At 39.8% G+C, this 102,596-nt stretch overlaps 1 protein-coding gene across 1 annotated transcript; it reads right to left on the reverse strand.

Annotated features, from left to right (window-relative positions):
- Positions 1-8,785: 8,785 nt before the first annotated feature.
- On the reverse strand, positions 8,786-91,030 carry XPO4 (exportin 4). The gene is made up of 23 exons (XM_060770952.2): positions 90,919-91,030; positions 75,257-75,362; positions 74,193-74,334; positions 71,184-71,322; positions 53,382-53,498; positions 51,867-52,020; positions 48,075-48,187; positions 42,946-43,103; positions 42,561-42,735; positions 35,929-36,105; positions 30,348-30,490; positions 30,093-30,235; positions 27,956-28,133; positions 25,539-25,698; positions 23,415-23,584; positions 22,997-23,171; positions 21,810-22,103; positions 20,663-20,843; positions 17,607-17,725; positions 14,690-14,820; positions 13,234-13,351; positions 11,964-12,056; positions 8,786-10,019 (listed from the first exon to the last, which is right to left on the reverse strand). Exons 1-23 carry the CDS (start codon positions 90,994-90,996, stop codon positions 9,822-9,824), a joined length of 3,462 nt encoding a protein of 1,153 aa, XP_060626935.1. The 5' UTR covers positions 90,997-91,030; the 3' UTR covers positions 8,786-9,821.
- Between the last annotated feature and the right edge of the window lie 11,566 nt (positions 91,031-102,596).

Here is a 102,596-nt window from a genome sequence, read left to right on the forward strand (position 1 = left end):
AAAGTCACAAAAAGTGCATAAGAGCCTGAAGGCAGTCCATGTGGTACTTGAGCAGAACAGTCTTTTGTGAGGATAGTGAAACAATGAAAGCCTTTCACTGCAGCAGGGCTGATCTTATGAGATCTTCCTATGATGCTTCTGTTAAACACAATATAAGTTCAAAAGTAACAGAAATATTCTTTAAATGTCATGAAGAATGAACTGCAAATGCAATGATACTGAAAACAGACCAGGCATGACAGACTTATCTAAGGACCATTTCCGATCACGACCCCATTATGCTGCAGATTTTGTCTACGAAATTCTCTAGCAGAATTGCTCTATGAGATACATAACACATTTTATATTGTAGTTTTGTTTGTAATAGCCACACCCAGTTTCAACAAAAAATACAAGACAAGCCTGCTAAATAATGCCACTTTTTTTGGTAAGAGACAATGCAATGCATTTTAAAGTTGAAGACAGAAGCTCAGAGAGATTCATATATTTCAAGTAGAAACGACTCTAGATAGAACAAGAGATGTAATCTGCTGCTAAACTCCTCTACAATAGTTGTAGAATGATTCGGTAAAAGAACAAAACACAAATAAACATGAATTTAAAATGCTGACACTAAAGCACTAAACATATTCTACATTTATAAGCAAGTTTCAAATACAATTCAAATGGTCACAGCACTAAAAAAAATAAATGAGCAAACCCTACTGTCAATTAAAATTAAAGCTCTGGGGTTTCGTTATTCGGTCAGAAGGAACATTCTGATCAAAAAAGTTCAGAGTAAAAAGTGTTACTTTATGGCTGGAATCACTGGGCTGTTGTAATTTTTTTGGGCAATATGACCATGTTCTAGAAGCATTATCTCCTGACATTTCGCCTGCATTTATGACCTCAGTCTCTGAGGATGCTTGCCATAGATGCAGGCGAAATGTCAGGAGAGAATGCTTCTAGAACATGGCCATATATTCAAAATAACCCTACAACAACCCAGTGTTTCAGTATTTTTGTTGACCAGGCCATTTCACTTGGGTATCAGGAGTTTCCAACTTTTCAAGCTAAACCCGAAGCGCTCTGTGTCTCTTTTGCTTCAGAAAACCCTGTGAATTCATGGGGTTGCCATAAGTCAACTCGAAAGCACATACGTATGCACACCATTATACATGCGCACAGATATATATCAGGCCACATAAAAAGAAGCACAAAGGCTTTTCGTTCCCCCCAAATCACTCAAGTTTATTCCAGTCGATTAACATAAAGCATAAACTGCGGTGTGAAATGTTTTTGAGTTACTTTCAAACTGTTTCAGAAACAATTCATTCTTTTTCTGGAAAAGACAGAAAGGGATAAAGTAATAATTTGTTTTTCACTAGTAAAATAGAAATACAAACTACTAAAGCAAAAACAAAAAAGCTAGAATGAGAAGAGGGCTGATCTGTAAACTCAGGGGTCTCTAGTTTGTGGTAGACACTCGCTTGTCCAACCTTCGCTTATCCAACATGCAGTCTTATCCAACGCTCTTATCCAATGCTCCCCTTTTCCTCCAGCATTTCCCCTTCAATTAAAGGAGCGCTCCCCAAATCTCTCTCCATTCCCAGTAAGTGAAAAAGGCAAGAAAAGAAGGGAGGAAAGGGAGAAAATAGGCAGGACCGGAAGCAAAAGCATCCTCCCTCCTTCCCTCTGTGATTTCCATGCTCCTCTTCCACATCTGGGCACTTCCTGCCGGGCCGCTCTAGCCTTTGAATCCCTGTTGTTAGTATTCTAGGTGTTTAGCGGCATGTTGGACGAATTACAGTAGGAGACTCTGTATTATCTGACATTTTCGTTTATCCGATGTTCTCCCCCCCCCCCCCCCCGTTTATGTCGGTTAAGTGAGACTCTACTGTAGTTCTTTCTGATATCAGTTGAGCTTTTTAAAAGACATGGTTGTAACATTCATCGATATGCAAGCTTTAGGGAACCAAACCAGCAAAACAGTGACATCAATTGTTTGAGTTCCAATGATTTGAAAGCAAAATTTCAGTTTTTCTGGCTCACTGCAAGAGAAAAGACTTCACAGAATCTGAGTTGATACAAAGGCAATTGCATAATGCAATATTAATTGTACATAGTTGTTTCCTCTCGGTATTAAATGCATATTTAACTTATTACACCAACTACAAATGAGCATGTCCTTCTTGTATTGTGGGGACACAAAAGGGTTCTGAATTTGATCTTAAACATTCTTCTTGCATTGAGAACATTTTTTTATCATGTCAAAAGCAACTTGAGAAACTGCAAGTCATTTCTGGTGTGAGAACATTGGCCGTCTGCAAGGACGCTGCCCAGAGACGCCCTGATGTTTTACCATCCTGTGGGGAGGCTTCTCTCATGTCCCTACACGGGAAGCTGGAGCTGACTGACAGGAGCTCACCCCCACCTTGCAGACTCAAACTGCCAACTTTCAGGCCAGCAGTTCAGCCACCACAGGGGCTTAACCATTGCGCCACAGCGGCTCCTTTTGAAAGGAAAGAACAATTAAAAGCTCATTTTCAGGCCACAGAGCAAGTGGGATGTAATGCTGCTACCTATTTTGGGGTATATGCCATCTACTTTGATATGTTGTGAAATTCAGAAAGTCAGCATGAACAAGGAACTGAGTCAGACTTCATTAGTTTCAATACTCCTATCGCAACATAACTATTACGTGATTTTGCTGTTGTGTGCCTCCAAATAGTTTCCAACTTATGGTGACTCTATCAGAGGGTTTTCTAAGGCAAAGAGTTTGTGATCTGGCCAAAGAGTTTTCACGGCTGAGTGAGGATACAAACCCTGGTTTCCAGAGTCATAGTCCAAAACTCAAACTGCGACACCGTGTTTACATAAATGAATACAGCATTACACCCCTGAAGAGGAATATCCTATAGAGTGTCACCTTCAAGAGAATGGAATGAAAACCAATTGTGCTTGCCTGAAAAGTGATTTTGCCTATTTGCAAGAACTTGTGGACTAGATGAGGATAAAAGATCATGCACTAATTAATCAGGCAGGGATCCTTAAACTTTTTTGTCCCATGGACCCTTTTGCCGGTCAGGTGAAAACCACAGAGCACTTCTCAGAATGTAGCGGCATGTCTTTAATTTAAATTTTAGGATTATTCAATGTTACATTGCACAAAGATAATTGATTCCCCCCCCCCCCCCCCAATTCAAGCTCAAAGACCCCCTCTGATACATTTCCATGGATCCTGGTTATGAACCCCTGACTTAGGCCCTTCCAGACAGACCCTATATCCCAGGATCTGTTCCCACATTTTGTTTATCCCAGATTATCTGGCATTGCCGACTCATATAATCCAGTTTAAAGCAGAAAATCTGGGATCAGTTCCTGGGATATAGAGCCTTTCTGGAAGAGCCCTTAGAGAACAGTTTTCAAAGGAGCATTGCTGTAAAGTTGAATCTCAAATTTCAGATAACCATAGAAATACCAGCCAATGAATTTATCAAAAAGTTGAACCATAGTCTGTTTGGGACTGTCTTAATCTGCCAGGATTCTTTTTCAAATTATCATCTTCTATCATACAGATTACACATGCTATTTCCCCTGAATTACATTCTGCCCTAAGGTGGAACTGGGGAACACATACTACTACTTACAACCAACTTTGTTATTCTTGTCAATATATCAATTATTAATGTACAATAGTCATACTAATTAGTGATGAAGTAACAAGAATTTCTTTCAGTTTTGACTGATAAAAATGATTTTTAAAAACCCAACTGGCATTTTGGATATGACCCATTTCATAATTATTTTTATGCCAAGGGATTTGAGGCTAAATGAGAACAAAGGAGTCCAATTCCTCAAATGTATGATGGCAAAAGCTTATGTTACCAACTTCTTTCTCTCTGTTTCAAAAGTGATGCAAGCTCTCTTTGCATACTGATCCAGACTAACACAGCTATGCCTTTGGATAATTATTTTAACGGTTTGAAGGATATTTAGTCTGTTGTATTGCATATATGAGGCTGCGGTGGCACATTAGGTTAAACCGCTGAGCTGCAGAAGATTGGCAGTTCAAAACCGTGGGACAGGGTGAGCTCCTGATGTTAGCCGCAGTTCCTGCCAACCTAGCAGTTCAAAAACATATGTGAGTAGATAAATAGGTAGTTTCGGTGGGAAGGTAATGGCACTCCATGCAGTCATGCCGGCCACATGACCTAGGAGGCATCTATGGACAACACCGGCTCTTTGGCTTAGAAATGGAGATGAGCATGACCCCAGAGTCGGAAGGAATAGGCTAGACGAGGGGAAACCTTTACCTTTACTTATTGCGTGCGCATGCATATATATATATATATATATATATATATATATATATATATATATATATATATAGTGTCAGGAGCGACTTGAGAAACTACAAGTCGCTTCTGGTGAGAGAATTGGCCGCTTGCAAATACATTGCCCAGAGGATGCCTGGATGCTTTTAACCATCCTTTGGGAGGCTTATCTCATGTCCACACGAGAAGCTGGAGCTGACAGATGGGAGCTCACCCTACTCCCCAGATTCGAACCGCCGATCTTTCGATCAGCAGTCCTGCCAGCACTGCGGGTTCCTACTTATATATTAGGAATATTAGTAATCTTCTCTTCACCAAAGCTTATGAAAGACAAAACCGCTGCCATTAAAATTCCAGATGCTTTTCTCACTGTGATATTTACTAAACGAAATATGGCAGTTAACATTTTCATTTAAAGAAAATTGGGCTAATAAATTTTGGTAGGATGCCTTTAAAAATTCTCCATTTAGATGACATAGCCATTTCCAGATATATAGTTGAATCATCAACTAAGGTTCTGTGACATATCAGTCTGCATTTATGGAGTTGTTTTTTGCACATGAAGAACTCTTTGTGAATTAGATGGAAGCTCAGACTTACATTCCTGAGCCATAACAAATTTTTCTCAGTCGTGAAAATTGCAAATGTTTATCATCAAAGGCATAACAGTTTGAGCTTGACAAAAAATCCCCTGCACTTGTGTTTTTACATTATCCCAGAGAGCAACGTGTGGCCTCAAATGAATCTGCCTTGAAAGATCTAGCCATCAGTGGAGTGGAGTCACTGCTCTTCATCCCCAAAATGAATGAATGGTTGGAAATTAAACCTTGAACCAAGATTAAAGAGTGAATGAGAAGTAGGTACAATACGCTTAGCCTTACAACACCAGCACATCATGGAAGTTGCTTTCTGTTTCAAAGCATCATGTTTGATAAGTTCAGTTAGCCTTATTCTGTCTTATATAACCTTATCAACAAGTGGGTTGCTCTGAGTTTTCCAGGCTGTATGGCCATGTTCCAGAAGCATCCTCTCCTGACGTTTCGCCCACATCTATGGCAGGCATCCTCTGAGGTTGTGAGGTTTGTTGGAAACTAGGCAAGTGGGGTTTATATATCTGTGGAATCTCCAGGGTGGGACTAAAAACTCTTGTCTGCTTGAGGCAAGTGTGAATGCTGCAATTGATCACCTTGATTAGCATTGAATAGCCTTGCAGCTTCAAGGCTCTGCTGCTTCCTGCCTGGGGGAATCCTTTGTTGAGAGGTAATTAGCTGGCCCTGATTGTTTCTTGTCTGGAGTTCTCTTGTTTTTGAGTGTTGTTCTTTATTTACTGTCCTGATCTTAGAGTTTTTTTTTAAATAGTGGTAGCCAGATTTTGTTCATTTTTATGGTTTCTTCCTTTCTGTTGAAATTGTCCACATGCTTGTGGATTCCAGTGGCTTCTTTGTAGTCTGACATGGTGGTTGTTAGAGTGGTCCAGCACTGTTGTGTTCTCAAATAAAATGCTGTGTCCAGGTTGGTTCATCGGGTGCTCTGCTATGGCTGACTTCTCAGGTTGAAGTAGTCTGCAGTGCCTTTCCTGTTCCTTGATTCGTGTTTGAGCAATGCTGCATTTGGTGGTCCCTATGTCCACAGCTGCATAGTATACACTAGACTCCTGCAGAGGTGAGGGGATCCCTCGTTCTTTGCTGAATGTAGCATTTGTTGGACTACACACAGAAGCCACTGAAATCCACAAGCATGTGGACACTTTCAACAGAAAGGAAGAAACTATGAAAATGAACAAAATCTGGCTACCAATATTAAATAAAAATCAATCTAAAATAATAACAGTAAATAAAAAGCCGCACTCAAAAACAGGGGAATTCCAGACAAGAAACAATCAGGGCCAGCTAACACCTCCCAACAAAGGATTCCCCCAGGCAGTAAGAAGCCAGACCTTGAAACTGCTGGACCATTAAATGCTAATCAAGATGACCAATTGAAACATTTACACCAACTTCGAACAAACAAGTCCTTTTTTCCACCCTGGACATTTCACAGATATATAAACTCAATTTTCCTAGTTTCCAACAGACCTCACAACTTCTGAGGATGCCTGTCATAGATGCAGGCGAAACGTCAGGAGAGAATGCTTCTGGAACATGGCCATACAGCCCAGAAAACTCGTAACAACCCATTTTTTAAAAAAAGCTCTTGAAATCTCTCATTTTTCAAAGCATGTCTGAACTCAGTGTTAACAATTCCTCAAAAATATCACATGGCTTAAATTAACAGCCAACTGAAATGCGTTATGTTTTTATTGACTTCGGTGGGCTTTGTTTGTGGCCCACTAACAAAAGTACATATCATCCCATTCAAGACTGCTTTCTTGTAAAGACATGGACAGAATCCAACTAATAGAGCTCTCTCTCCACTGTGGGAAAGGGGCATTCACACCAACATGAATTTCCAGAGATATTGCAATCTCTCAGAAATGATGGAAACGCTGACATTCAGAAGGCAAAAGAGACATAACATGACATCTGAAAATATGCTGGACAGGGAAGGATAAAATAGGTTATTCATATTTTTAAAAATACAAAAACAAGAAAGATAGACTTTTTTTTTTAGAAATCACTGTTACAAAACCTCAGATAAAAATGTACTGGACAGAGTCCCTTTAATATCATATACATTGAAAATGAGGAAATAAATTTAAGATTACACACAACCCTTGATAACTATTGATTTTAGGAACGACCCACCAAACATTGCTGTGCACAAGTTCTATTTGTTTTTTTGTGTCGAACTGCACAGAAGCCTGGGATATGTAGGTCTAAAATGGAGGTTGCACAGCAGCAGTGTCGGACTTGCCAGATAGGAAGGTATATTCACATCAGCAATGCTTCTAGAGCAGGCATGAGCAAACTTTGGCCCTCCAGGTGTTCTGGACTTCAACTCCCACAATTCCCAACAGCCTCAGGCCCCTTCCTCCCCCCCCCCCCCGCTTAAGAATCAGAAAATATATGCAAATTAGTAGATCAAGATAGCTCATGAATGGACCAACATGGGCCTTCCTGGTGTTTTGGACTTCAATTCCCACCATTCCTAAGAGCCTCGGGCCTTTTCCTTTCCCCCCGTCAGGTGCTTAAGTGGAAAAGGAAAGGGAAAAGGAAAAGGAAGGGGCCTGAGGCTGTTAGGAATGATTGGAGTTGAAGTCCAAAACACCTGGAGGGCCCAAGTTTGCCCATACCTGTTCTAGACAGACCTTGCATTGTGTACATTCAGACATTTGAGAGCCAGGCACCAATTTTCTATCCTGGAGCTGTGATACACATTTCAGTTCTATTCAAACTGTTCGCTAATTCTGGAACTTGTTTCTAAAAGGTACACGTTTGCCTAGTTTCCAACAGATCTCACAACCCCTGAGGATGCCTGCTATAGATGAGGGTGAAATGTCAGGAGAGAATGCTTCTGGAACATGGCCATACAGCCCAGAAAACCCTCAGCTACCTTATGGTTTGGTTGTTGGAAATGTACTTCATGCCCAAATTGTGGTCTTTAGTTTGGAGGTAAACAATGGTGAACAGTAACCATCACTTCAAACTAATACAGACAAGGAAGTATAAAAGGAAACTAAGTACATCAAGGGAAAAACAGAATGGATGAATCCGGAGCATGTTTCTGAAGGTCAAGCCGCTAGTTGGTAGTGAGGTCTGACTTGAGCCATGCTCTAATCAGTCTTCCTGGTCTTATTTAAGGGGAAAACGTGCTCCAGGCAGTCTTCATTTAATATGATGGGAACAGAAAAGAGAGGATGCATTTTGCAGAAAGAGTGGCATATCCCTCCCTTGACTTCTAAATTCATGGCTTGCCAAGAAGGAATTCAAGAAGTTACGTTTTGGACCCTTACAACACTCTGCAATGCCAGAGATTTCAAACACATGTTAATTCCAGAGAATGTGATTAAATTTTGAGATGATTAGCTCTAGAATGGCACAGAATTGCAAACATGATGCTATAAAGAGGCATATGTTGTTTTTTTTAAAAAAATGTTAAAATCACTACCATGACATATCCAATAGTACAGGCCTTGCAGAGTATGAAATACCAAGGCCTTGGAGACCAACTCTCTCCTTCCTTCATTAAAATGGTGCATTTTTAACAGCTGCATAATGCATTTACATTGGTTGAGTTTGGCTTGTAACAACTAGCAAATTCCCTGCTTTCGATATTCTCGAGTTCCTGCCGCTTTGTTCCCATGGCAACCTCGTATTTGGTGGGCGCGGGATGAAACCATACCGGTAATCTTAAATCTTTAAAGTGCCAGCACACTGAACAAAATGGGATCAGAGCAGCAGAAGGCAGGACCCTGGATCCAAAGGCAGTGGCGAGCCATCAGGCCCCGGTCCTGTATTCTGAATTTTGAAATCAAACACGCACGGCCCACAGCTAGAGGAGTTTGACACTATAATACTCTAGCCATCGGATCTAATGCCCCAACAGTTTTTTTTATAAAGTTTGTAGAAATCAATAATTTACACTTTTCGAAACATTATTGCTTCAGCAAACAGTTCAGTCTAGAAATACATTGCAGTTGTGTACGACTTGGGTGCGAATAATTAGAAATTGAAAGTAAAATTATACATGAACTTACATGGACATAATACTCTCAGCACACAAGGGCTGCAAACAGATACATGGCAGCTTAATGCCAACATTCCTAAACCAGTTCTGAAGACCAAAAGCTTGCCTTAGATTTCTCATCTAACTTACATCCGCTCTTCTCTCTCTTTTTAAAATTTGCTTTAAATTAAGGCAATGAAATGGCTACAGTTCCTAAAGTTCGTTATCAGGGAAAACAAAAATATACACCTTTCTTCTTTCTGAACTTTAGGGCAGCAGCATATAATGTAGAAACTTGTATTACACAAACATGCAACGCCAGGTTGATGTAAAAAAAAAAAACCCCAAACAAACTAAAAAAAAGAATAAATCCAAGTTAAAAAATATCATTTGGTGGTTTTCTTCTTCTTCTTCTTCACTGGATTACACACACAGTTTTCAGAGAGGAAAAAAATAAAGCTTAGGATTGTTTTAGAGTTCTGTATGTGTCTCAATCACACATTTAAAAGGTTTGTAGCAATAATGAAAAACCTTTTAGGAGTTTGGATCATCACTATATTTGAGGCTATTTGGGAGAAGGCACTGGTTCTTGCTTTTACGGTGCCCATATCTGTATGCACTTGTGGAATTCTTTTTTCTTTTTTTTCTTTTTTGAGATTTCAGTTTATTTTCTGTACAACGCAAGAAGGTATGATAGACTGCGGCTAACACATTTAGCAGAAGCTGGTTTGAGAGTTGACATCTCCTATTCCACTGCACTATATCAAAATTTCCAGGCTCTCTAAAATCTTAGATGGCTGTGAAAAACCCAGAAATAGGCATTACGATTAAGTCAGCTTTCAGCATTTTTCAGTGCATTTTGCAGAAAGGGTCTAAAAGTTAGGCATACAGTTCTGGTGTTTATTTTACACAGAGAAGACCACCAACATTTGACATAAAGTCTTCTAAGCTTTTGAGGAAGGCCATCTTCTGCTTACGGTCCAGCGTAGGCGGAGTGCTGCTTGCAGTAAGCTTGTTGAAGGCATCTGCTAATCGCTGGTAAATGATTGGATCTTGTTGACTTGATAATAATGTCTCAACTAATTCAGAATATTCAGCCTGTGAAGAAGAGAAATATTATTACCAACAGAACCAAGTAACAAACATCACGAGCAAAACTTTTGGTGCTGGTCATTGACCGTAATAAATAAACATTTTATGTAGTAGAGTTCAAAAAAAATTATGTATCATCTCCTGTAATACTTATAAAAGGCATTTAATATTCCCTCCTAATTGCAGTTTTTGGGGTTGAGGGAAATACTGCATTGCTGCAATACTGGCCTACTACAGATCACAGAAGAACTAACTACTAGTAGAAAGGAAAGCTGACAGCTTGTTGTTCTTTATTCGTTCAGTTGTTTCCGACTCTTCGTGACTTCATGGACCAGTCCACGCCAGAGCTCCCTGTCGGTCGTCACCACCCCCAGCTCCTTCAAGGTCAATCCAGTCACTTCAAGGATGCCATCCATCCATCTTGCCCTTGGTCAGCCCCTCTTCCTTTGTCCTTCCATTTTCCCCAGCATCACTGTCTTCTCTAAGCTTTCATTTCTTCTCATGATGTGGCCAAAGTACTTCATCTTGGTCTCTACTATTCTTCCCTCCAATGAGCAGTCAGGCTTTATTTCTTGAAGTATGGACTGGTTGGATCATCTTGTGGTCCAAGGCACTCTCAGCACTTTCCTCCAGCACCACAGTTCAACAGCATCTATCTTCCTTCGCTCAGCCTTCCCTATGGTCCAACTCTCACATCCGTAGGTGACTACGGGGAATACCATTGCTTTGACTATGCTGATCTTTGTTGCCAGTGTGATGTCTCTATTCTTCACTATTTTATCAAGATTGGTCATTGTTCTCCTCCCAAGAAGTAAGCGTCTCCTGATTTCCTGGCCACAGTCTGCGTCTGCAGTAATCTTTGCACCTAGAAATGCAAAGTCTGTCACGGCCTCCACGTTTTCTCCCTCTGTTTCCCAGTTGTCAATCATTCTTTTTGCCATAATCTTGGGGGTTTTTTTATGTTTAACTGCAACCCAGACCTGACAGCTATTTACTATTTATTTTAATTACAGTCCTTATTTTCCACCCTTCTCATCCTGAAGGGGACCTAGGGCGGATCACAGAACACATATACGGCAAACACTGAATGCCGATTATACAATGACAAGACAGACAACAGATAGTGGTCTATTTAGGCTTTTTCTCATCATTCGGCATCTTTTGGAGGCTGTGCTCGGTTTCGGCCACAGAGGGGTGCTGTAGCTCCATCTCCTTGCCAAAGAGCTTTCTTTGTTCGTAAACTTTCCTCTGAAACGCCATGCGTAAAATACCTCCTCACTTAATGCAGTTCCTATTCATCTACTTACATTGCTGTTTTCAATCCGCTAGATGGACGGGGGAGCTGCGCTGAAGGTCAGGAGCTCACCTTGAACTGTCAACCTTTCTATTTTCAAGATTTACTCAAGATGCAGCAGGTGATTAACAGCAGGTGATGCTGCTGTGCTAAAGTTGGCCCTCTATCTCCCATTTGCTTCATTCATGCAGAAGCCAGGGCAATGGGAGAATCCCTGCGATTAGTAGAAAGATTCTACATAGAAATACTAGATATTCTAGATGAAATAATGAAAGAAAAGTAACAGCTGTATACTAATGCAGTTGTTAATAATAATAATCTTTATTTATACCCCGCCACCATCTCTCCAAAGGGACTTGGAGCTGCTTACATGAGGCCAAGCCCAACAACACATCAGTAAAAACAACAAAGCAATAAGCAAATAAAACAATACAATTAATATAACTTACATACAGACAATAACACGAAGCGATTTAAAAACCTATGGCCGAGCCAGATGTAATAGTTAAAATTTTAAAAATAAACACTGGGCATGAACAGTGTTCACCATGTTATTAGCTTCTTATTTTTTATTCTGAAGGAAACCAATTAACTTTTTGGAGCTTACTACATCTATGTCCTTTGAAAGTGATAAGAATAAACATAGAATGACATACCTGATGCAAACATACTAATGTGTAAAACGCTTCACCTGCTGCAGCTGTCATCTCTGTATTGTGCTTCTGTAGTACCAGCATATCAAAAACCATCTGAAATGACAAGTATTTAAATTTAGAAGCCAAAAGATTCTTTCTTGTGTGTGCTAGGGTGCAAGATAGAGTCCACATTCAAAAAGCCACACTAGATCAAGTGTTCACAAGTGCCACAGCTGAATAATTACTTTGAAAGGAGCTGAGAGCTACTAGTAAGGATGGTTTCCTATCACCACAAATATCAAAGACAGCATGTTTCATTGCATTAATTACTGGTGTCTGCAAGATGGAGGGTGCTGTAGTACTCCTGTCCTGCTGACAGGCTTCCCATTGACAACTCTGGCCAATATATTGGACTATATAGATCTACTGTACTCCATCATTGGTTTTTCTAGGCTCAAGCTAAATTATCCTTATAAACATCTGCATGATAGGACAGGATCACTGCCAAAATCACAACATGGCTGTTGTGGGGGAGAAGCTGAAGCAAACTTGCTATAGCTGTTCTTCCATTCATGATCATCATATTTGACTGTAAGGACTTTTTGTCCAACAATTCATTGTCTTTATCCCAACATCCTGGATTCCTTCTTTAATATCTGCCAGCAAACTGCTATTTTTATTGATAACATTAAGAAAGCAAAGCTTTGGAACCAGCTTAAAACACTTGGTTGGCTTATGTGAGACCCATCTGTCAGCTACAGCTTCTTATGCGGTGACATGAGAAAAGCCTCTTACAGGATGGTAAAACATCCGGGCGTACCCTGGGCAACGTCCTTACAGACGGCCAATTCTCTCACACCAGAAGCGATTTGCAGTTTCTTAAGTCGCTCCTGACATGGAAAAAAACCCAGGGGAGCAATGCAAGGAGCCAAGAATTGTCCCCAGCTCCCACCTCCCCCCCCCCCAGGTCTAAACTCTTAGGAGCAGACCTTTTATCCTGGTGTAGGCTTGGTCAGCAGCCATCCTTCCTCTAGAGTCTGTCACTGTGTCTTATTTACAGAGTATGGCTTATATTGCACAAATGCTTTAAAATCCTGCTACTTTATTTTATGGGTATGCCTTATTTTCAGGAAACACAGTATGTAGAGACATTAAAAGAACAGGCTTTGCCAGCTCATGATTGTGTGGCCTTTTGCAAAGCAACCAAAACTGGTCTGAGATACAAATGAGCAATAAAGGTGATTAAGATATAGAATCATAAGGTGGCAAGATATAGAAAGTTGTCTCTTACCTTAAGAAAGTGCCTTGTTGCTAAAAAAAGGGATGAATCTGTCTCCTGCGCTTTTGCACACTGTTCTGCTAATGGCGTCAGAGCTTCTAAGCAGAGCTGGCAAACATCAGAACTCATTCTGATTAATCAAAGTCAAGGATTCATTTGTTTTGCTCAATGGAAATAGCACAATGCCACCAGAAAAAGACAAGGACGTCTAAACTTCAGAAGTTAGTATATATATTTGGGATAAGATATAATGTAATTATATAATTATATAATAATAATTGTAAGCATTGAATTTTACCCTGTTAACCGCCTTGAGTCGCCTACGGGATGAGAAAGGCGGTATACAAATAAAGTAAGTAAGTAAATAAATAAATAAAGTTGCTTAAATGTGTTGTTCCCTGACCCCTGCCATGACTTATTTGCAGAAAATGTTTATTATATTCAATTCAGAGACAGGGCCTTCTCAGTGATTGCTCCTCGGCTATGGAACTCCCTTCCTAATGGGATTGGATCAGCCCCCTCCCTCTTGTCCTTTAGAAGGATGATAAAAACATGGCTGTGGGACTGAGCCTTTGTGATTGTGCAATGAGGCAGCGATAGGAACTCTTAGTATGCCAACCAAATTCGATATGGTTGTTGAGACAGTTTTAACTAGAGGATTTTAATGTCAAGATAAGTGATTTTAATGCTTTTGTATGTGTATGGTCTAGCATGTTTCGGAATTGAATGTTTGCCGTTTAAATGTTGTGCTCCGCCCTGAGACCCCTTTGGGGTGAGATGGGAGGGATATAAATGCTTTAAATAAATAAATAAATCTTTTCAATGTTTCAGATCAAATGTAAAGGAATTAAGGGAGCCTTCAAACACATAATTAACTACTGTATTTATCCATGGTAGGTTCTAGCAAGGCTGTGGAGGCAGCACTGTACTAGTGGAACATCCTCAAGCACAACAAGATGATTTTCCTCTCTGACTAAGGGTGCATCAATACTACAATTAATGTACTTTGACACCACTTTGCCATGGCTTGACGCTATGGAATCTTGGGATCTGTAGTTTTGTGAGGTATCAGCACAAGGTTAAAGACCTTCTAAAAGTACATCTCCCATTATTCTATTGCATTGAGCCATGGCAAAGTGTTATCAATCTGCATCCATTCTGCAATGTAGATGCACCCTCCAAACAACTGATTCAGAAGGTTTCTTATTCCTCTGGAGCAGATTTAATGGTGCGGAAGGAGTTCCAGTAGGATACTGTCTTCCTCCCAATTCTGCTTGTTAAAAAGAATTCCATCCACAGAATAGCAATCACTGGATGCTGCCCAGATACTGAAAATGTTTTTTTTAAGGCAGCCATAAGTTAAAGAGTCTAAAGCCCTTCTAAAATAATGTTTCGATGGGAAAAAGAGGACACGTGCAATTTCTTTGTGATTAAAAACAAGCACAGATGAGTCGAACACAAAGGATACGATGTCATCCCTAATTCTAATGAATACATAAGGCTTTTAAACAAGTCATCTGGAAGCTGCGGAATTTTCTCAGGGAATATTTCACAAATAAAAGTGATTAATTTGTAGTATTGATTACACAGTGATGGAAACTGTAAAAAGAAAACAGAGAAATCAATTTCAATTGGACCTTTGAAATCATGTTTTGTTTTGTTTACATTTTAGTAGCAACAAAATCCAGGAAGTCACAACTGAAACATCACGGCCTTATTATACCACTCATCTGAATTTCAATTTATGCATAGCACTGCATTCTCAGCTCAGGTCCACCTGTATAAAATATTGGCTACACAAATGGATCTGAGGAAGTAAAATAAAGGTGCATCTACACTGTAGAATTAATGTAGTTTGACACCACTTTAACCGCTATAGCCCAGTACTAGTGAATCTCAGCAGCCAAAGTTTGGTGAGGTGTGTCTATCAACACTCCTTGGCAGAAAAGGCTAAAGACAACTCTGGCAGATTCCATAGCGTTGAGTCACAGCAGTTAAAGTGATGTTGAACTGCATTAATTCTACAGTATAGAAGATACACTCTCAAATATAAAAAAGCTTATGCTACTGACTTTGTTCTCTCAGTTAGCTTCTAAGAGAGTGGTTCCCAACCTGTGGTCTGTGGACCACTAGTGGTCTGCAATAGCTACAATATGGGCTGTGGCCTCACCATTACTACACCATTGCAATGAGAGCGACTGGTCTCACAAACCCCTCTTTCAGTGCCGAAACCTATTAAATATGATTTTCTGTGGGCTAGCCGATGGCAACTACTGTATGGCATATGTTCTGTAACAGAAACTAGAGTGGATGTGGTCTATCCAATGCAATTTTCTGAATCAGCACCCCATATAACATAACCGAATCTAAAGTTGACCCAAAACTGATTCGTAATCCTTCTGGTACAAATGTTAGAGAGTGGGCCCTGGTCAAAAAAAGGTTGGGAACCACTGCTCTAAGGTGCTTCAAGATGCTTTCTCATACTGATACTCTAGACTTGGAAGGCCATGTGTCTTTGTAAAGCTACTTACTGAAAGAAAAAAAATCAAAAATATAGTTCAATGATCAAAACTACTAAATTCTGGTAGATACAAACCAACTTCAACTGAAATATAAAGAGATTATGTCAAGGGGAAAATACAATCTAAGAAGAAATGCACAATTGCATGATAGACGATATCCTCAATCCAGTATCATTATGGTAAAAGAATACCAGAATATCTTCCCTCTTCTCCCCTCCATAGATTTCAATGATACCTAAGAAATTTCTCAAGCCTCTGGAGATTGCTCAGATAACACGGGGGAGCTTTAGGAGGGAGGAGTGATTGCTCATCTCCCAATTCCAGTGGGACAAATCATTCTGTTGGTAGAAATCTACCACTGGATATAGGCCAATCTTTTATGGTGCTAAGATATGTGTGTCTCAGGTTAGTATGATCTAATGGTGGAGTTATTTATGGTTGAGAGTCAGTGTGGCCTAGTGGATTGAACACGAGATCTTTTTAAAGACCGAGGCTAAAATTCCTCTTCAGCAATGGAAATCCACTGGGTGAACTTAAGCATGCCACACTTTCTCAGCCTCAGAAGAAGGCAAAGGCAACCACCTGCTGAGCAAATCTTGCCAAGGTCACCTTAGGATTACCATTATGTCAGAAATGACATGGAGACACACAACAACAGCAATAATATAGAATCATAGAGTTGGAAGGGAACTCATGAGCCATCCAGTCCAACCTCCTGCCAAGAAGCAGGAAAATTGATTTAAAAACACCCAGATGGACATCCAGCCTCTGTTTAAAAGCCTCCCAAGAAGGAGCCTCTACCACACTCTGGGGCAGGGAGTTCCACTGCTGAACAGTTCTCACAGAAGGGAAGTTCTTCCTCATGTTCAGGTGGAATCTCCTTTCCTGTAGTTTGAAGCCATTGTTCCACGTCCTAGTCTTCAGGGCAGCAGAACACAAGCTTGCTCCCTCCTCCCTATGACTTTCCCTCACATATTTATACATATTTATCCCTCATCATGTCTCCTCTCAGCCTTCTCTTCTGCAGGCTAAACATGCCCAGCTCTTTAAGCCACTCCTCATAGGGCTTGTTCTCCAGACCCTCGATCATTTTATTGGCCCTCCTCTGGACACATTCTAGCTTGTCAATATCTCTCTTCAATTGTGGTGCCCAGAATTGGACACAATATTCCAGGTGTGTTCTAACCAAGGCAGAATAGAGGGGTAGCATAACTTTCCTCGATCTAGACCAGTGGTTCTCAACCTGTGGGTTCCCAGGTGTTTTGACTTACAACTCCCAGAAATCCCAGCCAGTTTACCAGTTGTTAGGATTTCTGGGAGTTGGAGGCCAAAATATCTGGGGACCCACAGGTTGAGAACCACTGATCTAGACACTAGACTTCTATTTATGCATTTCTAGTTGCTACTTGCCATACTAGAAGGGGATGATGGAAACTATAATCCCACACATGGGAAATATTAATTGGATAAGGCTGATCTAAGAAGATATGGTTCAACAACTTTGCAGGAAAGGAAGGAAACAGAAATATTTTAAATAAGTTGCATCATTTTCAAAGAAGAGCAAAAACAAGGAATCTTTTGACACAGGTTAAGTATTGCAGATTTGTATCTCTAGATCTATAAGGAAATTCTTTCAGGGGAGCATATAACATATCTCCCCAAGAAGAAAGTGAAAAAAGAAAATCCTTCTAGGGTTCAATAAAGGAGGCAATTTTCCATGACCGGATAGCGCAAAGGGAAAGCTTTGCAGCTTGTATGGTAGTAGTAAAGGGTTGAAGGTAATGCTTTTATCTAGAGCTATGAAAATCCTGAATAGCATTGCAACATAAGCCAATTTGCAATCTTGCATTAAATGTTCCTTACCTTTAGCAAGTCTTGGGACATTAAAGGCAGAATCAGATTCACCCCATATAAGACAACATCTGCTGCTGACACAGATCTATTTGTGGCTTGCCCAGGTTCATGCCCCCTGAATACTTCATCTGAAGGGGGGAAAAATACAGGAGCACATTTCATATTTGCCGCATTAACCTCCCCGCTACCACATTTGGTCCTCAAAAATCCCTTTCTAAACTCCAGCCTTAGAAGAGTAAGGTATATCTGTAATGAGCGCATATCCTATTTAAAAATATTGCACTAAAGCAACTGGAGTTCAGGACATACATTCCAGCAAGACCAAGCTGAACTTGACTCTGCATACTACAAATAATCTCAACCCAGCTTTCCCTTCAGAGGTATTGAACAGTACAGTGAGAGGCATCATACACATACCAGTTCTGCATGTTCCGTGTACACTACTCGATATAGATGTATTTAAAAAAATTATAGTACAATGATGCAACGCATAAATTGTTTAGTATTATAGTCTGAAGAGGGCCCCCTGGTGGCACAGTGGGTTAAACCGCTGAGCTGCTGAACTCGCTGACCAAAAGGTTGGTGGTTCGAATCCGGGAAGTGGGGTGAGCTCCTGCTATTAGGCCCAGCTTCTGCCAACCTAGCACTTTGAAAACATGCAAATGTGAGTAGATCAATAGGTACCACTCTGGCTGGAAGGTAATGGCCCTCCATGCAGTCATGCCGGCCACATGACCTCGGAGGTGTCTATGGACAACGCTAGCTCTTTGGCTTAGAAATGGGGAGCACCACTAGACTTAATGTCAGAGGAAATCTTTACCCTTTTATAGTCTGAAGAACCACCATGATGTAGTGGTTTTTGTGTTAAATTAGGACACTGGGAGACTAGAGCTCGAATCCCTGCTCAGCCATGAAAATCCATTTTGGGGAGATCACATTCTCTCAGCCTCACAGGAAAGCGAAGGCCAACCCATTCTGGACAAATCTTGCAAACAAACCTTAATTTGGAAAGGACTTGAAGGCTCACAATATCAATTTACTTATTATTTATTTACAGTATTTATATTCCGCCCTTCTCACCCCGCAGGGGACTCAGAGCAGATTACAATGTACACATATATGGCAAACATTAAATGCCAAAGACACACAACAGATATAGACAGACAGTCAGAGGCTATTTAACTTTTCTGGCCGCCAGGGGAGCTGTCGCTTTCATCGTCCATCTGCGACACTGATGAAGTACTTCCGCATTCCCCGCATGCTTTGCTGGAGTCTTTTTTATGGCCTCGTAAATTAGTTAAATTAGCCTCCCCACACATAGGTGGTACCTAATTTTCCTACTTGACAGATGCAACTGTCTTTTGGGATGCAAAAGTCAACAACAAGCTACACAATTGGTTGGAAGTTCACTCCGACCCAGCTGGCTTCGAACTCGACCTTTTGGTCAGAAGTGATCTTAATGCAGCTGATACTCTGCCAGCTGCGCTACAGTCCCAGTGCAGCAATACAATAGTTGTACACAATAGTTTGTGTATAACTACACGCTAAAGTTTGTGAATCCGAATCTTCTTTCAACTCTGAATTAAATTAAATCTGACAGAAAGGAATAAGGCAAGCTCTAAAAGAGAGGTGTATCTTATGTTTCTACCTCTCCTCATACTAGTGCAGAACCTCAAAGTACATTGATTTCATATATTACGATCTAATGGTGTACATCTGTTGACAGGATCTAAGAGACAGTTTCCTGAAACAGGCAACCCTGCTTGGCCTCAGTATTTGCTCTAAAGAGGTATACAGCACTGTTTTTGGTTGTTGTGTGCCATCAAGTCAATTCTGACTTATGGAGATCCTATCACAGGGTTTTCTTGACATGATTTGCCCAGAGGTGGATTGACCTTGCCTTCTTCTGAGGCTGAAAAAATGAGGGCTTGTCTAGTAGGACTCCATGCCCTAGCAGGGATTCAAACATTGATCTTCAGAATCGAATCCCAACATCATCATGCTTTAGCACAGCAGGGCTGGGCTTTAGGACTGCAGGTTAATCACCAAGCTGCAATAAATCTTGCCAACCAAAAGGCTGATATGTATTGTCAAAGGCTTTCATGGCCAGAATCACTGAGTTGTTGTTAGGTTTTTTTCAGGCTATATGGCCATGTTCTAGAGGCATTCGCTCCTGACGTTTTGCCTGCATCTATGCAAGCATCCTCAGAGGTAGTGAGGTCTGTTGGAACTAGGAAAATGGGTTTATATATCTGTGGGATGACCAGGGTGGAACAAAGAACTCTTGTCTGTTGGAGCTAGATGTGAATGTTTCAACTGACCACCTTGATTAGCATTTGATGGTCTGGCAGTGCCTGGGGCAATCTTTTGTTGAGAGGTGATTAGATGTCCCTGATTGTTTCCTCTCTGTTGTTTTGCTGTTGTAATTTATCAGGAGGCTGATAGTTCAAAGCCCAGATCAGGGTGAGCGCTTGACCTTTAGCCCAGCTTCATTAAAGCGGGGAGGTATTTAGGCACGGCATTTCTATCAGAAAAAGATGCCGAAAGGTAGTAAAGCTTATATATACCTCTATCTGTTGTCTGTCTTGTAATTGTACAATCGGCATTGAATGTTTGCCGTATATGTGTTCTGTGATCTGCCCTGTGTCCCTTCAGGGTGAGCAGGGGGAAATATACTGTATGTTTATCATAATCTAGAATAGGGTATTAAATGGGGACAGGGAGAGATGGAGATTATTCTACTGAGGGTTATACAAGAGCACCTCCTTCTGGATCTGGTGACAGCTTTTGTTGGAAAGCTGTGCATCACTGGATCTTGATTGCAAAGCTGCAAGTTGACTATAAAGGCTTCCCAATTAAAACTGCCTACAATTGTAATTAGACTGGCTCAGCCTAGTGTAATTGGCTATGCTTATAATCTGAAATCTGGCAAACTAAGAAAAGACTCTGTTTTCTTGGTCAACAGGTGCTTGCCCTCTAAAGAGAAGCAAGTAATCTTTTAGATACTGAGGTCCACAGATTCAAAGAGCTTTCATAGCCCTTTTCAGTTCTGGTTTCTCTCTTACCTGTATCACTGAAATCTATAAATTCCTTTGAAAGTAGGTTTGTAAGAAGCTCCATGATAAGAAGAAGATCTTGGTATTGGTCCTCTTCTGCAGTAACATCTATTCGTTGTCTACCTAAATTATTCTTGGAATACACTTGAAGTAGGGTCAGGCAAGCTTCATATAGGTTCATGGCTTTAGACTAAAAAAGAAAAGATACATGAATGAAGAATGCACATTCACATTAGTTTTAGTAATGGTAGTCACAAATTTAAGATTTTTTTATTTCTGTAACTTTTTGTAAGAAACTTTTCCCCTTGCTATACAGACACTATTACTTTTAGATTTACTCAAGTGTATCCTGTGAGGGGCTCCCTGGTGGCGCAGCAGGTTAAGTTGCTGAGCTGCTGACTGAATCTGGGGAGTGGGGTGAATGCCTGGTGTTAGGCCAAGGTTCTGCCAACCTAGCAGTTCGAAAACATACAAATGTGTGTAGATCAATAGGTAACACTTCTGCAGGAAAGTAATGGTGCTCCATGCAGTCATGCTAGCCACATGACCTAGCTGGTGTCTACGGACAATGCCGGCTCTTTGGCTTAGAAATGGAGATGAATTGCTATTCTTATCTGTGACAGATGAAGGGTTTTGTATACAATGCAAATGCGGAATCTAAACAAAACCAAAAAAAGAATGGGCAAAGCAACTAAATATTGCAGAAAAATACAAGAAGAACAAGTGAGGTAGCAACTACCAGTCATGTTTCAATCTCTCTGTTTATATCAACTCTTCATGTGAATTTCACATCAGCAGATTCATATTGCAGTATCTTTGCCAAACGCTTAGATTTGTTTTGCATTGTTTTTGGTGGTGTACAGAATTTTTTATCTTAACCAAATGTATGATCAGGACTGCATGCTGATTACTGCTAACGCTATGCCATGCCACCTACTGGTAGTACTTACTAGAGGAGGCTCGCTGCTTAATCATTTGTTAAATGGTAAGCCAACACTTACATAAATTGCAGATTCAACAGATCTACCTCAGATGCCTCCATTAACAGGATTCAGGCTTGTGTCGCTTTTCCACCAAACATTAAGGAAGTAGTTCTTGTTTGCACACTCCATACCTCATACCCTGACCCCAAGAGTGCATTTGTATTAATATTTACCTCTCCAAGATAGCATATTTGTTTATGTGCAACTTCAACAAAAACTTCTATGATGAGGTTAACAGTCTCTGGTGTATTCTTATACACCTCCATGAGTCCAATGCAATTGGTAAGGAAGTCCATTAGAAAATTAAAGAGAACTGCTACATTGTCTATCTGGGTAGCCTCCGCAATGCCACAAAGTGCCTCCAAGGTGGCAGTGATTTCTTGTTTCACCTCCTCCTCCTGGCAGATTTGTTGGAAGTTCTCTTGGTTTATCACATTCAAGAAGCGCTGTTGAAGTGGATGTAAAACCTAAACAACAATAAACAAATAAAAATGTGCGACAATTTCTTCTTTTAGCAAGTAACAGTGGCAGGAACATTTTTATTGAATTTTATTATACACAAAGTTCTAAAACAGATTATAATTGCCTTACAAAATGTTATTTACTCTTTGAGTTCTCAGACTACAAACTGCAATATAAACCCTCTGCACATTCTTTTATACACACATAGCAAATAACTTTTGAATATATATGAGGCCAAAGGATGAGAATTGATACTTCTGGGTGGACCTGAAAGAAGCTATCAAATATTATAGAAAAAACTAAATTTAACAAGTATAAGTTTAAAATGCCCACTAATTATTCATATAGTGTCAGCGGTAAATATCTACTTGGTGTGCAAGTACTAATATCAAACAAAACCTTAACAAGTTCCAACAAGTTGGAGAAAGGTAATAAATCCTCAATATTTGCATGGCTTTATAAGATTATTTTTATCATGTCAGAAGTGACTTGGGAACATACTACAAGTCACTTGTATGAGAATTGACTGTCTACAGAGATGTTGCCCAGGGAACACTGGGATATGTTACCATCCGGCTGGGAGGCTTCTCTCATGTTCCCGCAAGCTATAGCTGAGAGGCGGGAGCTCACCCCGTCTCGTCTCATGGATTTGAATGGGCAATCTTTAGGTCAGGACCCACTTCAGCTCAGCAGTCCAGCTTGCATGAGGGTTAGACCCATTGTGCCACTGTGGCTCTATGTTTTATAAGGTATTTCTCCCATTCATCACATAGTAATGTTGTTTATACACTAGATATTCTAGTATGATTTTATGCAGACTGATTTGTTTGTTTTTGGAAACCCAGGGTCAGCAATGGCATATATATTAAATAAATTGGCAATAAGAAATGAGACTTACTTCTGTCCAGTACTGTTGTTTGGCATCAGATTCCATATGAGCAAATCCTCCAAGAACTAAGGCTTTCATTAACGTTCGCTGCACAGAACTCGACAAAATGTGAAGAGGTGGACTCCGCCTAGCAAACTGCTTTGCTAAATTCCACCAGTTCTCACAATGGATTACTATATTTGCCCTAAGAATGATATAAAGATGCTCTTTTAAAAATTGCTAAGAAAGCTTAGACAGCCCAACACCAAGAATGTCCCTCCACTTATCCACGTATCATTTCAAGATCCATAATTTTTGCCACAAACCTGTCCTTGACTTATATATGAGGTTGACTGATACACAAGTATATAGAGTAGTCAGAGCCACAAAACCAGGACTATTGAAAGAGTCCCTCAGCTCCCATTTAGCTTCTAGCCCTTAGTCTTACCTCTCTCTCCTTTCTACCAATGTGACTAGCAACTGCACAGTGTCATTTGCCAGGTCCTGTTCAGAACTCCACACTGCCAGGTTGCTGATTACTTTCTCTAGGAGGTAACCCACAATCCACTGAGCGCCCTCTGTGTCAGCACCGAATGCTGTATTGAATGGAAGACTTATCTTCAAAAGAAAGAGATTATAATGCATTTTAGATACATTCTGAACTTCAAAGTATACATTCCTCTAGAAAATGTTTTCACAGTTTTGAATAGGTTAAGGCAAATCTTTCAAAACATAAAAAACTTGAAGTATTTTAATAAGAATTTAATTTATTTAATTTATAGGCTTCCCCTTCTCTCAGGACCCAGAGTGGCTTCCAAGGACACTATCCAAATTTTCCCATAATTTTGATTAATTCACATCCCACTCCTCAGTTTGCTATACCAAGTTTAAACAATCAAATTTCATATACTGTCTGGGAATGAGTCAATAACAATCTTATGAGTCCATTAACAATAAAAGGAGGCAGCCTATTATATGTACATATTTCAAGTTGCAAGCAGAAGACAAGACCCTCCCCAAGTAGTCATGTGCCCGGATACTGTTTCATCAGTTTAATTTGTGTTTTCATACCGCTTTAATTCGGAAGGCATGAAACGGTACACACGCGCCTCTCCAGTATGGAAAAATCAGTGAAATGAAAGAAAAGTGGGAATGGTAACCGTTCGGCTGGCTGATTTTTGGTGCTTATTTATTTATTATTTAGTTACTGTATTTGTATACCACCCTTCTCAGCCCTCAGGTGATTGTAGATCTTGGAAGGCGTGGACATCTTGGGCCTCCTTGCCACACACTCTCTTTGCAAGGAGCACCCGAGTGTGGTAAGAAGCCCAAAGCGCCAGCACCTGGCAGGACCTGTAGCCAAGCACTGAGCGCTAGCCCTAAAACGGAGGGAAAGGGGAGCATGGGGAGACCGCCCATTGCCAAGAATGGCACGAAAATATTTGTTTCTTTCGGATCTTGGACAAAAAAAAGCTCATTTGGAAAGGAGCCCATTTTTGGGAGAGGTGCTCCAATATGAAAACAGGGCCTTACGGATGAAACAAACAGAAGCAAATTGTGATTCTATACAAATGTACAAGACTATTCCCAAGTCTTTCCAATACACCTTTGATTTCAAATTGTGTTAACAAAGGATCCACCCCTCCAATTGTTCTATTTTGCTATCTCTCTCTCTCTCTCTCTTGATCCGTTTTTGGTGACACAATGTCTTTTTTTCAAAAACAAATTAACTTCCAATTTAGAAAAATGGCCCCATGGGACTAAACCAGGTTGAGAGGGGTGTAGTGACACAACCAACTGCACTCCCTTGAGGCTTCTGGAACAAACAACATTGAGGGGGTTGAGGGTGCACAAAAGATATAGTATGGCCATTAAGATCATTAGCCCCCAGGATCTTCTGGAAGTTGCGACCCCAACAGGTCAATATCATGCAACTGATTTAGCAATGCTATGCAATTACTGCATATAAGTGTATAGTCATAAAATTGATCTCCAAGACCTGGGTCACCTTATTCATGGGGCAATGCAAGTACGGCATCTTAATTCCCCCCTTCTCTGAATGCATTGGCAAAAGGGAAGAGTATAGTCTGTCCCAAGAGAATATAAAAGAAGTACTATCTCCTCCACTCTCTCTGCCGTGGCAATGCTTCTAGACTTTTTGAATTCCTGGATGGGAAAATGGCAGGAGTAGTAGCCAGGAGAACTGCTTGGCCCCATGAGATTGCACTGTCATTTCCCCTCTCTATGGAAATATGCTCAATTTCTCCCCATGTCATATCAAAATCCATATTTTTGGCTCTCAAACCTGCCCCCAACTTACACAAGATGTTGACTTAAACATGAGGATATACAGTAGGTGGTAAAGTTCACTATATCATCAGAGTGCACCCGTATCTCAGTCTGCTATATGTGTAAGCCTGTTTAGGAAGACACTGTGAACCAGGTGGGTAATGAGAGAAGCCAGCTAGTTATTTTCCCTGGCAAAATCATCACAGAATTCATATTAGGACACATCTGAAAAGGACAGACACTTAAATGGAAGGAAACTTGATTTCATATTATAGTAGTTTACCTGGTCATACAGTTTTTCGTCTACTAGGAGATAGGTTTTTGCCCACCGCTTAAGGAACCATACAATATCTTTTCCCATTTGGGGGCTCAAAAGGTGCGTAAGATTTGCTCTTATTGCTCGAGACTCCACTTCAGAAACTCTTAGAACAGAAGATAGTAGCCTGAAGAAAATTAAAGATATCATGAGTTTCCCCTAGTGTTTTTCTTTTTAACTTTCTCTTTTTCTTCCCTCTGCCCCTTTCATTCTCCTCTCCCTACACATGGGCTTCATATATTCAGAGAGATGAAAAAAAACAACAACTGAGTAACACAATCAACTCCAATAATTTTCAGGGGGAAAAAATCCTGTTAGGAAGAATAAGTTCGCTAAGGATTTTCTGAGCTAATTCAGACACTAAAAACTAGCATATTGTGTATTGTTTGCCTCATTGGCAATATGTAATGAAGGATTAACTTTTTCTTTTTTAAAACACCATTTAATGTATTTGAAGAACATGTTCAGAGCTTATGCTACTTTTTCTAGACCTCAGCATGATCCAAAATTGGTTAAATTTAAAAACCGCTGAGCAGATCACTCAAACGGACATAGAGAGCTGTGTTTTCATTTATTACTATAGTGGAAGAACAGGAAACTCTGAAAAAGTTAGGCAACTTCTCATAATAATGAGGAGGGGAAAGAGCCATTGCTCAGTACATCACTAATGGTATGACTGAGTATAAATCAATTCTTTAAATAAATTGTATTGCAGAATACTGACTTCTTCTTTGAACTGACCATTATTGATATTTGAAAGACAATCTATATATTGGGACAAATATTTGTCAACTATATGCACATGTATTTAATGTTTAATGAGTGAAGTGTTTTTTCAAAAAGTGTAAAATCCAAATGGTACTCAGATACTGAAGTGTTCAGTTAAATCAGTGGTTCTCAACCTGTGGGTCCCCAGGTGTTTTGGCCTTCAACTCCCAGAAATCCTAACAGCTGGTAAATTGGTTGGGATTTCTGCGAGTTGTAGGCCAAAACACCTGGGGACTCACAGGTTGAGAACCACTGAATTAAATCTGAACTCACTGGTATTTTAAGTTGACTTTTTCCGGATCACATACTTTCACCTGCTTTCTTAATTTCATTTTTATAGGGTTCCTGTAAGATATTTTAATCTCAACTACTAAAAACTGGCAAGTACCATTCTGAAGTTATTTTTGAGACATAAGTATTCTACATTCCCTTCCTCTCTATATTTAACGGTGAAGTCTGATCTCAAGACTTCCACATGGATCACAAGACTATGCAATCAAATTAGGAGAATAACAGTCTAGATATAATTTTTGTTGTGTCATGTAAAAGTCTTATTAACTTCAGGACCAAATGCAAAGCAATACAACATGTATATGGATTTCTGATGAACATTCACCCTGAAAGAAACAAGTTTTAATCATCATTTGGACTCAGACAAGGGACAAATCACACTATCACTTCTTCAAGGTTAAGGTTAAGGTAAAGGGTTCCCCTGACATTAAGTTTAGCTGTGTCAGACTGTGGAGAATGGGTGCTCATCTCCATTTCTAAGCCGAAGAGCAGCGTTGTCCATAGACACCTCCAAGGTCATGTGGCCAGCATGACTACATGGAGCGCCGTTACCTTCCTGCCAAAGCAGTACCTACTGATCTACTCACATTTGCATGTTTTCGAACTGCTAGGTTGGCAGAAGCTGGGGTTAACAGCAGGAGCTCACCCCACTCCATGGATTCAAACTGCGGATATTTTGGTCAGCAAGTTCAGCAGCTAAGCGGTTTAACCCACTGCTTTTGGAATTAGGCATTAATCTTATTATTCCTTTGTAAAAGACAACTAAATAGATTTTTCAAACTCCATCAAGAACATACCATTGGTTCTCCTAAATGCAGCACTAACATCCAATAATTTTTAGTTATGAAAATCTGAAACTGGACATAAAACTTAACTCCTACTCAGGCTAACATGTTGAGTAGACATTTCTACCCTCCTATGAGATATTTATTTCAGTTAATACATGCATTTATTGCACTGCAAGGTGTAATTTCTACACATGTCCACAAAATTCAGTTTATTTCCCTTTAACAACCTATTTACACCTGTGTTTGGACACTCAGCTCTCTAGAGTTGGTAATTCAATCCAAGTTGCTCCTACACTAAAAGCAGATTTTAACTTGCAACGCAGCTCTGCCTTTTCTCAAAATTGTGCAATCTTTAGTTTTGTTTTTCTCCTGGAACATCATATCTAGGCCACTATGGTAATGTGACATAAAGCCTGGTTTGCCATGTTTCACCATTTGTGACATTCACAATGCTTTGACAAGAGTAATACTCTGTGGTGCTAGCCCTATCTCCTGATTTGGTTTCAATATTTGGTATTAAAATACTAAATAAATTACCTAATAACAGAATCAGTTCTGTTGTACCCTGGAATGGAAGAGGCCTTTTCTCCTGGAGATCCAAGAATTTGAAGCGTCGTATTGATGTCAACCTCAGTTGAGTGCTTAATGGAATACTCCATTATTTCTGGAGGTATTAGCGGAGTCTCTCCCTGAGTATCATTAGCTAAGAGGTAGCCTTAAAATTAAAAGCAAACAAACAAAAAAAGAAAGTAGTGACCTCAGGTTTCCTAACCTAAATTAAATACTGATTAAAGGGCCATAACAAGAGATGTTGAGAGCACTAGCATCATCATTTGACTAAGGCTATCATATGCTTAAACTGTAACTTACATTTATTTTATCTATTTTCTGTATGTGAGAACACAATCTAAAGACTACAATAAAATACAATCATGGGAAGAAGTACAGAATAAAATATAGCACTTTCAAATAACAGCAAACATAAGCTCACGTTTGAATAAGGCATAGTGCAAGCTTTGTTACAACACAGATGAGTATGGCTACTACTAGCTTTAACTCAGTTTTTTTTCCACTTGCACTGAATTTGCAGCATAGGTTAACTTCAGACATTTCATGTGTAACAGCCAAGAGTTGTATAATGTTTAAAAAGTGCACAAAGGAAATTTTGTGTGTGAGGGGCAACAATACATCTATTAAGAACAAACTTACATATGTGGGAAGAGTTTCATTTTGTTTGGAGCTTGCATGTCATTTTGGATCAACAATCCTAATCTGATTGTGTGGATGTCAGGTAGAGTTCAGGGCTCTGATGGACATATCAGTTGGCTATAGTGATCCCAACCCATGTAGTTACATAGGACTTAAACTCCTTCAACCAAAATGCTGTCTTATGGGGCAAGCTTTACACTCTCTAGGAGAATTAACTACCAGGTAAATAGCATATCAATGGCATTTTACAGCAAATGGCTGCTTAAGATAATTAATTATACAGAATCTCGAAGAAGTGACATTATAAATGACATATTGTGTGTTGGACTTAACATTGGACTTAACACATTATGTTTTATTTGCCCCAAGTAAGGGAAGGAGCAGCACACACCAAGATGAAGTTCCTGTCCCTGGAGGCTACTTCTGGAGAATTTGAGACTGATTCCAAATCCAAACAATCCCTACTTCCCAGGCATAGGAGGCAGTCCATGTGAAGGAACCCAAGATTTTTATGTGTCAGGGGAAGAAGTGGAGGTACTACTGCAATGGCTCTTTTTCTGATACTTGCACAACTTCATGTTTGCTTCCCTCCTTGTTCTGATCTGACACTGGTCCATGTTTCAGAAGACAGAAAGCTACATCTCAATTTGCAGGGGGAGGAGTGCAAACAGTTATTGTCAGCACCAGATTATTTTAAGCCCTACCCCATGGAAAGGATTATACAGCCTTATCCCTGACCAGAGGAGGGGAAATCCAGTTGACCAATGCTTTTGTGTAGCTATCAGCCTACCAACTCAGAGGTCTTGGGGGCCTGGTGATAAGCTTGCTTTTCTGTGGTGGACAGACACCTTTGGCAATAGTGGAATTCAGGGTTTGTTTTTCTTTGCGATGGAAGGCAGACAGATAGACCCATCAGGCTTCCTAGAAATCAATGTCTAGGGAAAATTATAGACTGAAGGAACAAGAACCTACTGAACTGAGAGCTTATTGTGAGCCTTGAAAGGTCACTGAAGCTTGACAGATTTTTTGTGGAAAGGAGAAATGACAAAAAATCACCCCTATTTCCTGTTTTAAAAAGATCCTAGCTTAATGTAAAACATAAAAACTGCTTCATCCCTATGCAAATTGCTTTCTCTTACTGAGTAGTGTTGGCTCTACTTGGGACTTTTTTTTACGTATTATACCAACAACACAGAAATCTTTTCACCATCTTTACATGGGGCAAAAATTGCTTTCCAACTTTAGCCTTTGGTATGGGAGGAGGGCACATATTCTGAAAGACTGGCCACTCTTATAGGACATCTCTTTCTCCTTGCTCACAAAGGGTCCAGCTGCATGTGTAAACTGCATTCACACTACTTTTCAATGGTAAACAAAAGCTAACAGACAATAAGGCTGGGCAATGGGATTTCAGTTTGCAGTGGAGTGATATCACATGTTCTTTTTGAAGAACTTTTCAACTCACCTGTGACTAGAATAAGCCAATGAATATCCTCGTAAAGGTCATCAAGTACTTTGTTGTCAATGGGGCCTGATCCTGCTGAACCAATTAACTGCTGATGCCTTTGTAACTGGCCATGAAGCCTCGTCACTCTGTCTTCTAATAAACTAAAGGAAAACATTCAGGAAACTTCATTGTAGCTACATTTACATTAAGTGCTTGTGTGCATAAAATGATATTAAATAAATGTGGTATATTCAGAAATTATCTAAACTATACCTTGTAAGAAGAGGTATACAGTGTTCAGCAGCAATTCTTCCTAACATGCCCACACTGGCCAGTTGGTCGGAAAACTGTTCTCTATCATCCTCCTGAAGCTCACTTATTTCCTCCTCTTCTCTAGAGGCCACACCATTGGCAGTCTGGGATTTTAAAGAAGTTATGAACATATAAATGCATGACATTGTGTAAGCAAATTCTATAGCAGTTTCATTGTTTTTCAAGACGTCAGATGGTCAATGATAATCACATACAGATTAACATTTGTAGACGAGCCCTTGGTGAGAACACTCAAGAAGGAAAGATCCCCAAACAAAAGGTGTAGCTTTCTGATTATTGCTATTAACAGCCTTTTTCTGCTGTTCACACTGTAATATCAAAAATGCACATGAACAGCCATGCTGGATTAAATCGAAGGCTGATCTAATCCACCATTTAGTTCCCATAGCAGCCAACTAGATACCTACAGAAGGACCATGAAGCAGAACATTAACACAATTGCACCTCATGCACAAGCTTCCCACAACCCAGTACAAGAGGCATTCATTTATTGATTTCCTATACTTATATCCCACCCTTCTCACCCCTGGGGGTGGGGGGTGGGGGCGCTAAGGGCAGCCTCACAACAAGCATCAAAGATGCATCACCATCATAAAACATTCAAAAACATTCAACAGGTACATTAAAAACATTAAAACAATTGATACGATCTGTGTTACTGCAGCTGATAGATAGTGCAACCCCATAATCCACGAAGACTTAAGGGAAATGATATCACTTATGTATGATTCAAAAAATATTCCTGCAAGTGCAATTCTAGATGTAATTCTATGATATGCATCCAGCTCATGAACTATAATCAAAAAGAGGCTTTGCTATTATCAAGTATCCACAGGGGGTCTTGGAACATATCCTCTGTGGATATGGGGACCAAACAACCATCAAGGTTATTAGGCATTAATTTCCAGGAAGATTTTCTTTAGTTGAGGTGGTCGGTTACTTCTCAGGTCTAGTCTTTCAAATAGGAATAATTTCCATACTGATTGTGAAGATGAATTCTCAAATAATTTTAGAAAATGTGGCACAACAGAAGTTCTATAGAAACAATCATTATTGAAGACATAGGGAAAACATCTGTGCCTGAACTAATATTATGAGAAATGAAGAATAAGGAGTTGAGGCAAATGTTACAGAAACGAGATGAAGTTCAAAGCCTCATTAACAGCACAAAAAACAAATCAACAAGGTAAAAAATGTCTCAAAAGCAAAACTGTTGATTTTCTAACTAAAATATTTAAGTGTTCTTAAAACCAGCCTCTGAACAAGAGGATGATGAATTGGCCAAATAACACCAATTTTGAAAGACATTCGAGAGATTATCAGGAAAATATAGGCGAATTATCTTGAAGTCTGTTCCAGGTAGTGGGGAAAGGTTTTATTAGGGATAACATCATCATGCATAGAAAAAGTGCAAATCCTGCTGAAAAAGCAGCAACTGCTTTGGCAAAGGTAAGATCTGTTGTGCTAGATCAGGCATGGGCAAACTGTGGCCCTCCAGGTGTTTTGGACTTTAACTCCCACAATTCGGTAGGCTGTTAGGAATTGTGGGAGTTGAAGTGCAAAACATCTGGAGGGCCAAAGTTTGCCCATGCCTGTACTAGATTTAAGAAATTAATTCACTTCTTAAAACATGGGCAACAGTGATCCAGTAGGCACTGTGTACTTGCGACTTCCAAAGGTTTTTGATGAAGTGATATATCTAAAACCTAGTAGTCATTGGATAAAAGAAGAAGCCCGTTTATGGATCAAATATTTGTTAAAGAACTATAAGAAGCAGGAATAACAATGAAGGGGGATGTGACATTTGGAGTCCTACATGGACTTTCTTATAAGAGAGCTGGTTAGCCATGACTAACTTGAAAATATACCCCTGTCCTCCCTCTCTCTCTCTATATATATAAGGTAATGTTCATTTGTGGGATTAACAGAACTCAAAAACCACTGTACGAATTGACACCAAATTTGGACACAAGACACCTCTCAGGCCAACGAGTGACCATCACTCATAGAAACACTGAAAAACATAGCAGAAGGGCTTTAAAAAGCCAAAACAACAAAAATTACATTACAACTCATGCGCAAAACCACATATACAGGCAAACACATACATACACACACATATATGCACACACACACACACACAACACATACACAGAAAGGGGAAAGGAAGAGGGAGAGAATGAGGGAGAGAAGGAAAGAAAAAAGGGTAGAGAAGGAAGGAGAGGAGGAGGGAGAGAAAGAAGGAGAAGGAAAGAAAGGAGGGTAGAGAAGGAAGTAAATAGAGAAGGAGGGAGAGACTGAGGGAAAGAAGAGAAAGAAGGAAGGAAGGAGAAAAGGAGGGAGAGAAAGAGGGAAAGAAGGAGAGAAGGAAAGGTAGAGAAGGAAGGAGAGAAGGAAATAAAAAAGTGAAAGAGGGAAGGAAGGAGAGAAGGAACAAAAGAGAGAAAGAGGGATGGAAGGAAGGAAAGAGACAAGGAAGGATGGAACCAAAGAGCAAAGGAAGCGAGAAAAGAAACAGGTAGAGAAGGAAGAAAGAAGAAGGGAAAGGAAAAGAGGGAAGGAAAGAGAGAGGAAGGGTAGGAAAAAAGGAGAGAAAGAGGGAAGGAAGGTTGGCCACAGCAAAGCGTGGCGGGTACAGCTAGTGTGTGTGTGTATAATATCCAATACCATTTTATATAAGGGATAATACTTTACTACACCATTGTATAAAAAGGACTTGAGCACTCATTGATTTTGGTACCCATTGGTGTGGGTTCTGTAACCAAAACTCAATGGATACCAAGAGCCCACTGTACAGAAGTTATTTCACACAATGAAAATAGAGCCATTCTATACCTTTAAATTATGAGTGTAGTGTAACTTCGTTATACCCTAATTATTAAAAAGAGGAATTACTCTGTTCCTGCTTCTTTCTATGTTTCGCTTAAGACAACACAGTAAGGATGTTGGAAACTGGATCCAAGCCATGCCTCATCTCTGAAGGGCTCTTTCAGCCCTCTTTCCTTTAGGCAAACCGTCAAATAATGCTCTTAACAACTTCAAAGCCTCAGCTGTTTACTGAAGAGTGTCCCTCTATTTGAAAAGCCTAGCTGCTTCTTTGATAGTGAACCAGCCCAGCTCTACCATGTCAGCTGTGGCTTTTAAACAGTTACTCATGGGATAATCAACTTATCTCACAGAAGTTCATGAATTAAGTTCTGTAAACAAGTTGTGCTAAGACTGCCAAGGCATCAATTTAAAGACTTCATTTATGGCATTTAGACTGATACTGGCACTTATAACCCACAGTGGCACCAAGAGTACTAGCCTGGGCTTTAGGTAAAACTTTTCAGAAGAGAAGCACTTTCATAAACTTTATAATACATTCATTATAATTATGGTAAAATAGCTCATTGTATATCTCAAGGCGCCCACATCAAAATCTGGTAACAAAGCAAAAAATACACCCCTTTTTAAACTCTTAAAATGCTACAGGCGTGTGCCATGTTCTTGTGGCTTCTTGGGACTCTAAAGCTAGAATGATCACAACTGTAATAGTCTTACAGCACACACTAAAGATCAGGCTAGACACGTACTATCCAGCTCCACACAATCAGACTCTGGCTCCTTGAAATTTTGAAGCACGAATCAAGAATGCTGCATGAACTTTTTCTCGCAATGGTTTCTCACAACTGTTGTTTGTTCTAATACACCATCTTGAATCAGGAATCCAGTTAGCTCTGCCAGCACAGTTACATTGCCAATGGACATCAAAGGCAAAACAGAAATACAATACAGCGAAAAATACGACAAAGGCGAGGAAAAAGGCAGCAAAGCCACCAAAACATTAATTGGAGGAATAGACTGCCAGCTCTAAATTGTCCATTTCTGAATGCTTAGCTTCCAGAAGAACCTCAGACCGAAGGCATTCTGAGGCAGATGGCTTAGACCAGGCCTTCAAAACCTATGGCTCTCCAGGTGTCCAGGACTCCCAGAAGCCTTGGTCAGCTTGTCTAATGGTCAGGAATTCCTGGAGCTGAAGTTCAAAACATCTGGAGGGCCACAGGTTGTGCAGGCCTTTGTTGTTTACTCATTCATAGAATCATAGAGTTGGAAGAGACTTCATGGGCCATCCAGTCCAACCCCCTGCCAAGAAGCAGGAATACTGCATTCAAAGCACCCCCGACAAATGGCCATCCAGCCTCTGTTTAAAAGCTTCCAAAGAAGGAGCCTCCACCACACTCTGGGGCAGAATTCCACTGCTGAACGGCTCTCTGTCAGGAAGTTCTTCTTAATGTTCAGATGGAATCTCCTTTCTTGTAGTTTGAAACCATTGTTCCGTGTCCTAGTCTCCATGGAAGCAGAAAACATGCTTGCTCCCTACATTCAGTCGCTTCCAACTCTTAGTGATCTTATGGACCAGCCCACACCAGAGCTCCCTGTAGGCCATCGCCACCCACAGCTCCTTAAAGCCAGTCACTTCAAGAATAGCATCCATCCATCTTGCCATTGGTCAGCCCCACTTGCTTTTTCCTTCCATTTTCCCCAGCATCATGATCTTCTCCAGGCTTTCCTATCTTTTCATTAAGTAGTCAAAATACTTCATCTTTGCCTGCATTATGTGCAGGCCTGGTTTCGACAATTGCATGTGCCTCGGCTCTGAGGAATCCCACCATCCACACCCTTAAAGCCAGGCATTTGGATACAGGCGGCCCAGAGAAAGCAGCTGCTTCCTCCCATGTCTGCTGCAATGGCCCCCTGAAGATTCATTTTCTTTATCAAAATATTTATAATTTGCCCTTTATCATGGGAATTCAGAGTGGTTCACAGACAAAACAATGCACAGTGTAAAACATTTCTAGATGAAAACAATAAACTACTGTATATACCCATGTATAAGTCTAAACATTTAAGTCAAAAAATCAACCTCAAAAAACTGGGTCAACTAATCCATGGGACAATGTAGGAATAGTACCTTAATTTTTATCTGAAAGGGAAACATTCCCTTCTCTGAGTTAAATGCCTTGACATGAAAATGGCAATGGTGGCCAAGATGAGATTTCTTCTCTATGTAGAGTCACCTCCAACTTACCCATGGGTCAGATCAAACTCTGTATTTTTGGACCAAAGCCTGCTGTCAACTTATGCATGAGGTCAACTTATACAAAAGTATGTACAGTAGTTTAAATATGATAAAAACACAATGAACAAGATGTCTTAGAGCAACTTAAAATAAGTCAAAAGTAATGTATTAGTAAAAGCTATCTTAACAGACCATGATCCTAGCACCAACAGCATTCTAGTCCAAGTGTCCTGTCATTATTATTTCAACAAGAACAACAAAATGTCTTGGGTCTTATGGTTCTGCTTTCTTTATCTTTCAGGTTTGTTTTAATTAGATTTTTTTAAAAATCAAGTGTTATTGTGATCCATCTTGTCCAGCTAAATCAGGGTTTAGCACGCCAGAATGTGACAATGTAGATTTCAAAGGAGGCCAACCAAATAGTTCTATATTCCATGGTCCCCCATTAGAATAACTTACCAAATTCCTTGTACCATCAGGAGCAGCTAAGTGGCATTGGATGTAAGAATTAAAAACCTGAACAGCGTGTTGAGTAAAGAAGCCTTTATGGAAATGTTTATCATCTTGCACCAAAGTAAGCCAGGATTCCAAGAGCTTGTCATATGCTTCCATGTATACCATGTCATCTTTGTCAAGCTGAGGAAATAAAACAAAAAGACTTATTATCATAATTCATGTCCAAGCCCGTATCCAGGAAGTGTTATGCCTATTGAGCATCTAAAAGTTCAGTCCTTCTTCGAACACACAAGATTATCAGAATACTTCACAGATATTCATATTTATCTCAATACTAGCTTGGGTATCTGCCATTGCCCAGGTTTATTAGAAAAAGTCATTTTCTTTTACAAAATGCATAAGGTTGTGGGTGATCTACAACTCCTATAAATCAAGGTCAATTCTCCCCAAAGCCTTCCAGTATTTTTTGTTAGTCAAGGGAGTTCGGTGTGTCAAATGTGGACCAGGTCCATTGTTGGTGGGGGTCACAGTGCTCTGTCTTGATACAACTTGCTGCTCAATTCCGCTGTGTTTGCTGTGCCCCACAGAAAAACAGTAGGAAAGGGTTAAGGGAGAGGCAGTGGGCGGGATCATGCAAATTCCACACCAATGGAGAGAGAAAGAAACACTGGGATGCCTGTGATGGAGGAAACACAGAAAATCTAGGATAAAATTGTCCCCATATGAAAGTCTTCACTTGGGTGGTGGGCAGGATTGTGTTAGTGGAGGATACTGGCAGGGCTCTTGTATATGTTCATGGCACTCATTATAACCAGCAATGTCAATGGAAGCAGGGCCATTGGTGTTTTCTGAGTAGTGGGAGCTACAGCTGTTTGTGAAGGCAGGAGCCTGTCTGTGTAAGTGGACACCTCAGCCACACACACACATTTTTTCACTTTTATTATGTGTATAGATGTTCACATTTGGTATTTATTATTTTGTTTGCCCCTAAATGTCCCTTAAGAGGCACATCTCCAATATAACCTGAGTGACTCATAGTTGCCCACATCAAATCTAAAATATAATCTAAAATCACTCAGAGAGTGGGTTATGCAGTTGATTTATGCTATTCCACCCACTGCAATCTTTTCCCAGGTTATATCCAAACAATTACAGAGGTATTTCCAAACCATGAGATTGACTTTCAGGAATCCAGGGAGATACAACAAGAAGGAGATGACAAAGGAACTCTATTTTGGAAGAGGAATTAAGTTTGTGATTCTTACAGTTCCAGTTCATTGATGGATGTTAAAGAAAATGACAAAACTTAAATATAGTTAATTCATTTTTATTGAACATTTTTGTAAAGAAGATTATTAGAATCATGAATAAAAAATTCATGAAATACTGTACTTTTTATAGTAATAAATAAGTATGATTTTGTCGAAACAAAAAGACTCCAACGTCATATATTCATTTAACTCATGGACAAATAGCAAAAATCTAGCAGCTGTCTAAGGTGTTCTGAATTTCAACTCCCAGAAATCCCAGGCCGCTTACACATGTCTGGTCTAAGGGGTAACTTATCAAATGTTTTGTTGAGGAATGTGCATCTGATAGGACTCACCTCTAAGTAGACATGTTCCATTACACTTCAGAATTGACAGTATTAGCCCACTCAGTATAAAACACTCAGTATAAGGAAACTTCTTACATTGCTATGTATTAAATGACACTTTAATTCTACAGCTATGTGGTGGAGTCTCCTTCTATGGAGGGTTTTAAACAAAGGCTGGATGGCCATTTGTTGGGATTGTTTTGCTTGTGTATTCCTACATGGCAGGGACTGGATGGCTTTCATGGTTTCTCCCAACTTTATGATTCGATGGATCTATTCAGAATTACAAATTTTGGCTTAAGTTAGTAAACAGAAATTATTTGTGGCCGTTAAAACACCACGTTCTCCACTAAGTTGTAGGGAGGCACCTTGTATCCCTCAAGTATCAGATTTTGGAGTATATTGGGGCATCAATCAACAGGTTCGGTTTATTACACTGGGATACCAGAAGGGTAGTATATATTGTATCTCTTAAAACTGTATTTTATATGTATTATATATCATGACCACTCTACAATCATTTAGCAACGAAGGGCAAGATACACATCTTAAAACAAATTACACGCTGAGATGTGGAACTGACTCATGGGCTGTTTCAGCTTCTTCCAAAAATTACTGCGAGTCTGATTTCATACTATGCCTTTGACTCTCTTCCAATTGGCAGAGGAAAGATTTTCTGTTATGCTGAGATTTGAAGTAGAAACACTCAGCAAAATGCAGTGCAACTTCACCCCCACTCTCAATTCTATCCCATATTCTCTGATATTTGCAGTAAATAAGGGGAAGTCTCTGTATGCCTCTCAGTGTCTTTCTAAGCAAGATAACCAGGCAATCAGGTTTGTGGAGGCCTGCCAAAGATCATTAAGAGAAAAGAAGTATGCAAGGGAATATTGTAGCACCTTAGAAAATTGCAAAGAGAATGAAGTTGATAGCATGAGCTTTCATATATTACCCTACATATCCATGTATAAGCCCTAACACTTCAATCAAAAATCACCCCCCCCCCCCCAAAAAAAAAGCCTGTGACAGCTTCTCCATAAATCAAAATGGGCACTTTATCTTAACTCTTATCCCAAAAAGGAATTATTTATTTCTTTGTGTAGACCAGCAAAAGGCAAGGCCTAAGTTGGTCCCAGAAGAATCTAAAACAAGCATTGACCCCCCACCCTCTCCATTCACCACAATGGCTGTGCTTCTGGCTTTTTCTAACACCCAGTGGGGAAATGGTGGTGGAGCCAAGGCAGCCGACTCCCTGAGGCAGCACTGGCACTTTCCATTCTCCACTAAATGACCTTGACTTATCTACAAATCCTATCAAAATCCATAGTTTTGGTCCCTAAACCTGCTCTTGAATTATAAATGAGATCAACTTATATATCAGTAAATATGGTGTTTCCTTCATCAGATGTAGAAAAGGGGGTACTGTTCTCTTATCCGGGCAGAGGTCAAAAGGGGGCACCAGACAAGAGAAGGATAGTTTATTTTATGGGGGAGGGGGAAGGTTTGAAGAAGTAAAACCATTTTCCCCTGTTTTCCTATTATTCCCCCCATCCATGTCGCCATCATGGAAACAATTCTCATTTATCCAAAGGGAAGTGGGGAGGGGGAATAACCAATGAAATGGGGAAATGGATTCCTTCCTTCAACTGCCCCCCAAATGGACTAGCCTTCTTTGTCTGGCACCCCTTTTTGGCCTCCGCCCAGATAATGCGATAATACCCAAAAAGGAAAAGTGGTAACAGTACTCTCTCCTTTCTAAATTTCCAACAGAGACAAAGTAATTCCATAGGATATATCCGAAAATTTTTAATGCCTCAAAAGCCAAGTCATTAAATTATCGTGTCTAATGCTCAGGTAGCTCAGAAATTGGTCTTCTTGAAAAACATGTCAACTTGAGGAAAGATCTGCACAACAGGATTTTTCCTACATTACTAAAGCCTATTAGAAGAGATCCCCCCCACCCCAAAAAAAAGAAAAGAAAGAATTAGTTTATTCAAGAATCCTCTTGTGTGCTTCCTGGCCATTTAATTAGAACACACGAAAAATTAACGACTTTTTGGGGATGAGGACACACTGTACAAGTATGAACCTACAAATTATTAAGAACTGCCCATGAAAAATACTCTGCGGGGAATTTAATACCCATCTGGTGTTTGGGACATAGCCATTTGTGACCAAAAAAAAAAGCAACAAGCAACAAAACGATATATTATAGTAACGGTAAAGGTTTCCCCTGACATTAAGTCTAGTCGGGTCGGACTCTGGGGGGTGGTGCTCATCTCCATTTCTAAGCTGAAGAGCCACATTGTCTGTAGACACCTCCAAGGTCATGTGGCCAGCATGACTGCACGGAGTGCCGTTATTATAATAATACAAATTTATTATTATTATTATTATTATTATTATTATTATTATTATTATACAAATTCTGCAACTATAATTCCATTATAGTTGCAGTCTGGACTATGGTGACAATATGCCTTTCAGACTCTTAAGAGATGTATACAAATGATGGAAGAAACATTTGATGAAAGATTCATTTGGCATAAACAAATTTACCATAGTTGACACTGAGTGAACTCCTGATGCTATATGAAACTACCAATCACAGGGCAAAATTCTTAAGACCACAATGAGCAAAAAACATGTTACCTACATAATCACATAAGCCTGTACACATGAATACAAAAAAAAAAGATATGGGGGAAAATCAAATGGCATAGATATAAAGCTATGGAGCAAGATTGGGAGAAATCAATGATCAAGCCCGACACCCAAAACAGATATTGCCATCAAAGGACTTGTAGTGTGCAGAGAGCTGATTTAGTCTCTGTATTTAAAAGCTACAAGCATGCAGATTGTTCTTGCCCTGATCTAGTCAAGTGTGAAGGTGATGTTCAAGTCCTACTTTGTACCCACATAATTTCTCTCATTCACTCAGTATTTTTTACTGGACAAAATGTCTTTATGAAGAATCACATCTCTGGGTTGTTGTGTGTTTTCTGGGCTGTATGGCCATGTTCCAGAAGCATTCTCTCCTGATGTTTCGCCTGCATCTATGGCAGGCACCCTCAGAGGTTGTGAGGTCTGTTTAACTACTATAAACCCCAAATGCCAAATTGTTTTATGCAAACTGAAGAAAAGAGCAGAAAAAAACACAGTGGAAGATGTACAGGACCATGGGTTACAAATGGATCCTTTTGGTCATTAGTCTCCAAAATGCAAACACAAAGACTGTACTTCCATTAATATGTATAAAACCAAAAACAAGTAATGAGTATGTGTGGAGTGGGTGGGAGTGGATGAATATGCTCGGTATATGTACCTAACATTTACTGATCTTTCTTTTCAATATTGTTGTATACACCGCATTACAGTGATTGCCATTATTATGTTGGCAACTGCTTTGAGTCCCCTGATAGGTGAGAAAAGCAGTGTATCAATGCAATAAATAAACAAATAAATATTTTATGCAACAAAAATAACGACAACATGAAACCACCACAATACCACAGCCTTCTGTGGAAAGATTTATCAAAATAATCATCAGGATAAATAGTTTCCCAAACTCTGTGTGCCGTTTAGATGCTGCTTTTTCAAGAATTATACCTACACTTTCACCACTGAACTATATTCCTACTGTCAAATATTTTATTTATACTTCTGTAAAGTTGTTAAATTATGCTGTATTACAGTTACCATATATACTCGAGTATAAGCTGAGTTTTTCAGCCCTTTTTTGGATGAAAAAGCCCCCCTTGGCTTATACTCAGGTTAAAGTTATTATTTCACTTTATTGTTGTTGTTGTTACATTTATTATTTTATTCTATTTATTATTATTCTATTTATTATTTTGCCTATTATTATTGTTAGTATTACATTTCCATTATTTTACTCTATTACTATTATTTTATTACATTTGTTATTTTACTCTCATTATTATTAGGATATGTAAGCACATTTACATCAAAGGATAGAATAATGGTTTCATCAGAGTTTCATTCAAAAACATTTAACCTACTGATACCTCAATTAATGTAATTTTATTGGTATCTTATTATTCTAAAATTTACTAGTAGTTGCTGCATTTTCCACCTCGGCTTATCCTCAAGTCAATATGTTCCCCCAAATTTTGTGGTAAAATTAGGTGCCTCAGCTTATATTTGGGTTGGCTTATACTTGAGTATACATGGTATCGGGGAATTGGAAATGCTCCAAAATCCGAAACAGTCCACATGGGTAGTTGGGATAGTGACACTTTTGCTTTCTTATAGTTCTATGTCCATGTATGTTTCATGTACAACATGATTAAAAATGTCTATAAAGTTATGGCACGCTATGTGTGTAAGGTGTCTATGAAACATAAATGAAGTTAGTATCTCCAAGATACTTCATTACGTATATGCAAATAAATCAATATCTGAAATAACTGAAATCCAAACCAGGTATTTCTGATACCGGGATACTCAGCCTGCATTATTATAAAATTAATGAAACTATTTAGAGAAGGAATCACAGCACCGAAGAAAACTAAAGTCCTCCTGTGATAAAACCCTAAAATCCCAGCCATTTAAGTCCATTTAACTGTTTGTTGTAAGCACATTTACGAGATCACATAACCAGAACTAATATTCATTGGAAACTTTAGAAGGAAAAACTGCAAGAATTTAAACAACTGTTCAATTCACCATTTTTCACCTTACGATTTTAGTCTCTTCTGTGTGAAAGTGTTTTTTTAAATTCTCAGTTATGCTCACAGGTAAACGTCAAAAGGCAGTATAATCAAGAAAGGGATTAAAATATGATTTAAATAAGTGAATTCAGTTAAAGGTTGCAAGGTTCAACTGGAACTAAATGCTAAGCTAATATTGTCTCACATTTCACGAAGTACTCTCAGACTAAGCTCCTTTCTACATAAAACACAGAAGCAATTCATTTAAGCTCCAGAAATCTATTTGACTGTTGGGAAGGGGGAATACTATATGACAATTAAAAAGCCAGCATTTGGGAGTGAGGCTTCTGAAAGTTGGTACTTACCACTTCTTCCAAGGCAGCACTTCTCCCAAAAGAGCAAGTCAGGTGTGTGAGGCAGTTCACGAATGAAGAAAAAAGTTCATTTGGAATGGCTGTTAATATATTGCGAGGGAATACCGTGATTAAGTTGCTGATTATGCTTGAAATCCCCACTGCTTCCGAGTCCTCTATTTCAATTCTATAGAGCAAACATTTGACACAAAGAGGAAAAAAGGGGTCAGTATTTCCACCGGCATGTTCAAATGAGAGTCACTTGTGGCATTCTTCAGAAAGATCTTTTAAAGCAGTTTCATGCCATGGTTCAAGCGACAAAACAACAAGGGGAGTCCCACCCTCCTTCCCCCTCCCAGAGCAAACCTAAATTCTAGGAAGCAATCGTATTCCATACCCATTGATAGTGTTGAGCAATCCTTCAATGAAGTGAGCTAAATAATCGACTTGGGAACTTTCGTCAGGAAACACTGGCCCGTGTAGCGAGGCTAGCTGGGCTAAGCACTGCAGGGAGTCTTGTGCCATATCTGTGTCTTCTCTAATTTTTCGATGCACCTTTTCGGAAGCGAGAGGGTTAACGCCGCATCAGGGGGTGGGGAGGAGGAAATAAGATGTTCTTTTACTATACAGTCACATGGCTCAGGATCCTAAAGAGGCGCACACAGGCACACACAGAATTTATTCAAGCTTCTGATCAAAATGAAATAAACAAGCTATTATTCCTAGGCATGTAAACCTTCGGAGCTGCCCTCTCAACACAACCAGCTTCGTAAGCCCTATTTAATTAATCAAAGCCAGCGTTTCACTGGGACCTACCTACATGTTGAAATGTCTATGCATGTTGAGTCTTAGAGAGAAACAGATGCCAGCCAGTCAGACATGCTGCTACTTCTAAAAACAGCAATAATGACAGCCATCCGTATTATGCTAACTATGCCTGGGCTACAGCGTCTTGCTAAAGTTAGTCCACAAGTTCAATCAAGGGATGCTTCTTTAGCAGAGGTAAACACAGAACCTTCAAGAAAACAAATGTATTTTGTATAGCAATACCCTCCTTTTCCTTTAAAACGACTTGAATCTTATTGCCATAAGCAGGATTCATTCCCCGTTGATACTAACTCCCTTTACAAGGCTTTTTCCAACAATAAATCATTCGGCAAAATAAACATTCATTTGTTCACTGATTACGCAGGCCTGCAAAACTGAGGGCCATAAAAGCTTTTTTATAGGAATGTGATGTTCCAGTTCAAAAAATGACCTCAGATTTGCTTAATCTCATACAAGTTTTTTTACAACTTGCTCTGAAGTTATATATGTGTGTGTGTGAGAGAGAGAGACTGAATAATATTTTGGTTAGTAAAGAGTAAACAATAAAAAGGGCTAAACTCTTTTAATGGACTTTCAAAATACTTTTGTTCACAAAATTGGTTCAAAAACGTCAAAAGACATCATACTAGAACATCAGTGCCTGCATTTAATCAAAACTGAGCAAGAGTTGAATTGAGAAAAATATTGTTTTGGGAAAGAACTGTGTGTGGTATGACGTTTTATTGTGTTTTTCTCCAATTCAGCATCCAAAAATACTCTGATGGAGATAGATTATAAAAATGCTTTTTTCATTTCAAGGCTGTGTTATGATGAAATAGATGATAGCAGAAGGCTTGTTGTAAAAGAAATTACTGGATGCCAAATAAAGCACATGGAATTCATGCTCAGAAAATAATGGTCTTAGGAATCTTTACAATTACATTATACAGCATAATAATAATAATAATAATAATAATAATAATAATACTTTATTTATACCCTGCCATCATCTCCCATAGGGACTCAGGGCAGCTTACAAAATAGCATACAAAGATGCCATACATAAAATACATAATACATAAAATAAAATACATCAACATGAAATCAATAAAACATTGCAAAAACCAGGGATATAAATTGGATAAAACAAGTTAAAAGAGTCAGTTAAAAGATACAGGTGATCAATATAGCAGCCCAGCTGAATGCACAGAATGTGCTAAGTGATTGGCTATCAGTTCTGGTTACTGTCTAAACATTATCAAATGCCCGCTGTTTTCAAAAAAACTGTTTTCAACTCTTTCCTAAAGTGTTATAGTGAAGGGGCTTGTCTAGATTCATTGAGGAGGGTGTTCCTGAGTCGTGGGGCCACCACCAAGAAGGCCCTCTCCCTTGTCCCCACCAACCACACTTGAGACAGAGTCGGGACCGAGAGGAGGGCCTTCCTGGCAGATCTTAGAGACCGCACTGGTTCATACGGGGAAATGCAGTCAAGAAGATAGGCTGGTCCTATCCATTATCATGCAAATTGATTGAAGCAAACTGATGGAAGATAATAATAATTGTAATTAAAATAAAAAGGATGACATAAATACACTATTTTATCTTTTAATAGCTCAGATAATGCACTAAAACAGCAACTGATTAAAAGGAAAGAGGGTAGGGAAAAGGAAGCAATCTAGTCACACCATTGAAACTGATGCATTAGTTTTCATGTAACAACAATGCAAGTGTCCCTTGTGTAAAGAGTGCCAATATTTGTGGTGGAGGCTCCTTCTTTGGAAGCTTTTAAACAGAGGCTGGATGGCCATCTGTCTGGAGTGCTTTGAATGCAATTTTCTTACTTTTTGGCAGGGGGTTGGACTGGATGGCCAACTCAATGGTCCTATGATTTGAAATGCCATTATTTTACATGAAAATACAAGCTTTTGAAACTAAAGGGTTCTTAACAGAGAATTATATTAGAAAGGGTTAACCTTAAGTCTCAAAAACTATTTGCTTGAGGAGGTTTCCCAGCTGACAGTAGCAACTGTCTGGGTTGTCTAGACAGCTGTTCACATTGCCTGCAGCTGTTAAGTAGTCTGCCAGTACGTTTTTCACCTTTTTGAAAACGCTTGAGTGGGATTTTTTTTAAAAAAAATTACAAGTTACTATGTACACACAACAGCTAAATCTGTTGAGAGAGATTTAGAAAGGGATACAAAAGATGTATCATCTTCATCATCTAAACAAAGTTTTAAATATATTTCTTGGCTTTGAAAGCAATATCCTCAAATTCCAAGAATACACAATTCTATTTTGGGACATAAATCCAAACTCTTTTCTTCCTAAGTTTCCCAAGGTCACTCGCCTAATATTGTATTTCCTCTATTCTAATATGTACTCCACCCCCACATAAACACATCTAAAAATGGGGTTGGTGTTTTATATAGAGGGAGGTTTTTTTCTGTTGCTGGAAATGAAATTAGTGTGTGTCTTACAATCAATGAAATTTATGTTAATAAGATTATAGATCAATGTATTGTCGAAGGCTTTCATGGCCAGAATCACTGGATTGTTCTGAGTTTTCTGGGCTGTTTGGCCATGTTCCAGAAGCATTCTCTCCTGACATTTCACCTGCATCTTTGGCAGGCATCCTCAGAGGTTGTGAGGTCTGTTGGAAACTAAGAAAATGGAGTTTATATATCTGTGGAATGTCCAGGATGGGAGAAAGATATTAATTGTTTTGTTTTGATTGTTTTTGTTATTGCTTTTGTTTACTGATGTACTGTGGGCTTGGCCTCATGTAAGCCGCACCAAGTCCCTTGGGGAGATGGTGGCGGGGTATAAATTAAGGTATTATTATTATTATTATTATTATTATTAGAACTCTTGTCTATTTGTGGTAGGTGTGAATGTTTCAACTGGCCACCTCAATTAGCATTTAATGGCCAAGCAGTTGCAAGGTTTGGCTTCTTACTGTCTGGGGAAATCTTTTGTTGGGAGGTGATTAGCTGACCCTGATTGTTTCTTATTGTCTGGAATTACCCTGCTTTTTATTGTTTTTCTTTATTTATTGTTATGATTTTAGAGTTTTTTAATACCGGTAGCCAGATTTGCATGGTTTATTCCTTTTTGTTGAAATTGTCCACATGCTTGTGGATTTCAAACTTCACAACCTCTGAGGATGCCTGCTATACATGCAGGTGAAACATCAGGAGAGAATGCTTCTGGAACATGGTCATACAGCCCGGAAAACTCACAACAACCCAGATTATAGCTCATTTCCACCAAGAACTGAAATTTTTCAGTAAGTAATGCTGCAAATTATTTCTTAAGAAATTGGCTTAACCGTACATGTACAGAACTCAGCTGGACGTTTACTGAAATGTCATCTTAGCTTCGTAAGAAATGCTACAGAGAGATCAGCTCTATGTAAAAGAACCATGCGCACCCTTTTAGTGAGTGACAAACACATGAGGTAAAAACAAACACATTTGCTTTTGTCCTCTACTACAGTGTAAACACAAGTTTCCTACATGGAAGTATTATCCACATAAGAAATCCCCAATGGGAAGTAGTGTGTTGCTTTCGATTACTAGAGAGCAGGATGAAATTAGTGGGAAATTATCTTCTTGAAATGTGTATGTGTATGTGTTCTGAATTGCTTCTTCCACCCATTCAACAAATCACTTTTTTTTTCGCATCAGGAGTGACTTGAGAAACTGCAAGTCACTTCTGGTGTGAGAGAATTGGCCATCTGCAAGGATGTTGCCATGGGGATGCCCAGATGTTTTACCATCCTGTTGGAGGCTTCTCTCATGTCCCCGCATGAGAAGCTGGAGCTGACTGACGGGAGCTCATCCTGCTCCCTGGATTCAAACCATCGACTTTTCAGTCAGCAGTCCTGCTGTGACAAGGATTTAACCCATTGCGCCTCTGGGGGCTCCAACAAATCACTTGTACAGACAGTCCCCAAGTTACAAACATTCAATTTACATATAACTCCTATGGGACAACTGGAACTGGGAAAAAAACCTCTCATAAGAGAAATCCACTCCTGTAAGAGTTATCATGGGAAAAAGGTATCTCCACTGAAGCTTTATTCCCAATCCTTGTTTCCACAAGCCGAATTTTTCAAAATCCATTTTTCACAGGGACAGAAAGTGAGGTGAAATCTTCTGAAGAGGGTTCCGGACAGCAAAACAAAACACCACAAGAGTGTTAACCATTCCCTATGCTATCCAAAATAATTTAGAATGGGTTGGATTTGCACTTAAAATGCACCTGTTCTGACTTACATACAAATTCAACTTAAGAACATGCTTACAGAACCTATCTTGTTCATAACGTGGAAACTGTCTGTACATGGAACTTCAATAAATATTCACTGCCCAAGCAAAAACTATGTATGCTAGGGATGCTATCCTTCTTATGCTCTGGTGAAGATTTCAGCCATTCCCATTCTACAAGTAGAGTTTCCCATTCAGTGCCCATATATACGCAGATTATCAGTCTCTATTTTTTTAAAAAGACAACTGGACTTATGGAAATACTGTTTTGCAAACTACAGAATTCATTTGTACAACTCTTACCTGGATTCCTCCTATTGCATCCAAGAGGGAGAGAAGAAATCCAACAGCAGTCTTAGAAAGACGTAATAACAGGAGTAGCAAAAGCAGGAGCAGAAGATGAGAGTGATTTTGTCCTACTAAACAAGCACTACAGGATAATAGGACTTACTGTGAAGAAAAGCTCCATGACTCTGCTGTCCAGGAGGGTCTCACGCCAGGACTCTGTTGGCTTTAGCATCACATTTTGTGAGGATTCGAACATAGCTATATAATGTCTGCCTAGTTATCTGGTGTCAAGGTCAACAACAACATTCCAATTTAGATTTTTTTTTCATATAAAAAATCCCAGATACAACAGGTCCCATTCAGGAAGAATGCAATGGAAACAAACTTTAAGCCTCTTCACATACACAGCATAATTCATGCATGAGGACAAGGAATAAAAGGTATTAAGTACTGAAAAAAAGAATGCCCAAGGAATGCCAGATAACAGTTTGATCACAATGACCAGACATTCCATAGTGGCACAATTGCTTTAATAATCATTCCAATGAGACAGAGGAGAAAGGGAAATAAAAATGATACCCCACATGCAACAGGTATGCAAACTCGTGTAAAACATGCTTCAAACGCATTTAAAAATGTTTCCAGCTGCTTCTATAAAATAGCTATATGGAAATTTAGGACAAGCTTTTTTCAAATCTGCATAAACAGGCTGACATGCTTTGCACAATTATTAAATAAGTTCCCATCAGTCAGCAAAACAAATGAAATAAAACAAGCATAGCTTTCAGAATAAGATTAAAGACTGTATATTTCAAACTGGAGTTTTACTGACAAATCCTACTTAGAATAAAATTCTGTTAATTTCATTGGAATTATGTCTATGTACAGTAAGTAGAGTCTCGCTGATCCAACATACATGGGCTGGCAGAACGTTGGATAAGCAAAAATGTTGGATAATAAGGAGGGATCAAGGAAAAGCCTATTAAATGCCAAATTATGTTATGATTTTACAAATTAAGCACCAAAACACCATGTTTTACAACAAAACAATAGAAAACAGTTCAATACACTGTAACATTATGTAGTAATTACTGTATTTACGAATTTAGCACCAAAACATCATAATGTATTGAAACAGCTGTGGATTCGGGCAGGAGGTAGACTGCGTTGGATAATAGAGATTGTTGGATGAGTGAAGGTTGGATAAGCGAGACTCTACTGTAAATGTGCTTAGGAGCCTTAAGATTTGAAATACAGTTCATCCAGGAAATTCAGTGTGGTTACTACTCCAGTATAAGCAACACTCTTATAAAATCAAAGACACCAAACAAACCTACTGGAAAGTATCATTAGTGAAAATATATAATGCGTGTCTTTCAGATGTCTTTCCCAATACCATGAAACCAATGCACTTGAAATTTGGCATGTATACTATGGGGGTCTTGCTATGTATGCTCCATTTATTAATTTTAGAGACATATTAATTTTAATATATCTCTTGTATTTGAAACCTTCAGTCACTAGGTGGCTGATTTTGTTAACCAACATATAGTATTGCAACTGGCAATACTCTGAAGCCACAAGAGAACATTAATATACAAAGAATTAGAAGTTAGCTCCTTCTTATTACTGCTGTGGGGCACCCTTTCACAGATGCAGAGGAGAAAGCCCATTCTAAGGGATTTATAAGAGTCCACTATGGCATTAGGCCTATATATTGGTTCTGATATTTGTCATTTCATTCAAATGCGGTGGACAAATACAGTCAGCACTCCATATCCATCAATACTGAATATATGGATTCAACTATTCATGGACTGGAAAGATTTCCAAAGATTGTAAATAAATAAATCTAAAAAGTGAACTGTTGTTTTGCCATTTTATATAAGGGATACTGTTTTATTACACCACTATGTACCATAGGATGTAAGCATCCACAGATTATGGAAACTACAGGAAGCCCTTGAATCAAATCCCAATGGATAGCAAGAGACACAGCACAGGCAGTCCCCAAGTTACTAACAAGATAGGTTTGTAGGTTCTTAAGTTGAATTTGTATGTAAGTTGGAACAGATAGTTTTTAAGTGTAACTCCAGCCTGCTTTGCTGGTTGTGCCCTTGTACAGAAGATTCCACTAAATTTTCTGTCCCTCTGAGAATTTAATTTGACAAAAATGTTGCTTGTTGTGGAAACAAAGATTGGTGACGAAGTTTCAGTGGAGACACCTTTTCCCCATGATAACTCTTTCAAGAGTGAATTTCCCTTCCAAGTGGTAGATTTCTCTCATGTCAGATAGCCTCAGCCCCGTTCTTTACTATGAGTTGTTTGTAAGTCGGATGTTTGTAACTTGGGGACTGCCTATATGTGCAGTTCTTGACATCTATGTAAGACTGCTTGAAGCATTAGGTACAGCAAATGAACAACCATACGAAGCTACCGTAAACCAGGTATTTTCACTCATTACTATAAATATGTTGATTGTTGTGATGGACCTTCATGTCAACTTTGACTTAGGGTGACGTAATTACAGTGAATTATTAGCAAACTTTATTCAGAGGTAGCTTGTCATTGTCCTTTTTTTATGGCCAAGAGAGGATGATGCACCTAAGGCATTCTAGCATGTTTCATGTGGCTGAAAGTGGATTCAGGACATGCCAAGTTAATATAAGCTTTTAATTACCAGAATACGGTTTGTGACATACTAGAATATTTGGGTGGAAAGAGTTGCAAGTTACAGGCAACATCTCTACTTCATTAATGGAAGTGAACCTGAAATTATTCCAATGCAACGTTTTATGAGTCTGTTATCAAATTATTTACTCTCTTCACAACATGGACCATATGATACCACTCTTGAATCCCAAATATGCTCTTGAACTCCCCCCATCCCTTCACTGGCTTCCTGTAAAGGCTCCTTGCTAATACCTTCAAAGCCCTCCATGGCTTTGTTCCCCCTTTCTTTCCATACTTTAATATCCTATTATACTCAACATGCCATGCAGAATTCAGTGAGCTATAGCTCCCCCTTAAAAAAAAACCTCTCCCCAAACTATATATGTTACTGCCCTCAAAGGCTCAATTGGTTTGTTTCTCTTTTATTATTATCCTTATTTTTTTTTAATTCCAGGCTTTTTTTCTGCTCTTCTTTTCAAATTTATGGTTGCTTCTTTGGAAATGTTACTGTTTTATTGTAACTGCAAATATTAAATAATATGCACCAATTTAGATTCAAGAACAGTAGCTATGCAACCTTTTTGTCTTCTAATGTGGCAAAATTCAGCTTTTTTTTGTCTGCTTTTTCAGATTTATGGTTGCTTTTTTGGGTATTGTTATTGTTTAATTAAATTGGATTCTGTCTTCCTTTATTGCCTTTTAAAACATTTTACTACTCTTTTATTGTTATTAAACTGAACTTTATTCACCTCAGGGTCACTGTAAACTGGAAACAACCTGAAGGTACATAACAGTAACTGCAAATATTAAATAATATACACAAATTTAGACCCAGGAACAGTAAAACAGCCTTCAGACTTTATGCAGCCTGCTGGAGGGCAGAATCCAATGTCAGCCTTGGAATACCATCTGATTTCCCTAACATTTACCCCCCAAATTGGCTGAGCTACTCTATTTGCCAGCTGAAGAAATACTTCCAGAAGCTCTGTGATACTTTAAGGTGCTGATTTGTGGAAGAGGCACTCTGAAACAAAAAACCCAAATGCCCTTAAAGAACCTCACTCCAGGCCATCCAGAGTAGCAGTCACAACCTCACCCACCCCGAGTGACCAAAAATGAGATGGTGCAATTCTCCAGAATCCCATGCCTCCTGCTGCTTTAGATCATGCAATCCAGTTGTAACTCACTATCATTTCCAGTTGTGATATGCAACAAAAAACTAAGCTTTAACAACACAGTAAGAATTCAGAATCTTACACTTTTTGTTATCTTTAAAGGATATAATTAGGAGGAAGAAAATTCCAACTTAAGACTTGATTGGCTAGTGCAAGGTAACGTTGAAAGACTGAAGACATTTGAGCATTAAGATTTTCACGTCGACTGAATTCTTGCAGAACCTCTACTGTGAGCATGAAAATCTGATGGAGATCATCCTCCTAGGCAGGGTAAGAACAAATATTTTGTCATTATTCTCATAATATATACTAGCAGATTTTTTTAAAAAAAAAAACAAGTACAAGAGTCTTTTCTTTCATATACAGTACAAAATCTTTCCATGGATTCAATATCCAGAATTTCGAAGACAAATGCTCAAAAATATTCTCTCCTCAGAAATGTCTGTGGGTCTCTCTACATCCTCCAGTGCCATTCTATTCTACAACTATAGTACACAAAGAAGAGATCCCTATTATTCAGGATTTCAGGTATCCACTGGGAGTTTTGGAATGTATCTCTCTTAGACATGAGGATTGAATGTATTCCCTGCAATCCAAATATAGGAATTATACATACCACATATACACATGTATACATTAATATCATGTGTAAGCCGAGGACAGATTTTGGGGCCAAAATTATGGGTTTTGATATGACTCATGTATACGTAGAAGGCCATTCTGTGAAGAGGGGAAAACACCAATGCCACCTTGGTGCCTGGCCACCACCACTGCCATTTCCTCACTCAGTCATTCAAAAAAGTACAGAAGGGGCACCACAGCAGCGGGTAGAGAAGGTGGGAGCTTTTTAAAGGTTCTCCTGGGTACTTGCCTTTTGCTACCTTAATTGGAGATGAGGATGGTTCCTTTTTCGATTGGAGTTAACCTGACCCATGAATGAGTTTATTATTTATTTATTTATTTACGACATTTATATACTGCCTTTCTCAGCCCGAGGGCGACTCAGGGTGGTTCACAATTGGCAACAATTCAAAGCCACAACAATTATAACAGTTAAAAACAAACATAAAATAGCATTAAAACATTTAACATACAGTATAAAATATTAAGATTTTTAAAAAGATTGGGGGTTGCTTTTTAACTAAATCTTTTAGATTTATACATAAGTTATTCTATCTACTGTCTATCTGATCAATATAGCCTTCTAATATGAGATGCCATGACTCTTCAGGTTTTGAGACACGGTTTTCCCTCAGAACCTAATTACAGAGGCCAGTGATTGAGCCTGAAGCCTTTTTAGTGCCATAAGTGTACTCTACTATGAAGCTATGGCCTTAATTATCAACAAAAAGTTCTTTTCCAATGGCAAACAAAGAAGTATCATACACATGTAGAATGAGGAGCATGATGTTATTCAACCTGACCCTGTTTCAAAGGTTCCCAACTTTAATTCCCATAAACCACAGCCAGTAAAGCAAATGATTTGAAATGGTGGGAACTGTAGTTCAAACAAATAGAGATCACAAGACTTGGGAAGGATGCTACAGAAAGCTTCCTATTCATACGCAAAATTCAATTTTATTTATCTACATTTCTTCCATAAAGACACAGCATCCATTTACCTGAAATATTCGTTTGCAGTTTCCATGGAATTCCATGCTTAACCCAATATTGCTCGTTTTACTTGAACTTGAAAACTCACTCAATAATGCTGTTAAAATGGAACAGGCTAATGTTTGCTGTAAAAAAAGGAAAATTTATTTACTATATTAACTTATTTAGAATAGTAAAGTTTGAGTGTATAGTCAGAAACAGAGTATTTAAGAAAATCAAATATGCTGCTTGCAAAATTTTGACTCAGATTCTGATAACTGTAATGACAGCTAACCTTCTCTTGTTTTTAGTCAAGACAGCAGGGTAGCCATAACATAAGGAAATACTACTGATTTATCATAATGCACACTGTTACAGAACACTTTTTAAATAGTTTATCTACTAAAAATCAATGTCCAACAATTAAATGCAATACAACTAGCTTATGGCATATCTACATTCAGTCTCTTTTAAGCATCATCATTGGTGCAAAACAGACAAAAATGGTTAAAAATGGTGAAGTTAAGAAATTGAAAGCAAGCGATATGATGCATACTTTTGTCTCATGTTCACTGACAACGCTGATCCTTCTTCACTTACATAAACACACCACTGTATATTGCATTTTATTAGAGTGAACCACCTCAAGGTAGCTAACATCAAACATGCGGTGATGGCAATAAGGAGGTTTCCAAAAACAATATTGAAAAGTCTAGGTGAATAAAATTAGAAGTGTCTTCAAACAGGATGGAAAAAATTAATGCCTGCCCCTCCCCAAAGTTATTTTTTCTTAGAATAACCAGGAAAATGGGGGAAGGGATTATAAAATATGAGTGATAAACAAAACATTTCAATTGTTCCAAATTATGTAAAAGGAAAACATTTACATAAGACAATGTGCACAATCAGATTATTATAATTCCCAGTGGGGTGGACTTCCTGAGTACTTTGTATGGGAATGACTGCTCTATGGCTCTTTGACACTATAGAGAAATAGTAAACACATTTCAGTTTGCCAAGGTAAAGGTAAAGGTAAAGGTTTTCCCCTAACATTAAGTCCAGTAGTGTCTGACTCTGGGGGTTCGTGCTCATTTCCTTTTGTAAGCCGAAGAGCCGGTGTTGTCTGTAGATACCATGGAGCGCCGTTACCTTCCCGCTGGAGCAGTACCTGTTGATCTACTCACATTTGATCTATTCACATTTGCATGTCTTTGAACTGCTAGGTTGGCTATAAAGAATCGCAAAGGAAGAAGGCCGAGGAGTGAGAAAGATTTCAAATAATTTGGAATTTATCAGACAGGGAAAGATATGAAAAGAATCCCAACGCTGCTTCACATAATTATAAGGTATCTCCGCACCAAGGAACTACTTTTTGCACGGAGAAGGAACAGGGAATTCTGAAATAGTGGATCCCACAAGCTGCCAACAATTAAAAGGAACCTCACACTAAGGATCACACCACTGTGCCACCAATTACAATGAATGTCACAGGAGGGAGATTGATAAAACAGGGAAAGATATAACTCCCTCTGTGTGTGTGTGTGTGTGTGTATATATATATATATACACACACACACACACACACACACATATTTGAATTACGTCTGAACTGAGAGGTTTTTAAAAGGCCTCTTCAATTGGGTACGCTGCCACCTTATTGTTTAATATCCAGGCTGAGTTGTATGTGGAAAAGATACTTAGTAACACCCTTTTGTGTTACAATAGTGTTTTTTTCTTCAGAGGGTTTAAATTACCAATGACATTCACACACAGGCTGTTCACTATAATAAAACGTTTATTTAACAGGCTTAAACTCTTCTGGTACAAATGTGTAATGGTTTCTGGAAGTTAATGGTACATAAGCTTCTGGTTACATTGGATGTACAATTCTTAGATGGGTTCTGGGTTCAAATCTCTAGTTAACAAACAGGAGATTATCTCAGGAAATTAATTGCTGATAATAATTCCAAACAAAATTCACCCCTTTCTGGAATCTAGCCAATAACCTTTTGGCCTAGCCTTCCTCAGGGATAAAGAACAGACCACACACACAGGGTCCTGTTCCACTATCTGTATTCTTGCTATCTATTTCTATAGCTCTTGAATACCACAAAAGATTAACCCAGTTCTCCTATCTAGCACTATCCAACTGTTAAACCAACTGACAAATCCCAACAGCCAATTCCCAACTGCCTAATTAAAGCCTTGAATTCAAAAAATATACTTTTTTTCTCTGTTGGAATGTTAGGCTCCACCCCCTATTCTTAACCAATCCTGGCCATCTACTCTTGGCTTCCTGGACTAGGACACACCCCCTCTAGGAAAACCTATTCTAAGATGGCGTCTCCCCGTTTCCCTAATCTAAAATGGCTGCCGGGGCTTCGCTAAGCCCACCTTCTAACGGTTTAGGCTGCTAGGCCTCGCTAGGCCCACATCCTAACTGCTAAAGGTAAGGGTTCTTTACATTGGCAGAAGCTGGGGCTAACAGCGGGAGCTCATGTAGCTCACCAGATTCAAACCTGTGACCTTTCAGTCAGCAAATTCAACAGCTCAGTGATTTAACCCACTGCACCACCGGGGGCTCCTCAGTTTGCAAAACTGTTTTTGGTTTTGCCTGCTCATAATAATGTTTGAAAATGAAGCATTTTCCTTACATTCAAGTCCTTGCAGCTCCATTTGTAAAAAAAGAAAAGAAAATTAAAACAAATGAAAAATAAATTATAATTATTGTCTGAATAAACCGTACTTTTAATACCCTAAACTTAATTTTCTATTAAACTAAATAATACATCTTGCGTTCCTCAAGAAACAGAGTGACTTCCAATCTGTAAAGGGTGCTAACAGCACAGTTATATATCTTTTTTCTATGTAACAAAGTTACCAAAGTAACTTGTGACAAAGGGAGTGCCACCGGTCAGGATGCTGGAAGTGCTGATCTCAGCCTGGCGGGGTCGTGAGACTCAAGTTAAGAGTAGTGGGGAGCTGTGATGAAATGTTAAGGGGCATCAGACCTTTTTTCAAGAGGGGGTTAGAATCTTGGTCTCCAGGTTCGGTTAAAATCAAACTGATCATTTTAGGAGAGGGAGGTAGTAAAAAGGAAATGCCTCAGTTCTCACCTGTGACATTCTTCCTTTTTCTTTGCCTCTGAATTTACTGTCATCTCCTTCTCATTTGGTGGCAAAAACATCAACTCAATTGTCATTCTTTCCCCTTGTTAATGAGGGAGAAACCTAGCTTCACCAGGAAGCTGTTGCGGGGTTTTCATGGTGAACGTACGTTTCTCTCTTACAAGCAAGAGAAATTAACCATGCAGATTAGGCGGTTTTTCCCTCTGGTGGAGAGGACTGAGGCAGCCCAGAGGCAAAGAGAAAGGGAAGGCGGTGGAGGCAAGCATGGAGGAACTTCTTCTTTTCCTCAGTACTGCACTTGCCACCATACTAAGGGGAGGTTGGGAAATCGAGTAAAAACCCACCTGCAGCCCAAAGAAGTTTAGCCTATTTTAATTTGACCCCTTACTACTTTCAAAGTGTCCAGGTCTGTTCTATACCATGCAAATCTCTTCTTGGGGAAAAGTGCCAGAACTTGAATAATTTTTCTTGAAAATAAGACCCATACGAATAAATTAGAATGACATAGATTTATTTTATTTATTTACAGCATTTCTACCCCGCCCTTCTCAACCCCTGAGGGGGGACTCGGAGCAGATAGAGATTCTTTCAGTGCAATTCTAGGCTGTCTCAACAGAAGTGTAACATCTAGATCAGGGGTCAGGAACCTTCGGCTCTCCAGGTGTGGTGGACTTCAACTCCCACAATTCCTTGAGGCTCGGCATTCGCCCCAAAGGCTTACCTTGGCCTCAAGGAATTGTGGGAGTTGAAGTCCACCACACCTGGAGAGCCGAAGGTTCCCCATGCCTGATCTAGATTAAGAGAAGTTAAGAAAAAGGTCTGATAATCTCTGGAATACTATGTAGTTTTGGGCAGCACAGTTCAAGAAGGATTCTGACTAACTGGAATGTGTTAAAATCCTTTATCTTTATTGTTACGTATGTATATGCAAATGTATGTAACCACCACCCAAAGGATCTTTTCACTGGCCATCCCAAGGCTGTGGAATGACCTGTTGGAAGACCTTAGACAGCAAAATCAGATATCAAAATTTAAGATACAATTGAAGACCTATCTCTTCTGAGAGGTCTACCCAGTCGGTTTTTAACTATGAATTTTAAATTCATATTCTATGTCTTTTGTATTTTAATTTTGTTCCATGTATTTTAATATGTATATTTTATATAAATATGTATATTTTATGACCATGAAGGAGCTGGGGGTGGCCATGGCCAACAGGGAGCTCTGGCGTGGACTGGTCCATGAGGTCACGAAGAGTCGAAAGCGACTGAACGAATAAACAACAACAATATAAATATCTTTTAATATATGCTTTTATTGAATGTGTTTTACTACAATGATGATGATGATGATAATAATAATAATAATCTTTATTTTTGTATCTGTCTCCATCTCCCCGAAGGGGACAAGCCCGATAATATAGTTAAAATATAACACATTAAAATTCATAAAACATCATAAAACAAAATAAAAGAAAGCACAACATAATACAGTGTAAAACAACTATTCAGGAAACAACCAATGGCTTGAGTAGAAAATATTTTTTGGGTTCAGGCAGGCTGGCGGGTGCAAATCAGTTGTGAGGACAGGACTGATGGATAAAGTGCAAAAGCCAGATGATAAAATTAAGATTGGAGGGTTATATGACATAGAGCACTACATCTCTGAGTAGGGAACAGTAGTAAAGTGCAAGGACTAGATTTTGGGTCATAGCTGGGGGCCAAAATTATCTGGGGAGCTGTCTAATCAAAAACACAGTAGGACATCCACATTTTAGATCTTTACAAAAGGTGGACAGGGTAGGTGCCAGTCTAATCTCCCTGGGGAGAGAGTTCCAGAACTAGGGGGTCACCACCACTAAGAAGGCTCTCTCTCGTCCCCACCAACCATGCTTGTGACGGGGCTGGGAGCAAGAGGAGAGCCTCCCTAGAAGGCCTCAGAGATTGTGCAGGTTCATAGAGGAAGATGCAGTTGCGAAAATAAGCAGGCCCCAGACTGTTTAGGTTTTTATAACCTGAACCTTGAATTGAGATCGGAAACTTTTTGGAAGCCAGTGGAGCTGTTTGAACAGGGGAGTTGACCACTCCCTGTAATTCCCTGCAGTTAACAACCTGGTGGTGTATTTTACCTTGTTGTACCATGCCTCAAGCCATAAGGAGAGGAAAGTAACAAATAAATTATTATTAGTAGGGGTAGTATTCCAAAATCCAGTAATAGTATTCCATTTTTTGAAAAACTCTTCTAGTTCCAAGAACTTTAAATAAAGGATATTCAATCTGTGTATGTTTACAGCTTGGAGAAGAAAACACTGAGAAATGAGATGAAAGCTATCTTTATATGAAAAGATGTCATGTAGAACAACACTACACAAAGTATAGCCTGTGGACCACTGTTGGACAGTGAATCATCAGCATCTAGACTACAGTGAGTTTCCAGGAAATAATGAAACCATTATTGCCAGTGGGCACAAATATGATGCTAGTCCCTGACACACTGGGCAAACCCTTCCATTGGTCCAAAGAATCTAAGCTTAAAAAGTACTTGAAAACAGAAGTGCTTGTTTTCTGTTGCTTCAGAGACCAGTACACAAACAAATGGATTCAAATAGTAAGGCGAAATTGGCAGAGTGGTTTAAGAGGTGATTATGATTTCCCACCATAAAAATGCATATTCCAATATTATTGAATACAACAAGGAGGCATACCTTCTCTTCCAAATCTTGGCTCATGTTCAAGTGTCAAAAGGGTTCACAACATCCAATGTTAAGAGGTGGCACAATTTATATGCCAAATTCTCCACGTAAAAAAGGACCATGTTTTAGTCTTTTCATAATGGACTACAGACAATGGATGCATGCAAGTACTGGCTTTACTACTAGACTATTTGGAGCCAAGGTGACATGGATGGACAGAGGGACAGGAATTGTTAAAGGGTCACGCATGCCAGCAAGCATCCAGGGGTTAAGCAGAAATATGCACACTACCTCTGAACACCCGAAAGATTAAAGCCCTGATGATACTATTTATGCGAGGTCATGCAACAGCTGACAGTAGTGCCATCCACCCACCAACTGCAACATCTTTGTTCAGAAATGCCACTGATGTCAGTACCTTGACCCCACAGACAGCTAGTTAGCCCAGCTAGTATACACAAAATTAACATTCTTCTTTGCTATATAAATCCCAGACAGACCTCAAAAAAGAGAGAAGCTTTATATGTGTTTAAGATGCATTTAGTAGCTGATTACAGTACAGAGTGTAGACTCCATAATCCACACCAAATAAGCTGTTTTTCCATGGTCTTCTGTTGAAATGAAGGCTAATTATGGGGCTGGTCCTAAAGCACAATCTGAGCTGGGCATGCTTGCTTCTGAAAATGTAATATAAAAGTTTAAAATAAATTTAATTGTTAGATAGCAGGACTACTTCTTTGCTTTATGCTGTCATATATTCCAAAATATTTTAGATTCGTAATGTGAAATGGGTGGCCCTCCAAGATTGTTACTTCGCAACCCATGGGAGTTGTAGTCCAACAATATCTGGAAGACCACAAATTCCCATCCCTACCCTAGGTCATTTCTGTCATTAAATTTTTGTTATATCTGTTTAAAATCACAATCTCTGATTGCATATACAGGTAGAAATGCAATATTTGTAACTCCTAATTAGATTTAGGAAATTAGAATCTGCTGTGAACTAACGCTCTCCTCCTTGAGATATGGTCCGCAGTCTGGGGGTCCTCCTGGACTCAGACTTGACGCTTGAAACTCAGGTGTCAGCGAAGGTTGGGAGGGCCTTCATGCAGTTAAAGCTTGTGCACCAGGTTACTAACTGGAGCCAACTATAGGGAACACACGATGCTCCTACTAAAGCAGCTCCATTGGCTGCCGATAACTTTCCGGTCCCAATTCAAAATGCTAGTTATCACCTATAAAGCCCTAAACAGCTTGGGTCCTGCCTATCTTCGTGATTGCATCTCCTCTATGAACCAACACGGGCTCTAAGATCTGTCAGGGAGGTCCTCCTCTTGGCCCTACCACCGTCACAAGTGTGGTTGGTGGGGACAAGGGAAAGGGCTTTCCTAGTGGTGGCCCCCTGGATTTGGAACTTGCTCCCCAGGGAGATTAGACAGGCCCCCACACTGCCCTCCTTTCGTAGGGACTTGAACACTTGACTCTTCAATCAAGCCTTTGAGAATATTTCAGAATAGCCCCTAACTGTCTGTGTAGTAGTTGCCCATCCTGCACTTTATTCCATGCTCTCTTTCCATTACTACAGATGGCACTTATTTTATTCCTAATGTTTACAGACCATGGTTACTGTAATTTACCACCATGGTTAGAGGATCGCAGATTGATTGCATATGACAATTCATATTTTTTAATATGTTCATGTGTTTTATTTTATTGTATTTTATATTACGTTCACTTTTATGTTTCTTTTTAGGCACTTTGTGCCGTCTGTAAGCCGCTCTGAGTCCCTTTGGGGAGATGGTGGCGAGATAGAAGAATAAAGTTGTTGTTGATGTTGCTGTTGATGTTGTTGTTGTTATCCCTCCCTCCCTCCCTCCCTCCCCCCCTCCCTCCCTCCCTCCCTCCCTCCCTCCTTCCTTCCTTCCTTCCTTCCTTCCTTCCTTCCTTATTTTTGCCTTAATGAGAATGAATTCTTAAGTATACACTAATTAAAAGTAACATGAATTAAAACTACTTCATGATCATTGTTTGGAAATGCTCTGGAAGCCTCAACTAAAATCTTGGTCACTACTAATCATGGTTACTACACATGCCTACAAAACATCACACCATGATTAAAGCATAAAGGACGGAGCAAATATACAATCTCTTAATGATAGTAAAAATTTCATTCAAAGGTCAGACTGGTGAAATTCTAACGCATGGGGTCGCCATAAATCAACAGGCAACTTGAAGACACAAACACATCATTACATTAGGTTTAAGAACTTTAGACACAGAAAGCTGGCAATAATATCTGCTTTTGGCAATCAAATTAAAAGTAAATCTTTAAGCAAGTAACCAAAGCTGGAACATTAACTTCATACCAGTAGAGTTTATCATGTGAACTTGTTTGTCTCGCTAGAAATGTCATTAGTTCCACCTCATGTACGAACTACATACCCAAACAATAAGCCCATCTGACAAAATAAAATACTTCTTTTGTTTGGAGAACAGAGCATCTCTTAGAATAGCCTGGCACTTACCCCAGTTAGGCTTTACTACCAGGAATATGCTTTATAAAAGTTTGCCATGCTTGAAAGAGACTTTCAGCTGCTCCAACAGAAGATCAATGAGAATGTGTTAAGAGAGATTAACACAGCAATCAGATATCCAATGGAAGGAAAGCAGCCCCAAATAAGTATTGTTCTTTTAAAAACAAATCAGTTACTGAACCTCAAAATCCCACTTGCCACACACACATGCATACATATATATGGAAACATTTTTACTATGTGGAGAAACAGTACTGAACAGAGAACTATCTGTATGCTTCCATGCTCTTAAAAAGTGTGACTCGTGCCTTCAAAAAGAATGTCACTTAAACTGAAAGTTAACGCCATAATGAATGTTTGAAGGGATTTCACACTTGTGTCTGAGGCTGTCGGTGAAATACATGCACGACTTTATTTGAGAGTGGTTAGGTTACCGAGGATGAAAGGGATAAGAGTTCAAAGACTGTTTAGGAAAATAAAGAGGCTAATGCACACCTGTCCAAAACAAAGGCTCTGTTCAGAGAATTAATTTCAGCAGCCTCAGTTAGACATGTGTGACCCAGGCGCGCTCCTGTCATGCCTTTAAAAGTACTTCACAAAACAGCAAAATCCATTTGGAAAATGCCAGGTTGTGTTGTTAATTTTGTGTGTGGGGGGGGGGGAGTGATTCTTTCGGGGTCAGAAACTTCACAGTTGTGTTATCATAAAATAGAAGGATCTTCCCACTGATTGAAGGTCCTTTTTCAAATACTGTCAAGTTGATTGATAGGTCTGCTGTTCTTCTGAGATGCAATAAGAAAACCCATATCATCAATGTTAACTGATGGCCAAGAAGTATTTGATAGCATCACTCAACTGGTACAGTACAGAGGAAGAAAAAACACAGTGCTAAACAAGTGGGAAATGACATTCTGGAAAAACACGTTCCAGAACTACTTTATCAAGGTGTGACTGGTTTAATTCCTTGTCATATATTTGATGAAAAAGTAATAAATATAGCCTGCCCTCCCCTCCTTCTTTCTCTTTTTTAGTATATCTAAGATTAATGGGAAAATTCTGAGACTTAATTGTATTAGTCTGGATCAGTATGCAAAAGTTTATTATAGATCCTTTGAGACTTACTGAAAGACAATTGTAGCATATGTTTTCATTGATTGAGTCTACTTCAGCTTGGGATTAACGGGGAAAGAAAAACCTAAACTATTTCTTCAGGTTCTCTGAAGTTAAAATGTATCTGCAACTCAGAAAACTGCTAAATACAAAAGCCTTATTTATTTATTTATTTATTTATTTATTTATGCATGCTGTAATTAATATTCAGTTCTATCTAGGAATTACATTCCTCAGAAGGAAATTTTGTTCAGGAAATCCTGGACAGACATAGGCTCGCAGCTTGGGAATTATCCTGGACTCATAGCTAAATTTGGAAACTCAGGTTTTGGAGGTGGCCAGGGGAGCATTCATACAATTAAAGCTTGTGTGTCAGCTGCGCCCGTATCTTGGGAAGTCGGACTTGGCCACGGTAGTCCATGCTTTTGTTACTTTTCCAATACACTACTGCAATGTCCTCTATGTGGAGCTGTCTTTGAAGACTGTTTGGAAGCTCCAAGTGGTCCAACGGGCAGCAGTCAGGTTGCTCACTGGAGTGGCGTACAGGGAGCATACAACTCCGAGCAGAATTCAAAGTGTTGCTTTTGGCCTATAAATCCCTAAATAGTTCTGGTCCAGCTTACCTGTCCAAGCACATCTCCCTTTATGAGCCAGCTAGAACACTAAGATCTGCCAGGGTGGTCCTGCTCTCGATCCCACCACCTTCGCAGGTGCAATTAGTGGGGATGAGAGATAGAGCCTTCTCGGTGGTGGCCCCTCAGCTGTGGAACTCCCTCCCCAGTAAAATTAGAGCGATCCCCTCCCTCTTAGCATTTAGGAAACAACTTAAGACTTGGTTGTTCAAGCAGGCATTTGATGAATGACAGAAATCTGGAAGGCATGGAAGCAACTAAAGACACTCCGGGATCGATGCAAGGTCTAAAGGTTTTATGATGGGTCTGTGATTGTTGCTACAGTATTATACTGTAGTTTTAATGGTTTTAACCTATTGTTATATGTTGTTGATTTGATATGTGATGTTTTATACATGTGAGGCATTGAATTTTGCCACTGATTATGTTGTGAACCGCTTTGAGTCCCCCCAGGGATGAGAAAAGTGATATATAAAGGCAATAAATAAATAAATAAATAATTTAGTGACAAAACACGACTAAAGTGGGGTTTTTGTTAGTTTTGTTTACTTTTATTATTCTTAGATTTTAAAATCTTTATTGAGTTTTATTTGAAAAACAGTATATATTATAATATAATATAAAAATTATAACAAGAAATAGCCATGAAGCATACAATCCTAAGAACAAATATAATGAACTTAGGTGCTGAGCCAAGAAAATTGGTATGTAACCGCAAGAAAATGGAGTTGTCAGCAAAGAAGTTTCTACAAGAAGGACATTAATCAATGAGGGATGAGCCAATCATAACTAAGCTTAATAAGCCAAAATGTGAATTAGGCTTTATTTATGTGTAGTTTTTCTTCTTCTCCCTTCATGAAAAAAAATATTAAACTTAGATACATATGGGCTACATTTAGACAACAGTAATAAAGCATTTATCTCCCCCAACTGAAACACACTGCCCCCCCCCTTCTCGGCTCTTGAGCCTAGTGACACAAACCTGACAAAATTCTTGTATTTAAGCTTCTACGTCTTCAGAACACAAATATCATAAATTTGACAAATCATTACATACTTCATTTTCTCTATCGACTTCATATGCATGAAAGATGGCAGACACCTCGACTTATACGCCATACTATCTTAAAAACCAGGAAGACAGTGAAGAGGGGGCCATGAAGGCAGTTCCATCTTGTCTCCTGCACTGTGCTTTAATATAATATAATATAATATAATATAATATATTGTATATACATATAATATTGATAACATTATAATGTAATACAATATACTACTAATAATATAATTATATATTTTATATTAAATGAAATATTACTAATAGTATTACAGTATAATGATATAGTACAATGTAATATATAATATTAATATTGTGCTATGGTAATAATATAATATATTGTATTTACTTTTTACTTGTAAGCCGCTCTGAGTCCCCTTCAGGGTGAGAAGGGCGGCATATAACTGTCATAAATAAATAAATAGTGCATGTCTTTGCAAGTGCAGCAGATGGTCATCGTCAAATCAATGCAACATCACAAGCCTGAGATACTTTGCATTTCACAATTTCACTTAATTTTGTCAATACCAGATCTCAGAAACATGTGCCCTTTTGCCATTCTTTTCTGCATGGAGTAGTATAATTCCGTAAACACTCAAGTGATGTTATATATGGGGCACACGAAAACATGTTTTATGTATCACAAAAGATCTCAGCCTTTCTTTTCGTTGTAATATACTCAAAGACACAGAGATCTTTTGAACAAAAATGTATTTGTCATAGTTACCAAATTTCTTCTCCAGACTGCATAGGTTCTGCCTTATGTATGGAATTCCTCCTCAAAATCCTAAAGATCATTATGCTCTAAAAACTCAGGGTGGTATCATACAGGTGAAAATCTAGAAACAAGCATTTGCTATGACCCATGCTAACATGAAAGACCGATTAACTAGTTGATCAAGGGAAATATGAGGTGCCTGCTCTTCACTGAACTACACTGACAACCAACCAGTCTACTTGTCCAACCGTATCTCCCGCTACGATTCATCTAGGGCCCTAAGATCAACTGAGGAGGCCCTGCTCACTGTCCCCCCATTGTCACAATCGCATCTGGCGGGGACAAGGAACAGGGCCTTTTCTGTTGTGGCCCCCTGGCTATGGCACTCCCTCCCAAGTGAAATTAGATCTGCTGCATCCCTCTTGACCTTCCAGAAACAAGTAAAATCCTGGCTATGGGGTCAGGCCTTTGGAGAATAGGCTGACCTACTGACGTGTTGACTTATTTAGAACTGATGGACTGCCCTTGGATAATGATTTAAATCGGTGACCACTGACTATTAGCTGTCTGTTATTATATTGTTTATACGGTTTTATACTGTTTAATATTGTTGTTATTATTACATTGCTGTTAATTGTATATTTATGTTTTTTATGTGGGCGCCACGGGGTACCGCTTTGTTAGCCGTCCTGAGTCCCTCTGCGGAGGTTGAGAAAGGACGGGATATAAAATCCCTAAATAAATAATAAATAAATAAACCAGAATCTAGGAAAGAATATTTAGTTGACTTCCAACATGCCTGTAATTTAGGATGATGCCAAATAAGAATGATGTGAACTTCCCTGTTCATTAACGAGGGTCAGATGTTATTCCTGCTATGTTGTTTTGGTTCTACCAACTAGTATCCAGAAAAGAAAGAAAACATGAACTGCACCCTACCCCATCCAATTTACATAATGACCACAGACCTTTGGTATGTAATTCTGAGAGTTTTTTTAATCAACTGACACAAAATAGTTAACCAACTGCTACCACCTTGTTAAATGGTGACAATTAAATGAGCAGAGCTTGGAACAAGAATAGAAGTCTTAGCAACACATTCATTTTGACGACTGCAGTCCATGCCAGCCAAGAGAGGGTTTCAGCTGCTTCAAAACCTTTAAGTTAAAAGCTGGTCCTCGTGGCATTATCCAAACATTGTAATGCTGGGGCAGAGAGCAGGAGCAACTGACAGCATCCCTAACCGGTGCCTTTATAAAGTTCTAACCCAAACGAAACTCTACAGATCTCAAAATGAAAGTTAGTAAACATAGCAAATACCTTTTGTAAAAAAAACAACAAAACCATGTAAACTTGGAATTAGCAGAAGAGCTAAGGCACTCCTTTTAGCAGAAAAATTAAAAGACTTCTTCATGTAACCACACACCTAATGCTACTTCAGTATTTAGGCATCTTGCACACGATCTATGCGAACACAGAGATATCTGCGGTCAATATATCATAAGCCTAGGGAATATAATTGTCTTACCATCCAATAGAAGGACCAAGGACCACAGCCATGAATGTCTAAGGGAGTGTGATAACCCCTGATCTCAATTTATCAGCACAGTCAACACCATATCTCAACACACTTTCCTGGTGAGTGGCCAAGCAAAGAGCCACAGTGCAAAACAGATGCCATTTTGGTCCTTATCAGAAAGACAGTGAAGGAAGGATGCAGTTGTGTCCTACATACCCATTCAAAGCTGGTCGTTTGAGACATATGAATGTAATTGAAGCTATGGTGTTTATTTTCCTATCCTTCACACACAGCTTCCTGTTCAATTGGTATCAAATGAAATTTGCACAACTTTGGCTGTGTTAAGGGGGTGCATTGATTTTCTAAATAAATTCTTGATATGGAAAGATGTTGCTGATGTAATAGCTTTCAAGACTCCCTGGCAACACACGAGAGATGTGTGCATCAGTATTGCTACCAGTGATGATGGTGTCACTGAATCTTCTTGAGCACTAGATTCAAGTTCTGTTATTCTACTTGTTTGAGTCTAATCCTTGGTTTTTCACATCTGCAAGAGATGGTATCACAAAAAAATTATGATCTTCCTAACAACTGGAGCTATCATATGTTTCATCCACTAATTCCCCTATTACAAAGAAAAAAAGCACTGGAATGGGGAAAATTCTGCAGTTTTCATAGGGAAACAGAAGTGTGTTGCATGAGTGACGACACTTTTTCGAAGGAAAATGCCTTAGAAAACTTATCTAGCTTAGAAGGGTGGAGGTGGGAAGATCAGATTGTTAACAAGTTAGTAGTAATAAAGTCTGATGGATGCATTTTAATAGACAACCATGGTTACACTGTAGAATGAATGCACTGACACCACTAAGTGCCATGGTTCAATGCTATGGAATCCTGGGAGTTGTTGTTTGGTGAGACCCCAGCACTCTTTGACAGAGAAGGCTAAAGACCATGTAAAACTACAACTCCCATGATCACACAGCATTAAGCCATTGCAATTTAAGTGGTGTCCGTGCATTAATTCTACAGTGTAGAATGATATATCTTAGGGTTCAAATAATAAGAACTACTTTTCAATGTTAATCACTAGCCAATGGACCATCCCCAGTCAAAACTCGCAGTCAGACGAAAAAAGACAGATACAGCCCAAGAAAGTGGCTGGAACACTTCAGTTTCCATACCAATCGACTTTTATATTCCTTCTGTTTTATACAGAAATGTACGCACTTGACATATTTATATACACTTAACAGTCACCACCCACTTTATTTCACATACAATATTTAAGATGTCTTTTACTAAACAACTTACAGCAATTCACGCAGTCTACCATAAGCTCATTTTCCCTGTTTTTCTAGTAACGAAAGCTTTTAGGGGCACATAGATCACTCAGTACATTAGAAGCAATGTTACTATTTTTATATATTAATATGAAGCGATTGAACATGTGTAGACGCACATAGCATGATTCTACAGTCTCGCATAGAAACGAGAATCCTTCAAATTGTTAAAGCAGGAGAACTATCCTGTATCAGGGGGTCCAGTGCCAATGTAATGCAGGCATTTGTGGTTAAGAGTACTCAATCGCACATACATTTCCTCAGCATCTTGGAATCAGTGGTGGAAAATATGAATTAAGATGACTAAAATTAGTCCCTGGCTTTTCAGCAGCAGCACTGTCCATCAGAGACTGATATAGGTTCAAGTAGGAAAAGGTGCAAAAGGGCACAGGCTACTTCTGATGTTGGGGGGCTTCAAGTTATAGTTGCAGTTTTTTGAGGTTTTATAGTAAAATCAGACCCAGAAAGAGCCCCACCTCCACGAACAGGCTGTAGTGCTCACTGAGCTGGAGATACCCATGGCCCTCCCAAAACTTACATTGCAGGTTACCATGAACATGTCCAAGAGCCCTGCCAATGTCCTCCACAAACACCATCCTGCCCACTACCCAAGTGAAGGCTTTCATGCGGGGACCATTTCAGCCTAGATTTTCCACCAAAGACACCTCCCAGGGTTCCTTTCCCTCTCATTTGCATAACCCCACCCACTGCTTCTTCCTTAACCTTTTCCTATGGCACACAGCAAACAGAGGAACTGATCAGCAACTGAACATTCTGTAGGAGTTTGGGGGACTGACTCCACAGAGTGGAAGTTGTAGTTCACCCTGCGTCAAGACACAGCACTGTGACACTCACTTCCTGAGACCACTGCAACCCACACCAATGGTTGATCAAGCCAAACTTGACACACAGAGCCCCCATGACCCACTCTACATCCTGATGCAGTTTGGAGGAGGATGGACCATGGACGATGGTACTCGCATATGGGAGTTGTAGTTCACCCGCACTCACTGAACCCAGCTGACATTGGATCCAGACTGAACTTGGAGCACAGGTAATGCCTGTGCTCCAATAACCCGGGCACCGCCAGGTCCCCAAGCTAGTATACCTATATACCTGAGGTCATGCAAAAATATCTTGGGCAGAAAGAAGTCACAAGTGGGAAAAGTTAAAGAAGACGTTTGTTCTAGATAATTATTTGAATTTGAAACAAGATCAGAGATTGGAATTTCTTACTCTTTTACTATAGTGCCCAAACTCCCATAGCGAGCATGACCACAGTCATGTTGGCTAGGGACAGTGAGAGCGAATGCCCTGAAAAGTAACTTTTCCAACTGCTGATACAGATAACGCACATCCACAGTGGAACATTTTAAACCTTATCTTCTGGCACAGCGTCTGGAATAGAACTAAAGGCACAAGTGGAAACAAGGTGCTGCAAATCTATTTAGAGCTCCATGAGAGGGTTGAGGATATTTCCTCATTGGATTCTAAGAATGTAACACGAGTAAATTTTGAATTGCCTTTTCCAGTTCTGTGCCTGCACACACACCCCTCCTGCCTAACCACACCACTTCCCTGGGGAATGGAAAAGGTCTTTCCTCAGACAATTCCAACAGCTGAACCCCAGACAGGGCACATGGAGGGACAGTTGTAAACTGAACTGAGCACAAGGAAATCGCTGCCAATTAATGGAAAATTCACTCCTGTCAGGAAACAATTGTGACTCTTCAAGCTTCACCCCTAAGACACAAACGATGTTATCATTTAACAACCTGATTGGGAAGTCTACTGTGAAGCCAGCACTTGGATGAGTTATTTTTGGACTTTAGGAGAGTGGTGGCTGAGATGTTCTGGCAGTTGTGATCCAAAAATACTAACTTTTCCAACCGCTTCATGAATCACAAGGAAAGTCAACAATTACTCATACGTTGAATTTGAATTCAAGAATACAGATTTCACCAAGTGCCATAACATTAACATTTAACCTACTATCATACTGCAATCTTCTACAGTTTTTCTAGTTATGTAAATTTACCCTCAATTAGTAATTCTGTCTTGGTCTATGTAGGCAGAAGAATGATGTATAGGCTGAGCATCTCTGATGAAGGATTCTCAATCCAAAATAGTCCAAAATCCAAAAGTGTCTACATGGGTGGCTGAGATAATGCCATCTTCGCTTTTGATGGTTCAGTGTATGAGATATTTTAAATATAGCAAGATATTTATATATGTTGATAAAATGTATATAAAACATAAATGTTCCATTTGGACTAAGATTCCATCTCCAAGATATCTCATTATGAACATACATGCAAATACAGGTATTCCAATATCTGAAATTAAAAACATTTTGAGTCCAAGCATTAAAAAGGATTTTTAAATTCTACTTCAAGTAAATTCCAACTAGGCAAACCAGGAAAAATGTTTTCCATTCATTCCTCCTAAACTAATTTTCTATATCCACTGAGCCTTCCTTGGGTATTTACGGTAGCTTGTTCTAAAGTAGCACAAGGCCCCATGGTGACACAGCAAGTTAAACCACTGAGCTGCTGAACTTGCTGACTGAAAGGTTGGTGGTTTGAATCCTGGGAACAGGGTGAGCACCCACTGTTAGCCCCAGCTTCTGCCAACCTAGCAGTTTGAAAACATGCAAATGGGAGTAGATCAATAGGTACCCCTTCTGGGGGAAGGTAACCGTGTTCCATGCAGTCATGCTGGCCACATGACCTTGGAGTTATCTATGGTTAACACTGACTCTTCAGCTTAGAAATGGAGATGAGCATTACCCCCCAGAGTAGGACACGACTACAGTTAATGTCAAAGGAAAACCTTTACCTTTAAAATAGCACAGAATTTTTAAAAATGCAACTCCTTTGCTGTGGTATGAAGATATACAGTTCCCTCTACCATTTCAATCTGCTTTATGCATGGATCTGCTTTATGCATGGACCATTTCATGCATAATCTGCTTTATGCATGGACCATTTCAATCTGCTTTATGCACAGATCTCATTGTGATAATAACATGTTTAAACATCTAAGTTTTCAAAGATCAATTTGCACAGATGTTAAAATACATTTAAAATGCAAAAACTTACCACGGTGGGGTTCCCACTGCTTATCAGCTGGCTGACTTCATGAAAAATGCTCTTGCATTCAATTGATTTGTCTAAGGACCCTCGTTTTACTATTACTGCTACTGCTAATAATATCTGTTCTCGTACATACTTCTGAAGGCTGAAAACAAAATAAAAGAATACATTCAGCGTCAACACTGACCAAGACAATCATTATAACATTTGTAAAGTAAAAACCTATATTAATGCTTTGGGAGAACAGGAAAAGATTGCATTGACCCCTTCCATCCCTAAGCAGCTTGGTCAAACAGTTTGATCTATTGTGGCTTCAAGTAACTGAACCATCTATAGCATATCATGAATTCCTGAGAGATTTGTTCTTTACAAAGGTAGCCACACTTTGCAGTGTTAAGGATTTGTACCTTTCATCTATATTTCCCATCATACAATTGCTGCAGTCAGCCTCCTTCAGGGTTATGTCTGTTATAACAGGCTGTGTTTTTTATTTAATTTTAGTTGCTAAGCCATAATTTGTGTTTATATGTTGGATTGTTTACATTTTATTAGTATGGCTGTATTGTTGTTGTATTTGAGCATTGAATGTTTGCCTTTTATGTTTGGAATCCGCCCTGATTCCCTTCAGGGAGATAGAGCGGAATATAAATAAAGTTGTTGTTGTTATTATTATTAATTCAATAAATTATAGTAAGAATCTAACATTCTGCAATGGACTAAAGGACTCTGTAGTCCAGCAATCTGTTTCCACAGTGAGCAGCCAAATACCCATGGAAAGCTCACACGATATGTATATGATAGCACCACTTTGCTCTCAGTGCAGTAGATCCAATCTCTTTATTAACATCAATTATTCTAGTCCTCTCTCATGCTGACGTTTTGGTTACTGGTCTTCAATATTACTTATAAACTTTAACTGGGAATTACTTTAATTCACTGAAAATTACCTTGGAGCATTTATGGCCAAACCACAGTTTGTAATAAAAATGTGGCCATTTCCTACTTTATAGAGAAGCAGTTAAAGAAGTGGGACATTAGGAAAGCAACAACATTAATCTGTTGGGGGTGCTTTGAATACAATATTCCTGCTTCTTGCCAAGGAATTGGACTGGATGGCCCAACTCTTCCAACTCCATGATTCTATGATTTTATAAGTAAATTGTAATGCTGTTTTAATTCAATTTGCTCTGGGAGGTGTCTTTCTGCTAAAGAGTGGAGTAAACATATTTAATTCAGTTAGTCATGACTTTACAATGCCCCTAGTTTAAGGTTTAAATTTTCTATAAAAATTAACAGGTATCACATTGAACTCCTCTCATTTCTTCTGAAGTGCTTAGAAATCTACTGATGTTTAGCTGCTGAAAACAAAAGACAGGATACATGGAAACACTGGGTTTTTTTTAAGTCAGAAGGAATGGAGGAAGGAAGACAGGACTGATAATACAAGTAAATTCCTTTCTTCATTAAATAACAAAAACCAACTTTAAGTGAAATTTCAGGGAACAGCTATAACAGTTCAGTTAGCTATCACTGGAATCCACATTAACAGAAGAAATTATTTTTAATCAAGCCAAACATCTAACTTAAAAAAGGGTGCATTATGACTAGCAGGGGCTCTTTGGAAATGAAATTTTCCCCCATCACCTGTTATGCAGTCACTTTTATTTGAAGATGTTAAGAAACAAAACATATGTTCGTCAATTAATCTATGATCTCTTTGCCATTAAAAAATCTTATTACTCAAGTATCTTATTTTTAAAAATTATTTTATTTTATTAAAATACACATACAAATATGTACACATACACATATATAGACAACCCACCACCCACATTGCAGTTACCCCTCATCCCACCCCCAGTGCACCCACCACCTTGGCTTCCATCACTAATCCTCATAGTTTATGCTCATTTTATTTGCCCCTCTATCTAGGTCAACAAATTCCTCTTTTTTTATTTCTTCAGTTCTCCCACCAGGTATGCTACAGCCAGCCTCCAGTTTCTTCCAAAAACTTCATGGCTTTCATGTTTCAAATTACTAGAAATCTTGGTCATCTGTGTGTAATCCTACACTATAAGTATAGTATAGACTATATAAAGCTCCTGGTCTGGATGGCCTTTTGGCACTCCACTATAAAATATTTAAGGAAGAACTAACACCAATACTTGTGTCAGTAATGAATTAAGTTTTGGAAAAAGGAGATATACCAGAATCTTGGAAAGATTCCACTATAGTAAGAATTTGGGCCAAATTAAAAATTGCAGACCTATTTCATAACTGAATTGTGACAATAAATTATTTGTCACAATTCTGGCAAATAGATTTAAACAAGTGCTAGCAAAGATTATTCATAAGGACCAAGCGGGATTCCTACCAGACAGTCATTTGAGTCAGAATGTCAGAACAATTCTGAACATGCTGGAGGTAGCAAAGAGTGACTCTAATAAAGATCGGGTATTATTCCTTCCTGGATGTGGAAAAATCATTTGATCATGTTAGCTGATGTTACTTGGAGAAAGTTTTCGAATCGTATGAGTTGAACCATAGTTTAAAAACAAAAACAGTGAGGGCAATATAGTCTTAGCAAAATGCTAAGTTAAAAATAAATGGACAATTGACCAAGGATATAGATATACAGAAAGAGACCAGACAAGGTTACCCACTTTTGCCATTGCTGTTTATTTTGGGATTGGAAACTCTAAACATAAGAATCAGAGAGGACAAGCAAATTGAAGGGTTCAAAGTAAGGAGCCGGAAATCAAAACTAGAACATATGAGGACGACATGGTTTGTATTCTATCTAACTCAATACAGAGCATTCCAAAACTATTAGAGGTAATCAAATCGTACAGTAAGGTATCGAGATTTAAAATAAACAAAGATAAATCCAAATTTATTACAAAAAATATAGACACCAAAATGATTACTCAACTATCTCAACAGGAATGATCACAACATTTTGGAATCCTTATTCAGGCACTCTTACAAATAGTTCAAGGAATGCTTTATACTTACTTTGGCCTTTGTAAGACATATGTTAAAAGGAATGTTCGTAGTGACTCAATGCTACTTTTTTCCAATAAAATCCATTCACGTACAACAGCTTCCATTATCGCTGTGGCAGCTTGGAAAAGGACATAGTCCACTTTACTAGTTTCTGTCAGAGAGATTCAGAACTGTGAGTTCACATACAATGAAAAAGCATCCTTTATGCAAATACACCAACACAAAAAAGTTTTTTCTCATTTTATTTTTGTTCTTAAACCCCCTCTGAAGAGATTACCACTCATAACACATTAAAGCAAAGGATACATTTAATTTACAACATATTAAAATAATCTATGATGCAAACTATAAAATAATTGAAAAAGATATGACTTCATGAGCGTTTATTAACAGTCTGTTGTTTACTTTAAAGTTAGTTCAGGCAACATTGGCTTTCGGGTGAGAACCGAGGCCTGTGTTCTTGTGTCAAGTCAAGTCCTGTTTTTGGATTCAAATATCCTGGAAAATTTCTATATTCTTATTTCATTATTCTTACTCAAGTTTTTCAAAGTATATCTTTTGCTGATGTATTTATGCTGTACTTGTGAGTTTTGGCTAGTCCTGGATTGTATTACTTTTGGATTTTTATGCTTATTACCTATGGCCAAACCTGTTTTGGATTATTCCTCTCCTTTCTTTATTCCAGTTTTTCATATATTTTATGTGTTTTTTACAATAAACTCTTTGCTTATTCTCTGGAATCTTGTGTGTTGCTGTGGTCATAGGTGGTTCCAGGTCTGGGGTGCAACAAGAACTAAACTGGCACCACCCCTTTTAACAGCTTGCACTAGGGGTGACCTAACTCATTCATCCTTTTCTTCACATTCAAAAATCAATAGCTTTTTTCAACCTTGACTCCAAGAATAAATTCACTCTGAGATCAATGGGACTGATTCCCTATTAAAGCACATAGGATCACAATGAAAAAAATACACTTCCTGCTAGAATGAGAAGGAACGGCATTTTACACATGTATACATGCAGTTAAGAGGACTTGCTTTATCAACTTAAATGCCATGTATTTGAGGACTTACCTAAAATATGCTTGCAAACTGCAAATGGTGATTTTGATTTTCGAAATGATAAGAATATGTGTTCCGCATGCTGACGTTGTTCATTATTGACCATGGAAGGTGGTGCCTAATGAGAAAATAAAGATTCTTATTGCCTATGGAATCAAGAAAGCTGCCAACTTTAATAAAAGCACAACAAAAGGAACGAGCTCTTCATTTCATGAACAGTAAGAGGACTATTGTTAATTTGAGGCTGTTCTTTCAGTGCTAATACAGCCAGCTGCTTATTAAAAGAATTTAAAATCAGACATAGAAGGGGTCAAAAAGAAAGGCCCAACAATGCAACTTGATTCATTCTTGTACCCAGTTTTCAAAGTGTTTATGATCTATCTGGGATTAGAAAGAGAATTCTGTGATCCACTCAAACATATACTGATGTGTAAGTTAGGTTTGGGATATGTATAAATGAAAGATCAATATATGTACTGCTTTGAATCCATTTTGGGAATTGCCAGGTCCAGACATATAGTCTTCTATGCTATACGTCAGGGATGGCAACTTTTCCTACAAACTATTTCTGATATCTAAAAATGCTTTGAGATGTATATTATAAATGCATTTTGCCACACAATTTGATTCCTTTTTTCCTCAATGGTTAAGCTTTATAGAAAAGACAGTGTCATCCAAGGAATAACTTTCCTATTAGATAGAGGGTAGGATGGACAATCTAGATACTCCTGCATCATGGTATGCAGTGAACTAGACATTTCAAGCAATTATATTGCTTGAATCTACCTTACTGTAGATTTCCATAACACAGAATCAGGCTGATAGGGGCCAGAAAAGAGTCATAGTTCCAACTATAAACTACTAGTTGTTTACCCTTACTTCACACAATGTATTTTTATCAGGAACAGTCATAATTAAAATCCACCACAATAAAAGCACATTTTGTGCTTACATAATATAAATTTAATTACATTTTATTTTTTTAAAAGGTCAATGTTGCTATTTTTAAACAACCAATATTACAGTATTTCAAGATGAGGTTAGAAACTACAACTTTCAAACTGAGAGCAAAGTATTAGCAGTAATATACTGCCCCCTAGTGTGAAGTCAGAAAACTACAAGGCAAATAAATGAAAACACGAAACCTAGGGGGTGGTATGCTGGCCACATGAACTTGGAGGTGTCTACGGACAATGCTGGCTCTTTGGCTTAGAAATGGAGGTGAGCACCTCAGAGTCAGACACGACTAGACTTAATGTCAAAGGAAACCTTTACTTTTTTAGGGAAAATACTATAATAAAATCTTATTGGTAAAATATTTTAATAATTCTAATGGAAACTGTGCCACACAACCACATCTCCCACTGTTTTGATCCAAGCAGCTCCTTGTTCTGTCCCAACTGTACCTATGGAATGTGTGTAGTTGTTTACATTGCACAATCCAACTAAGTGTGAGGCTCTTATCTTTCTCTCTTGCAACATAAAAGTCTATTACTCCAAGACCATCAAATATTCTGATAAGCCCATAATTTAACATAGATCCTGACATAACTGTTGTGTTATGGCTCTCTAATGTTAGAAGAGAAAACGTGTGGTTCATAGATAGATTGCAAACGCAGGGTAGCGCTACAACAGCCCTAATCCAATTCAATCCCTATAATATTGTAAACATGCTTGTTCTGCCTTTCATGTGTAATCCAATTCAATCCCTATAATATTGTAAACATGCTTGTTCTGCCTTTCATGTGTAATAGAAGTGTAATTCTTCCAAAAGATTGAGTAGATAGCAAATTATGAGCACGCTGTGCTATATCCGTGTGGCAACTTGACTCAGGACCTCATACTACATCCTATAGTATATACTATATCCCAGGAACAGGGAATGTATTGCACTCCAGATGTTGGTTGGAACTGATGTTGCTGTACTATAACACAATTTCTCGCTATTAGCTATACTCCACTAACAAGCGCTGTATGCCAACAACATCTGGAGAGGTATGTATTCCTCACCAATAGTATGCATCATGAATAGTACATATCCAGGATCTTATAGTATAAGTAATAGATATAGAACTTGTTTAGAAACAAAAGGACCATAGGCACAAAGAGAGGTCAAGGATTCTAAGATTTGTGATAGTCAAAGCATTCTTATTTGAAGCATTTTAAACCATAAAGATGATGAAAACTTCTAATTCCTAAGACATGGGTGTGTATGTATCTATTCGTATGTATTTACAATTATTTCTATCCCACCTTTCTCGAACCTGAAGGCGACTCAAGGTGGCTTACAACCAGGCAGAAGTTTGATGCCTAACAATATTCTCTCTGTATTGTCGAAGGCTTTCATGGCCGGAATCACTCAGTTCTTGTGGGTTTTTTCGGGCTATATGGCCATGTTCTAGAGGCATTTCTCCTGACGTTTCGCCTGCATCTATGGCAAGCTTCCTCAGAGGTGAGGTCTGCTGGAGCTGGGAAAATTGAAATCCACAAACATGTGGACAATTTCAACAGAAAGGAAGAAACCATGAAAATGAACAAAATCTGGCTACCAATATTAAAAAATTCTAAAATTAAAACAGCAGAGAGAAAAACAGGCAGGGACATCTAATCACCTTTCAAGAAGAGTTTGCTCCAGGCACAGTCAGCCCATTGTATGCTAATCAAGGTGGTCAATTGAAAAGATTCACACCTAGCCCAACTTACAAAAGCCTTTTGTCTCACCCTGGTCTTTCCACAGATATATATACCCCTTTTTTCCCAGCTCCAGCAGACCTCACCTCTGAGGAAGCTTGCCATAGATGCAGGCGAAACGTCAGGAGAAATGCCTCTAGAACATGGCCATATAGCCCGAAAAAACCCACAAGAACTGAATATTCTCTCTTTCTCTCTCTCTCTCTGTCTGTCTCTCTCTCTCTATATATATATAAAACTAACAAATAGATATATACAGTCTTCTGCTCAAAGGAACTTGCAATCTCTCTGTTCACTTCTAAAGTAAATATAATTTGCTATTGTATTACATCACTATTATGAGTCATTGACCATTCATAAACTATTTTTACCATAAGGCTACATATCACAATTATAATAAATATATTCCTTATAAGAGGAGACTGAAATAATTGGCAAACATGCTTTCATTACTGCAAAAGATAATAATAGAGTGCTCCATGGTTTAGTTAATAATACAAACAAATAAAGGAAATATATTTAAACATTAAATTATCAGAGCCAGAATGATACTTGAAAACCAATGAATAGAGGCTTGAAAACTTTTTATTTGAAAAAGAAAAGGCAAGGAGAACAGAACAGCAGTTTCAAAAGATATGGTCACCTTGATCTTCAGAAAGCTTTATCTAGACCAAATATCTACTCAGCATTGACACTCTCTTTTGTGGTGCTGTGAGAATTACAAGTACTTTGATGCATTCAAAGTAGCTAAAGTGAAAAAATAGAAATACAACTCCAAAAGCATTCTGTACAAAAAGTTTCAATGGCCACATATCTATTTTGACAAAACTTAAGAATTCAAGGGGGGAAAAGCAAAATAATTATAAGGAACTATACAGGTCCGGTTGACCTACTCCATAATAGCACTATTAATACAATGCAGCCAAAGAGCACTAAATACTGCAAGAAGAACCTGCAATTTTGTTGTTCATTCATTCAATCGCATCCGACTCTCCATGACCTCATGGACCACCCCACGCCAGAGCGCCCTGTCAGCTGTCATCTCCCCCAGCTCCTTCAGAGTCAATCCAGTCACTTCAAGGATGCCATCCATCCACTTTGCCCTTGGTTGGCCCCTCTTCCCTTTTCCTTCCATTTTCCCCAGCATCATTGTCTTCTCTAAGCTTTCCTTTCTTCTTATGATGTGGCCAAAGCACTTCATCTTTGCCTCTACTATCTTTCCCTCCAATGAGCAGTCGGGCTTTATTTCCTGTAGCATGGACTGGCTGGAACTTCTCACAGTCCAAGGCACTCTCAGAACTTTCCTCCAACACCACAGTTCAAAAGCATCAATCTTCCTTCGCTCAGCCTTCCCTAAGGTCCAGCTCTCACATCCGTAGATGACTACGGGGAATACCATTGCTTTTACTATGCGGATCTTTGTTTCCAGTGTGATACAATACATTATTGTAATAATAAAGTGCAAGGGCAATGCATTATTGTAATAAGAGAGTGCTCCTGTGCAGAGCTTCAGCCAGCCATGCTCCTCTCAGGGATACTCTGTTTGTTTCATCCCCTACTTCATCAGTAAGTCAGGATTCTGGTCACTAATCTCTGACTGGACAGAAATCACCCACCTACTCTCAGGTATTATTTTTTTAAAATATGAAATCCAAGGACTTTCCCAAGGCTGCTTCCCCCTTCTTCTTGTTTATGAATAGTGCTATTCTGGTTACAAAAGAATGGATCTCCTGACTGAATAACTAAATAGAATATAAAATATTGGTAATTAAAAAGCAGTAAAGTAGAGCTGCTTTCATCTACTGAAAAGACAGCAGAAGTAAGCATCAAGTGATTTTCCATGAGAAACTGAAGTGGGATGGGAGTCAGTTTTCTGCCTCTGGGGACTTTGCCAGAAGCACATGGATAACCAAAATTTCCAAAAGACAAAATGCTGATATGGCTGGAAGCCAAGTTCTCTGTCTTTCCCTTTTTCACTGCTGGGTGTTATCTTGTGTCTCAAAGATTACTTTAGTGCCTGATGATGTGTCTACTTGGTTTTAATTTCAACACTGGCATAGGTATAATTTTAATATCAACACATGTTAGACTGAAGGATACTAATCATACTATTTCTTCCACTGGCAAAAAAAGCAAAGCCTTTTCCAGGGCTGGTCCTGCCATTAGGTAGAGCAGCTTTCCTCAATTAACCTTTTTTACCCAGGGAAACTCTTAAAATCCTTTTCAGGTCTCAGGGTACCTCTGCACAAAAAAATATTGTACCAACACCGCAAAAAGGGTTGCTAGGGAACAGTGGAAGCAGCCTTCCAACCATCCTTGTTGATCCTGTCAGGAGTCAAAGTTGTGAATGTTTCCATTTCCTGGATCATTTAAGTTAGCCTACTGCCTCATGTTTTGTAAAGAATGCCATCCCATTTGAGCTACCATCCCAGAGTTTCTGTATTTGAAATGACCCTCTCATTTTTTTATCTTCCACAAACTATCTTGTCTGGCCCCAAGTTTTCCTTCAATCTAGAACCCTTCAGATGTAGGACTACAATTTCATCATTCTCTACCAGTATAAACGGGATAAATTTAACACTAACAGCAAAACATAGTTTCTTCAGATCTCCTTTGGGGAGAATTCAAAACTGTCTAAACATAATCAGGGGGGATTGAAGGGATGAATAAGAAATACATTCAACTAATGATGATCACTACACACTCACCAGCAGATGTGCTAGCAAGGTTTGAAGGCAACTGCTAAATGTCAGAAATTAAGACTTTCAAGACTGCTTCATTAACCCCTACGGCCTGCCTCAGGGGAGCGTGCTTGCCCCATCCATGTTCAACATCTAGACAAATGACCAGCCACTGCCAGAAGGGATAGAGAGTTTCATCTACGCTGATGATCGTGCCATTACTGCTCAAGCAGGGAGTTTTGAGATGGTTGAACAGAAGCTCTCTGAAGCTCTAGGTGCTCTTACTGCCTATTACAGGGAAAACCAACTGATCCCCAACCCATCTAAAACACAGACATGTGCCTTTCATCTCAAGAACAGACAAGCATCCTGAGCTCTGAAGATCACCTGGGAAGGAATCCCACTGGAGCATTGCAGCGCACCCAAATATCTGGGAGTCACTCTGGACCGTGCTCTTACCTACAAGAAGCACTGCCTGAACATCAAGCAAAAAGTGGGTGCTAGAAACAATATGATACGAAAGCTGACTGGCACAACCTGGGGATCACAACCAGATACAGTGAAGACATCTGCCCTTGCGCTGTGCTACTCTGCTGCTGAGTATACATGCCCAGTGTGGAACACATCTCACCACACTAAAGCAGTGGATGTGGCTCTTAATGAGACATGCCGCATTATCACAGGGTGCCTGCGCCCTACACCACTGGAAAAATTACACTGTCTAGCCAGTATTGCACCACCTGACATCCGCCGGGAGGTAGCAGCCAATAGTGAAAGGACCAAGGCAGAGACATCTCCAGCCCATCCCCTGTTTGGGTATCAGCCAGCACGTCAACGACTTAAATCTAGAAATAGTTTTCTAAGATCTACAGAGACACTCACTGGAACACCTCAGCAAGCGAGAGTCCAAAAGTGGCAGGCCCAAACCCAGAACCTCAACCAATGGCTGATACCCAATGAGAGACTCCCCCCTGGGCACACAGAGGACTGGGCGACCTGGAAGGCACTGAACAGACTGCGCTCTGGCACCATGAGATGCAGAGCCAACCTTCAGAAATGGGGCTACAAAGTGGAATCCTCGACATGCGAGTGTGGAGAGGAGCAAACCACTGACCACCTGCTGCAATGCACCCTGAGCCCTGCCACATGCACAAGGGAGGACCTTCTTGCAGCAACACCAGAGGCACTCCAAGTGGCCAGATACTGGTCAAAGGACATTTAATCAACTCTCATACTCACAAATTTTGTAATCTGCTCGTTTGCTTTGTTCTGTTAGAAATGTAATATAATTTGACTGGTTGTTCTGACACGGCAAATAAATAACCCCCATCATTTTTCTGGAGAAAATGTATAGAAGGGAAGTATAAAGAAAGCAATAAAAACAACTGAATTTATCCATATAACCAAAGTTTTCCTCTCAATAGATGTGGAGAAACAACCCAATGGACAAATTATCTTCAGGCCTGCAAGGTACGGATGCTCTTCTGCACCTCAAGGAGTTGCTACAGCTTAGCTAACAAAACAAATCCTGGAAAGCATGGTTATTTTCAGCAACCCTTTTCCTGACATTTTGCTGCTGAAATGAATCCTGTCATGAATGACAATAATAACAAACTTTATTTATACCCCGTCACCATCTCCCCAAAGGGGACTCGTGGCAGCTAAAATGAGGCCAGGCCCAAAAATAACAATACAGCAAAACAAAAAGAAACAAAATAGCATCAAAATAAACACATGAAATGATAAAATAAAATAAACAGGCTCAAAATAACATGCTAGAGAAATGAAACACAGGGTGGGCCAAATTTGCTAAAAATAAAAATGATAAAATTGGTAAGACCCTGGGTGAGATAAGAAGAATGTGTGTCTGAGGGAGAATGTGTTACTGAGGGAGAAGCTCAGAAGGGACAAAGAAAGGGACAAAGAAAGAGGTCTTCAATTAAGGGTGGAGGGAGAGTGCATCTTGAGGGCAGAAACTGAAGTTGGGACACACAATGTATGGGGTATATCCTCACTCGCCAAAGGCACATCGGAAGAGCCAAGGTTTTAAGTCTTTCTTGAAGGCTGCTAGGGTATGGGCTTGCCTAATCTCACTTGGGAGCAAGTTCCAGAGCTGTGGGGCCACAGCGGAGAAGGCTCTCTCCCTCGTCCCCATAAGGCAAACTTGTGATGGAGGGGGGAGTGAGATGATAGAAGTCTTTCTGCCTGGAATTTCAGTTTGTATTTGGAAGCCATGCATGATTGTCAAGGAAGTTGCGTCTCCTACACACATCCCATGCTTGTATCTATACTACTTCAGTATGGTCTATATTTATAAAAGATTGGAAGCAGCACTGTTACGAGTGTTGCCAGTTCAGCAACTGATGCATGACAGAAAAGCACTCTATCAATACCATTAGGCAGTTTTCATGAATTGCTTTCACTATGCTTGTGAGGAAGTGATTGTTTGTAAATGCATAGTTCACTTTATATTTGTTTCCACCCAACAGGATCAACAAGTATCTCCTACAAATCCAGGAGACATTCATTGATTGGATATTATATGCAAAACACTGCAAATCAGTCTTCTTCCTATCACTGGCATCCCCAATTCATTCTTTGTAGCCTATACTGCCCAAAGGGTGCAAGAAGCTCTGCCTTGGGGCTGGGAGGGAACTCTTACAATGCACTTTGCTTCTGTTTGCATGTCTGGCTAAAAAGACATCATCGAAAAGACTGGGAACCAACCACCACCTGAATGCTCTGAGAGCCATTGTCAGCCAGGATAAATGTTACAAAATGTTATGAATTGGTGGTCTACAACTATATTAATCAAGTTTCACACATGGTTTATTTCTCTTTGCCCCCTCCCAGATCAAAGCAGTGTACTATGCCTCAACAGACAAACCATACAAAATACACAAATACTCTTCCATCTTGAAAACAGTCTGTATCACCTGATTTCAGAGACTAAGGAGGCCTAGATAGTGTGTGTGTGGACAGGGGACTACCAGGTTACAAGAGGGACCTCCATTTAAGGCTAGGAAAAAAAATCCTGCCCAAAACCTAGATTGCAGCCATCAGTCAATTGACAATAATAAGCTAGACCAGGGGTCCTCAAACTAAGGCCCGGGGGCCAGATCCAGCCCCCCAAGGTCATTTACCTGGCCCTCACTCAGGGTCAACCTAAGTCTGAAATGACTTTCAAGCACACAACAACAATCCGATCTCATCAGCCCATTGAAATACTAATAAGTTTATATTTGTTAAAATTGTGCTTCATTTTAATTATTGTATTGTTTTAAGTGTGTTTTGCACTACAAATAAGATATGTGCAGTGTGCATTGGAATTCAGTCATGTTTTTTTCCAAATTATAATACGGCCCTCCAACCGTTTGAAGGACTGTGACCTGGCCCTCTGTTTAAAAAGTTTGAGGACCCCTGAGCTAGACAGACTGAAGTCTGATTTAGTATAAGTAATTCTCCTAAGAAGAAAGCTAGCTAGAACCTGACATTTCCATGTACAACAAGATGATAGCTTTCATTCTGACAAGAAGATATCCATACGTCCATTTCAAAACATGAAAGGCACTGCAGACTACTTCAACCAGAGAAGTCAGCCATAGCAGAGCACCTGATGAACCAACCTGGACACAGCATATTATTTGAGAACACAGAAATGCTGGTCCACTCTCACAACCACCATGTCAGACTACTCAGAGAAGCCATTGAAATCCACAAGCCTATGAACAATTTCAACAAAAAGAAGGAAACCATGAAAATTAACAAAATCTGGCTACCAGTATTAAAAAAAAACTCTAAAATCAGGACAGCAAATAAAGAGCAACACTCAAAACTGGGGAATTCCAGATAAGAATCAATAAGGGCTAGCTAACACCTCCCAACAAAAGATCCTCCCAGGCAGAAATTAGACAGGCTTTGAAGATGTTAAATACTAATCAAGGTGGCCAATTGCAGCATTTACACATGCCTCCAGCAGACAAGAGTTCTTTCTCTCACCCTGGACATTCCACAGATATATAAACCCCACTTGCCTAGTTTCCGACAGACCTCACAACCTCTGAGGATGCCTGCCACTGATGTGGGTGAAACATCAGGAGAGAATGCCTCTGGAACAAAGCACCCATGACAGATGGCCACCCAGCTTCTATTCAAAACTTCAACAACAGTAAACCACTTTCCATCAAAAATTATTACAAAGAGTGTCAGTTACTTGATTTGCTAACAAACTACAAAATAGATATTTTTAAAAGTGTTCAGCAATTAATTATATTTTATTTCCTTTCGTAGACCAATTAATAGGGTACAAGAACAGTGGAGGAGGAAACACCCTGACTTCATATTGAGTTATTTTGTCTGCAGAGTATCCTGATATGAGACGAAGGAAAAAGAGTCACCACACATTCAAATAAAACTCTATCAAGTGACTCCATGATTTCAAGTTCCTTTTGGAGTAATCCTCAGCTAAATCAAGAGAAAAAAAATAAATCAAGAGGTCAGTCCTCTTTTTAAACTACAGAATCCATATGTGAGCTCAAACTGTTTGTAATGTGTTAAATGGTAAATTAATCAGAACTTTGATTAGCCTAGTTGTGATTATAGATTTTTTTCCTATGGCCAGCATGGCTACCTCCAATTTATTTCACAATTAATATTTAAGGAATGCAGATTCATCAGTTAGAAGAACCCAAAAATAGATTTTCTAGGTGCCTACTAACTACAAAGCAAGAAAAAAGCCAACAGATAATGATCGATGATGATGATGATTTATTTGTATTCCACCCTATCTCCCCGAGAGGACTCAGGGTGGATTCCAGAATACAATAATACAAAGGCAAACATTCAATACCTAGAAACAACAAATCACAGATAAAGATAAAGGCTTAGCATAACAAGAAACAAAAAGACAAACTTTTCTCTGTCCTTTTTCTTTTCTATGCATACAATGGGTACATCAGGGTTATTTATATTGTTGTTGTTCATTCGTTCAGTCGTCTCCGACTCTTCGTGACCTCATGGACCAGCCTACGCCAGAGCTCCCTGTCGGCCGTTACCACCCCCAGCTCCCTCAAGGTCAGTCCAGTCACTTCAAGGATGCCATCCATCCATCTTGCCCTTGGTCGGCCCCTCTTCCTTTTACCTTCCACTTTCCCCAGCATAATTGTCTTCTCTAGGCTTTCCTGTCTCCTCATGATGTGGCCAAAGTACTTCAACTTTGTCTCTAGTATCTTTCCCTCCAGTGAGCAGTTGGGCTTTATTTCCTGGAGGATGGACTGGTTGGATCTTCTCGCAGTCCAAGGCAATCTCAGCACTTTCCTCCAACACCACAGCTCAAAAGCATCGATCTTCCTTCGCTCAGCCTTCCCTAAGGTCCAGCTCTCACATCCGTAGGTGACTACAGGGAATACCATGGCTTTGACTAGGCGGATCTTTGTTGCCAGTCTGATGTCTCTACTCTTCACTATTTTATCTCCTCCCAAGAAGTAAGCGTCTTCTGATTTCCTGGCTACAGTCTGCATCTGCAGTAATCTTTGCACCTAGAAATACAAAGTCTGTCACGGCCTCCACGGTTTCTCCCTCTATTTTCCAGTTGTCAATCATTCTTGTTGCCATAATGTTGGTTTTTTTGACATTTAGCTGCAACCCGGCTTTTGCGCTTTCTTCTTTCACCTTGATTAGAAGGCTCCTCAGCTCCTCCTCACTTTCGGCCATCAGAGTGGTGTCATCTGCATATCTGAGGTTGTTAATGTTTCTTCCAGCAATTTTCACCCCAGCTTTGCATTCATCCAGCCCCGCACATCGCATGATGTGTTCTGCATACAAGTTAAAAAGGTTGGGTGAGAGTATGCAGCCTTGCCGTACGCCTTTCCCAATCTTGAACCAGTCTGTTGTTCCGTGGTCAGTTCTGACTGTTGCTACTTGGTCCTTGTACAGATTCCTCAGGAGAGAGACAAGGTGGCTTGGTATGCCCATCCCACTAAGAACTTGCCACAATTTATTATGATCCACACAGTCAAAGGCTTTAGAATAGTCAATGAAGCAGAAGTAGATGTTTTTCTGAAACTCCCTGCCTTTCTCCATTATCCAGCGGATATTGGCAATCTGGTCTCTCGTTCCTCTGCCTTTTCTAAACCCAGCTTGAACATCTGGCAACTCTCGCTCCATGTATTGCTGGAGTCTTCCTTGCAGGATCTTGAGCATTACCTTACTGGCATGAGAAATAAGGGCCACTGTACGGAAGTTTGAGCAGTCTTTCGCATTTCCCTTTTTTGGTATGGGGATATAAGTTGATTTTTTCCAGTCTGATGGCCATTCTTGTGTTTTCCATATTTGCTGGCAAATGGCATGCATCACCTTGACAGCATCATCTTTTAAGATTTTAAACAGTTCAGCTGGGATCCCATCATCTCCTGCTGCCTTGTTGTTAGCAATGCTTCTTAAGGCCCATTCAACCTCACTCCTCAGGATGTCTGGTTCTAATTCATTCACCACACCGTCAAAGCTATCCTCGATATTGTTATCCTTCCTATACAGATCTTCTGTATAGTCTCGCCACCTTCTCTTGATCTCTTCAGCTTCTGTTAGGTCCCTGCCCTCTTTGTTTCAGAGTCTAATTAAATAACATCAGCAAAGGTTTAAGAAAAGTGTTCTGGAAAGGAACAGAATTGGGGGGCGGGGCAGCCCTGATTAGGGATTTGAACATGTAGGTGCAAGTTGCCTTTCGGGCTGAGAGGGGCAGCATATAAATATAGTAAATAAATAAATAAATTGATGATATCTATTTGTTGTTTTGATTTGTTTTGTTGCTCACTTTGGCATTGAATGTTTGCCGCTTTTCTTCTAGAAACCGCCCTGAGTCCCCCTGGGGAGATTGGGTGGGTTACAAATAAAGTATTATTATTATTATTATTATTATTATATCAGCTAAGTCAGCGTTTCTCAATCCAGGGGTCAGGACCCTTAGAAGGGTCATGAGGGGATGTCAGAGGGGTTACCAAAGACCAACTCCAAAACTCCTTCCAGTGTTTTCTGTTGGTCATGGGAGTTCTGTATGCCAATTTTGGTTCAATTACATCATTGGTGGAGTTCAGAATGCTCTGATTGTAGGTTAAATCCCATCAATTACAACTCCCAAATGACAAAATCAGCCCCCCCCCCCCCCGGCTAACCCACCAGGATTCAAATTTGGGTCTATTGGGTATTTGTGCCAAATTTGGTCCAGTGAATGAAAACACATCCTGCATAGCAGATATCTGCATTACGATTCATAACAGTAGCAATATTACCGTTATAAAGTAGCAACGAAAATCATTTTATAGAGATTTGTGAGACACGTGTCTACTCTGGCTTGACCACGGTGGTCCATGCCTTAGTTACCTCTAGATCAGTGGTTCTCAACCTGGGGTCCCCAGATGTTTTTGGCCTACAACTCCCAGAAATCCTAACAGCTGGTAAACTAGCTGGGATTTCTGGGAGTTGTAGGCCAAAAACATCTGGGGACCCCAGGTTGAGAAGCACTGCTCTAGATTGAATTACTGCAATGCACTCTACGTGGGGCTACCCTTGAAGACAGCCCAGAAACTACAACTTGTCCAACGCTCGGCAGCCAGATTGGCGAATTACAGGGAGCGGTCAACCCCATATCTCCTTCCATGAACCTGCCCGATCTCTCCGATCTTCGGGGGAGGCTCTCCTTTCAACCCTGCCGTTATCACAGGCCTGCCTTGTGGGAACAAGGGAGAGAGCCTTCTGACTCTGGAACCCATTGCCCAGTGAGATTAGGCAAGCTCCCACCTTAGAAATCTTCAAGAAGGATCTCAAAACCTGGCTTTTCCATTGCGCTTTTGGGACAAAAACATTGCGCTCAATGTTTTTGTCCCTATAGTACACTTTCCCCTGCCTGTGTGAAGTCCTGTTTTTATGACCCTGCTTCTCCCTCACAAATAATCTGCTCCATTCCTATCTCACCCTGAGTTTTTAGTATTTTATCTTGTACATGCGGCCCGCTCATTGTCACTGTTATTTTGAATGATTTTTCATTGTATTTTTATATTGCTTACTGTATTCTTATGTTTTATGTACATTACTGTGCTGTTGTTTTGTGCTTTGGTTTTTATTTTATTGTAATGCGCTGTTGGGCTTGGCCTATTGTAAGCCGCCTCGAGTCCCCGTCGGGGAGATGGTGGCGGGATATAAATAAAAGTTTATATATAAAGCAAGCATCTTAGAGCTCAAAGGGGAAAAGGGTGTCTAGAATCATAGAGTTGGAAGAGACCTCATGGGCCATCCAGTCCAACCACATGCCAAGAAGCAGGAATATTGCATTCAAAGATGGCCATTCAGCCTCTGTTTAAAAGCCTCCAAAGAAAGAGCCTCCACCACATTCCGGGGCAGAGAGTTCCACTGCTGAACGGCTCTCACAGTCAGGAAGTTCTTCCTCATGTTCAGGTGGAATCTCCTTTCTTGTAGTTTGAAGCCATTGTTTCGCATCTTAGTCTCCAGGAAAGCAGAAAACAAGCTTGCTCCCTCCTCCCTGTGGCTTCCTCTCACATATTTATACACAGCTATCATATCTCCTCTCATCCTTCTCTTCTTCAGGCTAAACATGCCCAGCTCCTTAAGCCGCTCCCCGTTGGGGAGATGGTGACGGGGTATAAATAAAAGTTTATATATAAAGCAAGCATCTTTGAGCTCAAAGGAGAAGAGAGTGTCTAGAACACGGGTCCTCAAACTTTTTAAACAGAGGGCCAGGTCACAGTCCCTCAAACTGTTGGAGGGCTGGATTATAATTTGAAAAAAACGTGAATGAATTCCTATGCACACTGCACTTATCTTATTTGTAGTGCAAAAGACACTTAAAAAGAATATAATAATTAAAATGAAGAACAATTTTAACAAATATAAAGTTATTAGTATTGCAATGGGAAGTGTGGGTCTGCTTTTGGCTGATGAAATAGGATTGTTGTATTTGTTGTTGTTGTGTGCTTTCAAGTCTTTTCAAACTTAGATTGACCCTGAGTGAGGGCCGGGTAATGACCATGAAGGGCCACATCCGGCCCCCGGGCCTTAGTTTGAGGACCCCTGTCTGGAATCATAGAGTTGGAAGAGACCTCATGGGCCATCCAGTCCAACCCCATGCCAAGAAGCAGGAATATTGCATTCAAAGCACCCCTGACAAATGGCCATCCAGCCTCTGTTTAAAAGCCTCTGCCACACTCCAGGGCAGAGAGTTCCACTGCTGAACAGCTCTCACAGTAAGGAAGTTCTTCCTAACGTTCAGATGGTATCTCCTTTGTTGTAGTTTGAATACAGTTTGTATATAGGGTTGTTGTAGGTTTTTTTCGGGCTATATGGCCATGGTCTAGAGCAGGAGTCCTCAAACTATGGCCCGGGGGCCGGATGCGGCCCTCCAAGGTCATTTACCTGGCCCTCACTCAGGTTCAACCTAAGTCTGAAATGACTTGAAAGCACACAACAACAGGGTCAGCCAAAAGTAGGCCCACACTTCCCATTGAAATACTAATAATTTTATATTTGTTGAAACTGTTCTTCGTTTTAATTATTGTATTGTTTTAAGTGTTTTTTGCACTACAAATAAGATATGTGACCTCCTTGTTAGCTATTCTCACACTCCTTGAATCTCTGATTAATTCAATTTTTTTCCAAATTATAATCTGGTCCTCCAACAGTTTGAGGGACTATGCACTGGCCCTCTGTTTAAAAAGTTTGAGGACCCCTGGTCTAGAGGCATTCTCTCCAGACGTTTCGCCTGCATCTATGGCAAGCATCCTCAGAGGTAGTGAGGTTTGTATACAGTTTGACGCCACCTGAAGCATCAGCGTTCAATGCTTTGGAAACCTGGGAGCTGTAGTTTGCTGAGGAATGGGCTCTTTTTGGCAGAGAAGGCCAAAGTCGTTGTCAAACTGCAGCTCCCAGAATTCTACAGCGAGAGGAGTTACAAGTGGTGTGAAATTGTGTTAGTTCTTCAATATAGATCAGGTATGGGCAAACTTGGGCCCTCCAGGCGTTTTGGACTTCAACTCCCACAATTCCTAACAGCCGGTATTTATGGGAGTTGAAGTCCAAAACGCCTGGAGGGCCCAAGTTTGCCCATAAGTGGTGTAGAGACACCCTCAGAGTGAAGCAAAGTAGTCTGGAAGAGCAGAAAGGAAGCAGGCGGGAGAGGGGAGGTTTCTGAAGGGGAAGAAGGCGTCGCTTGGACCCGGGGACGTTCCCCGAAGGGAGTGAAGGAACCGAGGCCCCCTCCCCTCTCGCCCCTTCCCCTCCGCGGGGCGCCCTCACCATCAAGACTTTGGCCGCGTTCTCCAGCTGGGCGATCACCTCCGGGGCTCCCCCCACGGCCACGGCCGCCGCCATCATGGTCTCTCTTCAATGACGCGCCATGCGGTGCATTCTGGGACCAAGCGCCCGCCCAGCCAATCACCGCTCGCGAGGGTCGGCTGGCCAATCAGCGCTCGCGGCGGTCTCAGGAGGGAAGGCGGGCAGGCCCACTTCAGGCCTTTTCTTTTTTTGGACTTCAACTCCCAGAAGCCTCAGCTGCTTCAGGCAATGACCAGGGATTCTGGGAGATGAAGTCCAAAACACCTGAGAGACCAGAGTTTTGGAAACACCCTTCCACACAGCTGAATAAAATCCCACATTATCTGCTTTGAACTGGAATAGATGGCACAGAAGCATTATCTCCTGACGTTTCACCTGCATCTATGGCAAGCATCCTTAGATGCAGGCGAAACGTCAGGAGATAATACTTCTAAAAACATGTCCATATATTGTCGAAGGCTTTCATGGCCGGAATCACTCAGTTCTTGTGGGTTTTTTCCGGGCTATATGGCCATGTTCTAGAGGCATTTCTCCTGACGTTTCGCCTGCATCTATGGCAAGCATCTTCAGAGGTCTGCTGGAGCTGGGAAAAAAGGGGTTTATATATCTGTGGAATGACCAGGGTGAGACAAAAGGCTTTTGTAAGTTGGGCTAGGTGTGAATCTTTTCAACTGACCACCTTGATTAGCATACAATGGGCTGACAGTGCCTGGAGCAAACTCTTCTTGAAAGGTGATTAGATGTCCCTGCCTGTTTTTCTCTCTGCTGTTTTAATTTTAGAGTTTTTTAATACTGGTAGCCAGATTTTGTTCATTTTCATGGTTTCTTCCTTTCTGTTGAAATTGTCCACATGTTTGTGGATTTCAATGGCTTCTCTGTGTAGTCTGACATGGTGGTTGTGAGAGTGGTCCAGCATTTTTGTGTTCTCAAATAAAATGCTGTGTCCAGGTTGGTTCATCAGGTGCTCTGCTATGGCTGACTTCTCTGGATGAAGTAGTCTGCAGTGCCTTTCATGTTCCTGGATTCTTGTTTGGGCGCTGCGTTTGGTGGTCCCTATGTAGACTTGTCCACAGCTGCATGGTATACGGTAGACTCCTGCAGAGGTGAGAGGATCCCTCTTGTCCTTTGCTGAACGTAGCATTTGTTGGATTTTCCTGGTGGGTTTGTAGATTGTTTGTATGTTGTGTTTCCTCATCAGCTTCCCTATGCGATCAGTGGTTCCCTTGATGTATGGCAGGAACACTTTTCACTATGGAAAAAGAAAAGGAAGGAAGACTGCCTTTTCTAGATGTCCTAGTCATCCGCAAACCTGATCAACAATTGGGTCACACCGTTTACAGAAAACCCACACACACAGATAGATATCTACATAAAAACTCCAACCATCACCCAAGTCAAAAAAAGAAGCACCATTAAAGCCTTGGCAGACCGTGCAAAAAGAATCTGCGAACCCCACCTCCTCCAAGATGAACTGAACCACCTCAACTGGGCTCTACAGGCCAATGGATACTCCACCTCAGACATCAGAAGAGCTGCAAGACCAAGAACAAGCCACAAGAGTAAAGATGAAGATCCACCCAGAGGAAAAGTGTTCCTGCCATACATCAAGGGAACCACTGATCGCATAGGGAAGCTGATGAGGAAACACAACATACAAACAATCTACAAACCCACCAGGAAAATCCAACAAATGCTACGTTCAGCAAAGGACAAGAGGGATCCTCTCACCTCTGCAGGAGTCTACCGTATACCATGCAGCTGTGGACAAGTCTACATAGGGACCACCAAACGCAGCGCCCAAACAAGAATCCAGGAACATGAAAGGCACTGCAGACTACTTCATCCAGAGAAGTCAGCCATAGCAGAGCACCTGATGAACCAACCTGGACACAGCATTTTATTTGAGAACACAAAAATGCTGGACCACTCTCACAACCACCATGTCAGACTACACAGAGAAGCCATTGAAATCCACAAACATGTGGACAATTTCAACAGAAAGGAAGAAACCATGAAAATGAACAAAATCTGGCTACCAGTATTAAAAAACTCCAAAATTAAAACAGCAGAGAGAAAAACAGGCAGGGACATCTAATCACCTTTCAAGAAGAGTTTGCTCCAGGCACTGTCAGCCCATTGTATGCTAATCAAGGTGGTCAGTTGAAAAGATTCACACCTAGCCCAACTTACAAAAGCCTTTTGTCTCACCCTGGTCATTCCACAGATATATAAACCCCTTTTTTCCCAGCTCCAGCAGACCTCTGAAGATGCTTGCCATAGATGCAGGCGAAACGTCAGGAGAAATGCCTCTAGAACATGGCCATATAGCCCGAAAAAACCCACAAGAACTGCATGTCCATATAGCCTGAAAAACCTACAACAACCCAGTGATTCCAGCCATGAAAGCCTTCGACAATATATTAAAGCAATAGTGTGACCCACACGTTCTTGTGAAATGCCGATTATGCTTGAAATTTCTCTCTTGAGTGATACAACGATCATCCCGAATCAATCTGTCAATCTTTTGCTTGTGAAACTCGGTGGTTGCTGTCACAGGACGCCCAACTCTTTGTTTGTCACGCAAGTCAGATGTTCCCACCTCAACACCTTTAAACTTACTCGCCCAATAATGCATAATACATCAACACAATCACCATAAACAGCTTGAATTCTCTGAAGAATCTCCTTTGGGGTGACACCTTCTGCTGTCAAGAATTCAATGACTGCACATCACTTAAGTCACATTGACCGACCGTCTGCGCAGGGTTCCATACTTTGCACTTTAACAACACAACCATTCAATGCTAAGGCTTCCTGCCAAAATGGAACTGTAGAGGAGAGTCTACTGAACAAGCCAGTACCTGCCACATACCAGTACTGCCATCTGTTGAGGAGTTACGAAGGTGGAGGCATTACTTTTCATTCAACCCTCATATCTGAGTCCATACTCAGATAATGTGAGATTTCCTTCCTTGATATTCTGGGAGATAGGGCTGTGTGGAAGGGCCCTCAGATAACCCAGTTCAAAGTAGAGATTGTGGATTTTCTGCCTTGATATTCTGGGTTATATGGCTGTGTGGAAAGGCGCTTTCTAACTTGATGCAGCATCAGCACTATTTGACAGAGAAGGCTCAAGACCTTGTAAAACTACAATTTCCATGATTCTATGGCATTAATCCATGGCAGTTAATGTGGTGCCAAATTGCATTAACTCTGTCAGGTATGGGCAAACTTCAGCCCTCCGGGTGTTAGGAATTGTGGGAGCTGAAGTCCAAAACACCTGGAGGGCCGAAGCTTGCCCATACTTGGTGTAGATGCACCCTTTGTTAATGAGTACATTACCTCAAAGGCTAACTGATTCTAAACCAAAAAGTAATTACTGCACTTTGTAGGCTATCGAAGGCTTTCATGGCCGGAATCACTGGGTTGTTGTTTGTTTTCCAGACTGTATGGCCATGTTCCAGAAGCATTATCTCCTGACATTTCACCCACCTCAGGGGTTGTGAGGTCTCTTGGAAACTAGGCACAGATATATAAAACTCATTTGCCTGATTTCCAACAGACCCCTCAACCTCTGAGGATGCCTGCCATAGATGTGGATGAAACGTCAGGAGAGTATGCTCCTGGAACATGGCCCTACAGCCCAGAAAACTCACAGCAATCCACTTTGCACGTGTTGGCCTTCTTTGCATCCTAATGGTCTCCCTGTATTTGAGACTTGACATGCTTTACCAATTGCAGTAGGAGAACACGCCAGATTACAACAGATAGTAAACAAGTAGCTAATACTCCAGAAGACAGGATCAGAATTACAAATGACCATAACAGACTAAAAAGTTGAGCCAAAACTAACAAAATTAATTTCAACAATGACACATGTAAGATACTACACCTAGACAGAAAAAAAAAATCAATGCAAAGAAACAGAATGATTGATGCCTGTCTCGACAACAGCCCATGTGAGAAAGATCTTGGAAGTCTTTGTGGAAAACAAGTTGAACAGTATGATGCAGCAGCTAAAAAAACCAATGGGATTTGAGGCTACATCAAAAGGAGTATAGTGTCTAGATCGAGAGAAGTCATGGTGCCTCTCTATTCGGCTTTGGTTAGACCTCACCTGGAATACTCTGTCCAATTCTGGGCACCACATGTTCAAAAGAGACATTGATAAGCTGGAATGTGTCCAGCGGAGGGTGACTAAAATGATCAAAGGTTTGGGGACCATATCCTATGAGAAGTGTCTTAAAGAGTTGAGTATGTTTAGCCTGCAGGAGAGAAGGTTGAGAGGAGACATGATAGCCATGTATAAATATGTGAAAAGATGTCATAAGGAAGAGGGAGCAGGTTTGTTTTCTGCTGCCCTTGAAACTAGGACTCAGAGCAATGGGTTCAAATTACAGGAAAGGAGATTCCTTCTGAACATTAAGAACTTCCTGACCATACAAGTTGTTCAACAGTGGAACTCTCTGTCTCAGAGTGTGGTGGAAGCTCCTTCCTTGGAAACGTTTAAACAGAGGCTAGGTCTGTCAGGGATACTTTGATTGTGCTTTTCCTGCATGGCAGGGGGTTGGACTAGGTGGCCCATGTGGTCTCTTCCAAATCTATTATTCTATAATTCTAAGAGATCCTTCACATGTTGTTGAATTGTAACTTCCATCATCCACCACTATTAGCTGTGATGCCTAGGGCTAATTGGAATTGCAGCCCAATAATACCTCAAGGACTTCATGTTCCAAATTCCAGGGATCCAGCAATGTGACTGACTCCAAAGGCAATACACAACATGCACGCGCCTCCTTTTTTAATTTATAAACCATTAAGATTTAAATATATTCATGCCTACAAGCTAAGTAGCATGGCTTTCTCAATCTTCCCTTGTTTTGTCAGCAGGACTAGTTTCAAAGAGCCAACTAAATGCTTCCAAGTTGTGTTGACAGCATAAGACCATCATGCCTAAAGAAGAATTTGCCAAGGGTCATTATGCAAAGTAGTGAGAAGACTCCAGACTTCGCGGCACTTACACAGACGGGAAACGATGGGATTTAACTGGGTTGTTGTAGGTTTTTTCGGGCTATATGGCCATGTTCTAGAGGCATTCTCTCCTGACATTTTGCCTGCATCTATTGCAAGCATCCTCAGAGGTAGTGAGGTCTGTTGGAACTAGGAAAATGGGTTTATATATCTCTGGAATGACCAGGGTGGGACAAAGAACTCTTGTCTGTTGGAGCTAGGTTTGAATGTTTCAACTGACCACCTTGATTAGCATTTGATGGCCTGGCAATTGTTTGGTGTGGCTTGTTAGTGCCTGGGGCAATCTTTTGTTGTTCAGAGGTGATTATATGTCCCTGATTGTTTCCTCTCTGCTGTTTTGCTGTTGTAATTTTAGAGTTTTTTAATACTGGTAGCCAGATTTTGTTCATTTTCATGATTTCCTCCTTTCTGTTGAAATTGTCCACATGCTTGTGTATTTCAATGGCTTCTCTGTGTAGTCTGGCATGGTGGTTGTTGGTGTGGTCCAGCATTTCTGTGTTCTCAAATAATATGCTGTGTCCAGGTTGGTTCATCAGGTGCTCTACTATGGCTGACTTCTCTGGTTGAAGTCGTCTGCAGTGCCTTTCATGTTCCTTGATTTGTGTTTGGACAATGCTACGTTTGGTGGTCCCTATGTAGACTTATCCACAGCTGCATCGTATACGGTAGACTCCCGCAGAAGTGAGAGGATCCCTCTTGTCCTTTGCTGAACGTAGCATTTGTTGGATTTTCTTGGTGGGTCTGTAGATAGTTTGTAAGTTGTGTTTCCTCATCAGCTTCCCTATGTGGTCAGTGGTTCCCTTGATGTATGGCAAAAACACTTTTCCTCTGGGTGGATCTTTGCCTTTACTCTCATGACTTGTTCTCAGTCTTGCAGCTCTTCTGATGTCTGAGGTGGAGTATCAATCAGTCTGTAAAGCCCAGTTTAGGTGGTTCAGTTCATCTTGGAGGAGGTGGGGTTCGCAGATTCTTTTTGCACAGTCTGCTAAGGCTTTAATGGTGCTTCTTTTTTGACTTGGGTGATGGTTGGAGTTTTTATGTAGATATCTATCTGTGTGTGTGTGGGGGGGGGGAGGGGGGTGTTCTGTAAACTGTATGACCCAATTGTTGATCTGGTTTACGGATAGTTTTGAAATGATTAATATCCCAGAGTAAGGGCCCTTCCAAACAGGTCCTATATCCCAGGATCTGATCCCAGGTTTTCTGATTATCCCAGGTTATCTGGCAGTACAGACTCATATAATCCAGTTTAAAGTAGAAAACCTGGGATCAGATCCTGGGAAATTGGGCATGTCTGGAAGGGCCCTAAGAAATACTTCTGATAATTTCCTAACGCTGCTTGCTTAGGTCTTTCTTACCACTAGATGGCTCTTTTCAGCCATCAATAGCAAGTTTAATTAGCACTCCGTGTTACAAACGATCATACTGATCATATTTTATTTTACAGCAGAGGTGGGAATCATGAGACTCTGCAGATGTTTTTGAACAAGTCCCAACAGCACTAGGACTTCCAGCATGACTATGGTAACCTTCTGCAGAAGTAAGGAGCCCCCGGTGGTGCAGTGGGTTAAACCCTTGTGCCAGCAGGACTGAAGACCGACAAGTTGTAGGTTTGAATCCAGGGAGAGCATGGATGAGCTCCCTCTGTCAGCTCCAGCTCCCCATGCAGGGACATGAGAGAAGCCTCCCACAAGGATGGAAAAAAAATCAAAACATCCAGGCATCCCCTGGGCAATGTCCTAGCAGACAGCCAATTCTCTCACACCAGAAGTGACTTGCAATTTCTCAAGTTGCTTCTGACATGAAAAAAAATTCAGTATGGTTTGCTATTATCCATTATTCCCTGTTTCCACGGTTAAGTGTGTAGATATGGGGAATCATACTCCGTTCCAAATGCCAGAACTGTTTCCATCCTAAAAACATTTGTTGTTTATTTATTCCTTTATATATGTTTCTTGGCCTGTTTTTAAAGAAAAGGTTGATCACACTTTTGACACCGAAATGTCATTAATCTTAACAAAACTTGTGCTTTTGGGTTTTTCCCCCTTTTTTTTTCTCACTTCAGGAGTTTTACAATAAATCTGCCACCAAGTTTGTAAAGCTCTCTTTGCATAGTTACGTATAGTAAGAATGATCTCAAAGGCCTAAAAGGTGCCCATGCAACCATGCAGGCAAACATGACCAGTAGGGTCCATGGACAACAGGCTTCTCGGTATGGAAAAATGAAACAAAAGCACCTCCCCATGGCCAGAGTTGAGCATTGCCTCCAGACGCTGGAAATGGAAAGGAAAACCTTCACCTTTGTTTGTTCTGTATGTTGTTGTTATTATATACTAGCCATCCCCTGCCACACATTGCTGTGGCCCAGTCTGTGTATATGTATTTTGTGTGTGTATATATGTGTATGTGTGTGTGTGCGTATTTGTGTATATGTGTGTTTGTGTATATATGGGGTTTTGCGCATGCGTTGTAATGCAATTTTTTGTTTTTTGGCTTTTTAATAATAAATAAATAAAACTTTATTTGTACCCCGCTACCATCTCCCCAAGGGACTCGGTGCGGCTTACATGAGGCCAAGCCCACAATACATCAATAAACAAAACATCAATAAACAAAAGCAATAACAAAACAATCAATACAATACAATTCATATAAATCACATAAACAAAAAATAAACAATCAACGGTCAAGAGTGATTAAAATTTAAAAATAATGCTGACATGAACAAGGTAGGATATAACTGGGATAGGATTTTCAGAGAGAAATGAGGGAATGCAGTCAGTCCTAAGTCAGTGGTAAAGGGCATATTGCTGAGAGTTTTCCTTATTCTGTGAAGGCACACTGGAACAACCATATTTTCAGGCTCCTCCTAAAGACTGCCAGAGATGGGGCATGTCTGATGTCCCTGGGAAGTGAGTTCCAGAGTCGGGGGGCCACCACCAAGAAGGCCCTCTCCCTCGTCCCCACCAATCACGCCTGCGAAGGAGGTAGGAGCGTGAGCAGGGCCTCTCCAGATGATCGAAGAGATCGTGTGGGTTCGTACACAGAAATGCAGTCACGCATTTAAGTCCCTTCCACTGTGTTTTTCTATGTTTGTGTGACTGATGGCCACTCCTTGGCCTGATAGGTGTATTATGTCCAAATTTTGTGTCAATTTGTCCAGTGTTTATTGAGTTATGTGAATCCCACAAACAAACATTACATTTTTATTTATATAGAAAAGGCATTGAATGTTTGCCTATATATGTATACTGTAATCTGCTCTGAGTCCCCTCAGGGAGATAGAGTGGAATATAAATAAAGCGTCTTAAGTTGGCTTTCTTAAGACATGGAGGGTCTAGGGATAGTCAGATAGAGAGATAACCTATGTTCAATGTATTGTCGAAGGCTTTCGACAATACATTGAAGGCTTTCAATACATACAACAACCCATAATCTATGTTCTTCATTGGCGCATTACAGAATTTCACAATTACTTCTAATCTTTTTATAGACCAAAAGAACACAAAGAGGCTTTTTGGATTTTCAATTTTTTATATATAGTCACTTATACCAAGAATGATCTCAAAGGCCTAAAAGGTGCCCATGCAACCATGCAGGCAAACATGACCAGTAGGGTCCATGGACAACAGGCTTCTCGGTATGGAAAAATGAAACAAAAGCACCTCCCCATGGCCAGAGTTGAGCATTGCCTCCAGACACTGGAGATGGAAAGGGAAACCTTTGCCTTTGTTTGTACTGTATGTCGTTGTTATTATATACTAGCCATCCCCTGCCACACATTGCTGTGGCCCAGTCTGTGTATATGTGTTTTGTGTGTGTATTTGTGTATATGTGTTTATATGTGTGTTTGTGTATATATGTGGCTTTGCACATGCGTTGTAATGCATTTTTTGTTTTTGGCTTTTTAATAATAATAATAAAAAATAAATAAAACTTTATTTGTACCCCGCTACCATCTTCCCAAGGGACTCGGTGCGGCTTACATGAGGACAAGCCCACAATACATCAATAAACAAAACATCAATAAACAAAAGCAATAGGAAAACAATCAATACAATACAATTCATATAAATCACATAAACAAAAAATAAACAATAAACGGTCAACAGTGACACACAAGCAATTAAAACCAATGGCCGGGCCAAATGTAACAGATTAAAATTAAAAACTAATGCTGACATGAACAAGGTAGGATATAACTGGGATAGGATTTTCAGAGAGAAATGAGGGAACGCAGTCAGTCCTAAATCAGTGGTAAAGTGCATTTTGAGGGCATATTGCTGAGAGTTTTCCTTATTCTGGGAAGGCACACTGGAAAAACCATGTTTTCAGGCTCCTCCTAAAGACTGCCAGAGATGAGGCATGTCTGATGTCCCTGGGAAGTGAGTTCCAGAGTCGGGGGGCCACCACTGAGAAGGCCCTCTCTTCTTCGTACCCACCAATCGGGCCTGCGAAGGAGGTGGGAGCGTGAGCAGGGCCTCTTCAGATGATCGAAGAGATTGTGTGGGTTCGTACACAGAAATGCAATCACGCATTTAAGTCCCTTCCACTGTGTTTTTCTGTTTGTGTGACTGATGGTCACTCCTTGGCCTGATAGGTGTATTATGTCCAAATTTAGTGTCAATTCGTCCAGTGTTTATTGAGTTATGTGAATCCCACAAACAAACATTACATTTTTATTTATAAAGAAAAGGCATTGAATGTTTGCCTATATATGTATACTGTAATCCTCTCTGAGTCCCCTCAGGGAGATAGAGTGGAATATAAATAAAGCATCTTAAGTTGGCTTTCTTAAGACATGGAGGGTCTAGGGATAGTCAGATAGAGAGATAATCTATGTTCTTCATTGGCGCATTACAGACTTTCACAATTACTTCCAAACTTTTTATAGACCAAAAGAACACAAAGAGGCTTTTTTGGATTTTCAATTTTTTATATATATAATAATAATAAAATTGTGCCAGCAGAAGCTTTTGAAAGGCAAATGATAAATAAATAACAGTTAAACTGAGTTCCTGAGGAAGAACCTACCACATAAAAGAATGTCAGATAGATGTAAATATAAAAACATGGCATTATTATATAAAAAGTAGTAATACTGCATCTTTCATAAACTGCCACAACACAAGCACTGCATATCTCAGAACACTCCTTTCATACAAATGTAAACAAATACACAATCATTTATTTAGTTTAGCCTGATGGATTTACAGGTGTTCTTGCTTTAGATATCTAAGTAATGGGTAGGATATGATAGGCTAAAATGTTAAGAAATAATATGTGGAATAACATAGGGGGAAAAAGAAGCCACAGATTTAAAAACTTAAAAACAAAGCAAAAACAGTGGAATATTGCCCTCAAATATTATTGCAATCAACCATTTAAAAATAGGACTGTTAAACTGATCTGAATCAAGGACTTGGGGGGGAAACTATTTAGGCATATATAGAATATAAATGTAGATACTTATGGCTTAATTATCTTTAGTATTCCGTTATTTTGAATAATCCTTATGTTAACATAGCTAATAAAAATGCATATTTTAAACAGTTTTAAAAATATTTTAAAGTATGCTTGTATTTTGATAGAGATGAAGAATTAGTGTGGTCTACCATAATACATAACAATATAATAGACCAAGAATAATGGAGACCAGCGTTTTGGGTAACTTACTTAGACCTCTAAGGCTGCAATCCCAAAGATATTCATTTATATGTATGCATGGTTAACATATGGAGCCAAGGTGGTGCAATGGGTTAAACTCTTGTCCTGGCTGAACTGCTGACCTGAAAGTCAGCGGTTCAAATCTAAGAGGGAGTGAAATCCCGTCTGTCAGCTCCAGCTTCCCTTTGTTGGGACATGAGAGAAGCCACCTACAGGATGACAAAACATCTGGGCATCCCTTGAGCAATGTCCTTGCAGACAGCCAATTCTCTCACACCAGAAGCGACTTGCAGTTTCTCAAGTTGCTTCTGACATGATTTTAAAAATGGTTAAAATAGGCCTGTTTGTCTAAAAAAAGATAAAACAATTCACAATTTCCAGAAGCCTCAGAGCACTGTCAGTCGTTGTATCAATATGTTTATTAATAATTATCAATATTATGTAATCATGTTATTGCAAGGTATATACCCCAGGAAAACAGTTTTCCTATCATTTCTCTTACTCTGTTGAAACAAGTGAAGACAGTGCCTCTCTATAGATTAAAAAAAAAAAAATTTCGCTTAGGGTTTGGAAAAGTCAATTTCTTTGGACTGGAATTCCAGAATCTCACAGCTAGTAGAGTCTCAGGAATTAACAACTTGGGTAATTCTGGAGTTCTGTTCCCTGCTAAAATATTTTTTCTAGCTGTGGGAGTTTATCCTGTATGTATAATGTATAAAGCCTCCAAGAAGCAAACATGCAAGATGTACTGACATATCTTTATGTCCCCAAGGAATGCCTATATTTTGACCTTTCTATGAATTGCCAAGGGCAACTATGTGTTGTGATTTGCCACCATAAGATATACTCATGTCTAAGTATAAAATTTTAATCAAAAAAATCAACCCCTCAAAACTGGGTTGATTTATCCATGCACTGCAGTATTAGTGTATGAATCATAG

This window comes from Anolis sagrei, chromosome 3 (assembly GCF_037176765.1).
Source record: "Anolis sagrei isolate rAnoSag1 chromosome 3, rAnoSag1.mat, whole genome shotgun sequence".
Classification (NCBI taxonomy): domain Eukaryota; kingdom Metazoa; phylum Chordata; class Lepidosauria; order Squamata; family Dactyloidae; genus Anolis; species Anolis sagrei.

What these genes read in the sequence shown, in the direction of transcription:
- XPO4 (XM_060770952.2), bottom strand. Translation starts at nt 90,996, where the DNA reads ATGATGGCGGCGGCCGTGGCCGTGGGGGGAGCCCCGGAGGTGATCGCC. An exon ending in TATAGATTTCAGTGATACAG is followed by an intron (nt 17,726 to 20,662) that starts GTAAGAGAGAAA and finishes TCCCCCCTTCAG; the next exon opens with ATGAAGTATTCAGGGGGCAT. An exon ending in TGTCCCAAGACTTGCTAAAG is followed by an intron (nt 14,821 to 17,606) that starts GTAAGGAACATT and finishes TTCTTTTTACAG; the next exon opens with TTTCCATCACTGTGTAATCA.